Source organism: Podarcis gaigeae (genome assembly GCF_964106915.1).
Source record: "Podarcis gaigeae genome assembly, chromosome: 3".
NCBI classification, from domain to species: Eukaryota; Metazoa; Chordata; class Lepidosauria; order Squamata; family Lacertidae; genus Podarcis; species Podarcis gaigeae.
In genome coordinates, this window is record NC_139680.1 from 89,484,507 (window position 1) to 89,628,685 (window position 144,179).

General features: G+C 42.3%; 1 protein-coding gene across 1 annotated transcript; it reads left to right on the forward strand.

The window, feature by feature from the left end:
• The first annotated feature begins 22,702 nt into the window (after positions 1 to 22,702).
• Positions 22,703 to 116,557, forward strand: LCLAT1 (lysocardiolipin acyltransferase 1). Its single transcript, XM_083732713.1, has 6 exons — positions 22,703 to 23,104; positions 56,753 to 56,921; positions 61,842 to 62,040; positions 70,957 to 71,103; positions 75,955 to 76,071; positions 113,557 to 116,557. The coding sequence occupies exons 2-6, from the start codon at positions 56,757 to 56,759 to the stop codon at positions 114,051 to 114,053; spliced, it is 1,125 nt and encodes a 374-aa protein (XP_083588839.1). The 5' UTR covers positions 22,703 to 23,104; positions 56,753 to 56,756; the 3' UTR covers positions 114,054 to 116,557.
• The last annotated feature ends 27,622 nt before the right edge of the window (positions 116,558 to 144,179 follow it).

Consider the following 144,179-nt stretch of genomic DNA (forward strand, 5'->3'; position numbering starts at 1 on the left):
GCTGAGAAGAAGAGGAAAGAAAAAGGAAGATGGATCCATCTTGGGCAGGCTGGCTGCAGGCAGGCTGGGAGTCCTTGGACTCCAGGGCTGCACTGCTGTGGGGTAAAAGCCCCTCTTGAAATGACCATGCGTTAAGATCTGGACTCCCTCCATGCAGACTGAAGGTGTAAATAGGTGAGGAAACCAAATTTCTTAAAGCTACGACAGTCTGCACTATGTCTCAATTCTCCAAAGTACCACAGACCCTGGAACGCCATGGGCTTTAGCCACTGCACCCAACTTTTGTAACAGTAACTGCCAAAAGTGAAGAATAGAGATGCAAAGACTTTGGGGGATATTAGGCTTGTGCTATCACATCCATTGACCTACATTTCTGGACTGAGCTAAAACCATTCTGAAAATCAAGCGGTTTCTGGCAGAACTTTGGGTTGAGGCCACTCTCTGCATCTTCTTCGCCAGTTCCTGTTCGACCTAGCTGCTTGCGCACTGTGTTGTGAATCACATCAGGTGACACAGACGCTGTGACACACATACACACACTGCAGCTCACAGAAAAGTGCTAATATGAGTAATTATTGCAGTATGTCACTGTGCTATTTAAAGGCTGCTCACCGTGTGCCAGAAAGTGCTCTGTGCAGGGTTTTCATTGCAAGTGTCTGCCAAAGCACTTCCCAAGGGGATAGTGATAAATATAGATAGCAGAGAGCCAGTCTAAAGCCATTGGAGTGAAGAACGGCTAAGCACATGCCTCGGGGTCTGCAGAGCTCATAACCCAAGAGATAGTTAATGTGCCTGGCTCGACTCCCTGAAATGTTTTGGAAGAGTCTGGCAAACTCAAGTGATGGATTTTTCAGGTAGCCTTTTGATATCCTATAATACCTCAATCTGGAGAGTCAGCTCTCATAGGCATTGCTACCTTTGCCTCTAGTCCCTGATTAATCATTTCTTTCGGAGCAATGAAAATAATATTTTCGTAGTTTTTTTCTTATGCCATGGCTCATTGCATTCCATTGTCACAGGCAAACATATGACAAAGAACGCTGACCAATTAAATGCACCCTTGCTAGCACTGCGGGGAAGGGCAGCAGTGCAGTAGCAGGATACCATATAACACCGGTCCTGAAAGTTCTTCATTGGCTCCCAGTACGTTTCCGAGCACAATTCAAAGTCTTGGTGCCAACCTTTAAAGCCCTAAACGGCCTCGGTCCTGTATACCTGAAGGAGCGTCTCCACCCCCATCATCCAGCCCGGACACTGAGGCCCAGCGCCGAGGGCCTTATAGTGGTTCCCTCATTGCGAGAAGTGAGGTTACAGGGAACCAGGGAGAGGGCCTTCTCGGTAGTGGCACCAGCCCTGTGGAACGCCCCCCCCCCCCAGCAGATGTCAAGGCAATAAACAACTATTTTACTTTTAAAAGACAACTGAAGGCGGCCCTGTTTGGGGAAGTTTTTAATGTCTGATGCTGTATTGTTTTAAATATTCAGTTGGAAGCTGCCCACAGTGACTGAGGCAACCCACCCAGATGGGTGGCGTATAAATAAATAATAATTATTATTATTACTTGTACTGCATGCAAAAAGTCCCAGGTTCAATACCAGGTATATTCAAGTAGCACTGAGGAAAATCCCTTGCCTGTAACCCTGGAGAGCTACCACACAGCAGTAGAGAAAACTGACAGCACAGAGCTAGATGGAGCAATGATGTGACTTGATATGAGGCAGACTCCCATTCCAATCCATCTAAGCAGGAATGGGGACGCGGGTGGCGCTGTGGGTAAAACCTCAGTGCCTAGGACTTGCTGATTGTAAGGTCGGTGGTTCGAATCCCCGCGGCGGGGTGAGCTCCCGTTGTTTGGTCCCAGCTCCTGCCCACCTAGCAGTTCGAAAGTACCCCTAAGTGCAAGTAGATAAATAGGTACCGCTTTATAGCGGGAAGGGAAACGGCGTTTCCGTGTGCGGCGCTGGTGCTGGCTCGCCAGATGCAGCTTCGTCACGCTGGCCACGTGACCCGGAAGTGTGGGCGCCGGCTCCTGGCCTCTTGAGCGAGATGAGCGCGCAACCCTAGAGTCGGTCACGACTGGCCCGTACGGGGAGGGGTACCTTTACCTTTTTAAGCAGGAATGATCCTGATTTGCATATAACACCTCAGCCCTGGTGGATTGCTGGTTTTGACTGACTAAGCATATCAAGTACAATGCTTCAGCACCAGTGTTTTGTCTCGGGGAAGGTTATTGCTCCCACATGAATACCAGGCAGTTAGATGGTTGCACTATACTGATTAAAACAATCACTTAAGGATATTAGGTAGAAAGAAAGAATGATAAAGTAATGACCTAGAGAGATCACCTGTGCCTCTTCTGGTTTGTCTAAGTGACTTATTGGGGTCATCCAATGAAACAGATTGGCAGGAGATTCAGGACAGACAGAAGGCAAAAGAGAGTTAGTTAGTGGCAACTGATTTAGATGGCTTTAAATGAGAATTAGGCAAATTCGTGGAGGGTATGTCTAGCAAAGCCAAAATGTCATGATTGCTTTATGTACCTCCAGGATCAGAGGTAGCATTCTATAAAGTTCCTGGAGAAGAGAGGACTGTGACCTTCATGCCTAGTTTGTGAGCCAGGGGGTTGCCAGCAGTTTGGAAACAGGGAGTTCAATTGGAATTTTGAAATAGTGCTGTAGCTCCATATAGGTGTAACATAACACAAAATGGCAACTGCGTCTAAAACAGCAGAAAGAGAGAAATGTGTGACAATGGCCTCACCCCTCATCAGTGGGGGAAAGAACCTAGATCAACCACCACCCTTCCTCTGTTCAGAATGGGACAGTGGATGTTCAGTCCTGGCATCCAATGGAACGTTGGCATCCTTAAGTGTATGTCTTTAACATAAGAGAGACTGAATCAGTACAAATAGGCACTGAGCGGGAAGAACAAATGGTCTCTCATGAACTGTGGATTTTTGATGGGATATATACTGAGACCTTTTGCAGGCATCATAGGGGGAGCAGGGCTCTTCTTATGTTCTCGTATGTCACACAAGAGCACCCATCCTTGATGAGTTTTTCCATCAACAATAAATATTAAAGGCACATGACTGGAGTTCTGTTCAAAGCAAAGCATTAGAAAACACACAAGGTTCAGTCTTTAAAATGCAATGAGTATACATTAATAGCATTCCGGGGAGCATTTAGAACTAAGCAAACACACAAGCACACACCCATTATTAAAAAAACTGTCTGCTGTAGCAGTCCCTCCCCCCCCTTATGAAGAATCTTTCTCACCTGTTGGAAACAGGAAGAACAACTGATTTTAGGGCCTTCTTCCTTTCTCATGACCTCTAGAGCAGTGTTTTTCAACCTTTTTTGGGCAAAGGCACACTTGTTTCATGAAAAAAAATCACAAGGCACACCACCATTAGAAAATGTTTAATATTTTTTTCTTTAATGGCAAACAAAAACGTTGCAGACCGTTCTCTGCTCAGCGGGGATCGATCCGCTGATCCCCGCTGAGCCGACGGATGACAGCACTGTGTGCGGAGAGGGAGATGTCAGAGCCCCGCTGCTCTCTATGGGGAATCGGATGAGAACAGACCGCCTGTCCGCTCTCATCCGATCCCATCTGATCTGATCCCCACCCAGGGCGGATGGAAAATAGGGTGGACACAGTCCGGCGGCACACCAGGCAACATCTTGCGGCACACTAGTGTGCTGCGGAACAGTGGTTGAAAAACACTGCTCTAGAGGGACCATTTCCACCATTCATTCCAGAGGGAGCCCTGCTGTAGGTAATGGAAATGGGCAATGAGAAGAGATAGCCATAAAAGTCTTGGATTGGGGTTACAGGTTGGAATTGCAGGTGTAGAAGACATGGCAAGTTCCACTGCAGACAGCAGGGTGATGCTCCTCAGACCCATGCTAAATATAGCTCCGGTGAGTTCCATTTTAGGAAATGCATTAATTTAAATCAAGGCCACTGTCAAGGGACGGCATCCTGTTATGGGGCCCATTAACAACAACAAACCCTTGAATGACTGTGGTGAGGAGCTAGGCGCACTGAGGGATGGGGTTTCATGAAGTGTATCTTGCCCAGGGCCCCTCTAAAACCTGGAAATGACACTGAGCAAAATTTTAATTTTTCACTCCTGTCTCACAGATGAAAGACAGTTTGCTGGTTTCATGTTACTTTTAGCATATATTTAATTTGTGTGAGGCTATCGTTTATATAAATAGGGAATGTTGCTGGGCTCCCATCAGTATAGTGAATGGTTAGGGTTGATGGAAGTTTCAGTTCAACAACATCTGGAAGCCGCAGGTTCCCAACCCCATATTAGGGAACCAAGGTGTTTCCTTTTGTCCTTGAAATAGAACAGCATGTGTTTAACATATAATCATCAGGATGCCCACCGCGTTGTGGAATGCACATGGCAAACACAAGTGCTTGTATGATTAGCAGAACTTGAGTTTTGTTTTTTGCTTGGTCCCAACCCTCAGAAAATGTGCCTCTGCCCCCTCAATGCTCTGCACAAAACTGAGCTTCCAGGCCCTGGTTTTTCTAGTTGTTGCTGACTCTAGATGCATGTCTTTATTCCTTCTAGGGTCACAAAGCATGTCAGTCTTTCCTCCTTAAGGACACAAGAAGAGCTCTGCTGGATCAGGTGAAAGTCTCATCCGGTCCAGCACTCTGTTCTTACAATGGCCAAGTATATGCCTTTTGGAAACCTATAAACAAGACCTGCTCTTTCCTTACTCCTGAGGTACAGGAGCATACAGATTGGTACCATAGTCAATGATGCCACATGCAGTTCCTGGGACTAAGGGAGAGCTTTCTCTTTTGGGGGAAAGGTCCTAATTCACTCAAACATTGTCCATTTACCTTATCTTCCTTCTCCGCTTTCACACGGCACTTTCCCCACCCAATGCTGGCAAAGCAATTCAAGAGGAAAAGGCAAGCAGGCAGATATGTGGAAACATTATTATGTAAAATGACACAAGGGCACAGGGGGATTAACACAGTTCAGTAATGTATTATAGTGTTTGGAATGTGGGAAGCAAATTACAGAAAATTTATTACCCAGATTTTCCTGCTTACTCAAACTTTTCCTACAGAAGGCAGTTTTGGGCAAAAGACCAAGAAGCAGAGAGGCCTGAAGCTGAATCTTGTTCCAGGTTTCTCTGAAACAATCAAAAACATGACATCCCCTTCAAACCCCTCAACTTTGTGTTTTCATTCCCCCCTCAACAATTATGGTATAATTATGGGTCCTTATAAACCAGAGGTGGGGAACCTGTGGCCCTCTAAATGTTGTTGGACTCCAGCACCCATCAGCCTTAGTCCAAGGTCAAGGATGATGGGAACTGTAGTCCAAACTGCATCTGGTGGTGACATTTCCCTTGCCACTGCCTTGTAAAAAAACAACAATCTAGACACGAGTGATCGATTCTTTGGTCTCATTTCTGTAGTGCTATTTTTCTAGGAAAAAAGGTGTCAGAACTCACCATGAACACTTCCCTCATTCTCTTAGAGTAGCAATGAAGGTGCCAGAACTGCATTCATGTGAGTTCCCCCTGGAAAGAAAAAAAAAGTCCTGCACTTCTGAGAAATTAGAACCCACAGTTCTCCTTTCATCTTCTTTTAGAATTATAATCAGTAATTCCAGGGGCAAATACTCCAGTTCTATATTTAGAGATCATCAGCACTTCATGAATATCAAATTTTGTGCTGTTGTTCTCTGCATACAAATATGAACATAATTGTTAATTGTTATGCGAAATGTTAGGGAAACAGGTTGGAATCCCCCAAACAGGCAAAGAAAAAGATGCAGCACAACCACTAACAGAGAAAAGATATTAATATATCATCATCATCTGTTTATTTCTAAAGCATTCATATCAATGGCTACTAACTCGTAACTCTCAAAGGTTGGGGTGGCATACAATAATAGATCTCTTAGGTGTCATAGGCCAGGGTAACGAGGCAGTGGCTGGTGCCCATTGAGGCAGGTAGGGTAGAAGGCAGGGAGCTCAACTGTAGGTTGAGCCAGAGCCAATGACAAGCAGAGCCAGCTAATTCTAGTTTTGTTCCCATCCTTCTCTCTGCTGCGTTCTACAGGGGCAACTCTGACATTAAGCAGAAAGAAGCTGGAAGGCAACACCACCCACAACCTGGGGACTGGATGAGAACCAGCCTCTACTGGGCATCCTCAACATACAATGAAAACCAATGAAGGTGCCAGTCACAAGTTTTTTCCTCCACCCCACCTTCTTAGCTCCAAACATACCCATTTCTTAATGGCGCTTCGTCTCTTGATTTATTTGTCTTCGCCCGCCGCTCCAATCCCAGTGATCCATTAATCAGCAGTCTTATCTCCTGACCTTTGCTTGACGTATGTGCTTTAACATCTCCCAATTATATATTTCCAATTATATTTTCGTGTTAAAGCAAGCCAGCACGCGCAAATTGGAGACGGCGTCTAGGAAGAGCCAACCGCACCGAGGGCTTAGCCAAGTGACCGGCGCACCCCCTTCTCTCGAATCTGGGGGTGCATTGTGGCCACCGCTGGCAAGGCAGTCCCCCCCTATCCTTGAGGGGGGGGAAGACTGCATACTTCCCATAGCAGCCTCTTAATTACCTCGTGTGGGTCGGAGAGATGTTATTGTCGGCCATCTTCCAATGCGCCACCTGGTGGTCCCCCACCCCCCTGAATTTCTGAGGGTGGCAGAATTACAACCCCTCTGCTCATCTTAACAACTGATGGGGTCTGTAGGGATGAAGGGCTGGACGGCTGTAGAGATGGAGGGCTGAGGAATTTCATGGCTATAATCCCAAAGCACTATCAGGTTTTGACCATGAAACCAGGATGCAACACCAGTGAGAGGGTAACGTGTTATTGGAAGCATACTAGCAACTAGCTATCATTGTAGGGGAAATATTTGTTTAACACAGACTTCAGTGACTCTGAAACCTTGGGACAAAAATAGATGATCCCAACAGTTTACCAGGAAAAGAAAGAAAGAGTGAACTGCTTTGAGTGGGCCTTGGAGTTATTTGGCCTTTCACCTGTCTCACAAGCTGACATATCTTTCTTTTTAGGATGACATTGGGGGGAGGCAGTGTTGTAAGTGAACAGCCTACTCTTGGAAGAGACACGCTTATTTGACAAAACCTGAATTTATCCATGTAATCCTTCCTCACATCTCCACAGCCAGATTGGAGCAGCCGGTGGAAAAAATTCCTGTCTATTTTCAGAAACAGATAAAAGCATTCAGATTATGAAGTGCAGATCTCAGCTCAAAATGGCTGGAAAAATCCATTCAGCACCCCTGTCACTGACCCCCATGGCCCCTCCAAGTAATGAATTTCAGTAATCCTAGCTCCCTCCCCTGCTTTCTGGCAAGCTTGCCTCACACTCATCACCACTCCCGGAACCGCTTTATGCACCCAACATCTGCAAAATGTCATAGTCCTGTCATAAGTGTTTATGCTGCGAGGGGATGAAGCAGGGAGGTGTTTTGTAAAACAGCTGGGCTTGCAGATATTGTTTACTAATTGTTTTGAATCCCACCATTCCTCCAAAGGGCTTGGAGTGACATGCCTGAGGTTTCCAGGTGGTCTCTCATCCCAGGACTGCCCAGGCCTAGATCTGTTTTACTTCAGACTACTATGCAGTCTTGGTTTTCCTACTTTCTCTGTTGTCTTTTTAGAAGAAGAAGATAAAGAAGACATAACTTAGTTTGAGATCCTATTTCTAGGATCAATCCAGAAACAAAGCAAGGGTGTGTTTGCCTGGGCTTTGCTGAATATGCTGGTTCAGCACCTGAGGTTTACATGGAAAATGGATGCCATCTGCCCTGTGGGAAGGAAGGCTGACAAACGAAACAACAGGGCCTGCTCTAGTTGGACTGCTCCTTACACAGCACTACCACCCAAAGGGCCAACATTACATTTAATATCATTTCTTTGTTTGGGTATTTTGAAACTGTAAACAGCTTTGGGTGTCTCAGAAGGAAGGCAGCCCATATAACTGCAATACACAAGATTCAATCAGTAATAAAATGACACTTTCAGCCCTTATGGCAAATTGTAGGGCCAACCCTACCTTGAGGTACCTGCCTCAGGTGGCAAATGCCAAGAGGCAGGGAGGGGACAGAGGTGTATGCCTTGCCCTGCATCCCCTGATGCCCTCAAGTTCAGTGGGAAGTGGGGCTGCCCATTGCCAGAGTCAAAGGAAGATTCAACTGCCAATCTGATAGGCTTTTGTACATGGAATGTGTGTGTTGGTGGGGAGGGCACTATCTTGTCATTCACCTCAGGAAGCAAAACATATTGTTCCACCCTTAGCAAATAGGGTAGAATGACAAAATCAACATAGATGGCACAATCTGTCCAGAAAAATGATGCTCAAAATGTAGTGCAAGGTAGTGCTTCCTTTTCTGAGGTAATGCTTTCTGAAGGAGGAGGTGGTTCATTCCCTCCTTGAGATGATGTTCCTGGTGTCGGAATCGGGGGATGAAAAAGCCAGCTGGCTTGGACCTAGCTAGAGCATCTCCCCTCTCAGCTTTGCTGCTGCAGATATCCATCGACCTCTGCTCCTCTGACGTTTGTCAGTGACTCAAGCTGCAGTGCATACTTGAGCACACATTACTCAGCAGTGTAAACTACACAACAGATGAGCCTTGAGGCTTGGACACGTACTAAACTACGCATTTATTATACATAAATCAGGACAAAGAAAACATGGCATCTCTCCTTGCTGTCTTCTCGGAGAGAGACTGAAAATAAAAGCAATACAGAGCGGAAGTTCCGCTCATGCCAGCAGTCTGTGCTGGAATGTAAACAGACATGTGACATGTAACAATCCACATATCTGCAGCAAAAGGTGAAATGGAATTCCCAACATCTGGACCCAGAAGTGCTTGGCAACTGTTGACTGAATGCTAACATTCCCTTCTTGGGCAAAGTGCTTGAGGAGCTGATGTTTGGATGAAACATGCCTGTTTCAGTCTGTCTTCAAGTCTGGTTTAGGGACCAAGGGACTCAAATTGTCCTGGTCAGCTTGGCTGATGGCCTTAGTTGCAGGAGAGAATGGGGAATGCAGCCCTGATGATTCTCCATTACCTCTCAGCAGTTTTTCATACCACTGAGCGGCCAAACTATCTTTGTAGACCGCTTTCGGGAATTAGAAGTTGGGGGTATTGCTTTGTGATGGCTTTGCTCCTAACTCCAAGGGCAATTCCAAAAAGTAGCATTGGATGATTTTTGCTCAGCACTGTGAGAGTTGTCTAGTGAGATCCTGCAGATTCTGAGTTCTAAGGCAAATGAGCTACAGATATTATTATGTTATTTTGTAATACAATGCAGGGCAGTGCAATATGATATAATATTTATTTATCCTATATTTTTATTTATTAGTTACATTTCTAAACTGTCCTTCAACAATTATAATCTTAGGGCAGTTTACAGTCCAAAATGTCAGTGCATTAAAACAATAATATTCCAATGACAATTTAAAACCAACATTAAAATACAACCATAATTCAGAATGCAGCAATTCATCAATGCACAGTTGGTGTCATCCAGATTATCTTCCTCCAAAGGCCTAAGAGAGGTGCAACTGGCACTGAAAACAAACAGTGAAGATGCCAGCTGTACCTCTGAGAGCAGGGAGCTTCATAGACATTTCAGAGAGTAGGATAGAATATTCATTCATAAGTCTATTGCTGATCTAAATGCGAACCTTTGACGACTGTTCATAATGGAATAATAATCACACATCTGGCAAACAAAAGAGTGAATATGCCTGCATCAAATTTAAATGTGAGTGGACTGCATTTAATACCCCTAAAAATGTCATTGTGGAAGCCTTCAAAGACTAACCATGTAAATATTTTTTCCGCTGCATCGCCAGCACTCCTTTTTATATAAAGATTGCATCATAGTTTTATATAATGGTTGCATATGGCAGACCAAAATAAGTTTGAATTTAGCCTGCACAGTACTAATCTCACTGCCCTCCAGCTAATTAATAATAATAGCAAAATTGGTGGGATATCAAAAATAGCCCATAGTGACTGTATTCCATTATTCTGGAGAACACACATACCAATTTTGACCTAAGTCTAAATTAAAAGCAGAGATATCAGTCTTGGAGTAGCCAATCTTCTACATAATATAGCTGAAAGATGCACAAATTCAGCCCAGTAGAGATTCTGGATCATGTCATTTTTAGATAACTGGATACATATTCAACTTTCATTGTTTGTGAGAAGAAAGAGTGATGGCTTTGGTCCAAATATTGCCATGCGCTACAGGCTGCCATGTGCAACAATTGGCCCAAGAGAATACATAGTGGATAATTACAACTGAGAGAGGAATGATTTCTAAGCTTTGGAAGCTTCCGATTGGCTGCAGGAGCTTTCTGCGGCCAATCAGAAGCCGCGCTTTGGTTTCCAAACTTTCTGGAATTCGAAACAGATTCCGTTCAACTTCCAATATAGAACTGTACCTTTAATAAGGTACATGCTTTATAGCAGTGAAATAAAGGCTATATGTTTGAATATCATAAATATTTAAAAGCTTCCTGTGAAGTGATTTAAGACTTACTGTCTCAAGAAATAAGTGTTGTTGTCAGTTAATTCTCTCTCTCTCTAACACACATACATATACAAGCGTTTATACAAAACTATTGTCCAAATTACCTTACTGATCCAATAAGAGTGCAATATGTGAAAGAAAATGCTGGGATTTGCACTGGGGTGACAGAGACAGTTTCTAATCTCTGCTTTGCCATGGAATTCACTTAAGGATAGGCACATTAATGTATTTCATTTGATTTTCACTCCATAGGATTCATGTGCAATATGTAGCATTAATGCAGTAACACTGTCAACTGCATTGTTTTTGAGGTGAGTGAGGTTCTGCCTACTGTTCTTGGATCTCTCATGGCTAAGTCACACATTTAGCTGGATGTTGCAGTTACAGTGGTAACTCAGTTTTCGAATGTACAGTGGTACCTCGGGTTAAGAACTTAATTCGTTCTGGAGGTCCGTTCTTAACCTGAAACTGATCTTAACCTGAGGTACCACTTTAGCTAATGGGGCCTCCCACTGCCACCATGCCGCCACCGCACAATTTCTGTTCTCATCCTGAGGTACTATTTCTGGGTTAGCGGAGTCTGTAACCTGAAGCATCTGTAACTTGTAGCATCTGTAACCCGAGGTACCACTGTAATCCTTTTCGGAATACCGTTCAAGTTCTGAAACGTTTGAAAACTGAAAACTCAACAGCCGACAGCTAGGCCTCAGGATCTTGCACTCAACAGAAGCTGCGTGCCATGTTTGACTTCTGAGGCGTGTTTGAAAACCACAGTATTTACTTCCGGGTTTACAGCGTTTGAAAACTGAAATGTTCGTCAACGGTGACATTCGAAAACCGAGGTACCACTGTATATGAAAACACATGCATGAGCTAGCCTTTGGAAGGGGCCATAGCTCAATGGTAGACCGTAGGCTTTGTAGGCAGAAAGACCATGGATCAACCCCTGGTTTATATCAGTTAAAATGATAATGTGATGGGGAAAACTCTGGAGAGCTACAGTCAGGCAGCAAATGTGTCAGCTTGTCTGACCTGGTTTATAGCAGCTACCTATGTTTCAGTGACCTTGGTGATGTTGCTAACACTTTATGCTAACTTTCTCATGGAGTTGTTGCGAGGTTATAAACCTTGGATGCTTCTGACTGAGTGAAAAAAAAGTGGAGGAACGATCCAAGTAATAAAATTATGCCTTTCGCCACAGAAACCTCTGGAATGTTTTCTCCTCATTACAAATTATAATCTATTGTTCCAACTAGCAATATAGTTCAGGGTTGCTCTACATATCATGATTTTCTGCATCAGATCAAGTTCTTCTTGGATGCAAGCCAGCTCCCACTGAGCTCACTGGCAAAAATCCCACTGTTTCTGGATCATATTCCTTGTGTCAAAATTCCATACATTTCTCAAGTGTAGCAACTTTTAATAACAATAGAAATAATAAAGATAATAAGATCTCATCGCTGTTCAAAATGTTCTAAACATGTAAGGCAAGCCCAGAAAAAAATAAGTTGAACTCTGTCGTAACTGTCAAGGGAAAAGAACACATGCTGCATGTATTATCAGGTTTACTCGATATATGGGAACAATACCAGTTATAGAACTACATTTGCATGCAGATGCAAATATCTGCATATGTTATCTGCCTGGATATGAACTTTAAATATTATAGACCTCAGAGGAAATAAGCCATAGAAATGTACTCAGATATCATCCCTGAAAATCATCCAATTACTAGGAACAACATGCCTTGTATATATAAAGATATTTTTGATTTGAAAAGAGTTCCAATGAATATGCAAACACTTTGCAGAAATGCATTCATCCTTAGTATGGGAACAATAGGCAAAACACCATTGCTATACATCTCAACTTATTTTAGTGGGGCAATGGAAGAGTTTTGCACAGAAAAAGAACAGCAGATGTTCTTAGCCACTTCTGTCCCATCACTGGCTCCATCACCGCCAGTGCGGTGTAGTGGTTAAGAGCGGTAGTCTTGTAATCTGGTGAACCGGGTTCGCATCTCCGCTCCTCCACATGCAGCTGCTGGGTGACCTTGGGCCAGTCACACTTCTTTGAAGTCTCTCAGCCCCACTCACCTCACAGAGTGTTTGTTGTGGGGGAGGAAGGGAAAGGAGAATGTTAGCCGCTTTGAGACTCCTGAAGGGGAGTGAAAGGCGGGATATCAAATCCAAACTCTTCTTCTTCTTCTTCTTCTTCTTCTTCTTCTTCTTCTTCTTCTTCTTCTTCTTGTATGTCGTTATAAACCATAGCTAAAGGTTTACTGTGAGCATGCCAATCTTAGCTGCTTTGCTTTTCCTGCTATTGCATGGGGGGAACACAAACCATGATCACTAACTCGGTGTTTTGTTTTTCTCACAACAACCATGATCTGTGGGCCAAGGTTTATTCCAGGCTTACTGATTGTGACCTCTTTTGAAATAAACCACAGTCTCCAAGTTGGATGTAACACTCACCCTGGGGTTATGGTTTGTTTTCCCTACTATCAAGAGGAGAGAAATAAAATTGCCTAGATTGGAGTGCTCCTAGTAAACCATCAACCATGATGCACTGGGTCGTTGTAATATTCCCTGTTTAATGATGAGCAGCTGAACAAGAAGTATTTTTCTTAAATAACTCTGCACAACAGGTCCTTAAGCTACTTTCTCACTGGCTTCGCCCTAACCTTCTTACCTAGATATTGGAGGCATCCTTAAAGGTATAGTCACATTTATTCTCACAGCCACTGCTATGATCTGTTTAAGTCCAAGAAAGTGAATCTGCTTGCAGGTCAACAGGATACAGGAATACAAACTAATGGGTAATTAAAATTAAGCGTTGCAGGAGCTGAGCTGCTTAGAACAAACCTTTGCAAGAATATAGAACTCCTTAAGATTTCAGCTCTAAATATGAGAGAATTTAATTCATTGGCAAATGGCAGTGGAGCATTGCCGTTGCAGAACATCATTGTGCACTGGTTTACAAATTAAAGAATTAGTGGTATGTGAGATCTGGTCAGAGATATCAAATAAGAAAATGGGAAAATCCAAATGAAAATATTTGGGTACCTGAAGATGGACTAGACAACAGAAGTGGCATGAACACAAGAAATGCTGGATTTAGGAACAGAAATGACAAGTTTGTGATATTTCAAAAGCTGGAGGGCACTGGATAAAGCAACAAGAGATTGCACACTTATTGCCCAAGATTGCGAATCTTAAGAACAACTTGCACATGTATAAAAGAACATTCATTTCTCATAATCCATGGAGGATATAGCACTGCAACAATAGGTTATGGTGATGTTGCAGACAATGAAAGAGCTGTTCCACAAGCTGTTACTTTAAGTTATACACCAGGGAGTATTAATACAGTGAATCTCATTCAAGGAGCTGAAAACCTGTGACAAAGGCAGGTAAGCCTTTCATTGTGATTACGCTTAGCAGATGGGAAACATTGCATGAACTGTCTGGGGTCATGCAGTGCTGCTGGGTTTTGCTGTTGTACAATCATTTTGGTCTTGTGTCAAGGCTGAAAGACAACAGAAGATGAAATGCACAATAAAAAGCGAGTAAATGATATAAAAGCGAGTAAAACAGTAGGCAGGTATCCAATGCAGTTGAAAGGTAATTGCCTCCAGAGCCTGGAGATATTGGGGATATATTCACAGGCAAGATATGTGTTCTGCCACCAGTGAGCCTTTCCCTTTACTGTATTTATGCACAAAATGGAATTGGAGGTCCACCATCATTTTGCCTCCCTGACCTCCTTTGGAAGGAAGGGCAGGATATAAATGTAAAGGTAAAGGTAAAGGTACCCCTGCCCGTACGGGCCAGTCTTGACAGACTCTGGGGTTGTGCGCCCATCTCACTCAAGAGGCCAGGGGCCAGCGCTGTCCGGAGACACTTCCGGGTCACGTGGCCAGCGTGACATCACTGCTCTGGCGAGCCAGAGCCGCACACGGAAACGCCGTTTACCTTCCCGCTGGTAAGCGGTCCCTATTTATCTACTTGCACCCGGAGGTGCTTTCGAACTGCTAGGTTGGCAGGCGCTGGGACCGAGCAGCGGGAGCGCACCCCGCCGCAGGGATTCGAACCGCCGACCTTTCGATCGGCAAGTCCTAGGCGCTGAGGCTTTAACCCACAGCGCCTAATTAATTAATTAATTAAACAAATAATTTTAATTGTACAGTGGTACCTCAGGTTAAGTACTTAATTCATTCCAGAGGTCCGTACTTAACCTGAAACTGTTCTTAACCTGAAGCACCACTTTAGCTAATGAGGCCTCCTGCTGCTGCTGTGCCGTCGGAGCACGATTTCTGTTCTCATCCTGAAGCAAAGTTCTTAACCCGAGGTAATATTTCTGGGTTAGCGGAGTCTGTAACCTGAAGCATCTGTAACCTGAAGCGTATGTAACCTGAGGTACCACTGTATTTACTTCTTTAACCATCCTCCACAATATTAACCCAGGGTAGTCTACAAGGCAAATGAAAGCAACAACACAGACTCAACCCATGAAGATCAAGAAACAAGTGAAACAATTAAATATCAATTAAAACAACAGTGATTCTAGATATCTACTGTTTCATAGACAGCACTGTTCCAATACTTTATACATACAAACCCAAGAATAACCCAATGCCTATGATGCACCTAGTTCCATATCTGGGGCACTACAAATGAGAAAGCCTGCTAATTTTGGACTTTCTGTTCATACCATAGTCAACGGAAGGGCTTAGTGTAACCTGTCAATCTGTCAATGGCTTTTTACCATATTGGCTAGTTGAAAATAGAGAGTGCCAAATATGTCAGTTTTGGTTTTTCTCAGTTTCTCATTTCTCATAAGTTGAGTTCTCTACATTTCTGCATCAGGTTTTTTTTTTTTAATACAAACATACACATATATTCAGCAACATTTTAGTGCAAATTTCTCCTAATATACCATTTTTTGTATGTAACTTCACCTAATATGCACATTTTTGCAAAGCTATTACCCTAAATGGAATGCACTTTTGGATGCTATTTGCACTAATATTTATATGCATTTTTAATGCACACTTTACCCTCGTATGTGGATTCCTGGAGACCAGCAATTGGGAGGTGTGCTCTGATAAAAGAAAGTGATTTAACCAAGTGAAAGCAAATTGGGCACGCTGATATTATAATAAGGCAATTCAAAAATTCCTTGGTGGATAATTTTTCATCATTCACACCCTGTGTTATTGACTACTTCCTCTGTCGGTTCTGACAGAGCTCATTGTTTATGGCTTGCAGTGCAACACAAGGTTTTGGTTGAGGCTGCAGGATGTTCGAAAAACCCTCATGCTGTTTCAGCAGCCAACCTGAAGTTGCAGGAAACCTCCAGTGCTTGATTTGGCTAGGAAGGAAGGGGCTTGGCTCAGGCCTCGAGATTAGCTAGAACAGATTCTAGGTCTTAAAGCAGTTCAGGATGTCAAATTGAGATCGACCAGATAAAGCTGGATTTGCATTCTGCAAATTTGGAAACAAATTCTTTTTGGCATCTTCCAGCGACAATGTGGGCCAAGAGGGGAAGTGCATTTTCCACTTGTCTTCTCTCTCGCTTCCTTCTGGACACACAATGACTATCCTAGAGGCCATTCACAGAAGTGCCTATTGATGCTTGAATGTGAACATTTATCCTGCATTGTGACTTTTTAAAAGTGGCAGCATTGTACTAGATATAATACACAGCAAAGGGTCGGTCTTGTCAGTCTTGTCAGATCTCTCAGTGAGAGCCAGATGCAAAAGACATACAGATAGAGCTAAAGAAGAGGGTGCCTCTGAGCACATTTGTTTTTAGTACCAGAACTGAACTCAGCTTATGCAGTCCTTTCACACAAAAACCCCCTTCCCGGTTTACTGTCTTCATTTCAACAGCCTATTTTAGTTGTTCCCCCCCTCGTCAATCTTTACTAATTTCAAGGATCAGTCTAATTCTGCCAGGAGATTTCCGTTTACACCATAATATTTTAGTTATTCTTTATACAGTATATTCTCTATGAAAAGAGTGAAGTCCTTACACACCCATCTAATGAATTATCAGATTCCTTCTCCATGGGCCCCACCTGCTAAACTGCTTACAGGTATCAGTATAATAATACAATGATAGGTGATGGAAAACAGACAGACTTCAAGAGAGCTTCTGCAGAATAAGATATTTATGGACTTCAGTGTTCACATGTGCTATTTTTTTGTTTTTCCACTGCTTCTCAGTAACTTTTTGATATTACATGAATGATGGCTAACTTTGATCTTCCTCTTCAGCAAAATCTGTCCCAGTGTTGTTTTAAGAAAAATAGCATTCACTTCCATTATTTGGCATTGTTTCAAAAATAATAATAATAAAATTCCAGTATTCAGCTACGGCTAATGTTACCTTGGGGCATTTTTGGCATGCTTCTGATGTAAATGCATTGTACATGTGGCCAGGAAGAACAACATCTTGTTGCATCATGTAAAAAGAAAACACTGTTTCTTCCCTGATCACTCATTTCCAATCTATATAAGCAGATGGTTGAACAAAGAAAAAAGACCTGTCATGGAACAAAATAATTAAACCCACAAAACAATGGCATGCATGAGGCCCAACTTAAATGCACAAGGTCAAATCATTCTACGTTCCCCCTCTTTTAAAATTAAACTCTATTCATTATATTTCACTCTTAGAAACCTGACAATATTTTCCCCAAGATGGCCCCAAGTTTTATTTGCGATATATAGTTGTGTTTTCGTCTAGTATTTAGAAAATATCCTTAAATGTCCTTTGTATTTTTATTCTTGTTCTGTAAACTGCATACAGATTTTAACTAAGCTGCACGGAAACTGTATAACTTAGCTAAAAAAGAAGAAGAAAGAAATAAGAGGCTAGGCTGGCATGTAAAAGCAGCACCTCTTCCTACTTGGGGGAGCGTCACCTTATTTATTTATTTCACAAAATTTATACACCACTTACTAGAGCAAAAGGCTTCTTCTCAGTTTCCAGTAGACAGTTTAAAATAATCAAAAACATGTTACATAACGTTTTGAAAATATCAAATAAAATCAGTAATATCGTGTGCTAAAATTACAGGCCTGGGTAGTCTTGCTGGAACAAAAAAGTTCTTAGCAGGCGCCGAAAACAATACAGCGAAGGTTTTCTCCATAATCCAGTTAGAACTGGCTAGGGTGTGTTAGTCTATATGCCTAGTGAGCACGAGCTGTGTGGTTTTGTTGGTGTCTGTTGTTCTTGCATGAAGAAAATTGAATAAAGAACATTAACCGTTACTCCTGCTGTTTCTTGGCTTTGAGGAGGCTAGTTGGAAGGTCATCTCACAACAGAGAGCACTCTCCTCCATGCCCAGCAGCGAAGGATACACGGGCTTGAGGATTGCTCCTGGGGTCTGGCAGAAAACACCTGTGGCAAAGCTCTGTGCTTTTCTCCATCCCTGACATGGCTGGGAGCCCCAAACAAAAAACCTTGTGTGGTCCTTCCTCATGACCAAGAGGGCCCAAGGGCTTGCTTGGGTGGCTGGAGACAGTCAAGAGGAGCCTGGGAGTACATGAGGCCTATCACTTTACTTACACTATCGCAACCTCATACCTTCCAAGCACCCTGGGGAGAAAGGGCCATCCCATTATTATTTTTTGCACAAGATCTTGGCAGCCTTGGTAATCTGCACTGGGGAAAGTAAACATAGGAAGTTGACTTATAGCTAGTCAGACCATTGATCCATTATGATCAGCATTGTCAACAATGACAGGCAGCAGCATGTAGGCAAGAATCTCCAAGCCCTTCCCAGAGACACCAGGGATTGAACCTGGGACCTTTTCCATGCAAAACATATGTATCTGCTGCAACCCCCGTCAACACTTCCTGCCTTACCCACTTGAGTGGAAGAGGCAGTGTGGCACCACTGGAACATTGATGGCGTTGCCACATGTTGACAGATGCCTTTCATTCAGGCTGGTATAAAGGTAAATGATCTTGTGAGCTGCTAGAGAGCTACACTGTGGAAATAGTTGCTCGTGTTGCTACATCAGCACTGGTTTCTGCAGCTGTTGAACTTCTGGCTTTGTTGCTGGTTGAGCAACAGATCATGACTCGTGCCTCACCTACACTATACATTTAAAGCAGTGTGATTCCACTTTAAATAGCCATAGCTTCCCCCTAAAGAATCATGGGAATTGTAATTAAGGGTGTTGTCAGGAGTCAAGGGTGTTAAGGGTGTTGTCAGGAGACCCCTATCCCCCCCCCCAAAGCTACAATTCCCAGAGTTCCCTGGGAAGAGGGACTGATTGTTAAACCACTCTGGAAACTGTGGCTCATAGCAATCGTCATTTTAGTTGACCCATCGGTTGAATACAAAGCTACCTTATACATCAATATGTATGTTTATGTGGAATTGGAATTGCCACAGCTACTATTCTTTAAATAAAACAAACCGATATCTTGTTTTGAATGCATATTTCTTTAAACACTTTCAATTGTGCCTTGCAATGACAAACTGGTGTTACCTACCATCTCCTCCCACATTCTTCTTTGACCTTTTTGGGATGAAGTCTTCATCCTTAGTATTAGTATAACAAAGCCTTAAGAATTGCACATAAATTCCCAGTCTATCACATCCTTCCTTTTGCCGAATACTGAACATTCTTTTCTTGCCCTAGCTGTTGTCTTTGGCTATAAAAACCGGTCTTTCCATTTAAAAAAAAAAAATCATGGAGGCTTTAATAGTGTATATATAGTTTCTGAATAAACATTTGCTTTCTATCAAAACAGCTGTTCTCAGTCACCCTACTAATTATTTCAAACTGATTAGTTTATAATCAGTTTTCCAGTATATGTATAAGGGTGCTTAACACTCTACCCAGTACAGATTCAATTAAAAACCAGATTTCTGAAGTATTGTGTAAATAACCTTCAGTGTTAAAATTGTAGTGTACTCTGGGCTGAACCTACCATTAGGCAGGCTTAGACAACCTGCCCTGGACGCCAGATTTTGAAGAACCATCCAAGCACAGCAAATAGTCAATAATTGGGTATAATATAATATATTTTGCTACCATGAGAGAACCTTTTTATTTTCTTCCTTGGGCTCCAAAGTGCCTCAAGCCATTTGTATGGTGCAAAGTCAGAGGTGTCTGCATTTCAACTAGTAGATAAGATAGTTTCTGTTTTCACAGTTTTGAACCAGGACTCCTAAATTCCAGCACATTACTTCCTTGGGCCACCAACACTCTCATTTCTGTAGTAAGCCTGATAGGTAGTGTTCTGGACTCCAAGAGAACCTCTCAGTCCGCTAACTCTTAGGATCAATTCTGGTGCACTATAAAGCCCTGGTCTCAGAGGGTGCTCCATCACAAAGCTTAGAGTGCTGAGGAGTAGACAGTCAAGTTGGTTTGAAAAATGAAGAATAAACAACTCAGATAAATACTTTAAAACTTCCAAAACCAGGTTTCTCAGAATATCGGTTTGACGCAGGAAATTCTACCCAAGCAATCAATGTAACAGATAGTCACTATATCAAAAATTATCACATTAATTAGCTGGAGAGGAATTTTCTACACCACTCTTCATATTCCCATTTCAACATTTGATTCTTAAGTGGGAATTTGGAGTCAAGCCTCCCAACCCTGCCAAAAGCAGAAATAACATGGCATATATGATGCTCCTTTGGTTAAACAGACTCCACCGGCTATTGCAGAGGCCCCCTTAGAAGGGAAAATTGAAACCAGAAACACAAATCCAGCCATCATGTGGGAGGTGATTAACAGTTTAAATAACCCAGCTGTACATGACCTGTTCAATATGCCAGAAACTGTATGAATGTGAATTGGACTCACTGCGTTATGACTTCAAAAGTAGATACTGACCACACTTATGGGCCCCCCTGAATTAATCTAGTGATGTCATGAAGGAGGAGGCATATATCCAGAGGACAGCATATAATTGTCCCTATGCTACACTCTATTGAGGATCCAGCAACAAAAGGCACCATTTGTTATGCGGCAGATCCAATGAACAAGCCAGGTGGTAATGAAAAGAACAGACGTTAGGAGCAATTTGAGTCTAGTGAGCTGCTCATGGTTTCAGATTGGAAACGGCAGGTATGCGTGGGAAGGGCAGGACAATAAAATGAACAAATATTTAAAAACAGATGTTAAGGGAATAGGGACTCCACTCAGGAACACTTATGCTTTGGTTGCTGTAAGAACTATGGATGAATCCCAGTAAAGGCAACGAAGTACCGGATTACTGTTCTTTTATAGTACAAAGGCTGTGTACTGCAGCCCCTTCCCGTGTTATTAATCTGGCTCCTCTCTGATTACAAATGCAAAAACATTCCAGTCAACATGAATCACAGCATGCAGAAATGGAAAAGACCTAGCAAGCCATCCACTTTATCACTTAAGCAAAGTAGCATTGCTCTTTGCATGGGTGCACACATGCTCTACAGAATAAATGTTATTGTGTTGCTGTTTTTAATCTTGAACGCTTTAGCATGGTAACCCAAAGTCTATACCCAAAATAGCCATGTAGCTGCCAGTTCAATTCTATAGTTTCTTGCACAAGCAAAAAGGAGGACAGCTTCTAGCTCAAGAGACATATCACCAGTGTCTGTTGCAGCAGAGCACAGAGAACACCGTCCTGGTTTTATGTATCAGGGCAAGTGACCAGTGGAACTATGCTGGCATGGCCAAAAGCATGGTGATGGTGATCACAATTAATTTATTAATCACCTTCCATCTGGGTAAATTGCTTTGAGACAGTGGTTTGGAAGGTGATTAATAAATTGAAAGCAGTTAAAGTGCAAAAACAACAAATAAATTTAAAACAAGACTTAAACTAATGTTGCCACATTTCAATAATTTAAAATTTGGCATAGTTGCTCAGCTATGGGTAATCATCCAAAGTTGTTGACCTTTTCTAGGGAGATAGGCAAGTGCTCTAAGCAATGTGGGGCATGTTTACTCTCCGCTGGGGTTCTCTAACCAAAGAGTACTTGCCCCAAACTTGGGTCCTGGCTTCCAGGATTTTCAACATGTTGCAAGCTGGACAGTATTCGCAGATGTCTATCCAAAGGCAAGTTACAAAATCTGGGCCTTTTTCATTTGGAAAAATGTAAGAGGAGACTTGATAAAGTTGTTGAAAGTGTTTTTATTTATATATTTTTTAAAAAACAACCCCAGTTAAAACAACAACTATTTTTGTGCTGGAGTTTCTCCAGACATTCATACTTCATCCCCTCTCACCATTCTCCAGGGATCATCTCTGATCTCTCTCATCCCAGTGTTTCCAGGAAACAAATGCCCCTACATTATTACACTGGCTACCCTGGAGTTCTTGAAAATGACCAGCTGGAATGAAAACATTTCAAAGACCAGAGGAGCTTAAAGTTACTGATATTTCCATAGAACTGATGGAGAAGGCCCTGGAGTCCCCTCTCTTTCCAGTGACTGCTGTAGATGACAAATGGTGGAGGATCCTGATGAAGCCCTTCATACAATTTGAACACTGTCTAAATGTTATGGAGCAAGCTAATTTTTTTTACAATGATCTAGGCTTCTGTTTCCCCCATTTTTGGGGTGTGTGTGTGTAGTTTTAGAACCCCTTAAAATCTAATGGATTATCGTACCTTTCAGATACATGAGATGCTATCCCTAGTTTGCAAACATCCCCACGTGCACACACACGCAAACGCACCAGTGGAGGTTAAAGATCACGAATTGCCATAAGTACATGAAGCCTGCCTGACCTTTCAATGGAAATCGCAAATGTGTTGCGAGATAAGCGCAGTGACCATTTACAACAGGAATTAACACTCCAAGCTTTGCTAGCTTAACACTTAAGTGTTTAAAATAGGCATAGCTGTCAACGTTTTCCCTTTTTTAAGGGAAATTCCCTTATTACGAATAGGATTCCTCGCAAGAAAAGGGAAAAGCCGACAGCTATGAAAATAGGTAGTATTTTTTTGTGTGTGGTGGTAATTTTAATCATACTGCATTGAGGTGGGTGGGTGTGTTTCAGGGCATATAAAGCCACAACATTAAAAGGTAATTTCACGGCACGGGAGAAATCCTTGTTCTTAATAACAACAACAGAGTGCCATAGTTGGGTGGCTCGAGCTTCAGGGAAGGAAAAAGAAAGAAGGTTGGTCCCTTGTCCTTTTACACAGAAGGCAGGCGTTGCTCAAAAAGGACGCTATCTCTTTAAGAGAATTCTATTCCCCGCGCGAGAGAGCGCGGAGATCACCTTGGCAACCGAAGCTCAGGCGACAGCGGACCGGAAGTGACCCGAGGGGGGGGAAGAGTTCGAAGGTCGAAGGTGGCGGCGGGAGGAAGATGGCGGCGGCGAGGGACTTGCCTTTGCATCTTAGCGGCTGGGACGCGCTGATGGGGGTCTTCGGCAGCCTGAGCCGGGGCTGAGGCGCCCGTTGCTGGTGACGCTTCGGAGCGTCGTGAAGGAGCCGCGAGGGCCTCCTCCTCCTCCTCCAGCTGACGCTTCTGGGTCCGCGCATCAGGTGAGGGAAGTGAGGCTGGAGGCGGAGAGGGCTGGGCAACGGCTCACCCTGCGGACGGGGGCGGGTCGTCTCCTGGTGAAGTGGGGTTGGTGGAAGCGCCAATGCGTGCTCTAAATTTATCCCCCTCCCCTTCCCCGGTACAAAACGGCCTTCGTCACTTTCCTACTTCGGTTCCATCTCTTTAAACAGGCTTTTCTTCCTTTTGCTCTCTTGGCAGCTGGGTGTTGCGCACGTGTGACGTGTTTTCATTTCCTCAGACCTTTTAGAAAGTGACGTTGACTTGCATGCTGACGTGTGGGCATGGTAGTGGATTGTGGCAAGGGAAATCCAATTCAACCCCCTGCCCGGCTATGACTTCCTGGGGTAGCTTGGCCGCAATTGTCTTCTTGCAGCCCAGTGAAACCGAAACGCCAGCTTGAGATCTTTGGAGGAAGGGCTGGCGACGAATATAGGTGGGATTAAATATTAAAATATGTGCTAGTTTCGAGTCCTTGTCTTTCAATTCCAGGTTACAATGGGGTGCTTTAATTATTAAGAAAATTGGGAGGGGTGCCTCATTTTGTATGCACTGAGACTCATGTTGTACATAATATAGCATTCTTTAATTAAACTGCCACGTGCCTCAGTTTCCTTACTAATATTGTTTAGCTCAGTTACGACACTGCTTTTGCTGGATGAAGTAGACTGTTGATACTGAGGAAACTAGTATTTCAGATGTTTTTGGACCAACTCCCATTAGCCTCAGCTAGGCTGCTCCAATGGTCAGGGATGATGTGAACTTTAGCACAACAACATGGAGACCCACAGGTTCTCCAACCCTGCTGTATATTTCTGCTGATGTGCTAAAGTAGCACTTGCTACCCCATGTACACCTGTGTAGTTACTGTCTTGTAAACTCAAGCTTTTACTGATCAGTGTATACATTTGGGTGCTTTTTCTTCTAGGTCCTTAAGTTCCAGCTTATAAAGAAGATGTGTATTCAGAAATAAGTCCTACTGAGTTCTTACTCGAGCGAGTATGTTAGAATTGTTGCTAGCAGTGTATAATTAGGTAAAAGGAACTTTCCTGCTTAATGTCTTGAATACTAATGTGTATCTCTCACTCCCTTCAAAGAGTTTAAGATGGGATGCATGGTTCTCCTCCTCCTCATTTTACACTTACTGACATACTGTGTGGTATGTTCAAACCCCAGGTCCTAAGTCCAACACTCTAACTATTAGGCTACACTTACTCTATTTAGGCTTACTTCTTCAGCGATGCCCATAGCTACCAATCTTACTTAAGCACAGATAAGATGACAGTGTCAAAGGAAAGCATGAAACACTAAGAACTTCCCTATCCAGGGCTGCCTTCAGATGTCTTCTAAAAGTCAGTTGTAAACTTGTATGATTTCAAAGAGAGAATTTTGTCAATGTGTAAAGTCTGTTCTGTTGAACATACGATTTAATGTTTTTGTAAGGACATAGTCAAAATAGAACTTAATATTTGCTTTTTCACTTTTAAATATTTAAAACTTGTTAAATTTGTTTGAAATTTGTCTAATTCAAAATCTGATTGTGATTCATTTGAAAGAGTGCATAAAGCAATTATGTATTTGTTATTGTTAATGTGTTCCATATCATTATCTAGAGCTTGCTAGATTCATATCCAGTGGCATGGAATGTTACCTTGATCTTGTTTTCTGGAACAGTAAATCTGGTGCCTTCTTTGCTAATCTGGTGCCTTCCAGATGTGTTGTACTACAGCCCATCAATCCCAGATTCTATGCCTGATGTGAATTGTACTTGAAAACATCTATAGGGCACCAGGTTGGCAAAGGTGGTGCTTGAGAGTTTGTGTGCCAGCAAGTGGGTGGTCCCTATTCTGATGCATCACAGTACTGAGATCATGAGATAAAGCTGGCAGGTTACTTCACAGGCTGGAGCTGAGCTGTCAGACGAATCCCAGTTTGCTACTTTTGCTATTCCATTTCAACATTAGATTATAAACAAACCACTTCTACATATTGCCTTAGGGTTATTAGTATGGCTTCACATGCTGCCCAAGAGCCAATTTCTGTCTATTGGTTAACAAGACGTTCTTATTAACTCAGCTATGCTATTCTTCTTTGTTCACTAGCAGTCCACGTGTCAAGGTCTCTCCCAAAGGCAGGTTTTTTTTTATTACATTGGGAGAGGTTACACACAGATTTACTTTTCCACTGCTTCCATCCATCTTAGTTTATTATGGCTACCCCAGAATTTGGGCTTGGGAGTATTGGATTAACAATGGTCACCCTCCCAATGGTGCCCTCATTGATATGTAGAAGTTGGTACATGTCGTGGCAAGCTCCATTTGTCTTTGGACTTCTAGCACTTGTGGATTTGTGGGTGCCCTTGTGGTCTTCTACATCCTTGTGGACTAGGTCTGCACCAACTGATGAGGCTGGAAGCTGAGAGACCTGAGGTGAGAGTGAGTGAGGCTCACTATAGGTTTAATATATTTTTAAATACCTAGATGTTGGTACCACATCTTTAGGTACCAATTTTGTACAGGAGTGATGAGGGAAAATTAAACTACCGTATTTTTCGCTCTATAAGACGCACCAGACCACAAGACGCACCTAGTTTTTGGAGAAGGAAAACAAGAAAAAAAAAATATTCTGAATCTCAGAAGCCAGAACAGCAAGTGGGATCGCTACACAGTGAAAGCAGCAATCCCTCTTGCTGTTCTGGCTTCTGGGATAGCTGCGCAGCCTGCATTCGCCCCATAAGACGTGCACACATTTCCCCTTACTTTTTAGGAGGGTAAAAGTGAGTCTTATAGAGCAAAAAATACGGTACCTCATTTGTCCATCTAGCTTGGTATGGACTTCCATTTACTACCTAATCCTTTTAAACTAGAGGCATTGAGGTTTGGAACAGAGAGCTGTATACAAAGCATGAGCTGATACAAAGCATCAGTTTTAGAAGCTTGAGAGACCAGGCTTCTAGGTTTGTTTCATTCAGTTCTGACACTAGTCTTTAAGGATCTAAGCACACATTCTTTGTTAGGGGAATGGTGTTTCAGATAAGATTTCTTGTCTGAGTTATGCATTTCCCCAAAACATGCGTGTCTCAATCTTGTCTATTTCTTGTCAAGCTTTTCAGTTGGGTTTGATTATAGCTGTCAGTTGCTGTTTAAAACAACTGTTTCACATTGCTTTATTGTAACTCTGTTTTGTAGCACTGTTTTCAAAGTGTTGCTGCTAACATACAGTGAACCCTTGGGTTATGTTACCCTTGGGTAACGTAGTTTCTGTGCATGTGCAGAAGCAGCGCCTCTTCTTATAAAATTTTTGGGGTCTGCATGGACCCCCGGAACAAATTAAATTCATATCCAGAGGGGCCACTGTATTAATGTAAGGTGGTAATGTAGATGTAGTTATGGGATGAGTGCATTTATAGTTTTGTGTCTTTTCAGGTTACTCTCTAATTCCTCTGTTATGGATGTTATACTTCATGTTGTAATCATGTGATTCATATCTAGAAAAATAGTACTTACTTGTTTGTAGGGTTTAGTGTGTATGATTTGAGAAGTCCAAAAGATACAAGTTGTAACATAGTATGGAGTTGCATATGCTGCTTGAATAACTGGGCTTAAGTGCATATCTTTAGATTGATATAAACCTATTACTCTTTGATTTAAATCAATGACAGTGAGTGATGGCAACACATGGACACATGTGCTTCCATCTTCTTCACAAATATGAGAAGTTGAATCTGTGTTCACTTTAGAACACAGGTGGCTAAGCTGTGACCCTCCAGATGTTGGGCTCAACTCCTATCAGCCCCAACCCACATGGCTGGTGTTTAGGGATGAGGCAAGCTGGGGCCTAAGAACCAACCACAGTTCCCATTGCAAACAACCTTTTTTTTAAAAAAAAACAACTGGCTTAAGATCCTGGTTTGTCCTCTGCATTTGTACATGACATGGAATTGTGGTTTGTTCTTAATTAAAAAGGAAAGCTTTCACTTCTCCTCTTGCACATGGCAGATGAGGCTGGGAAAGTGTGAAATCATGAAAGCATGCAATGCCTTGCTTGTGATCACCTAAAAACTGTGGCTTAAGTGAGTGAAGCAGGTCTTTGTCATAAAAATGGAAACTTTGCAAAGTTTTTAAATTTATTTATGGTTATAAGGCACAAAATAATTTGCACATTGAACATATTTTCTTTACAAAGTTGTTTGTTTATAATATCTTTATATTAATAGAATAATATTTTAAGCAGTTTTTAATAATAATAAAAAATAATAAATTTTATTTATACCCCGCCCTCCTCAGCCAAGGCAGGGCTCAGGGCGGCTAACAAGCAATAATAAAAACAAGTTGACATAAAAATGGGTTAGTCCCAATGGAAGTAGACTCACTGAAATTAATTGACAAGACTAACTTAGGTCCATTAATTTCAGTGCTCTACTCTGCGTGAAGTTTAGTTGGATACAACCTAATTGAAATACAAAACACAACTGTATACCACATACAAAACCAATAGTGTTGAAAAGAAAATTAAAGTTCCCAAATCCAGTAGAGCTTGGATAAAAATGTTTTTAAGAGGCGTCTGGCTCAAGAATTCCCCGAGGGAGGGCATTTTTGAGGGTGGGTGTGATCACTGAGAAGGCTTGCTTCTGCGTTGTCACCTAGTGGCAATTGACTGATCATGGAATTGATTGGCTGGTCTCCACCTAGGATGTCCTGTTTCCAAGTTGTTAAAGCAGAGGCAGATTTAGGTTCAGTTGCACTGGGTGCAGAGCCTTGGGGGTGCTGCAGGGGACGCTGCAACTATGATATAGAATGGAAGGTGAGAGGCAGCCCTGCCCCCCCAATTTTGGCGTCACACAGGGCGCCACTGAAATTTGAGACCCCAAAGTCTGCCACTGGTTAAGACTTTAAATGTCAACAACCAAACCTTGATTTTGCCTTGGTAGTGAACAGGCAGCCAGTATAGATTTTTCAGCACCAGTGTTATATGTGTGTAAAGCTTGTTAGATTATTCATTCTACTTAGATGCTTATATCTTGGGATGATTTCTGTAGGATATTTATATCAGTCAAGAATTGCAGTCTAAAATAATTCACGGAAAGGATCCATTCTATGTACAAGCAATGTAGAGTTGAAAAAGATAATTGCATATCAGTGCCAGTTTCATCTTGAAGTATTTAGAAATCAATTTTGGTTTCTCATAATTACAGTGTTTGAAGAAACAGGCATCTAAATGGAGAGCAGCATTTTGGAAGACATGTACTTTTTTTTTCTAAAGTAGACCGTTTCTGTGGTGACATTTTCCATTCATTTTATAAATAGATGTAAATTTGTAGGAAAACTTTTTTTAAACATGTTCAGATGAGTTTCAGGAACATGCACTGCCAACAGAATCTTGCACATCTCCATGTGTGGAAGAAAGCAGTAAAGAAACTCAATCCCAATGATACAGAAACACTGTGGGTAGATGGTTCTCATGTTTGGATAGGTTTTATTCAGAGCTTTTTTTCCAGCCGGAAGTTACCGGAATTCAGTTCCAGCACTTCTCAGGTGGGTGCCATTCTAAGAGAACAAGGGAGGTGTTCGTGGTGAGTTCTAAAATAGCATTGGAATCATTCATTCATTCATTCATTCATTACATTTACAGTAGAACCTCTACGTATTCCACTCACGGACGTTCCAAATTGTGACCACGGCAAACCCAGAAGTAACCGGTGGGTTTGCTTCCATTCACGCATGCGCAGGAGTGGCGATCGCTGTTTGCGCATGAGTAGGAGCGGCAATTGCTCTTCACGATCGCTCTGCACAACGGCGCCTCTCCCTGCAACCCGTTTCACCATAAGGACGGGCCTCCGGAATGGATTGTGGTCGTGAGTAGAGGTTCCATAGTATATACAACCTTTATCTTCCAAGGATCTCAAGGTGGTACCCATCTTTCTCCGCCCCATTTCATCCTCATAGCAACCTGTGAGGTGAGTTAGGCTAAGAGATGGTGACACTTCCTGGAAAATAGAAAATGTTCTGCAATAATAAATTGAAGGTAGGAATTTGGGAGAGATGTGCAAGAAAATCGTCCAAAACAGTAGGCATAATCCAGAGAGCTTTGTTGGACCCAAGGGAGCTTAATGTTTTTTCTTCTCAAATGCCAACCCCCCAGATAGATTTCTATAGCAATTTGTGCTGTGCAATTGGCTGTTAACAGGGAAAAATCCAAGAGACCCCTTGCATAGAGATAATTGTTTGGATTTTGGTGTATGTGGATATTTTCAATGTGTTCATGCATATATTGGGCTAGATCCAGAGTTGCTCTTAATGGTGTTCAGAGCAGGAAAGGGGCAACCCAGAAGTTTTCACTAGTTTCTCATTTGTCCTGCAGGGCTGTTCTGTGGGACTGAAGGACTCTCAAGCAGCATGGGGTATGGTGCTGGGGGCTGCGGGGGGAAAGAGGAATTGACTAAAATTGCCAACCCACTCCCCTCAGTGGGAAGCCTTCACTGGATCCTACTTTGCTCTGTGAATGTAAAGAACCCTTTGTTTGTGAAGGGCAAGAATAGTTCCAGTCCATTCACTGTAACAAAATGCTCAGCTGAGAAATATAAATACACTGAACAAATAAAGTAAGATGCCTTTTAGGGCTATGGCTTCCCTCCCACACATTATGTCTGGACTTTGAATCCTATTTGCCATTGGAACACATTTCCTTCTGGTCTCCTGAATTTTGCACTGTGCACCTATCTGAGGAGTTCCTGACATTGTTGAATATAATATTATGGAAAACAAATGACTGTGAAATATGATAATGTGCATGGAAATTTTTTTTTTGCATGGTGCCTTAAATGCCAATAATTTGTTTCATTTTTAGGGTGTGGGTTTTGTTTGTAATTTGGTACATTCTTGAATTTTTCATTTTGAATGTTTGAAAATTAGTTTAATAATGAAAAGCAGCATACCCAAAAGCTACACTGATAATAGAATCACAGAATTGTAGAGTTGGAAGGGCCTCCAATAATCATCTAGTGAACCCTTTGCAATGCAGGAATCTCAACTAAAGCATCCATGACAGATAGCCATGCAACCTCTGCTTAAAAACATCTATTAAAGGAGAGTCCACTACCTTCTGAGAGAGTCCCTTCCACTGTCAAACAGATCTTACCATCATCTAGTTCTACCTGATATTTAGTCAGAATCTCCCTTCTTGTAACTTGAATCTATTGGTCCAGGTTCTACCCTCTGGAGCAGGAGAAAACAGACTTGCTCCATCTTCCATGACAGCCCTTTAGATGTTTGAATATGGGTATCCTATCTCCTCTAGTCTCCTCTTCTCCAGGCTAAACATACCCAACTCGCTCAACCGTTCCTCATAACTCTTGGTTTCCAGATGCCTGACCATCTTGGTTGCCCTCCTCTGCATACGTTCCAGCTTGTCAATATCCTTCTTAAAATGGGGTGCCCAGAACTGGACACAGTACTTCACTTGATGCATGAGATTAATCTAATACAGGCATAGGGAAACTCCGACCCTCCAGGTGTTTGGGACTACAATTCCCATCATCCCTAGCTTACAGGACCAGTGGTCAGGGATGATGGAAATTGTAGTCCCAAACATCTGGAGGGCCGGAGTTTGCCTGTGCCTGATCTAATAGGTATATATTATTGTGAGGCATCTCCTTTGCAGCACATAAGCCATCTACATTCTTGGGAAAAGCCATAATTGAAAAAGTGGTTTAAAGTCCTGTTTGAAAGCATGTACTACACAAACAAAGTGTAATACATTTAGAAGCCACTACAGGAGCCCAGCTGCAAGCAACACACTTAAAATCATAAAAATAAATGAAAGACTGGAACCAAAATAGAATGTACTGTGGAATAACAGATGCTGTGGGCATTCTGGAGGCTCCAACTTGCTTATTTGAAATAATAGCTGCCCACTGTTTGGTGTTCTACAAAGCAAATTGTGTACTTGTGGATGTTCTTCCACATGAAGGCTTTGCATTCATTTTTGTTGAGTTGGATCTTATTGTTAGTGTACTTTTCAAATTTATTGAAGGACAATCCGAACATGATGTAACAAATTCATTCTTAGGGTCTCCCATGGCTTTTGCATTGCTGATTAGCAGCTCTGTACGCTCTTCCCAATTCTCCCCAAAGCTAATGGCATATTTGGAGGGGCATTTGCATGGGAGAAAGGTTAAATGCTCTCTGATAGAGCTGCATATCCTTAATCTTCAAAGCAGCTCCATGGGGCTATTGATTTGCACAGTGGTTCTCAAAGGGTGTGTCGCGCCACACTGGTGTGACAGCAAGGGATGGCAAGTGTGGTGGTAGGATTCAAGGGCAATCAAAGAAACATTTAAGCATTTCAGTGTAATATAGTATCAAAATAAAATTATCTGCAGACTATTGGCAGATAGCTTTTCAAAATGAGAGCAAGAGCAAGGCTTTTTCGTGTTGATATTTGAGTTGTTTGTCTCTAGTTAGACTTAATATAAATGAGATGACCCAGCAAAAGCAAGTTCACACATCTTATTGAGTTTGTATATATATTTAAGGTACGTATGTAAGAGGCTCGTTTATAATTCTATTTTGGGAATGATTCATGTTCTTATGTAGCTGCATTGCTTAATACTTTCTGGATGTCCCATGATCATGTTATAAAGTAGTTGTGTTCTATGTTATAAATCAAGTAGCGCTAGGAATTGTTTCTTTTTGTTTTCAATGTGTTTCTTATTAATTAAAAATTTGGTATGGCACAAGCAAATTTTTATTCTGAAAGTGTGACCCAGACGAGAAAAGATTGAGAACCACTGGATTAGCAAAAGAAGATTGGTATGGCTCTCAGATCACATTAAATGCTTTTAAAGTATTGCTCATGCCATGGAATCATTCGTCAGTACAGATTGTTGACTGTAGAAAACAAAAAGAAATTATGATTTGCATCTATTGTTGTATTGACCCAACACCCAAAGCTAGCATGTGAATAGCTTAAACACAGATCTCCTTTAGCTCATGCATGAATCTAGACCTAGCCCTTGGTGGTCACAGGATTGTTCAGTCTTATGCTTGGGACTGGCACCACTGCTTGATTCCTGTAACACTGGTTCTGGCACTTGTTTGGGAATATGTTCCAGTCCATTTTGCATATGTTACTATGTGGCCAGGGCTTTGTTCAGCTAGTAATGAGCTCTGGAATTTCAGATGAATATCTTGATATTATGGAAACAACCACATCTTGGCAAAACAGTATGCCTTTGACTGATTCAAATAAAAAGTACAAAATACTCCATTAAGTTCTAGTTTGAAATATGAAGTGCTTCAGCTAAAACACTTAAAATGCAAAATATATGTAACATATGTAATATGACCATAGGAAGCTGCCTCCTGCCAAGTCAGACTATTTAGTCCTCTAACTCAGCACTGTCTGCACTGACTGGCAGCAACTCTCCAGGGTTTGCAGACAGGAATCTTTCCCAGCCTTCCTTGGAGAAGTCAGGGATTGGAAATGGAACCTTCTGTGTGCAAAGCATTTCACCCAGCTATGACCCTTCCCGAATGCATTTCTGAAATAAAATACCGTCTTAATCCTGGAATGGTTTGTATAATTGAATCTTCAGATTGTATTGAAATTTATAGTTTAACAAGCACTTAAAAGCAGGGTTTCAGAAAATTGTGGTTGGCCTTGGTAGCCTACCCCCTTTTCTTTTTTTCTTCTTGAATAGCCAGTGCTGTTTCAGGGTTTTATCTTGGTCATTGAACAACTGAAATTCTTGGGTGATCTCCAATAGAGTCCATCTGCGAGCAGAATGGACTTCTTGCTTGTGCAGTATGACTGCTTCTTCCTTCCTTTCCCCTACATGCCCCAAAATTTCTTCCAGACGGCTCTCCAACACTCTGGAACACATTTTGGAAGCGTTCAGGGGGCTGCAGGTGGAGGAAGGAGAGGAGAGAAGACTATTGCCTGAGTGGATTTCATCCCCATCCCTAAATTTTTTAGCTGTCATTAATTTTGTAACTTGGCAGTTTTGCCTTTTTTTTGCAATAAATCTAATAAAAGCTCAGAAGTATACAACATATTACATTTTCTGGTATAAAACCTGAAAATGTGGAAAAGTTATGGAGTTAGGCCTTAACTTGGCTCTTTGTAAACCCTTGCTCACAAAAATTAGATTGTTAAAGTGGAGGGAGAACATCTAAGCTTGCAGAGCTTCTATTCTTCAATGTTCCCCAGTTCCTTTCTTTAAAAGATTACCTCTCCTACTACATGCTCTGCTCATTTGCCTGCTGCAGCACAGGAATTTACTAAAATATCAGAGAAATATCTACCTTTTGCAGGACAGGTGGACAGGAAAGCAGTTGCTCTCTCATGCTGCAATAAACATGTTACAGGAAGACTGCCATTTACAATATTGTGTATCATTTTTGAAAAAAAAGTGAATGAGAGGAAGATCTGTGCGCTAGTGGTTGAGAGCACTGGCAGGTTGCAGAGGCATTTTTTAAAATGTGGTGGTGTTGTAGCAAGTATTTATTTCTATTTTCCTCTTTTCTTGTTGAGAATGAAGAAGCTTGGTATTCTCTCTTCTCTGTAACTCAACCGGACTTCATCATGCCATATAGTTGCTCATTTAAAATGGCACTAGACTTCACTACTCTCCCCTTTGAAATGTCAAGAGATACATTGGGTTTGTTTGGATATCATCTGTTTGCCTTCTTGAGTATAGAAAATGAGAAGCTGTCTTGAGGTCTCCCTCTTACTGCTATTACTCTTTTATGCTGATAAATATTTGTGTATCTGTTGCCTAAAAGTAAAAGAAATGAAGCAGATGCAGTGTTAATACACTTGAAAGATTTCAAATTCAGGTGACTCCCCACTTATGTGTGGGTTACTTTCTGGGCCCATGTGCACATACAGTAAGTGAAATGCATGAGCGGGGAACTAGGATGATTTCTTCTTCTTTTACAACAAAAAAGTTCAGAGCTATTTGGAATGCTACATAACAAAAAGCAACCCATACTGTACCTTTGCCTACAGATTGCCAGAAAGGGCAGAGAACAATGTGTTTGAGCCTGCAGCAGTACAGTTTCCTGCCCGACAGCTGTTGAGCAGGGCAGTGCAGCAGCATTGAGAGCTCCCTCACGCCATTTTGGAGCCCATGTCCCTCCCTCCCTCCTTTCCTCCTTCCTTTTTTAAAAAACCCTTTAAAACATCTTTGGGCTCTGGGGAGGATCTCCTCGCATGCTGTGAGGACTTTCCAGCTCTCTCCTATCATTTCCAGCTTACGTTGTTGTTTAGTTGTGTCCAACTCTTTGTTACCCCATGGACCAGAGCACGCCGGGCACTCCTGTCTTCCACTGCCTCCAGCTTTGAATTGATGTAAATTGTTAGATTGATTGACACGGCAGCTAAAAAAGCCAATGCAATTCTGGGCTGCATCAATAGGAGTATAGCATCTAGATCAAGGGAAGTAATAGTGCCACTGTATTCTGCTCTGGTCAGACCTCACCTGGAGTACTGTGTCCAGTTCTGGGCACCACAGTTCAAGAAGGACACTGACAAACTGGAACGTGTCCAGAGGAGGGCAACCAAAATGGTCAAAGGCTTGGAAACGATGCCTTATGAGGAACGGCTAAGGGAGCTGGGCATGTTTAGCCTGGAGAAGAGGAGGTTAAGGGGTGATATGATAGCCATGTTCAAATATATAAAAGGATGTCACATAGAGGAGGGAGAAAGGTTGTTTTCTGCTGCTCCAGAGAAGCGGACACGGAGCAATGGATTCAAACTACAAGAAAGAAGATTCCACCTAAACATTAGGAAGAACTTCCTGACAGTAAGAGCTGTTCGACAGTGGAATTTGCTGCCAAGGAGTGTGGTGGAGTCTCCTTCTTTGGAGGTCTTTAAGCAGAGGCTTGACAACCATATGTCAGGAGTGCTCTGATGGTGTTTCCTGCTTGGCAGGGGGTTGGACATAATGGCCCTTGTGGTCTCTTCCAACTCTATGATTCTATGATTGCCCACCACTGCACATTTATGTGGTCACACATGTGTTGATTGCGTGTAAGTCGAATGATGTCCGTACATGAATTTTCGATACTATGCAGCTCTAGAAACAATATTTCAGTGGCTTATCAAGATATCAACCTTTTTCCAGTTGGTGGTCCAAATGTAGTATGTCCGCCTGTCCACCTACAATGGGGAGACTTGTGAGCGGTAGAGGAAATCATTTTGTTTCTATCAGGGATTGCAATTTACAGCTTTTTAAAAAGGGTTTAAAAGGTGCTGCCATTCTTTAGCAGTACATTCAGCTACAAATGAATTATTGTGTATAAATACAAATTTATAAAGCTTCTTTTCAAAGCCTTGCAATAGACCAGGCCTCTGAGGAGGCAGAGTTCCATCAAGGGCGTTCTTCAATAGGAGCAGTGAGGTAACCACATTCCAAGCAGCATTCACAATTGTAATTGTTCACTCACTGAGGATCCTATTTTTCCTGGGGATGTAATTGTTCCTATGCTGAATTTTTCATGGCATTGGGCCTACTGTTTCAACTCGCTATCTCTAGAAAAGCACTTCAGTTTTGCACTATGTTATCTTGGAAAGAACTCTTTGTGAGTTGCAATAAGTTTCTAAAAAAATATTTCTAATGATTGCAAGTGACAAGAGGATGGCTTTCTCACAAAAACTTGATTTTCAGAGAACAGAGGGTTGAGCTGTTGAGAACATAAGGTTTAAATTTAGTTGCCTTCGAATAAAAGTTTCAAAGAAAACTTGACAAGTATCCACTGTTTCCAGTGTTTATATCTGGCAACATTTTCATGCCAGAATGGACATTTCAATTTATAATTTTGTTATCCCACATCAGTGGTTATATCTTGGGTTTCAGGTCCCAGAACTTAACCTTAAAAATACCTGATTAAGTAGGAACTCAAGCTACTAGAAGCAATCTCTCTCAACTTACAACTGCATTAATGGTAGGCATGGAGCTCTGTCATATGAAAATTGTTCATTCCTTCATTTAACACTGCAGGGTGGCTCAACACAGAACCTATGCTGAATACAAATTCTTGTTTTGTTCCAAGGGTTGACTCTTATTAAATGTATATAAACTTGGGCCAAAGCAGAAATGAGATTGAATGAAGACATCAACGTGTTAATGAAATGGATGTGTGCTCATTCAGTAGTCTTTTTGTCATGTTAGCAGTTTGTTGTCATGGTTCATAAAATAGCAAGTACTTATCAGTACTGTAGAATGTTAAATAACTGTCAAATATACTAATAGAAAACTTGACTCACCAAATGTCACTGCCTAAGGGGGGAGGTATTAGCATGCTCAGAAGTACCAACCACCCCAACCCTTTTCGGGGGGGGGGGGGAGGGTGCACTTTTAGTGGCAAGAGACGAAGCCCTAAGTGCCCCATTCAGCATGCTCATTGACAGTGCTGACTATTTGGGAGGAATGGGGTGGCGGGAAGGAAAGCTAGGGTGGGGGAGAGAAATAACCTATACACAGAAGCACTCCCTACTGCAACATTTTGTTGCAGACCCCACTTGTTTTGCCTGTTCAAACACATCAAAGGAGCCTGAGTTCATCTCTAAATCAGAGGAAAGAATTCTGCTTTGAGTGCATAAGGGGAAAAGTAGCCTAACTGATGTAAAATATGCCTGGCTCTTGAACAGTCCTTTCTATTCATTTTTTCCTAATCAGCGAGGTGGGGTGGAAAAATTCTCCCTGCTGTTATTTTCATGGAAAATTTTCCATGTCTTAAAATACATTAAAAAAAAAGCAATTAGCAACATAATGAATGGATGCAGCACCAGGTGGAGAATTTTCAAAGTAGTAATTACCTTTTTTTCATGTTAGTAGAGCAAATTGTCCCCTGTAATAGCTAAAATGAGAGCTGGTTCATTCACAGCCTGGCGTGCAGATTGTGTACACAGGTGCAGGACAAACTCTTAGACCGCAGTCTTTTGCCCACTTACCTGGGAGTAAACTGTATTGACTTCATTTGGACTTTTGAGTAAACCTGTGCAAGATTTCATCCTCCCCGCTTGTAGAGTGTGTTGTGTGATTGAGTGCATACCTGCACACATACTTAACCAATGTGATCTGCCTTCTTAGTTGACCTTATATGGGACTCTGCTTCATGAAGTTATTACAAGACCTCTAGATGCCCCAAACTAGGTATTTTAAGAGCACATGGGAAGCAAAGGCAGGAAAAAACAGGCTATGTAGTTTGGCTGAACTGTGCTGTTCTATTTACATCAGTTCCAGCTGCAGAATTCGTCAGAATATAGTGACATCAGGAAATTCTGTCTTTAAAGTAATGACTGGCATTTAATTCTTTAGAATTAACAATTATGTACTTAAACTTATGTACTTAAAATGTCGTGTTTTATATTGAAATAAAAATACATAACATCAGGTGTTTGTTCCATACAGTTTTACACTAGAACTGCTACAGGAAATAAATAGTTTTCTGTTTCCCCAAAATAGAACTTTAGCCAACATGATATCTTCAAAAAAGTCAGTGGGATATTATAAAATAACATTTTAGAGCTAGTGTATCCCTCAAGACTAGAATTCCTGCACACTTTTAGTGCCTTAACATCTTACACTGAAAGGAAATTAATTCTTGAAAGAATGCTGTGCACAATCCATTTGAGACAGTTTTGTTAAAGAAATACAAGCTGTCAAGAAAGCTGCAGCCAATGTTGAATTATTACAATAACATTTTAAAGGAAGTTTTCATTATGAGAATTCAAAGTAATGTTTCCCGAACTGAGTTGCAGATCTGATTGGAATGCTTCACCAGTTGGTAGGCTAAAAGTCTTGTGTTAGATTAAAGGACTCTAGATGATCAAAATGTATGAAGGTAGCATGCAGACATCATTCATTCAAAGCTTTAGGTGGCATTAAAATCAATGGTGGGGAAGCTTTAGCTCCTGTAATTCTGTGTATCATATACGATTTAAAAGCACAGCAGGCAACCTATGAGTAAATTCCATGAAGATCATTGTTGCAAGTGAAAACTCAATAGACTGGATGTAAATTAAATTAGTTGCATTTAGATCCCATTGAAATCAGCAAACTTGGTTACCTCACTACACTGCTGAAATAATTGCACTGGCTGCCGGTTAGCTACTAAGCTAAGCTCAACTTTTGTTTTGAGGTACAAAGCCCATCGATGCCATTGATGCTTGACTAGCTGGTAACTGAAAGGACTAAGAGGACTGGCTAAGCTCCAACTTGGTTTCCTGGGCAGCATAAGACTGTACTGGCAAGGTTCTGGTTTCAGCCCTGCAAAGTATTCTAACGTCCCACTTCCAGCTCACTGTTTGGTGTACGTCAGGAGATGTGAAAAGAACTATTTCCTTTATTAGGCATATAACTAGACTATCACTCTGGTAGGAGGCAAAGCATGGCCTTTATTTCTTTTACAGGCATTTTCTCCCTTCTCTGCATGCATAAAGGTAAAGGTAAAGGTACCCCTGCCCGTACGGGCCAGTCTTGACAGACTCTGGGGTTGTGCGCCCATCTCACTCAAGAGGCCAGGGGCCAGCGCTGTCCGGAGACACTTCCGGGTCACGTGGCTAGCGTGACATCGCTGCTCTGGCGAGCCAGAGCCACACGCGGAAACGCCGTTTACCTTCCCGCTGGTAAGCGGTCCCTATTTATCTACTTGCACCCGGAGGTGCTTTCGAACTGCTAGGTTGGCAGGCACTGGGACCGAGCAGCGGGAGCGCACCCCGCCCAGGGATTCGAACCGCCAACCTTTCGATCGGCAAGTCCTAGGCGCTGAGGCTTTAACCCACAGCGCCACCTGCGTCCCCTCTGCATGCATGCTCTCTGTTAAAAATAAGTTGTTTCAGAGTTTCAGCATCTATGCTTTTATCTCCGGAGGCAGTTTTCCAACTCCTCTGAGTCCAGGCAGCCTAGGAAATGGGCCTTAAGTAATCCGCTCCCCCCTCTGTTTGTTGTTCAGATTGAAAAATGTCAGCAACATGAATCAAAATAACAAAAGGATGAGAAGGTATGCTCAGTCATTGCCAGGGTTTACCGAGCAAAATTCCCTTACTGCCCTCCTCCACCATCAACCATTCTGTAAAAAACGAACAACTTTTCTCTGTCTTCAAAATGTGTTTACTAAGGATCCTTTCATACATTTACCTTTTAATGAGGAAATAAGTGTAACCAAGCCTCCCTCTGCATCCTTTGGCCTCTGGAAACAAAGTTTATTTTCCTTTCCTGCTAATACCAGAGGTGCCCCTGAGCACTTCTTTCCCCAACCTTGCCTGATGCTCCTAGAATGAGAGGGTTTCTTAGACTTTCTCCCTCGCACACTCATCCCATATTGGAACTGTTCCCTTCCAAGTTCCTGTGGTGGCAACAACTTCTTAATGAGCAAACTACTACACACAACAGCTTTTGAGATTAGGTCGAGGGGTATGATTTACCTGTAAACAGTTATCTGTGACTGACATCTGTCTGGCATTTCAAGGAATTGTCAAGGAAATAAGATACTACAAACTCAGGCAAATGTTTTCCATCACCAGTGTTTTCCACTTACCATTAGGAGGTTTTCTTTTCTGATGTCTAATCTCACTTTACCTTTTCATAGTTTTAAAACAATTTCTTCTTGGTCCATTTTCTGCGCTGTTGAATAACTGTTTTGCCCATTTCTTTTAGGAAATATTTTGAGATGCTAAAGACACTCTCTTTCTCTTAGAAGTAATTGGAGTTCACCAGGGGATGGAGTAGCCAAAAATATTCCATTCCCTGTAATCTGAAGTGGTAGAATCCAGAATTTGATCATTTTGTGCTGTTTAATGTGCCATTTGGCTCTCATATGAACATTTAACTATATTAAGTTCTCTACTAAGGGGAACAGCTTTTACAGAATTTTGTGATCTTCCTGTACAAGTGGCTGCAGATATATGATGACTTCTTTCCATTATGCCAAGTTCTTGTAAATGTAAATAGGAGGTAATAGTCCTCAAAAATCCCTAGTTAAGTTTGATGAGCTAGCTTTCCCAGCTCTTGCAGGTGCCTTTGGACTGAGATCATTGTTTTTCCTATGCATTGGACATTCCAAATTCTCTAAAATTAAATAAATGCACTTTTTACTGAAAGTGGAACAAGTGATGTCACAAATGTAATGCTCATGAAATAGAAGATGTTAGTGACCTGCTGGTTCAACATTTTATTGAGGAAAATGTCAAAAATCTAATTGGGGATTGAGCTAAAAAGATGGTTCAGTTAAAAAATATGGTTATTTTAAACACCAGTTAAGGACAAAACCTTATCCAAACTCCATTTAAGAAGACTGTATACTTATATACACTTTATTGCTTATTTTTTCTTCAGTCCAAAGTTGCTGGTTTTTAATGGTGGTTTTTAATTGATTCTTAACCCACCCTTTAGGAATGTTTTAAAAATACAAGATGCTTTTCACAATGAATTGGTACTTCAGATTGTCCCTGTTGTTGTCCTCTCCAAGATCATTACAGACGGAGCTGACAGGGAGATATGAAGTGATTTGATTTTTAATGCCGCAGAAATAGACATTTCTATTGTTTCCATTTAAGGTGTGAAGGGATCAAAACCATACCCATATAGTTTAAAAATAACATCCTGCTAACCAGGGTTGCCAGGATGCAACCTATCGAGCAAGCATTTACATTCGATATGCATTTATAAAGCAGGAGTTGAGGTCCCTACTGGAACTGATGGGAACCACTATAGGAAACAGACATTTATTTATTTTTTTAAAAAAGACAGAATCAGTAACTATGGCTGAGGGTTGTTTTTGTTTTTAACACCCCCCTCCCCAAATCTTATTTTTTAAAAGTAAACTTCTCACATTTTTTGCATTCGAAAACTAAATTGCTAGAAAGCATAAAAGGGTTTTTTGTGTCTGTTTAAAAAGGAGCATATTTGTTTCATAGCAAATATGATTGCTGCATGTAAACTAGTGTTACACTAGTGTTTCCCAAGTTAAGCATGTAAGGCACCTGAGGCCTATGTGCAAATACTGGAACCCTGATAATGCCAGCATCTGTATGCTTTCTGTGATTCATAAATTTTGCTGCGGAAAAGGCCAGTTAACACTGGTGTCTTATGTGCCAAACACATTTGGTGCTTAAAGTTTGGAGCTCCTATGTATGCATGGAAGTATGAAATGTTTAAAAAGGCCCTCTCAAAATAGAGGACGCAATCCATTTCTTCTTTGTAAAATAAAATTATCAGTGGAAATTTCACGAATAAGCCTTGCATTCCATTACAGATGTTTGTGGTTGTGACTATCCCAACAGAATTAAAAACAAAAACAAAACAAAACTGAATCCCTTGGGAGGTAGTATAGTTGCTCTTTTTTGACTCATTCCATTTTTCAGAGCAAAAATGACCAAAGAGCTATTGCATTTATTGCTGTTGAAATGAGCACCATGAGATGGTAGAAATGCAAAGAATGAGTTGACCAGGTTTGTGTCTAGAAAGCTGTGAAGCAGTTACATGGAATTGTTCACACACACATACACACACACACACACACAGAGAGAGAGAGAGAGAGAGAGAGAGAGAGAGAGAGAGAGAGTAATTAACAAACAGGAACAGTTTTGATGGGGGGGAAACTACAAGCTGTGGCTGATTAGTTATTCCTCTCTGGACAATTCTTGCTACTGCTGCTCAAGTCCAGATTGTGTGAGATTTCATGAATAGGAATACAGCTGAGAATAAGAATGAGGCTTCTTTCCATCACTGTATTTATGGAGCAGCTGCTTCACTGTTTGACACCCCTTTTACAGCCATTTCTAAATAACTTACCTGGTGTTCTCAATATGGCTTTTTGGTTTAACGCTGAGTTCATTGAGAGTTAGGTCAAATGAGAAGAGGGAGGGAATATCGAGCCATTCATTGTCTTTCTGTGATTTCCTTCCTTCTTTTAATGTGGGCATTTTGACACTGGAAAAATAATGTTCTCTACAAAAAACTTATGACCTTCTTGATCTGTCCTTGGTATTTGAGAATATAACTAATATTTTCTTACATTTTGGAAAAAAAAACCCTCTGAGGTAGTTAACAATGTTTTTACCAGAAACACAAATGAAATAGCATAATCCTAAAACAACAGCAACCCACTAAAACATCTGTCAAATCTGTCAAACATAATATATAAAACAAGGCAAGAACCAGCTTAACAGCATAAAAATCAACATTAAGCTACTGCCTGGGGGTGTTGGAAGTATGTATCAAGGCTGCTTTAAGGTCATATTTGTTTTTTTCAGAAATCAAGATGCTCCTTCCTTCTTATATGTGCCTTAATAAAACACTTCCTGATTTCCTCAAACTGTTGTTTGCCATGACGTCCAAACTGGCAAAACTGTGTGTGACTATCCCTCCAAACCAAGATTACAATTCAGACTCACATTCTAAATCTAGCAGAATGTGCATCACACTTCTGTATGAATGATATAAATCCAGTGACCCACTCCCTTTTCGTCACCGCAATTTAATATTTGAAGAGCTTGAATGGGAGGGAGAGAGAATTCTGCCCAAGTCCTGCTGGGATTGTGATGGGAAGGGATGAAGGCAAAAGAAAAGAAAAGAAAAGAAAAGAAAAATGTTCTATGCCAGAATAGATAAGTTGGGACCAACAGATCAGCAAACTGGTAATGAAATGACTGTAAGTGGAAGAAGACAAGTAAAACAAAGAATTAGTGTAACACGATTGTCAGAAAATATAAACTATATTCCATGTCACTAGCATAAATTTCACCCCAAATGTTCAATTCAGGATGTGTCTCACATCTTTTATTGTCTTGCATAGTAAGGCAATTAATTATATGAAACCAGTTTTTGTCTTAAGTTTCAGAACTGATTTGTCATGTTCACAAAGTTCATAAACCTCAGAAAAGATCATGGGATTAAGTGAACATAAATTTATGCCAAAATAAATCTTGCTACTCTTTAAGATATCACAAGACCCCTTTGTTTGTTCGTCCTTTTTAAAGAATAGTACCTAGAGATGTTTGAGAAGAGATGCTGGTTTAGTTCTTGATATCCAGGGAAGTCCAGAAGGGTAAAAAGAGTTCAGCATCTGCTAAGGGGAGTGGATTGAAACCTATGTAATAATTATAAAGAAACCTATGTAATAATTATTTCAGTTTTTTTGATACTTGGTGGAGAAAAGTGTGTATTTATATTCCTTTGATGATGGTGAGGTCTGAGTTTGGGGGTGGGCAGAGACGGGGATTGCAGCTGATTTGAAAGTAGGCTTCTAAATTGGATCGATGGTTCTGAAGATTTTTCAGAAGCTGAAAATGCACTTGAACGTAGAGGTCAGATTTTGGCTACTGTACAGCTGCTTGGACATTTCTTAATTTTAGAAACAGTTAAGATTTTTATTTTTAACCAGAAGATAGGAATAGATTTCATATTGTTTCATGTATTTCATGGGATGCAGTTCTTCATGCGTGCATTCTCGTTTACTGTAGAGGCCAAGATCTTGTTTTAAAGCATTTTTGGAAACCATAAAAGGTTTTGATTTAGTTCAACTGAACTTTAGAATATGGGAAGAAATCATTTTTACCACAAACTCACAATAATACTTCTCCATGAATAGTAGTAATAAAAATAAATATCTGAATATTCTCAAGCTAAAAGAATGGAAAATAGTTAATCACAAAGACTAGCACTAGCGAAGAATAGGAATAAGAAATCAATGTCACAGGAAACATTGAGATTATGTTTATCTTTTGTATATAGAAACCTGCCCGGAGAAGCAGGTTTCAAAAAGTTTGAAGTGAAACTTTAAGCATGTGATAAAAGTTAAGTTGACATTAAGGAATTAAAGGATTAGTTTAAGCAGCAGGAACAATGGTGTACTGGTAAATTTTGATGGGTAGGACTTAGAAAGGAAGCTGCTTTATACTGAGTCAGACCATTAGTCCATTCCATCTAGCCCAGTATTATATACACTGATTGGCAGTGGCTTCCATTCCTCAACAGCATAGCCTGGGGATAGATGCCAAGGACTGCATCTGGGTTCCTCTGCATTTAAGAGACATGCATGGTCTGCAACTGCTGTTCTACACATCCCCAAAGGGCCTTTCTAAATATGACAGTCCCATAGCCCATATTCCTAGTGGGAACTGATATACCCTCCACAAGACTTTGAATCAGCTGGCACTCATAGAATACTAAGCTGCAAAAGGTGGGTTTTGTTAGTATGTTGGAATTTGTCTGGGGAGATAACTCAGATCACTGATCAGTCAGGTGGCATGACTGCTATCCTGTGCATCGGTATCTGAAAAGCATGTTGAGCTTGAGTCAGCTGCAGTGCAGCCTTTAGCTTTTAATTGGAAATGAAAGAAAGCTTGCCTTTTAAACTGCTAGAATAAAGTAGGAACCCCATCAAAGGAAAGAAGTATCCAGCCCCTGCTTGATTATTTTCCCCAGGCTCTGACTTGTTCTGTGCTTACCTGGCACAAATAACAGCAAAACTAAAAGCCTCATTATCACATTGTTCACTTCCCAGAACCAGGAGGGCCTGTTAATTACCCAGGCCTTCTACGAGTTATTTTTTCCATGTTTGTTTGACTGTAAACACAGGATGAGGGGACGCAGGTGGCGCTGTGGGTTAAAGCCTCAGCGCCTAGGACTTGCTGATTGAAAGGTCGGCGGTTCGAATCCCTGTGGCGGAGTGCGCTCCCGCTGCTCGGTCCCAGCGCCTGCCAACCTAGCAGTTCGAAAGCACCTCCGGGTGCAAGTAGATAAATAGGGACCTCTTACCAGCGGGAAGGTAAACGGCGTTTCCGTGTGCGGTTCTGGCTCGCCAGATGCAGCTTTGTCACGCTGGCCACGTGACTCGGAAGTGTCTCCGGACAGCGCTGGCCCCTGGCCTCTTAAGTGAGATGGGCGCACAACCCCAGAGTCTGTCAAGACTGGCCCGTACGGGCAGGGGTACCTTTACCTTTACCTTAAACACAGGATGCATGAAAGAGCCAATCAGAGAAAGGAACATTGTGATGCATGGAATCATGACATCCATACTGCACAGAACTTGTTCCCACAGTGGAGATCTGGAGAATGGAAATGAGAATTTCTGTCATCTAATCAGAAATTCTTATAAAATCATTGCAAAATGGTAATTGACACTCTAGAAACTTAAGAAATTGTAAGAATCCTCTGTCTAATTGCTTGTGATGTGAAACCATAACAGTTAATTTGATGCATGTATTGTGAAATTTCTTTTGCATTATTTTTTAAAAGAAAAATACAAGAAATAGCAGGTTATACTGATGAATGCAGTAGCATTTATTTTAGGACACTGGAAGGTTTTTGCACAAGCAGGAGACTGGATTGCTATTCTACTTCTTTAAAATCTACCAAAAAAATTCTTTCTCAATTTTGGAAGACAATGGAGATACTATTTCTTGAATTATAGTAATTAAAATGATTTGTTCTGAAGAGATGGGAAAGTACAAACCTGAAATTTGGAGTTGCTGAAGGACTAGGGCTGCAGTCCTAACCCCACTAATATGGGAGTAAGTCTTATTTAATGCAGGAGGACTAAGTGGACATGGTTAGGATTGCACTGTCTGGCCGCATTCTTAACTCATCTAGGAGCACACCTCATTGAAGTCAAGTAGGCTTGTTTAACATTGTACTGTACTGCTGATGGCCTGGTTTGGAAGCTCAATTCCCAGCTTCCCAATACATAGTTTAGCAGCCAGGTTAGGAAAGTGGTGTTAAATCACAGCATCCCATTTCAAATGTAATGACTAACTTCAGTTTAATTAAACCAAGATGCAAGTACCGAGGAAGGAGGCAAAGGAGTACATGGTATTGCAAGTTAGGAACTGACACTGACTAGATCTAACAATTTGTTAAAGTTATTTTTGGAAGGTTATAGTCAATAAATAGTGTTGAATGATTTGGGAATATTTGTACATTAGAGTTTCTATATAGATTAGTATGCTTTTGATGCTCTTAGGAGTTTTGGCTTTGAAATATTTTTGTTTTATGTGATTTTGTTATGTGTGTTTTGTATGTTTATTACAATAATAAACACTGGAATAAAAATGCAACTGTTTTGGAAAGTTACTTTCTATTCTTAGCCAAGAATGTTTAAAATTAACTGAAAAATAAAACAAAATATTTTAGGATTTACTGTCCCCTGTTACCTGGAAACAGAAAATGTTTTTCTCTTGCTATGGCAACAAGAAAATGTGAATGTACGATAAACCAATAACTTGGAGTTCTGCCACAAAATAGATGAGAAATCTGTTTAGTGCTGCAGTAGAGTTGTATCTCAAAATTTCCAGCCTCCACTTTGACCTAATTCTTCCCCACACTTCTCAATCTTTTTGTAGAAGTGGAAAATTACTTGGAATAAAGCTTTTATATGGTATTTTAGAAGGTTTGCAAACTTGTTCCTGAATAGGAAAAGATGGTTGTTGAGTGTAGGAAAAAATGTTTCCCTAAGCTGATTAACAAAATGGACCATATTGGGATGGAGTTGCTTTTGCTTTCTTTGGACAAAGTAGTAGCAATGTATTGAATTCAGATTTTGAATGACTACTTCTATTGTGTCATTCAGGAGTGGACATACTGTATATTTTTAAATTCCTAAGAAGCCTTAGATTTTGAGAAGCAAGCAGTGGATCATGGAGAACTTTGGGCAACCAAGTATCTGGGTTGAAGCTTTTTATTTAATTCACAGACAGAGACAAAATGACAAAAAGGATGGTGTCAGGGAACTGCCATCGGAGGGACAGGTGGTGGACAGGCTCCAGGAGAATAGGAGAGAATCTGCAGCAGAGGAAGGAACCAGCAGGGGGAGTGCAGGAGTCACAGCGGAGGGGAGGCTCTGGGATACTTCTAGTGAGAATAGCGAAGAGGTAACAAAACCCCCATTAGGAACTCCCACCCTTCGCCGGAAACTGTCACGCAGAGAGTCACGAAGGCGCATGTCCGTCAAACAGCTTTTATGTTGGCGTAAATTCCGTAGACGCCCACTGTCAGATTCTACCAGCGACTGACGGAGTCATGCTTTGGGGGCTCCGTTAGTGCCTCGGTTTGGATGACCAGCCAAACCCCAGAGGGATCAAGCTTTTACGCACAAGCAGCTCACTATCCCATCATAGCAATCTGACAGACTTTGAAAGCAGCTTGTGCAAGCAGAGGGCATCATGAGCGAACCAGCCGGAACCGGAGGAGCTGGAGCAGGTCCAAGCCTGGAAGAAAGGTACAGGGCGTTGGAGGTCCAGCTGGCGCTGCAAACGGCGAGGCTCGAGGAGAGGAGGGCTCAAGATGCGGATAAAGGGAAAACCACCCCACTTGCCAGACGGGTGCCTGGATTGGTGCAGAAATTTGGGGGGGATCCCAGGAACTATCAAGCCTTTAGGACAGAGATGCAATATGCTCTCAATCTACTGTTTGATGACTTCCCCGATGAGAACTCTAGAGTGGCGTACGTGATTGGCCATCTAGAGGGAGGGGCGAAGGACTGGGTTCGGCCCCTGATGGCAGCCAATAATGAAATCTTAAAGGACACTATGAAGTTTTTTCGCGCCATGGACTTGATGTTTTCCAGCGAGATCGAGCAGGGGGTGGTGCGCAGACAGTTAATGGCGTGTAAACAGGGGAGCCGATCTGTACGTGAGTACTGGACTGAGTTCACCATGCTGATTCATAGACTAGGGTGGGACCTTGCTAGTGAACCTATTCAAATGCTGTTTGAAGAAGGTCTCTCTCCGGCAGTGAAAGATGAACTTTCCCGGGCGCCTAGGGCGGAGTCTATGGATCAGCTGACTAAATCAGCGCTGTCCATAGGAGCACGCCAGGAGGCTAGAGCTATGGAAAAGCGGGAAGGAAAGGGGGAACGTTGGAAGGACTTCCGCATTCCAGAGATTCCGGAGCAGCCTTTCCCGCCAGCAGAGCCGATGGAACTTGGAACAGCGCGCGCGCAGTTTCAAACACCAGTGAAGGGCGGAAGAAGGAGGGAAAGAGCGGCAAGAGATGCTATCTCTGCCAACAGCCAGGTCACTTTGCCAGAGTCTGTCCGCAAAGGAAGGAATGGCAAGGGATGGCGGGAACTGTTGGGGGGAAGGAGGAAGAAGAAATCACGGAGCAAGTAAAAGCCAACGCCTGGTTGCCAACATCAGGGCACAGCAGCCAGGCCAGGGAGTAGTGAATGTGCCCACGCCGGAACCTCCAAGACCAGCGCTTGTGATAGAGGTGTTGCTGGAACTGGCAAACGGACACCCACTGAAGATAAAAGCGCTATTGGATTCAGGTAGCTCATGTAATTTCATGAGTAAGGAGTTTGCAGCTGAACACCAGATACAGACTATCCCATTAAGTAAGCCTTTGCAGGTTACCACGATTGATGGGAGGGAGCTGTTGGGAGGAGAAGTGAACCAACAAACTGTACCAATGATAATGAGGGTGGCAAGACACACAGAACTGATAGCGTTTAACGTAGCCACCTTGGGAGGAGCTCCTATTATCTTGGGAATGAGCTGGCTGGCACTACACGATCCGCTAGTAGGCTGGCATCAGAGAGTGGTTTCCTTTGGATCAGCACATTGCCTAGAACACTGCAAGGAGGGAGAGGCTCAGGCAGGGGCCAGGGCCACTCTAGCAGGGATGGAAGTGATGGACAAGGGGAGGGTGCCACCACAATACGCTGACTTGATTGACGTATTCAGCGAAAAAGAAGCAGATAAACTGCCCCCGCACAGACCCTTTGACTGTCAAATTAACTTACTCCCAGGAGCACAATTGCCAGTGGGCAAGCTGTATGCAATGTCAGACAGTGAGATGCAGGAGTTAAGGGAGTTCATTGACAAGAACCTCAAGCGAGGTTTCATCAGAGAGTCACGAGCAGTGGGGGGCAGCCCAGTGTTCTTTGTGGACAAAAAAAACACGGGCAGGCCCAGGCTTGTATGTGATTTCAGGGCCCTAAATGCAGTGTCAGAACCAGTGACTTTCCCTATGCCTAGAATTGATGACATTCTAACACGGGTGAGAAAAGGGAAAATTTTTACCAAGCTGGACCTTAGGGGGGCATATAACTTGATACGTGTGAGAAAGGGGGATGAGTGGAAGACCACTATGTTCACCCCCTTGGGGGCTTTTGAGTACCGGGTTATGCCTTTCGGATTACAAGCGGGCTCCGCCTGCTTTCAATCATTCATGAATCACGTCCTGGGGCCACTGCTCTACAAGAACTGCGTAGCGTTCTTAGATGACGTCCTGGTGTACTCAGAGAATGAGGAGCAGCATGTGCGAGATGTAAGAGAGGTACTGAGCAAGCTGCGAGAAAACCGGCTGTGGGTGAAACTGGAGAAGTGTCAGTTTCATACCAGGGAGGTGGAATTCCTGGGGTACCGGTTGTCTGACAAGGGATTGGCCATGGATCCCAGCAAGGTTCAAGCGGTACTGGAATGGAAAACACCAAAGACCAAGAAGGACGTGCAAAGGTTCCTGGGCTTCGGAAACTTCTATAGGAAGTTCATCAAAAACTTTGCCCATTTAACAGCGCCCATCACGGATTGTCTTAGTAGCAAAAAGAAATTTGTTTGGACGGAAGAAGCGCAGCGGGCGTTCGAACGTTTAAAGCAGGCGTTTGCGTCGGAAGAGCAACTTTTGCACGTGGATCTACAACAACCAATGAGAGTAGAGACTGACGCGTCAGACCGAGCGGTGGGGGCCGTTCTTCTCCAGCCGGGAAAAGATACGTCTGAATGGAGACCGTGTGCATTCTTCTCGCGGAAGTTGAACAAATCCGAGAGGAACTACACAGTATACGACCGAGAACTGCTCGCCATTCATGAAGCATTCCGGAAATGGCGGCACTTGCTGATTGGGGCGCAGCACAAGGTTCAAGTCCGAACTGACCACAAAAATCTGGAATACTGGAGAACAGCCCGAGTGCTGAACCAGAGACAAGTGCGATGGGCCCAGGAGTTCTCCAAATTCCACTTTGAGATTCGTTACGTGCCCGGCTCCGAGAACGTGAGGGCGGACGCTCTTTCCAGGAAACCTGAGTACTTAGAGGGGGAGGGAGCGCCTGAGGCAAGGCATGTAATCCCTGAAGACCGCTGGGTGTGTGGGGCGGCATTGGTGGGGCAGAGGGAACTGATAGAGGGTACTGAGAACGATGAATACGCCCAAGAGAAACTCAGAGAGCTCAGGAGGACAGAGGAGAACACAGGGGGGTTTGAAGAAAAGAACGGGGCATTGTATTACAAAGGGGCACTGTACATACCCGATGGGGAACTGAGGGGCAGAGTACTCAAGCAGTTGCATGACAGCCCCACAGCGGGACATTTTGGACAGCACAAAACCATGTGGTTGGTTACCAGGGAGTTTTGGTGGCCCAAGGTGAGGGAGGACGTACGGGAATATGTCAGGGGTTGCGACAGGTGCCAGCGAGCGAAAGGAGAGAGGGTGGCGCCAGCGGGGCTATTACAACCCTTACCCACGCCAGAAAGGCCATGGGAGGCAGTATCCATAGATTTTATGACGGACCTGCCAAAATCCAAAGGCAAAACAGCTGTCATGGTGGTGGTAGATCTATTAACCAAGATGTGTCATTTTATAGCTTGTTCGCGGTCACAGCGGAGGAAACCGCCAAGTTGTTTGTAGAACATATTTTTAGGTTGCATGGCGCCCCCTTGAGGGTTTTGAGCGACAGAGGGAAACAATTTACTTCCAGGTTCTGGAGGAAACTTATGAGCTTACTGCACGTAGAACTCAATTTCTCAACTGCCCGGCACCCAGAAACAAATGGGCAAGCGGAAAGGGCAAACGGGATTTTACAACAATACCTGAGGTGTTATGTAAAAGACAGAGAAAATGATTGGGTGGATAAGTTACCTCTAGCAGAATTTGCCTACAACAACGCGGAGAACGTGTCCACAGGGATGAGTCCCTTTCTGGCAAATTATGGGTGTCACCCCCGGGCATTCCCAGGAGAGGGAGGGGAGAGGTGGAGCGTGCCGGCGGCGGAATATTTTTTTGAAGAGATGGAAGCGATCCACCGTCAGCTTCAACTTAACTTAGAGAAAGCCAAGGAAGAATATAAGAAGCAAGCAGACAGAAATAGGAGGGAAGGTGAAACTATAAGGGTGGGAGACCGGGTGTGGTTATCCACCCAAGGACTACCGTTCAAGGGCGGGAGTAAGAAATTGAGACCCAAAAGATTGGGACCCTTTGAGGTCATACAGCAGGTCAACCCAGTAGCATTCAAACTCAGGCTGCCCAGTCACATGAAATTACACCCAGTATTTCACAGGTCATTACTGTCGCCGTACCGAGAGGGACGTGAGTGGGGGGAGCGTGAGAGAGAGGCCACCCAAACGCCCGTGATAGAAGAGAGAGAGCGCGACATGAACGTGGCAGGAATCATTGATTCCAGGTGGAAGGGGAATCAGGTGGAATATCTGGTAGAATGGGAGGGGGAAGTAGAGTCGGAAAACACTTGGGTACCAGCAGAGGTAGTCAATGACAAGGTCTTAATAGAAACATTTCATCAGCATTTCCCAAGAAAACCGCAACCCGTAGCACGATTTAGAAGGGAACACTTTGGGACCACCGATGAGGAAGGAGAGTTTGAAGGGTTCCCAGAGTCAGGGGTGGGTGAGGAAGCCGACTCCGACGAAGAAGAGGAAGACGGGGAGAGAGACGGTACGCCGTGGCTAGAAGTGTTTGAATCCTCGGATGACGAGGAGAGTTCCTTCAGGGGCTTTCCGCCCTCACCGCCAGTGGGAGAGGAGGCGGGAGGGGGTGAAGGGGGCCCTGGGGGGGAGGTGGATGTCAGGGAACTGCCATCGGAGGGACAGGTGGTGGACAGGCTCCAGGAGAATAGGAGAGAATCTGCAGCAGAGGAAGGAACCAGCAGGGGGAGTGCAGGAGTCACAGCGGAGGGGAGGCTCTGGGATACTTCTAGTGAGAATAGCGAAGAGGTAACAAAACCCCCATTAGGAACTCCCACCCTTCGCCGGAAACTGTCACGCAGAGAGTCACGAAGGCGCATGTCCGTCAAACAGCTTTTATGTTGGCGTAAATTCCGTAGACGCCCACTGTCAGATTCTACCAGCGACTGACGGAGTCATGCTTTGGGGGCTCCGTTAGTGCCTCGGTTTGGATGACCAGCCAAACCCCAGAGGGATCAAGCTTTTACGCACAAGCAGCTCACTATCCCATCATAGATGGTAATTTAGTATTTTTCGGTGACAGGAAGGTTTTAAGAATTTATGCTGAAAGCTCACTGAGAGTTTGCACTGTTCCCCAAGTTTACTGAATACATTTTAACTTGACATGAACCTAAGAAGACTGAGATAATGAAGAGCAGCTACTTTCAACCCAACTGTTGGTGCTTAAAGTTCCTTGTTGTTGTTGGCATCTGTCTCAAGAGACAATGCAGTGCGCCTCCAGGGGTGATTATTCTTACTTGCAGAAGGTGAAATGAGACAGAGTGACTTACTCAGGCTCTTACCCTGGCTGTATTGAGAGGCCATGCTTTTACTTCTGAACCTTTGTCAGCTCGCAAACCATCATTTAGGAGGGGCTTGCTTGAAAATTACAGTTTGTGTCTGCTGCTTGCTCTTATACTGTATATTTACTCACCCCACCACACAGCTCACCCAAAATGGAGATAAACAGAGAAAGAAAGGAGAATGAAATCAACTACATTCAGTCCACACAACTCCCCTTCCTTACCAAGTGCTTTCCTCTTTTCACTTCACATGTTTTGGAGCATTATGATGGACAAGTACCAATATAGTATGGGATGACAACCAAATTGAGAACCACCAGGTGCTGGTGTGCCACAGAGGTGGGAGTTGCTGCACTTCAAAAATGTTAAGCAGAGTGCTGAGCAGATGGATAATGAAAGTGGGCAAGCAGTTCTAAACCATGGATTGCCTATTATGTATTTGGAAGCATAAGCCATGGTGTCAGTTCTTAACTATGGTTAGCAGAAACCATGTACGGCATGATGCTTGAATGAAACCCATGGGATGGTTGACACATAACATTTTCCCATGATTTAATGCTACATGGATGAGCCTTAACAAGCCTAATGGCCCGATTGCTCACCAGAACAAGATGGTTTGACCAATCCTGGCCCAACTTCATTGGCTGCCAGTTAGTTTCCAGGCCCATTTCAAAGAGCTGCTGTTCACTTATAAAGCCTTACACAGCTCAGGACCTCAATACCCTAAGTACAACCTCTCCCCATGCAGACTGACCCAGACCCTGCACTTGTTATCTCTATGTCCCCACTCCTGAGAGTTTTGGAGGGTGGCAACACAAAAACGGGCCCTTTCTGTGGTGGCTTCCTGACTGTGGAATGCTATTCCCCAGAGAGGCTCACCTGGAAACCATTATTTACATTCTTTAGGTGCCAGGGGACATTTATTATGATTATTTTATCCCATTGTTATGCTTTTTATTATGTTTTCACTATTGACGTTCTGTAAAATGTGTTCTTAATGCTGTACACCACCCTGGGATCTTTTGATAAAAGGTAGTACGCAGGTGGCGCTGTGGGTTAAAGCCTCAGCGCCTAGGACTTGCCGATCGAAAGGTCGGCGGTTCGAATCCCTGCGGCGGGGTGCGCTCCCACTGCTCGGTCCCAGCGCCTGCCAACCTAGCAGTTCGAAAGCACCTCCGGGTGCAAGTAGATAAATAGGGACCACTTACCAGCGGGAAGGTAAACGGCGTTTCCGTGTGCTGCGCTGGCTCGCCAGATGCAGCTTTGTCACGCTGGCCACGTGACCCGGAAGTGTCTCCGGACAGCGCTGGCCCCTGGCCTCTTGAGTGAGATGGGCGCACAACCCCAGAGTCTGTCAAGACTGGCCCGTACGGGCAGGGGTACCTTTACCTTTACTTTAGTACAGTGGTACCTTGGGTTAAGTACTTAATTTGTTCCGGAGGTCCGTTCTTAACCTGAAACTGTTCTTAACCTGAAGCACCACTTTAGCTAATGGGGCCTCTTGCTGCTGCCGCGCCGTCGGAGCACGATTTCTGTTCTCATCCTGAAGCAAAGTTCTTAACCCGAGGTATTATTTCTGGAGTCTGTAACCTGAAGCGTATGTAACCTGAAGTGTTTGTAACCCGAGGTACCACTGTATATAGATTGAAATGATGATGATGGAAGTGCAGGGCTCCTTGCATCCAGGAGGAGGCCACTTGCCAAGTTTAGTTTCAGCTTCAGAAAATCTTGACTTTGTATTACTTGTGAACCAGTAATTCTGGCTTAAAGCAAACAGTGGTTAGTTTCTAAAACAAGCAGACCTTAAACCATGGGTTAGCTGGCATGTTTTAACTGCTGGTTGTGTTTGCACATAATGCTAAGCCATCATGCTTTGACATTTAAAGTAAACTTGGCAGAGGAGGACAAGGAAAGTAACATGTGAACCTGATGCTTTGCTGAGACTTGTCTCCATAATGCTGAACCATGATTTAGTGTTACATGCAAAGGAGCCCAGCAGCTGCATACACCTCCTGCACTATGTGCATGGACAATAAGCTTGTGCATTTCTACCTCCAGTGCAGCTGAGAAGAGGATATCAGAAACTTCTGCTTCCATCTCCCATTTTCAACTATCCATGTGTTCTTGTTATGGCTGAATCTGGACAAACTGTAGTTAGTGTTAGCTATGATTTATTGCAATAAGCAGAGTTCAGACCATGAATAAGTACCCTGATCTGTTTTAGTAAACCATAGTTAGCATTGTGCACAAAAAGCTAAACCATGGTTCAGCATTATGTGTGAACCAAGACGTGTCAGTGGCAGAGGTGGAACTTCATGCTAGTCCTCCCAAATGCAAATTAGGTGGATTGGATAATATTTCCTGTGTTGTTTACTAAAAATACTCTCTGGCATTCTGAATGAAAAGCTTGACAGACAGCCCTCTCCTTTATAAGCAGTATGTGTGTTTGTGTTTTGTAAACAGCAAGAGACTTTTTTTCTTGTTCTGTTATTTACCAAAACTAAAAGCCACAATTTTCGAAATTCTGTGCTTGTTTGACACAATGTATTTGTTAGATAATTCAGTCACCACTCCATTGTACTCACATCTTGATTTGCTGGAGAGAGCCAGGTTCCGCATGTTCATGCTTTACTGGAACTTGAAAATAAATGGGCTCCAATGGCTTTGCGTAATGGGTTGCTTTTCCACTGCTATTCCTCCCCACTTCCACCAAACTGAAAGCACTAGTTTCCTGTCTGTCTTGTGTGATTTCTTGCATGTAATTTTAAAGCTGCCTTTTAGAGAGCTCTTCAGAGTAGTGAACAAGAAAAGCCTGTGCTAAGCTCCTCATCTTCTAAACAACCAATTTAATCCTAAATAATGGAAAACTGGCTATTTGCAGATTCTAATTTAGAAAATTAGTGTTTCCATATTTGTTTAATGATAACAAGGTGGCTGCTATGATGGAAAGTTTCCTAGACAATAATAAGACACTCTTTGGTCCACATTTGGCCAGCAACATTTCTTATTGTATCTAGCACATTTAATAACAGATCTACATTATAGTTCTAACCGACAGTAGAGCTACTCTGATAGTCTTTTCATAATTTATATTATCTTAATTATATTTATAATTTTATTCTGATTATGTCTTAATAGAGATTGGTGATGTCTTGTATTCATCCCAGAGTATGTTGCAATGGTGATTTGGGAATTGATGTAGCATTTTTTTCTTACAGAGGGGTCAGTTCTGCAGTAACATATTCTGCAGCAGAAGGTGAGAAAATTTTAGACACAGACAGGGAGATATGCTCCCTTGGACACCCTCATTTGAATTCCCGTTAGGCTGAAGGCCAAACTAAATGTTATGCTAGTGCCGTACATGATTTATTCAAAAGCTGTCTTGGGGGCCAGAGCTGGACTGGTACCTGGAGGGAGCAGGCTTTAACCCCTTGCCTCTGGTATGGCCTCATTTAGAATCGCATATTCTCACCCCCACCTCAGCGTTTCATGTTCCTTTGCTTTTTGAAGTAATGGTTTTATTTAATTATTTTAATTCAACAATTTATCCACAGCTTAGCAGCGTAGTTTCTAAGCAGTGTACAGTGAGGTTACAAAGGAGATGCAACAGGTAAAACAAGTTAAAATTTTTACCAAAAAAGCTTCCTTTTGTTCACCAAGTGCCTGTAGTTCAGGGAGGCAGGCGGCCTGTTTTGATTTCAACTGGGAAAGAGAATTAGGCTGACAATACTGAATGCACGGCTCCTGGCAGATGCAAGCTGTGCACCTGAGCCATGGGGGGACCATTACAGTTTGTGTGTGTTTCAAAACTTTTCAGGGCTCTCTTGGTGCAAAATCCACAAGATCTGTCTGTGCAAAATGGAATGAAAATCACATGCTGAGTACAAATTATAGGGTGGTGGGTTCAGTAATGGTGCAAGTTATCTAGGCAGCTATATTGTGGGTTACGCTGGAGGTACTGAGTGGCTTTAAGAAACTGACCATCTCTGGCCTGAGGCTGACTTGCCAACAAACTGGTTTCCTTCCCCTCTCTCCAAAATGTATGACAGAAATTGAGTACCGTCAATTGAAAAGCTTGGAGAGGAGCCAATTCAGGAAGACATCAACATTGAAGCTGTTTCCATAAACACCTTTCTTTCTCTTTTTCAGAGCCATGGTGTCATGGAAAGGAATTTATTTTGTACTTACACTATTCTTGGGAAGTTTTTTTGGAAGCATTTTCATGCTTGGCCCCTTGCTGCCATTGATGTTTTTCTCCCCATCTTGGTATCGCTGGGTCACTGATCGCGTTGTGGCTACTTGGCTTACACTTCCAGTGGTAAGTTGCTTATATCTTACATCTTATGAAAAGTCCCAACTGCTCAAACCACCCAGACTTAAAATGCCAAACAATGACTTTTTATATTCAATATTTGGACTTAGTTTCAGGTATAGAATTGCAGCCATGCAACACAACCTTGCTCTGTTCAGTAGACCCTATTATCCTAAGTGTACCTAGGATTGCAGGCATAATCTTCTATGTGCTGTCAGGATAAGCTTCAGGGCTAATGGCAGAGGGTGATGGACAACTGTGTCCAAACTTGAGACAGAGATGGGAGGTGTCTGGACTGGAAAGACTTTGGCAGATGGCCAAAATGACAAACTATAGAAGGGCCAAGGAAGAACAGCTATCAGATAAGTTAACAGTACTCCTTGTTCTGTTCTGGAATGGAAAATTCAATTATAATATTCAGCAGTCTGCTTTATTGTAAGGTATCTTTGTTTCTTCATTCTCTGAATGATCCACCTTTAATTATTCATCAACAAGTGGTCATGTTTTTTCCTTCTTTTCCATGTAAAATATAGTAATTTATTTGAGAGAGATTAAAAAAATAGGATTTCCTGGTTGGAATGAACTGCTATGCTTAACAGCTGTAACTCTCAAGTCACTTCTTTCCAGCACATAGTGTCCTCAGCCTGACAAGGTCACCACCTATTAACCCTAATATATCAGTGTAATGACAGTGAAGAGTCTTTTAAAAATATTTTGTAAGCTTTAGGTGGTTAGCAGACCAGTAATACATTTTGTAAAAGAAAATTTTTACCAGACCTCTTAAAGGTTACCTATATGTTTGTTTCACTGTACATTGGACCGTCCAGTTACATAACCGCTCTGGTTATGTAACTTTCAGGTTATGAACGTGGCAAACCCAGAAGTGTATCCTTCCGGGTTTTGCCACGTGTGCAGAAACGGCACCTCTGGTTACGTTTTTTTTGGGTGCACACGGACCCCCGGAATGAATTAAATTCGTATCCGGAGGGTCCACTGTACTGATGAGTTTCTTGTTTTTCTGCTGTTTTAACTGTGTGGCTTAACAACAACTTTGTTGTTGTTGATTGACATGACTTTTGTTTGTAAGCTTACTTGAGGGGTAAGGTGACAAGGCAGAGTAGCCATCAAAGCAATATCCTATGCACTAACATCCCATATAGACCCTAAAAACTATAGAAAAGAAGCACTGAGCGAATGAATGTGAATGAAGCTTGACTATGGTTGCAGCAGACTGCTGACTGTTGAAGGAAGGGAAAATCAGAGGGAATGGAACAGAGTGTCCTGTAAGATCCTGGTTGGCCAGCTGGAACCCTGAACAGGAACACTTCACACTGCAACATTTTGTTGCAGGTCCCACTTGGATTTTAGCATAATGCTGAAATCAGAATGGAAGAAAATGTATAGGTCTGAAGTTCTGTAGTTCAACCATCTCATCCCCAGCACTATGTTTATGAACTGTAGTCTCACAGAAACACGTGAACACTGCTGTTCAGTGTTTAAAAAACAACAGCAGTGGGGAGTTATAATTGTGCCCTGAGACAGCAGCCCAAAGAAGATTAATTTGAAGCCAGCTCCATTGAACTCAGTGGGAACTTGGTGAGTCTTTGGAAATAAATCAATGTAGGAACAAACTGTTTTCTTCTGATCATGTATTTGATTCATTTCCTGAATTATCGTAATGCCAGCATTTTTAGAGACTCTACCAGGTGTGCCTCCCTCCTCTACAATTCTATGGTTCCTGCCTTCTTAAAATGGATTTCAAATATCTAATAATACTGCACAGAGGCTATCCATTTAGAGGTTTACAAATATTTAGAATCCGTAAATAATCTGTACCATATAGTCACTTACATATTACTTTGTTTTCTCTGAGCAGAGCTCTGAAATAAAAATTCTGGCTAAATAAGAAGTAAAATTCATTTTACTTCTTTCGTTCATTCTTTCGTTCAAGGCTGATAGCATATTAAAACCTGTTTTTAATAAGGAACAACTTATTGGCTGATAGTAGAAGTAGTGGAACTTACAAATATGTCCCATGGTATATGTTTCTTTGTCTGCTTTGTCATGCCTAAGCCCTGAAGTGACTAATTCTCTAGTTCTCATTTTTTTCATAAGATGATGATGATCTCATTTATATACCACCTTTCCCCCAAGGAGCTCAAGGTGACGTAAATGTATAGAATTTTCGGTACAAAATCATTGATTTGTACAGTTGGAAGGGACCCTGTGGGTCATCTAGTCCAACCCACTGCAATACAGGAATCTCAACTAGATCACACATGGCAGATGACTATCCAATCTTTGCTTAAAAACCCCTAAGGAAGGAGAGTCCACCACCTCTCATGGAAGTCTGTTCCAGTCTCAAACAGCCCTGACCTTCCCCATTTTATCCTCATAACAACCCTGTGAGGTTAATGAGGCTGAGAGGCAGTGAATGGCCCAAGGCCACCCAGTGAGCTTCATGACTGAATGGCTCAGTCCCTAGTGCAGCATTCAAATCACAGCACCACACAGGTATTACATATAGACTGATGACACCCAAAAAATGCCTCCTGTACCCTACGTATCTGATCCACTTCCTGTACCCCTTGTGATCCAACCATTGGAGGACAAAAGTGGCTTCACGTAGGATGGAAAACTTTCCTTCTGTGAAATTCCTTAAGGTGCCTTATTTTAAAATTTAAGCCATAGAGTCCAGCAATCTTACCTATATAATGGCACAGCATTTATTTGTTTGTTTGTTTATTTAACTCACTACATTTATGTACTGCAAGAAGCTCAGGGGTGTGTGTGGCTCTTCACCCTCTTCATTTTATTAGGATAACAACCCTTGGGGTAGGTTGGATTGAGAAAGAGTGGTAGACTGGGGATTTGAATCTGTGTCTCCTCAGTCCTAGTCCATCTGTTGCACCATGATGACCCCACGATGCATTTAGAAAGCTTTCAGATGGGGCATGAGGGCCACAGTACCCACTGTTTTCCTCTTTGGAGATATACTACTTCTGAGCGTGGGGACTCCAGTTATCTATTATTACTGATAGGGAAGACTTCCATGGGCAAAACTGAGGTTGAGAAAGTAGGAATGGTTTTGATGGATGAAGTTGGACTGGGGAACACTTGCAGCGCACACACTTGTTGGAGGCACCAGCTACCACCGTGTGTTAATAGTTGTAAGCAACATGTTAATGAGCAAAACGATCTCTCTCCCACCTCGATAGATGGTCAGTCCGAATTGTGGTGCAGAGTTTGCTATGCTTTTATAATGGTTCATTTTTAACCTTGATCAATAATAACATGCCAGTACTGCAGTTAGCTGAGTCATCCATTAATGCTTTATGCTCTTTATATAGTTCATTTCACACAGGGAACTAAAAGCCCTTCACAGAGGTAAGTGACATCTCTGTTGATTAGATGAGACATTGTCTGTCTTATTTCCTTGTTCCTTCATCTTTTCTAATTCTAATGCTGTTTTATATTCCAAACGTCAAGGTTTATTTTGGGTTAGAAGGCTTCACTTTTCCCTTTGGGTAGTTCAGGGAAGAAAATTGGTGTTTTGATTCTATTGTAGGTCTGGGTGCCTTCGTCACCTTTTCTGGCATTGCAATTGGTTGTTTTTAACCATAATCTTTGTATCCCAACCTTTCTCTGAAAGGCTCAAGATTGCATGTCCATTACTTTATTCTTGAAGCAACTCTGTGATCAGTTAGGCAGGAAGAAAGTTATTTCCTCTATAATTTGAAGCTGGATAACCGTAACTGTTCAAATAGTGTAAATACTATTCACGCGTAGTTATTTTAAAATGTCTTTTCTAATAACAATTCAAGTTGATGTGCAACTTTTTTTATATAAAAAAGACATCTCATACAAATTATAACAATACAGATAAATTATGTCAGGGGTAGCGAACTTCTGACTTACAAGCCAATATTGGCCTGTTCTCAATTTGACCCACAAAGCCATTTTCCTAAAGTCACTTCCACCCTTCTGCTAATGTCACTCATGACATCATCTGATGGATGTGAAGCTACGGTTAAATCCTGCGTTGGCTGCATTCCTGTTCCGAGCAAGAAACAGGAGAGCAGCACAGCTGAAGCAGCAGGATTTGACCTCCATGCTTGTCAGCTGATAAATCCTGCTTGGTTTGGCTGGATTCCATGCAGCACCTTCCTGATTCAGAAAGGGGGCTGTATGGAAACTCCTGCTGAAATGGAGGGAAGCACTGACCTTGCAAGGTGCTTTGAAGTCCTGACTTTGGGACTACAAAGCACCCTGCAGCTGACATAATAGGGAAGTCAGGTGATTGACAGGTGGGTTGTCCTGTGAGGCGTATCATTCAGCCCATGGAGCCAAAATGGTTTCCCATCCCTGAGTTAAACGATTCTGCTGTGCAGCAAACCACAACCTGACCAGTCTATGGACAGAAAGAGCAGTTTCAGAGAAAGGCATAAAGAGATTGGTGTGGTATGAAGCTTCCCGGAAGAAGTAATCCAAAGGGTAGATGCTATCAGGCAGGAAATCCCACAGCACAGGCAAATCTTGCTTCATGCATGGAAGGGTGAAGGTGTTCATTGTTTGGGGAGATAAATATGACTGCCTTGAATTAATGTGTCTATTTTCTGCTGCTTTCACCATAACTATAATGGTTCTTCTGAATTATGTGGTTATTTGACATTTTTTCCCTGCAGTGGGTGCTCTGTAATAGTCCCATTGGTACTGTACAGTTGAACTGTATGCTGCTCCTCAAATGCTTTCCCCAAACCATTGTGCTAAATACTTTTTAAAAACTAGGTACATCTTAGAAATATGCACTGGCTACTATAAACCTTTGGTGCAAGATAATGTCTTGATTTATATCATTGTAAATTATTTGTGCTCAGATATTTGCATGTTTTCAAAGTTAATATAAAATCAAATTATTTCTCTTAGGCCTTACTGGAGATTGTATTTGGAGCAAAAGTGGTTATAACAGGTGATGGATTCATCCCCGGAGAAAGAAGTGTCATTATCATGAACCACCGAACTCGAATGGACTGGATGTTCCTATGGAACTGCCTGCTGAGATATAGCTACCTCAGACTTGAAAAAATATGTCTCAAATCTAGCCTCAAAGGCATTCCAGGATTTGGTAGGTCACCAACATGATAAAAACTTTCTTTTTCGTTTAGCTTTATATGTTGTTGTAATATTTGCTACCTTATATGGTAGTTCAGAATATTTGATTTCAGCTCTGCTGTTTTTATAATGATGGGTTTCATTGTTCTGTTTATTATTTTTCCGCATTATTGTTAGCTGTCTTAAGGGATCTGTGGAGCCAAGCAGAAAGAGAAAAATTCCAAAATGATATCTAAAACCTTCTGTCTATTAAGCATGTAAACTGCTTTCCAATTCACATAGTCTAAAATAATTTGTTTTCAAAATGTGTCTTAAAATATTACTCTCTTCAAATTAGATGCATATTTGTTTGTGCTGTCTTGTTTTATTGCACAGTAGTCAAACTCTTAGAAGACAAATCCCATTTCTTTTTCTGATAGACATACAAGTTTGGTGGATCAGGGAATGCTGTGGACATAGTGTATCTTGATTTCAGTAAGGCTATTGACAGTCTCCCATTCTAGTCTTGCAGAGAAGCTGGTAAAATGTGGTCTGGATGAGGTAACTGTTAGGTGGATTTGTTGGTCGGCTTGATGACCTTCAACATACAAGTAGACAGGGCCCAGACTAACAAAATAAATTTCAGTAGGGACAAATATAAGGTTCTATACTTTGGCAGGAAGAACAGCTGCACAAATATACGATGAGGGACACATGGATTACCAGTAGTACATGTGAGAGGGTCTCTTGGTGGACCACAAGCTTAACATGAATCAACAGTGTGATGCAGCAGCAAAAAAGGCTAATGTTTTTCTAGGCTGCATCAACAGAAGTTTAGTGTCCTTATCAAGGGAAGTAATAGTACTGCTGTATTCTGTCTTGGTGAGACCCACCTGGAGTAGTGTCTAGTTCTGGGCGCCAAAATTTAAGAAGGATATTGACAAGCTGGAACATTTGCAGAGGAGGGCAACCAAGATGATCAAGGGTCTGGAAACCAAGCTGTATGAGGAACAGTTGAAGGAGCTAGGTATGTTTAGCCTGGAAAAGAGGAGGCATAAGAAGCGCTCAGTTGGATCAGACCAAAGGCTGCTTATTTTTTAGCATCCTGTTTCCCATGATGCCTTTTAAGAAACTTGTAAGCAAGACCAATGGGTAGTAGCCCTCTCCCACAACCATTATTCTGGGGCATGCTCCTTCTCTGCCTGCCTGGAGGCAGCATATAGCTATCATGAGTGGTAGTCATTGATAACACTATCGTTTTTTATTCTTGGTTTAAAAACTTATTAAGAACATTTATTCTTACCTACTCAGTACTGAAGATTCTGCTGTTCACAGCTGTGTTATTTTGATGGAATGTAAGTGACAGAAAGGAAACAACAAAGAGCCCATTCAGTTGTAACGAACCATCACCTTTAAAGCCAACAATGCATTTTGGGCCTGGAGCGCTCCTCTCCCTTTTAAACAAACCACAATAGAATCTCTGAAACTGATGTGTGCCATAATAAACTAAGGTTTATTAGGCCAAGTTCATCACGTCACAACTGGCCTGTGAAGTAGTTCTTCCCTTCCCTTTCCTTGTGCATTTAGAAGGGGCAGAAAATAAACAGAAACTCTTCAAATGTAGCCGTGGCACTGTCAGCCTCAATCAACATGAGAAGTCTCAAGGCATTGTTTGTATTCTCTTTATCTTATACAGTGGTACCTCGGGTTACATATGCTTCAGGTTACATACGCTTCAGGTTACAGACTCCGCTAACCCAGAAATAGTACCTCGGGTTAAGAACTTTGCTTCAGGATGAGAGCAGAAATCATGCTCCGGCAGCACAGCGGCAGCAGGAGGCCCCATTAGCTAAAGTGGTGCTTCAGGTTAAGAACAGTTTCAGGTTAAGAACGGACCTCCGGAATGAATTAAGTACTTAACCCGAGGTACCACTGTATACAATATATCCTAGTGTGTTGATAATAGATAGTGTGGTACACATACCAATTTTGTAAGGGGCTACGCATGTAGCCTGTGTTGAAACTTTCTAAGCACACAAGAGCAGCCCTCCTGGATCAGCTCCAAAGACCTATCTAGTCCAGCCTTCTGTTCCTCATAGTGGCCAGCCAGGTGCCTATTATGGGAAGCCCACAAGCAGGATGTTCATTTAGCAAAAGCTGTTCACTTCACTAGTTCACAAAAATATACTTTGTTTTATGTGTACACTTGTAAAAATTAAGTTAACTGGCCACCCTCCTCTAGTTAAAGTTCTGATTGTATTTATTGCTTTCACTCACTATTCTACTATTACTTTGATTTCTCAGCTGATATCATCAGAAACTATTAAGGTACTGGTTGCATTGTGCATACCAATCTTCAGTTTTGTTCTGTTAAACGTATAGGCTCTAACAAGCTTTCACTTCTCAAACAAATTTTTCACCAGTTTAATCATACCCATTTATTGCTAGGCCATCTTTACTCTTTCACCAATTAACTTGTGGAATGTATGGTATGGTACAGTTCACTTACCACTGGTATAACTGTAAGAATGAACAAAGAGTACCTTGGAGAGCATTTGCCTTTTTTCTTTTAATTACTTACCATTCTTAAAACTTAAATTACCCATTAGAGCTTCTGCCAGTAATAAGCAAATATCAGCAAGGACGGCTTGATGATGATAACTTCAATTTGTTTTGCCAAAATCCTGGAGTCGTATTCAATGCTGCTGCAGTGGATTTCCATGCATGCATGTGGAGCTTCCTTTTTAACTCCTATCCTTTGCAGCCCCCCTTCTCACATTCTTATCATCAGCTCTGAAGGTTTGGGGATATCTTCAGAGAAGATTTTGGGGGTGCACAGGGAAAGAGAGGAAACAGAGGTCCCATTGCACCTCTGGAACTCTGCACATGGAACATTGAATACAACCCTTGCTATTTACTGGCTGTTCATTCGTTCAGTCAGTCAGTCAGTCAGTCAGTCAATCAGTTATTAAATCCTATCTTTGGGGATATAAATCCTTCCAAAAAAATACATTAACAAAATCACAATAACATTAAATGTAACATTTTATCAGTATCCTTCTCAGTTAGCAATTGATGCTAGATGACTCTGCATGAGGAATGGGAAGATCCAGATCAATCAAGTTCTAAATTGGTGTTTGCCTGCCCCCCTCTCTCTCTCTTCCTCTCCTGGTGTTCTTTCCACAGCAAAGTGGGAAGTTATATTAGGGTTTGTGGGTCACAGCTCCTTTCTGTGCAAGTGAGGTTACCAGAGCATGTCTCACTGTGGCCAGTGCAGGAATGGCCACAGCTGATGGGTCCTTTTCACCACCAAATCCACCTGAGCCTCAAGTGATGATAGCACTGGATTTAGGAGTATCTCCAGACTCCGAACCTGCTGCTTATGGATGAATGCAACCCTGGGAATCACTTACCAGCAGCACCACCATCTTGTCAAGATTCAACCTCAGTTTATTGGCCCTCATGCATCCCACTGCTGCCTCCAGACACTGGACTACCACCAAAGCAGTTTCACCTAGTTCAGATGGTATGGAGAAATAGCGCTGGGTGTCATTGATGACACTGAGCCCCAAATCCTGTGATAACTCCACTCAAATTCATATAGATGCTAGATAGCACCAGGGACCAGATGGAACTTCGTCAAACCCCACAGCACAACTGCCAAAGGGCTGAACAGAAGTCACTCAATGCTACACGCTGGAAGCAGCCCTGCAGGTTGCAGCAGAATCATTATAATATTATGCCTCCCATCTCCCAACCACAGAGAGGAACCATGGCTGATGGTATCAAAACCTGCTGAGAGATTCAGGAGAATCCAGGAGTTGTTTGAGGTGGAAGGCTATGGTGGGATAACTTTTCCAGAAGTCTTTCAGTGTTAGCTATTCCCTGATGGCTGCTTCCCTTGCAATTTTTTTAAGATAATAAAATTCTCATATAGCGACTTTTGCAGGTTAATTTTCAATTGCATTTTTGCTGTTCCATGCAATACCACACATGTGGAAATAACCATGACATGGCATTAGTTGCATCAGAAAATTGTATGGTTAGACCTTGGTCTGTTTTTCCAAGTTATGCATAATGCAGTAATAAAATTGTGGAAAGGGTCAAGTCCACAGCTTCTCCACAGGGAGGCCATCTCTTTCTTTGTGAAAGATAGTATTTGAGTAAGGTCAAAGGTTTCTGTTAAGCATAGGCCTTCCATTATCTAAGTGCTGTATAAATAGCTTGTGGTTTGCTTTGTGGACTGGAGGCAATGGACTCTTTAAGTGAGAGTTTGAGCAACAGTGACATGTGATATCTTCCAGCAATTTCATCAAGGGCTGTCAGACTTAATTACTTTAGAGTTATTTATATTATGAGGTAGCTTTGGGAGTGTATGTTGGAAAGTGTTCTCTGTAGTGTTATCACTCTTGTAGAATTGTTTACATCAGAAAGATGCATACCAGATTATTATTATTATTATTATTATTATTATTATTATTATTATTATTATTGAAGTTGGAACATTAACCCTGCTCTAAATTCGTGCTGGGAAAGGGGAATAAAATAATGAGTTTGGATTTGATATCCCGCCTTTCACTCCCTTTAAGGAGTCTCAAAGTGGCTAACATTCTCCTTTCCCTTCCTGTCCCACAACAAACACTCTGTGAGGTGAGTGGGGCTGAGAGACTTCAAAGAAGTGTGACTGGCCCAAGGTCACCCAGCAGCTGCATGTGGAGGAGCGGAGACGCGAACCCAGTTCCCCAGATTACGAGACTACCGCTCTTAATCACTACACCCCACTGGCTCCACAATTGTAATAGCTTGCAATCCTGCTTTTTATGCTTTAAATAAGTCTGGTCTCATAAAGGTCTGTGTTGTAAGGGAACATTTTGTGAAAAGTGATGCCTTAGAATAATAATTTGAAGGGATCAAAACACAAAGGCCAAAGGTTCGGTTAAAAAAGTGTTCATCTAGTCTCCCATAGGTTAACAATTCAGGCCAGTGTGATAAAATCACTAAAAACAACTAATTTGCATATTTTTGCCTGCTAAGCAAATGTGCCAGATGACTCAAGTAAGCAAATCATTTACTAAACATCCTATAAAAGTTTTGTTTATACAAAATAGGGGTGGGGGGGAGGAAATAATATGTTCCGATTCACTTGAAATGTCCATACCTTCCAGCTCAAGCTTCAGAAACTTAATGTAGAGGGCAAGGAGCCAATGTACTACGTGATTAACTAGAGAGGGGGGTCTTGTTGTCTGGGCAGCCAGGACCTCCATGCACACAGCCCAGGGTTGTACCCTGGGGAGTTCACTTTGGTGCCAGTAATGACTTCACCCTTATAGACACATTCCATTATCTCCTGAGACTGATGGATGCCAACAGCCTTATAGACTAAGAATAAGTAGGCAGACTTGAGGTTGCATGTCAAGCAATGAGACGAGCATCTGGATTAGAGGTGATACTGCACAGCAGAGTTCAAAGAAATAATAGATGCATATTCAACTGAGGTTTTGTTTTGCTGCAGCAGTCCTTACTGATGATTAAACTGAACCTTACCTGCATGCAAGTCTTCCTCCATTCATTCATGTGGTTTTGTTGGATCCTGGCTGTAGAGAAAGGATCAAACAAGGAAGCACTCGCTTTTCCAGAGATGGCTGGTGATGAAAGATGCTAGTGTCCATGGACATAAAGTAGAATTGCAGAGGAATGCTTTTGCAATTTTTAAAAAATAATATCAAAGCTGTAGCTTGTGTGACATTTTCTTTAATTCATAGCTAAATTTTCATGTTTTTCATCTCATATATACCCCACAATATTGAAGACATTCACATTTACTTTCACATATAAAGGAGAAAAGAAGTAAATGTGTCTTGCACTTTGTGCAAGCTTTAGAAACGGCCAAATTTCTGCTTCCTCTCAAAAATCATCTATGGGAAACAAGCCTGAATATTTTATTTTTCCTATCCTAGAGGGAAAAAAATATTTCTTTCTTTAGCTCCACAAAGAGTGTTGTCTTTTGAAGCAAGTGACTTAGGCTGAAAGCAACATAGAACTCATTGGCTTACTTCTGAGTCAATATATGTAGGATTCTTCTGTTAGAATTTGAGGGTTTCCTCAGTCATGATAGTGAATTTATTAATGGGATGATTACTGCAACACCAGGAAAAGAACTTTACATGGACTAAATCCTAGAGAACACAGAATCCAGTTCTTCCTTCCCTGAAGACATAGGTCTTTTGACTCCTGTGGTGCTCAAGGCGATGAACAGTATTCCAAAATCCACTGTGTGTGTGTGTGTGTGTACACACACACACACACACAGAGAGAGAGAGAGAGAGAGAGAGAGAGAGAGAGCAGATACCACCCCCAGTATAACTGAAAAACACATTTTCATTTTTTCCCACAATTACCTACTGGTGGGAGCTACATAATGAACTATAGTCTGATGGCCTGGAGTAAAGGAGTTTCTTCCAAATTGCTACAAGGAGAGATGGCTGTACAGCATGCCCTACAATAAATGATAGTATGTGCAACGTGGTCTCTTTGACACATTATGTGGTATCTTGTAGTTGTTTCCAGCTTGAGAACCCTTTCGTGTGGGAGTAGCCAACATGGTGCTCTCCACATGCAGTAGACTACACTTCCTATCTGACCCAGCCAATAAGAGCAGTGGTCTGGGATGATGGGAGTTGTAGTCCACAATATCTGGACGACCTCTCATTTGTTTTCAAATGAAGGACTTTTTTTGTAGTGGCTTCTCCTGCAACTAGTTGATTGGTGAAACTGTAACACTCAACATTTCCCCTTCAATACAACTATTAATAGTGCAGCAACTCTGCCCCATATTGAATCTGGTAATTGTTCACCAGGTCATTGAGTTCACATGTGAAATGCATTAATTTATGCAGCACAGGTCAGATTCTGCAAAAAGAAAGGAAAGATCAAGTGGTGTACATTTCAAGGACTTATCACTTTACAATGATAGGGAGTTGAATTTGCAAATTGAAATGAGAAGGCAAGATGCTTGAGTTTCAGTAATGATGTTGAGCTAAAAAGCTGTAAAAATGTACTTCTACTAAAAAAAAAACCTTTAGTATAAGAAATTTTTTCCTGTGTATTCTTAATAGGTCCCAAGTATGTTATGTTCTAGCTCATGTTTTTAATGTTAGTCATGACTCAGTCCCTTAGTGTTATTTTGCACCCCTGATTTAATATCATTAAGAATAACACAACACCTACTTTTCCCCACCATAAAGCAGCAATGCAGCAGCAAACAAAGGCTATAGCAGCTCAGTCAGCTGCTTGTGGCTGGAAAGCCAAACAGGATGTTTGTGACTGTTGCCATGGGAACAAAGGGGCAGTCCATTCTGTACTGAGCACCGGATGTTAGCTCAGTGTGTGTGTCATATGACCCGTACTGGAAGTACATGGGTGGAGTTTATTCTTACTGCTGTGGAGTGCAGACATGTTTCTCTGTACTGATGTAAGAGACAGAAATAAAGAATGTAAATAGATTTCTGTCTGCTTCTTTCCCCTCCCTGGGGAGACCAAAGGGGAGAGAGAAGAAACGGTGTGTTCTTCACACATCTGGGAAGAATCGCCGAGACCTCGCCTGCTTATCTGCCGGGAGTAGCAGCGGGGAGGTCGCCAAGGAATATCTGCCGGTGCCTACGCTGTGGCACATTCCTCTGACCCAGGCAGATTTCCAACACCTTTCACTAACGCATTTGACATCTTTTAGTGCTAGCTCATACACTGTTTTCTATAATAACTGTATTACATGCAAAGTGGTCTTCCCTAAGAAATTGGTTATGTTTTCACACAAAATTATCTGTTTGTTTGATTATTTATTTTAATATCCTTTTTATTATTTTTATTTTAACAAAGTAATAATAATAAATAAAAACAAATAAAAATGTGTGCCCAAGACCATTCCATTGTAACTATCCAACCTCCCAAATTTGAACACCTCTTGCAATGATTTGACCTCTTTCCATTTTAACAATACAAATTCTACAAATACCTTCCATATTTCATCAAAATCATTTCTCCTGCATATTCCCTGTCTTACCTTAAGAGCACACAGTAATTTATCATTAATAGCTATATCTCACACCTCTTTATACCATTCTTCCATTTTATATTCACCTCACCCTTCCACTTCCAAGATATAACACCTCGTGCAGCTGTCAGTAAATTTGTGAGCAAGTCCTTCATAGCCTGTGAACCTTCCACCCCATCATAAATTGATAACAGTGCTACCTCTGGACTTTTGGTCAGCTTTAACCCAGTGATTTCTGTTATCTCCTTAAACACCCTTTGCCTGTTTTAATTTGTTAAGATTTTCTTGTTCTAAATCTTCTAAATTTCTTGTTATATTTATTCCCAAGTACTTGATTTACATTTCTTAATTTTATATCTATTTTTTCCCTTCAAAAGTTTTTGTTTTACATCTTCATCGTAGTTAAATATCATTATCTCTGATTTGGACCAATTAAACACAATGTTTTTTCTCCATTTTTTTGTCACATGTGCCTCTATTGCCTGCATATTTTTTAGGGGATTTTAGATTGTTAGCAAGGTGTCATCTGCAAATAAGCTTATTTTCTCTTTTCCATTATTGCTTATTCCTTTTATATTTCCACCTTCTATAATTACATTGACCAGAGTTTCAATGACCAATACAAATAAAATTGGGGAAAGGGGGCATCCTTGTCTTGTACCTCGGGCTAGTGTTATTTGTTCTGTTATACCATCGTTCACTAGGGCATATGCCTTGTTCCTCAAGTGTAATTGATTTATTAAACCCTTAAATAATTCTCCAAATCCTAAGCTTTCTATAATCCTTTTCAACACAGTGTTACAAAATTTATGTTTGATAATTTGAGAACTTAAGTTATGGACAGGCACAAGCAAGAAATTTCTAGCACAGTATTTAAAAGATTCTTCACAATTGTTCTAGGCTGGGCCATGCAGGTTGCTGCCTTCATTTTTATTCATAGAAGATGGGAAGAAGACAAAAATCATTTTGAAAATATGCTGGATTACTTCTGTGACATTAACGAACCACTGCAGCTTCTCATCTTTCCCGAAGGAACAGATCTGACAGGTACTTTAATTCAATTCTCTCCCCACCAATCTTCTCAGGGTAGAAAAAAATGTGTCACAATTATGCCATTTAAAAGTTTACAATTTAAAATTGCAAGTTTGACCTGTCATGCGTTCAGTGGTGTGTTATCTTGAAAAGTTATGCTTTATGAGACTTTTACAAGTGATGCTAGTACCCAGAGGGCAGGAACGTGAGAGCAAATACTGCACACATTCTGAAGTGGGTTCAGAACGGCCACAACCTTTTTTGGTGTGGTTTAGGGCACAGATCAACTGTGGATCATCCTTACTGCTACTTGATAGTATAGCCACCCAGCCCACATTGATGGGAGTAGCAGAAATTTGAGAAATTTCTAAGGTGTGAACTAGTACGGTTGGCCATTCAACGACCTGGATGTTGGGTGGGTATGGCAGCCCCCAACCTCGACTGGGTAATGAAGTGACATCCAAAGGTTCCTTAAGTGGATTAACTGTTTTTAATAATCTTATATGTTAGTTGCCTTGAAACAACAATCTCCCAGTGGGGAGCAAGTAATCCCACTCGTGCTTATCCCTGCTGTACATCCAGCCCAGTGCTTCCAGTGTGTCTATAATGATACAGTGGCCTGGTTTGCATGTCGCAGTAAGGCCAAGCTATGGTTTAACATGGGACATGGGTGGTGCTGTGGGTTAAACCACAGAGCCTAGGGCTTGCCGATCAGAAGGTCGGTGGTTCAAATCCCTGCAACCGGGTGAGCTCCCGTTGCTCAGTCCCTGCTCCTGCCAACCTAGCAGTTCGAAAGCACGTCAAAGTGTAAGTAGATAAATAGGTAAGGTAAACGGGAAGGTAAACAGCGTTTACGTGCACTGCTCTGGTTCGCCAGAAGCGGCTTAGTCATGCTGGCCACATGACCCGGAAGCTGTACGCCGGCTCCCTCGGCCAATAAAGCGAGATGAGCACCACAACCCCAGAGGCGGTCATGACTGGACCTAATGGTCAGGGGTCCCTTTACCCTTTACCTTTTATGGTTTAGCACAAATGCAGAAGTGTGTAGGTTCACTGACCATTTGGATGCTGTATCATTCTGTCTCTGGACTTTCTTCTTGTGTAAATCAAATAAAAGTGATTTTTGTCACTTTGTCCATGTGGAGTGGCCTTCAGAGAGGAATAAATGCCATTGCTTTGGGTATAGTCACCGCTTCCTGGTGATGGTCTGAGGCTCAAAAGTGCACTTTTGGAATGCATTTTATAAATGTATTTGAAGTGCTGAATGCTTCTGAGTCACATTCATACATTCTGAACATTACTACATTAAATTCAAAATTGTGGAATGCTGTCCCCAGGGAGGCTTGGTTGGTGCCTTCTACACATATATTTAGGCACCAGGCAAAAACTTTCCTGTACTCTCAGCCCTTTAGCTAATTAAACTAGGGTTGCCATATTTCAAAAAGTGAAAATCTGGACAAATGTTATTGAGCTTTCTCTTTTTATATTTTTCTGGCAAAAAAAATGAGCTGACATGGGTTGCCGATTTTCAGAAATTCTGCTTGGACTTTTAAGCTCTCTGTCTCCCTCTCTCTCTCTCTCTCTCTCTCTCTCTCTCTCTCTCTCTCTCTCCCTCTGTGTGTGTGTGTGTGTGAGAGAGAGAGGGGGGGTATTGTTTTATATGTTATTATCTTTTGCATTTTTGTGTTTTTATATTGTAAACTGCCCTATGATCCTTGGATCAAAGGCGGTTTAGAAATGTAATAAATAATAAATAATATTTTCTTAAGCGGTGAACAGACTTACAGCTTTGTTTTTCACTAGAACTCCTAGATCTACCAGCCAGAGCTAGCTGTAATAATAATAATAATAATAATAATAATAATAATAATAGGGTATAGTATGAAATTAAAGAATGTGATGTTTACGAGCACATTCTGAACTTAGAAATTTCCTTTCAGCAGCAGAACAGTTAGCTTTCTTCAATTTTAGCAGCCTTATTTAGGAAAAGTTACTTTTTTTTACTATTGTTAAATAACGGGGAATCAGAAATTCTTGTCAATCTACCACAGAGATGTCCCAATATACTCCCGTTCATCCAGAGATATCCCAGTACACACATGTTCATGCCTTTGAGGATTTAGTATTGTAGTATTGTCAGTGAACATGGCAAAGAAATATAAGTAAAATTAACAACATGCTGCCCCAAAGAACTTACAGTAAGTTTGACAGTAGGGAAGGGAGCACAAGCTGGAGGGATGGGAGAGGATAATAAAAGAATGGCAGCAGGAAAGAATGGGCAGAGATGCTTGAGAGAGCAAAGCGTGTTCCAAGGAACTGGGGGCAAAATTACAAGAGCAAAAGTCTTGGGGATATACCTGGTGCATTTTAAAAATCGGGTCACAGAGTTTGCGTTGGTGTGAATGAAAATGAGTAGCATCAAGATTGGCATGGTCTGCACAACTAGAAAGAAATTATTTGTCAGCAGAGTTCTGGATTGACAAGGGAAAGGGAGGAATTTAACAGTAGTTCCAGATGAGAAATTGGATAGAGGAGACACACTTTTGCCAGAAGAAATGGCATTACTTGGTGATAAATTAAATAAAAGCAACAAGAGGAAAGATAATAGAAGAGAGTAAGACCTGAAAAGAAAGATGAGAAGTGCAATCATCTACATACTGAGTTTGGGATGGCAATATAGGAATAATTTTTTCGCTGCAAGTATTTCTCTCTATGCCTCCTATTCTAGCACTGAAATAGTTGTTTATATGCCAAGTGGGGGGTCCTGATGTCCCAGAATTAATCAAGCTGTGAAATAGTTCCAGAAGTTGGTCAGGTTGCTAGGTACTTAAAGACATTTTTTCTGTTATGTGTCTGAGAGTCACAAAGTTCGATTATTCTTAGATTGTGTTGCCAGGCAAAGTAGCGCTGTGTGACAGCAGGTAACAAGTGGCTTTTTTTCTTCTGTGCGCTCCATCATAAATAGAATGAATAATAAACCAAATGCAAATGTTTGCTCTTGCATATAGCAGCTAGGTTTACATGGGAAGTAAACTGAAATGTGTTCCTGTAAGGAAGACAGCACAAACAGAATACTTTCTAATGACAAAGAATATCATATTCTGTTCAGGTTGTTTTGATTATGAAGTTTCACCCTATCCCCTTGCCCCCGGAATGTCATGATTTTCCATCACCACTATGTATTTCTGTGAAGTTTAAACTCAGTACGCTTGAAACATTAAAGATACAAAAGCATTTCAGTACTCTCCTCCCAGATTTTAATGATTTTGTACATTTTGTTTTTCTTTTATACCATTATCTCAGCAGAACCAAGTATTTTTAGGGGCTAATAAAAATATTCATTATTTATTTTATTACTATTTCATAAAATGTATACAATGCTTGATTGTTAAAAAAAATCTCAACGCCGTTTGCAAAGAGAATAAAACAATAAAATTATCAGTAAAAAACATAAAACAACTCTGTAAATTATTCAAAACATAAAATCAACAATAGACTAAAAAGGTTCAAATATATATCTGCATATTACATGTCTGAGTAAGCTTGGGTAAGAAAAGTGTTTTTAGCAGGGACTGAAAAACGTACAGAGATGGCACTTGCCGGAAGTAAATAGGCAGGGAGTTCCTGATTGTAGGCACTGCCAACACCAAAATATTTATTTCTTACAAATGCAGAGCAGTTTTTATGTGGTAACTGTAACAGCACCAGTTCTGCGAATCGAAGTGGTCAAATGGGCATATATGAGGTATGGTGATCTTGTAGGCAAAATGGCGCCGGGTTGTTAATGGCTGTAACTTGTAGTAACTTATTGAATGTGGCCCGGTAGCAAATTGGCAACCTGTGCGGATCTCTGGGCTCAGGTGTCATTTACTGACAAGGCCTCACTCCTGCCAGCAGCCATGCTGCATCATTCTGCACTAACTGCAGCTTCTGAATCGAGCGCAAAGGAAGCCCTGCATCATATGACCTCTGTACACTCTGGAAAAAGTAAGGTAGTGTGATGTGTCCAAAAGGGTATCAAATTTGGTTAGGGATGTAGGAGATTTCTCTCCACCCCCCAAAAATGGTTAGACCTAGGAAGAACCTGGTGGAGCTTCATGTGGCAAGAAAGTGAAGACTTCCTGTGTGTACCACAGATCAAAGATACAGTGTGTGGTACCTGCTCTTTCTCCTAATGCTGTTGCCTTTGGTTGCTAAATGCTAAATGCCCCTAATATTGCCCATCTGCTAGCAGCTTCAACTGGCATACTGTCAAATCTTAGTGCCTGAGAAGGATTTTTTTTCCTGATCTTGTTGATTCTAATGCCTTAGCCCCACCTGATTGGTGACCAGTTGCAGCCTGATTGACTATTGATGAAGCCTTCTGGAGGAACCAGTGTCTCTTGGGAAATGGAAGCTGCTGACTAAGGTCACACATTTTTGTGTGTTTTTTGTCTGACTCTTTATCCACACCTTCCTGTTTTTCTACCTGTTTGCCCCTCCTTCCATGGGAGAGCTGGAATGATGTCAAATTGATAGAATGTTTGCCTCTAGTTCCTAGGGCATCATTCTGCAAAAGCCTTCGGATTTGCCCTGAGTTCTGTTGTTTGAGGCTGAGTCCTACAGCTCACGGATGAGCTTGGGGCTAGCTTTGACCCAAAGCTTTGCATCAGCCAACTTTCCCTGACTCTCTGCATAATAAGAACTGAACGGGGGGGGGGGGGAGATGTTTATGTAAGAAAGCAAAACAAGAATTATTTCCTGGTGTTATTAATCTCTTATAATCTCCTTGATCCCTTGCTCCACTGATGTGCTCTATGATGCTAAAATGTTCTAAAGCTTAGTCACAACACTGATTTTAATCAATGTTTTTCATGCTCTTTATAGACAACACCAAAGCCCGCAGTAATGAATTTGCTGAAAAGAATGGACTTCAGAAATACGAATATGTCTTGCATCCAAGAACTACAGGCTTCACTTTTATAGTGGAACGACTAAGAGATGGTAATGGATCTTTGGATATGCTTTTCTTTTCTTGTCATCTCAAAATAAATAATATCTGGTGAGGAATGTAGCTGAGAACCAATTGCTTTGAGAAGGTTTCTCCAAAAAAAGAGATTTTTAAAAATGGATTCTACATTCTAAAGAAGAAGAAATTACATATTCTGAGTAGTGGCAACATTTCTAGTGTCTTTAAAAATGAAATAATTTGATGAATGAAGGCATAGATAGTATAGCAAATTAAATTGCTTCCATTCTATACAGTGAATTTTGTATGCTGGTATTGGGAAGCACTTAGATGAGGTTGGTCTCGGGGCAAACTATATATTGTATGAAAATGTTTGTAATCAGGTTCCAACCTCAAGAATTACTATTAATGTAAAACAACCATAGCACTGTGATTTTGAAGGGTGAAGGGGGAGCTTGATGCTCTCCCTCGGGGCAGTTTTTCTACTCAAAATAGCACTGAAGCAGCTGCTTTTCCATGTGGGGTTTCAGAGTTATATTTGCAAATACATGAGTTTGTCAGCAGTCATCTAACAACTTGTTTTGTATCAACTGTTAAAGCTCAGTGGATCAATGTATTGTCTGTTTTAACAGTATGCCAGACTCAGGGTTAGCATGACATTGTGTTTTCATTGTTAGGGGGAAATGTGGGATATTAATAAATATAATAATCATAATAATCATAACTACTACTACAATTAGGGTGTTTTGTTGCACTGAACATTGCAAGAATTTCAGTTAGTGATAGGTGCCCACTCTTGTGGTTTTTCAGAAAAAGGAGAGAAATTTCGACAGTCAGGCACTGAAAAGCTGATCTTTGTATGTTCTTTGATGCAAAGGGAGGAGTGTATCGGTGTTGTTGTGTCCCTTGTCTTACTCTTTCCTTATATCTGGTGTGAAATTCAGTCCTAGCATCTTTATGATGAAATGATGCATTTGTCATTCATGGCTCTACTTTTTTTGAAGTGATTCCAGCCTACATAACACATGGAAAGGTTAATTTTTCTGGCAATAAATCTGTGAGCAAAACCTGACAGGGATAATAAATAGGATGCTATTATAATACTGGAGGGAGCAAGTGAGCACAAAATAGGATTTGATCTAAAATGCAGACACGGCCTGAGAATGGGGCCTAGTCAGACAACTACTTGGCAGACCATGTATTCAGGTCATTTTGTTCAGCCAGTGGGTCTTTTTGCTTTTTTTATTTTAAGTCCCGGAAGATTATTTTTGTTGAGAAGTTAAATGTATGCATAATAAAGGAATATTCTGACTGCTTGGCTATGACCACAGATTTCTCTCTACTGCACTATAACAAATCAACTTCAGCAGCTTTTGTAGTGTTGTTGTCAGAAGACATCTGTGCTTATGGTGGGCCTCTTGAATTGCCTTTTCACTAGAGGTACTAATTGCGTACAGACAACAACAGCAAAAACTAGTGCATTTTGAAATTAAAACCCATTAGCAGCTTTGTTATTTGCAACAAAAATGAAAAAATAACATTGGTGCTACAATAACAAATTCCTCCACTTCCTTGTGTGTGGTTTGTTTTGTTTTGTTTTGTTTTGTTTTGTTTTGTTTTGTTTTGTTTTTCTTTGTTTTTTTGCAGCAAATTCATTTGCTGCCCTTGAAGGTATCTGCTATCACTCATACCTGTCTGAAAGCTGACAGGATTAAGAGCACGGGGAAAGTTAATTTCCAGGTTGTTATGGTGAAGTCTTTAATATCATGCCTACATCTTCGCAGACTGTTTTTCCCTTGTGCATGGATGACAACCTTAAATGCCTCATACTTTTCTGTGAATAAATTTTTGGCTCATGGCAGTTTTCCATTCCTCAGGCTGAAATGCATTCCCTTCAGGCATAAGTACATTATTTAGCTCCAAAAATAGGTCAGTGGCGAAGGGGGGAAATGTCATGAGAAGTTTAATTGCTTTTTTAACTTTGCAAAAATTAATTTCATTTGTCAAGAACCTTGATTAATCTGTATTGCAGGCTGTCGTATGAATGAATTACCTGTTATATTATAAATGCCACTGTTATATGAACCGTAAAAATACTAAGGAAGAATCTGAAGTAATAACCTTCAGAAGAGTGTTGCTCTCTCCTTTTTTGTATTAAGCATTGGCAACGGTAAAATGACTGAACCTTAAAGGTAAAGGTAAAGGTACCCCTGCCCGTACGGGCCAGTCTTGACAGACTCTGGGGTTGTGCGCCCATCTCACTCAAGAGGCCAGGGGCCAGCGCTGTCCAGAGACACTTCCGGGTCACGTGGCCAGCGTGACATCGCTGCTCTGGCGAGCCAGAGCCGCACACGGAAACGCCGTTTACCTTCCCGCTGGTAAGCGGTCCCTATTTATCTACTTGCACCCGGAGGTGCTTTCGAACTGCTAGGTTGGCAGGCGCTGGGACCGAGCAGCGGGAGCGCACCCCGCCGCAGGGATTCGAACCGCCGACCTTTCGATCGGCAAGTCCTAGGCGCTGAGGCTTTAACCCACAGCGCCACCTGCGTCCTTACTAGGTCTTTATTTGCTGTGGTTTACATCAGTCTCAAAACCACACTCCTATATATTTTCCCTGAGCATAGCTGTCTCTATTTATAAATGCATGACCTCTATAATCAATCACAGCTAAATTTTTGCTGCTGAAGTTTTGATTTCTTGCAGGTATTAGTGGAATTCACAACAAGTACATTCTCGAGGGGGACTGTTCTTGAAGCCACAGCTGCTCCTCCACATCTGCTTACAGACATCTTTCCTGTTTGGGTTCCAACACTCTTCTTTTCTTTTCTTTTCTTTTCTTTTCTTTTCTTTTCTTTTCTTTTCTTTTCTTTTCTTTTCTTTTCTTTTTACTAGCAATCTCATAGTTCAGAGCTTGTGGACCCTTTACAGTTCTGCAGCTTTTGTCTTGGGTTAAATTAGTTTTCACCTGAGGCAGTTGCCATCTGTGTGCAGAATGCTAGAGCTACGTCTAGTAGATTCTCACTTTCCCCGTGTGAATTGTTTTTATCCACTGCTTACAGCAAGAAGTAGAGGAATTGCTTTCCAGAGCTAATATATATATATGTACTCAACTCTTAGCCATTCTCAAATATACTCAGATTTGGTTCGCCAGGATGATATGAGAGAAATGGCACCTTTCCATAATTTGGTGATATCTCCTGTGATGGTCTGGGCAACTACAGTGGTTTATTTAGGTGACTGAATTACCTAAGAATGCTGAAGCACACCTGAGATGGTTGTTTGTTCTCAGAGAGCAAACTTTTGTAATTCTGTATGTAAACTGAGCCTGTTTTCCTATCTTGAGTGGTAAACTTAAATAGCTTATTAATAGAACTCTGGAAGTGGCTGCTGGATCAGACCATAAGGATCCTGTTTTCACAGTGGCCAAGCAGATGCCTAAAACAAGAGCACAATAGTGCTTTCCTACCTCTGATTTCCAGCAGCCACTATTCAGAGGCGCTATCTATTTATAGATAATAACATTCCTATTGGTTTCCTGCTTCTTAATCTAATAACAGGTTTCTCAAAGCAGCTAACAAAACCAGTTAAGCACATCAAACATTTTAAATACAAAACTCTTTTTTAAAAAAGCATCTGAAATAACAAAAAACCCTAAGTACAATAGGCCTCTTATTCTGTCCAAAAGGTGGTGGATAGAACTGGCTATGTACATCTCCTTGAGCAGGGAGTTTGAGGTGCAGATTTTTACTAAAAAAGAGGCCTAGGATTTACTTAGCTGCAACCATGACACTTGAAAGGAGGGGATGATAATCTGGGCCTCCTCTTGATGATCTCAATACACACTTGAGAGCTTTAAAAGTTTAGCAACATCACTTTCAACCGAGCACAGAAACAATTCAGTCTGTAACACAACTACCCAAGAATAAGTTCTTTGCAAGTCCTTTGGCTTGCCTGCTTCGAAAATCTATGTGCAGCCTCACTCAGTTGGCATTCCAAGTGTAGAAAGAGGAAAGATGTTTCCTGGCCAGTAGGGCACTGTCTGAAAAAGAAAGTGCAGCATTGGGTCCAGTTAGCACCTCTGAATTGCAAACCTGTTCCTTTAAAATGAGTATATCCAGTCCTTCGTCACCTGGCCTACTCTACAGCTCTGTTATCTCAGGGTTGAGTTTGTTTATTAGTTCAGTCATCACTTGTTCAGGGGTTCCACTGCTTCACTCTAGTTTGGGGATAGTTAAGTAAGTAAGTAAATTTTTATTTATACCACGCCCTCCCTGGCCAAGATTGGGCTCAGGGCGGCTAACATCAAATATCAAATACATTAAAACACAATCAAACAATTAATTAAAATACAGCTTAAAAAATAGAATCAGGATAAAATTAAATGACTGCCCACGAATTACAACCATAGGGGTCGGGAACCTCAAGTATTCATCAGGGCCAGCTATCCATGTTGGTCCCACATGAGCTGATAAAAGGGCCATAGAGGTAACTTACAGGGTCCCATAGAGGGGGTCAAAACTGGGCCTGGACCGAAGGCCAGGCGGAACAGCTCTGTCTTACAGGCCCTACGGAAGGATGTCAACTCCCGCAGGGCCCTGGTCTCCTGCAACAGAGTGTTCCACCAGGCTGGGGCAAATGCCGAAAAGGCCTTGACCCTGGTTGAGGCCAGTTTAACCTCCTTGAGGCCCAGGACCTCCAACATATTATTATTAGAGGACCGTAAGGTCCTCCACGGGGCATACCAGGAGAGGCGGTCCCGTAAGTACGAGGGTCCTAGGCCGTATAGGGCTTTAAAGGTTAAAACCAGCACCTGGACAGAGGCATTGGTTTGGGGATAGTTTGGGGATAGTTAAATGACAGAACCAGGCAGAGGGCCTTCTCGGTGGTGGCACCTGCCGTATAGAACACTCTCCCAACAGATGTCAAGGCAGTAAGCAACTATCTTACTTTTAAAAGACATCTGAAGGCCGCCCTGTTTAGGGAAGTTTTTTAAATGTTTAGTGCTATATTGTGTTTTTAATATTCGGTTGGAAGCTGTCGAGAGTGGCTGGGAAAACCCAGCCAGATGGGTGGGGTATAAATAATACATTGTTGTTGTTGTTGTTGTTGTTGTTGTTGTTGTTGTTGTTGTGTTGTTGATGAAAGTAGTTAAAAATGGGCTTAAATTAACTTTTGATTCCTCAAGCCCAAGACTTTTTTTGGTAAAATTTATTCTAAAGGTTGTTTTTAGGTTGTCCTTTAGTAAAACTGTTGGGGTGTCATATTAAGAAAGTGGAAGATAAATCCAAAATTATGCATGGGCTGCAACAGCTAACTAAAGTGCTTAGAGCTAAGGAGACATTGGCAGAGATCTGAAGTAACTTTGCCAATACACCTTGCGTGGTACAGCTTTGCCTCATATGAACGACTGGACCTGCCTTATTGCAGGGAGAAAAAGGACATGAAGTATGCTTTGTGACATGGCTAGAAGTCCTTTTATCCCATCCTGCTCTCTTCTTCTACTGTTCCACAGCACAAGGAACAGATTTGTGTAAAGAGGAACCATAAAGCAATGAAGGTCCTAGATTTCGATTTGTTTAGGGGGGGATTGTTGAAATACTGTTACTTTTACAGCTGATCCAAATAGGCTCAGTGTATGCCGAACCAGAGCTCTTAATAGCATTCTGCTTTCCATATAATCATGGAACGAATTGGCTCTGCAGACTGTGCTATTACCAGTGCGCTGGAATTGGTGGTTTGGCACACCACTGCAGTGAAGTAATGCCTTATATTCCATTATGTTATTTAAAGAAACTGAATTACTTGGTATTTACTTAGTATTATATGCCCTGATAAAGGCATTTTAGCCATCACAGGTCAATCTGAATGTCACATATGTAGTGTGTGACAGTTAAATAAACCATTCCGCATTTTCTGTAGAATGAATGTAATTTAAAGAATTTTGCCCAGGTACTCAGAAATGAGTACGGACTTGTTCTCATAACTCAGTGGTCCTAGTAACTTGCAGAAGAATTTTATTTTCTGTAGTTGCAGGACAGGGTTTATATATAGCAGGAAAGAATGTACTTGTTTTGCCAACGGTTTGAGAACATCTGTTAAAAACTTCCATATGAAAAAAACAGAGAAAAGGGGTTGCATTTTTGTGTGTATGTGCTTTGCTACAGTATGGAATTTTTGCACTATTCAGAAAATCATAGCAATGGGGAAAAGAGGATGCAGCTACAGACAAAGTCCAGGTAGCATTCATAGTTACACATACAAACATATGAAGTTGCTTTTTACAGTGCTGTCAACACAGACTCACAGCAGCTTCCAGAGTTTCAGACAAGGCTGTCTGCCAGTCCTACCTAGAAATGCCTGTAGTTCGATGTGAGGCCTTCTGCTTGTGAATGCTCTGCCACTGAGCAGCCCTTAAACCGGGGGTCGGCAACCTGCGGCTCCAGAGCCGCATGCGGCTCTTTAACGCCTTTGCTGCGGCTCCGGGGTGGAGGCGAGGGGAGGAGGCGCATTTTCTGGGCGGAAATACGCAAAAAGCCGCTTATGATTGGATCACTCCCTTATCTACTGAGGGTGCCTTGATCGCGCCGAAAACCTCTCCGTTTGGATTGCTTGCTGCCTATCCAAGTCGATTCGCTGCTGGGAGCCCAGCACGCTACGCAAGCTCATCGCCGCATTTTACCTTTCCTGGGGAGGACTCGGCGCGCCTGGCGGATCAGGTTGTGGGCGGATCAAGTCGCGTGGAATTTGTGCTTTGTGACCGTTTGAAGTGGGGTTTTTTTTCTTGGGAGGCTGGGCGGCGGGAAGAGAGGGAGGCTTGTGGTAGCGTCGGGGGCTTGTCTCTAGCAAAGTAAGTCCTCGCTATTTGGTCACATGCGCAGCATTCTCCTTGTGGGGGTGAGGTGGCTTCGGCGCTCCAACGCTTGTTTTGCCGGCTGCTTTTAAAAGCGTCGGAAGCAGCTGTGCTGTTGCTGGGATTGCCCCAGCAGCCATCTTATCTGCCCATGTGGTCTTCTGAGGCGGCCCCCATCTTACTATAGGCAATTCCACGTGGGAGTTAGTTGCCTGAAGCCCCTTTTTAGTTGCTTGAAGCCCCTTTTTAAACTTAAGCAGGGGAAAGTTTGGTGAATAGCTAACGCTTTCCTTGGGGAACGTTATGCAACAGCTTATTGCTGGTCTTTGTCGTCCCGCCTTTGTAAGCAGGCTGCATTGAAAGGGGGCATATACACTGGTCACTGTTTTGAAGGGGAGTGAAGAACACACACTAAAAAAAAAGGTAACTTGTTAATGTAATGTTTATTTCTATGAGGAGGAGTAATTCTGAGGGGTCAAACAAAGAAATAATAAAAAGTGTCAAAAACGGTATTTTTATAATGACGAGGATGACATTGGGCCCTCATTATTAATTATTATTTACATCAGGCACTGATTATGATTTATGGTACACTGGGGCCCTGATTAATTTTCTATGGCATTTTGGGCATTGATTATTGGGCATAGCAAGTTGCGGTAGCGTGGAATTTGTGAGGGCGTGGGTAGTGGAGGACCTGTGCTCTACTCACTGATGTCCAGAGAAGAATCCCGGAGCTCTCTCTCCGCTTCCCCCATCTGCCCCCCTTTATCCCTGGTGTTGCGCTGATTTCCTTCCCCCTCTACCGAGCTGCTTCTCCCCCTGGTGCTGGGTCTTTCGCCAGCATAATCTGGGAGCCTCCCCTTCGCCTCTCGCTCTGATGTCAGTTCCCTGACATTGGGCATAGCAAATTTTGCTATGGAGCCCTCTGATTTCTAATTACGTCCCTGTTTTGGACCTCCGGTAGGCCAGCCATGGATAAAGGCAAGAAAAGAAAAATTTCTGAAGAAAACAGAATATTTAATGATACATGGACAGAATCATTTGCATTCTCTACTGACAAGACTGGTTTACCAGTATGCTTAATATGTGGTGAGAAATTTGCAAACAACAAAAAGTCAAATATTGCAAGACATTTCCAGAATAAACACGCAGCCTTTGCTGAAAAATATCCAGATGGAGATGAGAGACGAAAAGCCGTTGCAGAACTTATGAGGAAGGTTGATAGGAGCAAAAATAATTTCAAGAATTGGGTGAAGTCTGCAAATTCCACAACGTATGCTAGTTTTGTAGCCGCTCAGGAAATAGTCAAGCACGGGAAGCCGTTCACAGATGGAGAGTATATAAAAGAAGCATTCATTAAGGTTTCGGAACATCTATACATGGACTTCAAAAACAAGAATGAAATTGTGCAGAAAATCAAAGACATGCCTCTGTCTGTGAAGACTGTTAAAGGCAGAACCCAAAAAATGGCAGAAAACATTAGCAAACAGCAAATTCAAGACATTAATTCAGCTGTGGCGTACTCCATTGCCTGTGATGAGCCCAAAGATAAAGGTGATATTGAACAAATAGCGCTGTTCTGCCGATATGTGAACTCTTTTGGGCCACAGGAAGAACTGATTGAGCTGATACCACTAAAAGACCAAACAAGGGGTGAGCATTTCTGTAAGGCTGTCCTGGATTTTTTAAGTGCTAAAAAAAAAACACCAACCACCTGGTCTCAGTGGCTACTGATGGGGCACCGAGCATGAGAGGAGCACAGAAGGGCTTTGTGGCTCTACTGCAGAAGGCGCTGGGTAGAACACTGCTGTCATTTCATTGCATCCTGCACCAAGAGGCATTGTGTGCTCAAACATTTCCCCCTGAATGCACAAAAGTGATGGATGTGGTCATTCAGATTGTTAATAAGATAATGGCAAAGGGTTTAAACCACCGCCAGTTTCGTTTGCTATTGGATGAGGTGGAAAGCACATATTCAGACCTCCTGCTCCACAACAAGGTCCGGTGGTTGTCCAGAGGCGAGGTGCTAAAACGCTTTGTCACATGTTTGGAAGAAGTAAAAACCTTCCTGGCCAGCAAAGAGCTTACCTTTGCTGAGCTGGAACAGCCAGAGTGGCTGGAAAAATTACATTTTATGGTAGACATGACAGCCCATCTAAACACGCTAAATACAACCCTTCAGGGGAAAGGAGGCACAGCCCTGCACATGCTGGAGGAGGTTTTGGCATTTGAGCGCAAGTTGACAGTGTTTGTCAAAGATTTCCAGAGAGGTACACTGTCTTACTTTCCCTCTTTGAGAGAGTTCAAGCAAAGTCATGATACGATAAATTTGGAATATTTCAAGTCTGCAATCACCGCAATGCAAAGTTCATTTGGGAAACGATTCTGTGGTTTCAGAGAGGAAAAAAACACATTATCCTTCCCTGTCACTCCCCTGGCGATCGATCCATCCCTATTGAATATGACTGCATTTCCAGGTGTAAGTCAACCTGATCTTGAGCTGGAACTGGCCGATATAGCCGACAAAGATATATATATGGGTGTCCAAGTTCAAATGCGTGACCGCTACTCTTGAGGATGTTGCCCGTCAGAAGGCCATTCTGGCTCAGAATCATAAATGGAGTGATATTGAAAACCTTCCCAAACAGGACAAACTTGTATTCGAAACATGGAATGCCATCCCCAACACTTATATAAACATGAAAAAGTATGCATTTGGAGTCCTGTCGATCTTCGGTTCCACATATGTATGTGAGCAGGTCTTCTCCAACATGAACTATATTAAAAACAAACATCGAACACGCCTCACAGATGACAGCTTGCAAGCCCGTGTGAAAATGAAGGTGACGTCTTACAGCCCTGATGTGCAGACACTGAGCACTGAGGTTCAGGAGCAAAAGTCCCATTAACCTGGTTACCTGGTTGTAAATTAAATATTTTAATTAGCTATTAATTTGTCCTTTTTTCTTGAGATTGACAGCTGACTGCACGATCCTGTATATATAGCATTAAGGCAAGAAACAATATATACAGTGTTATATTTGTTTTAAATGTTGCAATGTTTTTGCGGCTCCCAGTTGTTGTTTTTCTTCGGAAACGGGTCCAAGTGGCTCTTTTTGTCTTAAAGGTTGCAGACCCCTACCTTAAACAAACCATCCACTAGTCTTCAAATATTATGAAGAAGTTAGGGGTCATCTCCCTTGTCATTAGTGGCAGGATGAGAGGGTTTTTGGGGTTAATGTACAGAGGGGGAGTTTTATACAACTTTCTGTCTGGGTGCAATAGGCTTTGCAATCTTCTCTTAAGATAGTAGTGAGATAACGGAAAGATGGTTGGCTGATGTGTTACATTCTCTTGGAGGTGGCTGCAGCTGTATAAGTTTGCTATGCCCAGATTACTGTGGAAATTCATTGTGTGAAATTTTGAATTTCTTCCCTGCCTGCCTGTGAGCTCTGTAGTCAGTCTTGAAAGATTTCCTTGCATAGGTTGTTAGCAGAGTGATTTACACATACTGCAGATCCAAAGGAACTATTCACAGATGATACCTTGTGCCTGCAATCTGAACCTGTGAATTAGGAGCTGTGAACTCTGCTTTCTGAAGATGACTAAAGTTGAATTGTCTCTTCTTAAGTGTAGAGTAGCTTGATGAAAAATGGTACATGTCCCAGATTTAAAGCCATTGTTGTTTTATTCAGAGGAATAGCGGTGTGGCCTTTACTTCAATAAAACAACACTGGCCCCTAGAGGACAATCATGTTAATTTGATATGGTTTTGCTGATATAGATGCTCAGTATGTGGTCCTCTATAGAGAGTTTGCCCCTTGTTAATTGGCATAATTCTGAAATGTCAAATTTAAATATTTTCTTCCCTACATGAGCATTCTTTATGTTTTCTGCACATATCCTGAATAGGTTTTTTTGTGTTATTATTTATACTGAAACTGATTATAATGAGCTCTGCAACCCCAGAGTTGTCCGCGACTGGACCTAATGGTCAGGGGTTACCTTTACCTTTACCTTTTTACCTCAGCTTTCAGTAGTTGCCTTGTGTCTGCACCGTATGAGGGCTCATTTTCTTCAGCTCTGTTTTTTACTCCCAGAGTATACATATTTTGGCCTGTTGTTTTGAGGTGACTCACATTTTTTGGTCTTGATAGTCAATTGCTGGTTTTTACTGAAAAGCTCTTGAAAGCATGGGCATATTTATTTTGGCTGTTGGATGTTGCCATGGGTACTGAAGTTGAAATGTCAAAACACACAGGGCAGAGATGCTTGGGAACAAGTTATAGTGGAGTCAGGACTCCTCTTTAAACAATATATTTACTGAAAAACACAAACAGAAATTCATTACTTTGCCCCTTACAAAACTGTCATATTATTAGAAGCATCATTCTTTTTCCAGACTTATTTTTACCACTCTTGCTAAGATACGTGCAGGCAGGCACATAGGCCCAGACCTAGCCAGTTGCCTTGCTGAATGAACTGAGCTTGTGCAGGAGAATGAGTATTATTGATTTGGGCATTGACAATCACTTTTTCCTACTAGCATGAAAAGCTGATGAACTGTTAGAGCCCCTAGACCAGGGGTCTGCAACCTTTAAGACAAAAAGAGCCACTTGGACCCATTTCCGAAGAAGAAAAAAAACTGGGAGCCACAAAACCATTGCGACATTTAAAACAAATATATCTCCAGAGCCGCGATCTGTCAGCGGGTGGGAAGGTGACGTCGGGACAGTGCGTGACTAACGCACGCACCGCCGCCATGCGACATCACAGCCAGTACAGCGCCCGTCACAGTGGGGAGTGTCAGGGCGCACAATTCGCCTCCTCGCTAGTATCCGCCCCAGAGCCGCAGCAAAGGTGTAAAAGAGCCACATGCGGCTCCGGAGCCGCGGGTTGCAGACCCCTGCCCTAGACCTTGACACTGCAGGCAGGACCAACATATACTGTAATGTGTGCCCTCCCTTGCAGTAGTGTACATAGTTTGCCAGTGTAATAGGCTAAGGTGATGGTCAGGCTGATGGGACCATCCCCCAGTTGAGCAGGTAAGCATAAAATAACAGCCCTGCTGGATCAGGCCCATGGCCCATCTAGTCCAGCATCCTGTTCTCACAATGGCCAACCAGATGCGTGTGGGAGGCCAGCAAACAGGATTTGAACACAAGTGCACATGGAAAATCTTGCTCCATCCGTGAGCATCAAGCATGTAGCATGCAAGTACTTTATTCAAATTGTAGCTGAATGCTTTCCCATAATTAATGTATCCTTCCTAGAATTAGTAAAAATGTGAAAGTTATCCTCAGGGCAATTGGAGCTGTACATTTCAGTTTTAGATTGTCACAATACAGTGGTACCTCCGTTTACGAACTTTATTCTTTCCGGAGGTCCGTTCTTAACCTGAAACTGTTCTTAACCTGAGGCACGCTTTCGCTAAGTGTGATGTAGTGGTTAAGAGCAGTAAACTCGTAATCTGGTGAATCGGGTTTGTGTCCCCGCTCCTCCACATGCAGCTGCTGGGTGACCTTGGGCTAATCACACTTCTCTGAAGTCTCTCAGCCCCACTCACCTCACAGAGAGTTTGTTGTGGGGGAGGAAGGGAAAGGAGATTGTTAGCCTCTTTGAGACTCCTTAGGGTAGTGATAAAGCAGGATATCAAATCCAAACTCTTCTAATGGAGTTTCCCACTGCCGCTGCGCCACTGGCGCATGACTTCCGCTCGCACCCCGGGGCAAAGTTCGCTACCCGGAACCCCTACTTACAGGTTAGTGGAGCTTGTTACCCAAAGCATTCATAAGGAGGGATGGTACGAAACCCAAAGTTTCACTGTAGTACAAAATAGGCATGGATCAGAAACATTTCAGCTCTGTACAACCATATAAACGATCACCACAGGTTTGTGGTATTTCCCACTGACATTGCATTTAGCAATCCCATCTTTAAGTTATTTTTAAGTTTCAGTAGCATAATCAAGAAGCCTATAAAGGCCCTCTTAAAGTAATTTTAATTTTATCATGCTATATGCATTCTGCTGGCCCCATGTAAAAAATCCAGTCCACTGTGAAATTGAATAATAATGCTATAGCAATATTTTTAAATAAGCCATGAATAGTAGGCCTGGTTGGTTGGAGGACGCTAGAGACAATAGCACAGAGAGCTAAGCCTTCAACTGAGCTTTAAGAAGACTTAATAGTGTAGTGATCACCATGGGAGGCAGAGAATGCCAGTCCCGCCACAAGTGGGAATATTACCTTACAGAATATATTATATTAAAAGAAGTTTGGTGAGTTGGATCCCTTCTAATCAATAAACAAAGGGCCCTGCCCCAAAGAGCTTGGCTGCCAGAGACAATAATTCCATCCTCTCCATCTTAGTGTCTAATTCTGTCCGTTAATTATCATCATGGGTATACTGCATTCAAAGAGTCAAGTTCTGTAGCTCATTAGCCTGCCAAGAACCACCAGCTTCTGCAAAACCACATTGCTTTCGTCTGCTTTCAGCATAGCTGACAAAGCAGAATGTATTTGCTGGAACCAACCAAGTTTATCCACATAATTGTAAGAAGCCGAGCTGGTGTTAACAGGCCCACCTCATTTGTTCAAACTTTCCAAGAAAGCAGATCATTATGGAAAATAAGAAAAGCCAAATCATCTCGGATCTTTGTCAGTATTTTAAGTCTCCTGAAATTTTATAATCCTTCTAGCTAATGCTTAAAAAAACCCAGCCCCCAAAGAAGCAGCTTGCATTTAGCTAAAACCAACTAGTTGAGTATAACTTTCTGGTTCCAAACATATTTTTGAATAAGAGTGCTAAAAATAATCCATTGTAAACTGCAACCACTTGAGAGGGCTCGTTTATCCTTACAGCACAGAATAAAAAAGTGGGGCATTAACAGCCATGGACTTCTTAGCCTGTAAATATGATGAAATGCTAAAAGCAACCAATTATTTTCTAACCACCATGTATATTCTTAGTTGTGAGCAACACTCATTGTAATGCTAATGAAAACCTTTTTTCTTTAACTAAAGTACTTGGAAGATATCCTGCCTCTGTTGCATTATTAATACTGCCAAACCACTGGAAAACTAAGTGCAAATGCCAATCCACTTAGTGCTATCATTCGGCTCAACAAAACTTTCCATTTTAAACTATATAGCATGTGTAGAAAAGCAAAAGCAGAATGAAATATACACGTACTTTTTCAGTGGCTAGTTGTCAGTCTTGGAGGAAAAGAGTGCAGTCAACATGCTCACACTGAACAATGTTTCATCTTACATGTTTTTTTAAATAAGACAATACCGGCAAAAATGATAGCAGTTTCTATTAAAAATTCTACCGGTTTTACACATGATTTTCTACACAAACAAATCATAATCCCTCTAATACCAAATTTAGGTAATCTGATACCACTCACTTTAAAAATAAGATAGTGATGTTTACATATTTAATAGATTTCAAGTTGAACAAAAGTATGTTTGTTTGTTTTCATTTTGTTTCGTTCTACAAACAAAAATAGCTATACAGTGACTTACACTGGCTTCCCAGGACATTGGGGATTTCCTACCATGAAATATTAAGGGTGTCAGTTTTGGGAGGGGGAATTGAGAGAAGATGGAATTGACCTATTTGAGTCACTCACAGCTTATTGTTAGGGGTCTAGGTGTGTGCCATGATGTTAAAAACAAAACAAAACCCTCCTCTCCCTGCATTATGCAGGGATGTTTCTGGAGGAAGAAAGGGACTTCTCTTTCCCAGTCTTTATAGAACTAAAATGCTCAGGATCTGTGCCTGTAAGCAACTGCAGGCTTGTTTCATTTCCTGTTGGGGTCTTAGGGGCACCATGGTGTCCGACAAGGTACCTTATCCTTCCCAATTTTTAATTATGAAGGGTTGGTTGTGCTTTCTTTGTTTAGTCAGGGTGCTTTGTCAGACTGGGGTCTGACCATTCATTATCAGTCCTCCTGTGAATTTGGGGTTTTGTGGTGCCCACAACAGTTTCTTACATTTTCATAAACCATGAGGGTCTTGTAGCGTCACTCACTGGAAAAAATTACACAAAAGGCATAAGACTTAGCTGTTTGCGCATTGATGTCCTTCGCAGCCCTTGATGGCAGGGACATTGTGTAACTGTTTCTGTAACAATGAAATGTACCTTTCTATTTACTCCTTTAAGTGTGTTGCTTAGGAAAAGTATATCAAAACAGGAGAAGGTAGAAGAAGAATTGCATCTCGCCTATTAAATGGAAACTTGCTGTTATATACGATCATCTTCAGTTTCACTGCTTGAGCTCAGTAAGAGTTCCAGGAACTAATTATTCAGCAATGGCTGGTGACATGGAAATATATTAAATATACATAGATGGTTACCCATGAATACTTTATTTATACTAAAGTGGCATCATAGTTTATTTTTATGAGCACTGTACAGGGTTTATACTGGAAAAATAATACACAAAAGGGAATTGCAAAGCCGTCCAATATTTTTACATGATTCAAAGCAACCAGTATGTCCAAATATGAGGCTTAGGATACTTTACTTTTGCTTTATACATTATTTTTCAGACTTGATTTTTGTTATATTATGCATATGTATTAAGGTAAGACACAAGTGAATTGTAATTTGCTTAGATCCAAATTCAGCCTACATAGTGGGTTTCAGGGCAGAAGGAGTAATTGGTAAAAAGTGCCTCCCTGTCCCCTTCCAGGATCTCAGCTAGATCAGCCCTTTGTAATCTGATTTTTAGAAGACATCTGAAGGCAGCCCTATTTAGGCAAGTTTTAAATTTTGATGTTTTATTGTGTTTTTAATATTCTGTTGGAAGCCGTTCATTGTGCTGGAGCTGAGCATGTCTAAATCTGATCAGTGCCAGAATGGGAGACCACCTTTGTATGCCATCATGAGCTCTGGGATGTAATAAGGTGGGATATAAATGTACTAAATATATTTTAAACATAAATTTTGATTACAGACAGGGTCAGGGAGCTAGTGCATTCAAATGAATTCAGTGTGTCCCTTTTGGAGCTGTCTTCTGCATTCTGAGCACGAGAAGTATATGGCCCTGAGACCTGTTCCTAATCTCACAATACTTAAAGATTATAGGTGTGAAGTTTGGCTGTATGGGCCTTGGGGGAAACCCCTGACTGGGGAAAAAACTGGAGAGCTTTGTTGCAGGAACCAAATTTCTCTCAGAAGCTCCTTTTAGCTGGTTTTAACTGCAGCTACCCACATTGTTGGCATTCAGAAACTGCTCTGGCATGCCGAGCGAGCTTGCCAGGAATCCAAACATTTATAGTGTGGTAGGAGAAAATAATACTTTTTTTACACTGGAATTAAATAATAGGCTTCAAACTTTGCTATTTCTAAATTGCTAGTACCATGTCAGTATAATTTATTATAAATATACAACATGAGGCTGTTGAATATAGCTTTCTTTCCTTTCCTTTATCAAATCAGCTTCTTTTATAGCCTCCCACTTAAGAAAAACATCGTGCTGACCTTAGCCTTACTGTGATGTAAATGTTATGATTCTTAAAATTCTTTAGGTTCAGACTGTTCAGGCTTATTCCTTAATCTCTGCTTGAGGTTGCTCTCAGGACTAGCATATGTTGTGTAAGCTACTTTTTCTGCATTTGTTCAATTAATACCTATGGCCTTTAGGTCACCTATGTTTTTCATTCATGGTGTGTTATATCATATAGTAATGTTAAGTGTGCCCTAAGAAATATGTGCTATGAAAGTGAGGAAATAGCAGCTACCAGTAATGTGTGGGGAGCAGGGTGCTGCTGAGAATGAAGACAGCATGTGCTGCCATTGGGCAGGACGAGAAAAGAGCCAATCAAAGAAGCTGTTGGTAGAACTGAAGGTAAGCTGATGTTACGGATATAACCTTCAGCTATGTGGCAGATTTTCAGTCTCAATAAATGTTCAGCTGTTTATTTAGGAAGCAGTGTTGTAGCCACTCATGCTCTTAAGAACCATTAAAATGTCTTGAAGTAATTGCCGTAGCTCTTAGGAGAATTACATCCCCCGTTGGCAGTACAGATGTGGGAGAGAACTTCTAGCCCAGAAGTTATGGAGCCAGAAGGGGCCTCCAAAGCCCCACCCCACCAAGAGGCCCTTCTTTCACTTCTCATCAGTTTCCTACCAACCAGCTGTGTTTCGCCACAAACTCACCCTCAGCTGATCAGAGAAAAACAGTGGAGACAAGGCAGGTACAGCTGCAGAGTCCCATTGGACAGCTGTCTCTGTCTTCTTCAGCTACTGCAGCAGCTCTGCCCACCTCCACCACACATCCTTTATGAACAGTTAGGAAGAGGAGACTCCAACAAGCTGGCATCTCGGGATGAGAGACCAAAAGCTTTGGGAGTGGGAGGGTTGTAAACGTCACAGCACCTGCAAGTCCTGGAAATGCAGGGAGGGTAGATTCGTAGAGGCTGAAGAGAGACTAAAGCTTTTAAACAATAGCATGATTTAAGGAACCTTTAAAATGCAGATTACCACCCCAGTTGGCATGTGGATGTGCTGCACGCTTCTGTGGATGTTGGTTTTTAAACCATTTTCAACTTTCCTGCTGCTTCGCCTTTGTTCAGAATTAATTCTGGCCTTATGGAGTGTCTTTTCCTCTCTTTCTGTGTGGCTGAGAACATTCATTCTCATTCATAGTGTGCAATATCATGTAGCATTGTTAAGCAGAGATCTCAGGTGTGACCCTTTCTCCCTGCCACCTGTTCCCTTTGAATGCCTACAAAGCTTCCTTATAGCTTGGTATAATGGACTTGTGCATGAGATGGACACCAGCACTGGAGACAGAATGAGCTATTAACCAAGATTGCCTATCAAAGAGATATTTCCACACGGGAATACTGATAGGCTAGGATCTGGACCAATGAATTCAAGAAAGGAGATTCTGATTAAACATCAGGAAGAATAGCATGAGCTGTTTGACAGTGGAACACACTCCCTCAGGAGGTGGTAGACTCTCCTTCCTTGGAGGTTTTTAAGCAGAGTTTGGATAGTCATCTGTCATGGATGCTTTAGCTGAGATTCCTGCATTGCAGGGGATCAGACTAGATGACCCTCTGTGTCCCTTCCAACTCTACAGATCTATGATTCTCTCCCTCTCCCCTTTCAGAACCTTTCTTGAAGCAGCTACCACTACATAGGCCTACCACATAATAACAGTACAAGGTCTCCAACAGTTAAGGTCTTTGACAGTTAATGTTCTGGCATCAACAGAGATCACAGAAATGTTTGGCAAAGCACAAAAGATAAACAGGAAGACACAGACAGACAGACAGACAGACAGACAGACAGACAGAGCTTTTCTCCACAGGTTGTTTTGGCAAAAATTGAAGCAGGGTAGTTTTTATTCTGAATCACTTAACCCAGAACATTTTTGGCTCTGGCCCCTTTTGGTTCCAGTGCTACCTACCACTGGCATGCAGGCTCAGAAAGGTTACTCTCAGAGGTAATGCTAAAACTATGGAAACGGTACCCTGTCCCTGCTGCACAGTTTTGGAGCCCCAGTGAACTGCTAATCAGCACATCAGAAAAGGGAGGAAGGAACAGAGAATCTTCTATTCACACCACTTCTTACCAGAGATTAAAAATTTTTGGAGAGCTGCAGAGACAGGGGGAGGGAAACAATGAATTATTCTCTAGCTTGGTTTTTGATCCAAACCACAGAATAATTCAGGATTTCTAAAAGCTCACTTTTCATTAAGTCCAAAGTTTGTCTGAGCCAGGTTTGGAAGAACTTTCCTTCTAATACTACTATACTTTACATAGTGAGCTTCATGCAGCCCCAAACAGACTGATTACTTATTTAAACTAGTGTACACATCTAAACCAGGGACGCAGGTGGCACTGTGGTCTAAACCACAGAGCCTAGGGCTTGCCGATCAGAAGGTCGGTGGTTCAAATCCCCGCAACGGTGTGTGCTCCTGTTGTTCGGTCCCAGCCCCTGCCCACCTAGCAGTTGGAAAGCACGTCAAAGTGCAAGTAGATAAATAGGTACCACTCCGGCGGGAAAGTAAACAGCATTTCCGTGCGCTGCTCTGGTTTGCCAGAAGTGGCTTAGTCATGATGGCTACATGAGCCAGAAGCTGTCTGCGGACAAATGCTGGCTCACTCGGCCTAGAGAGTGAGATGGACACGCAACCCCAGAGTCGTCTGTGACTGGACCTAACAGTCAGGGGTACCTTTACCTTTACACATGTAACAAACTCACCAGTGAAACATTGCCAGGAGTGAATAACCTTGGAGCGGAATAGGAAGCAAGATTGAAAGTTCAAGAAATGTTAGTTCTTGTAGTTGAGGAAGTACTCTCAGGGTTGAGCCGCTACAGGGAAAGACTGCAGGTGTATATTACCTTTTCATGTTAAATATAGAAAGCTGAGGGCAGTGATCAAACTTAAAACATTTAAAGTTTTAATGAACGATTTCAAAATAAAGAGTAACAAATTTATGGGCAGGAAAGAATTTTTGAATATAACAATACTTAAGTATTGTGGTAAGTATTGTATAATGAAAGACATGAACTACGGAAGTTGGAATTCCTGGTTAATGAAGCCTTTAGAAACAGTGACACTAAATACTTCTCAGGAATAGTTGTTTTAGTAACACTGCCCCGTATGGTTGGCAAGGGGTAATGATCTCTAAAGTGCTCTCCTACTGATTCATTTGTGCGCCAGCACAAAAGAGTAAAATAAATCAAATGTTCTGTTCTCTGCGACTATTACCCAGCCATTTAAAAACATTTAGACCAGAAGTAATAAGCAAACAACACATTTCAAAGGATACTTGTTAATTAAGTGCTGTGTGCCGGGTGTGAACATGAACACAGAGGCACTTCTGATAATATATTGATTTGTACTGCAAGGTACTTCACAAACACCACACAATCTTTTTCAAGAAAAAGGGAGATGTTTGATCTTCATGTTCTGTCTGAACTGAGTTTTTTCTATCTATGAATATGTATGAATACTGAATACATACTGAGTTTTCAGTATGTATTAATTTATCACTTTTCATACACAGAAGAGTGCTTCAAAGCAACATAAAGCATGAAATACATCAAAACTCAATATAAAGGAATAAAACACAATGCATAAATGTGCCTCCACTGGAATATTTATAAAAGGACAAATTTTTGCCATCCAACTAAAAGTCAAGTAGTATAAAGACCACAAACCCCCTACTACCCTTCCAGTTAATAGTCAAGGGTGTTTTTTAACCTGGTACCTAGATGGACAATCATGATAATAACTACTGGAAACTGTTTAAACTGAAGGATCAGACTGATTTTAAAAATGGCTTGGAAACAAGTGGTAGAACTGTGACCTGACCAGTCAGCCATTTATACTGAAAGAAATAAAGGATAATGGAGAGAAATAAGGGATCATGGGTTAAAAGCGATAGTAGGACAAAAGTATTGTGCCTCTCACAAATATGAAAGCCTGTGGGGAAGAGATGAAATTTAAGCTATTTTGTTTTCTCCACCTTGCTTTGCTTAGTTCTTATTTCATAGAATCATAGAATCATCGAGTTGGAAGAGACCACAAGGGCCATCGAGTCCAACCCCCTGCCAAGCAGGAAACACCATCAGAGCACTCCTGGCATATGGTTGTCAAGCCTCTGCTTAAAGACCTCCAAAGAAGGAGACTCCACCACACTCCTTGGCAGCAAATTCCACTGTCGAACAGCTCTTACTGTCAGGAAGTTCTTCCTAATGTTTAGGTGGAATCTTCTTTCTTGTGGTTTGGATCCATTGCTCCGTGTCCGCTTCTCTGGAGCAGCAGAAAACAACCTTTCTCCCTCCTCTATGTGACATCCTTTTATATATTTGAACATGGCTATCATATCACCCCTTAACCTCCTCTTCTCCAGGCTAAACATGCCCAGCTCCCTTAGCAGTTCCTCATAAGGCATCGTTTCCAGGCCTTTGACCATTTTGGTTGCCCTCCTCTGGACACGTTCCAGTTTGTCAGTGTCCTTCTTGAACTGTGGTGCCCAGAACTGGACACAGTACTCCAGGTGAGGTCTGACCAGAGCAGAATACAGTGGCACTATTACTTCCCTTGATTTACATCTTTCTAAGAAAACTACAGAGCTTGTACATTATGTATGTCTTCTCTGATTTTTTATACCCTAAAAGGCTTTTATTTTTTTACTGTTCAACCATTGCTTGCTTCATTTGGACTGATTCCTACAGGATTACACTTTGAGCCTTCTCACTGCATTGACAAATTGGAAAATACTGCCCTAGAACATAGGTTACCAAATAAGGGTTTTGTTGACAGAGCCAAGGGGGTAAAATTAGCACATGTTCATTTTATTAAATTTATGGCTTCAAAATATTCAACTTAGTATTTTGCAGGAAAGCCAACTGACCCCCATCTTGCTTGGGCTGATGGGTTTTAGAATGCATGCCAAATACTTTCAGAATTACATATTTCAGGAACTGTTTTTGCCTCTTAGAAACTTGAAAACGGCTTTCTCATTTTCTACTTTTTCTCCAGTATCTTGGTCTGTGATTCACTAAAAAAGTTTCCTTTATTCACTTCAGCCACTTTTAAAGTGGCATTTCTTATACATATGATTAAATTTCTTCAGTGTGGCCTTACATTCTTTATTAGTAAAATACCTGGTTTTATTTTTAAACCGATCTTTAGTTAATAAAACTGGATGGTCTTAGAACCATAGAAAATATTGATAGTATTCCTTCTATAATGGCAGAAATATCTTTAGGGGTGAAAGAATGTAAAGTGTTTGTTTTCAGAATACAATCCTCCTGATTTAGTAACAGTTTTTGTTCTTTAAAGGGTGGGGAAAATAGCTTCCAAGAGAGAGATGATGTCATTCTTCTCTGTAGGAATTTTAACCATATTAAATATTAAACTTAGCTTCAGTATTTCATCCTCTGAATATCAACAGCGTTTGTAATTTTGGTGAATCATTCTTAACACTGACATTCTGCAGGGTAATGTTATCATCCAAATTTGTTTACAAAGTCTAAATTTATGATCCCGAGAGGTTTACTTTCTGTATTCTAATTTATGCGTTTAAATTGCTTTGTAGTTTAAAAATGCTGTGATTAAATAAAGCTGCTGTTTTCAGATGGGCTAACAGTATTTTCCCACAGCTTATACTAGTGTTGCTGAAAACTCATGCCTTATATATTAAGTGGATCTAGTCCAATGCTGTCTGCCTTTGGGTGGCAGAGGATTCTTACAGAGGTCTGTTTGTATTTGCTGTTTGAGATCCTTTTAAAGTGGAGGTGCAGGGAATTGGAGTCACACAAAAAAGGATATGACTCCAACTTCTGAAGATGAACTGAAATACTGAGTTGGGTGAGAACAAAAAATAATAGTAAGTACTCCCAAATAGCATGAGAAAATAAAATACAACTTCACCTCCACCAAAGCATGTTAAAATGCAAGAAGGGTATAAATAAAAATGCTATCCAGGTCAAGGCCTGATCAATATGACAAACAATAAATAAATAAAGTCTATGTCTGAGGTCTCCCTCAGTGATCAAAAGATTTTTAACAATGCATTTCCTTCCATCAGAGAACCCCTTCTAAGTGATTTCCCAGCCCCATTGCCTTAAAAGCACAAACTTTTCAGTTGATGAAAAACATTTGGGAAAAGCCACCTTGTCCCTACTGGCTTAGCCATAGACCAACACCCCCCCTAAATTGTTGTTTTTCGTTCGCTAACGGCTTCTTTCATAACCAGTACAGTGTAGTGGTATCAAACCCACATGATCCTAATTTTGGTCTAAGGTAGCCTTTGCCAACTTGTAGCTCCAAACATCTGGAGGGCACCAACACCCAGCATTTCTTACCACTGGCCCTGCTGGATGGGTCTGATGGGAACTGTAGTTCAAAATGTCTAATTTGCTAGGGCACCAAGTTGGCAAAAGCTCATATAACATGATAGCCACTTTCCAGATGGCTGCTGCCCCTGAAATCATCAAATGTGTGATTAAGAATGCAAAGACTTCTGGTATTTCACATTGCATACAATTCTCTCTTAACCTGGGTCTACTGCTTCATATGAATGTATGAAGTTATCTCGAATACTACAAGGCCATCAGGCCATCTAGCCCAGCTTTCCCTAACTTTGTGACCCAATATGCTACTACATTGCAACCCCATCACCCCAGCCAGCATGGCCAGTCATTGGGGTGGTTCACAACATATAAATACAAGATAGTAAAGGTAAAGGGGACCCCTGACCATTAGTTCCAGTCGTGGCCAACTCTGGGGTTGCAATGCTCATCTCGCTTTATTGGCCGAGGGAGCTGGCGTACAGTTTCCGGGTCATGTGGCCAGCATGACTAAGCCACTTCTGGTGAACCAGAGCAGCGCACGGAAACGCCGTTTACCTTCCCGCCAGAGCGGTACCTATTTATCTACTTGCACTTTGACGTGCTTAAAAAGCACAAAATACATAATAACAAACGAACAAACAAACCAGTATCCCTCCCTCTTCCCACCCAACCCCCCTCAACCACATTAAAAACACATAATCTGAGAGGGCCAAATTTGGGTAATGATAATCTAGCCTATCAGAGTCTACTTGGACTAGCAGTACTTCTCAAAAATCTTAGGAAGAGGTCTTTCTCTCAGCCTTGTTGAGATCTTTTAGCCAGAGATCCTGGAGACTGAAAGAACAGGGAGTAGTCACTGAGTTATGCATACTGACCAAGGTATTCTTTCCTTTATAGGTAAGAAAGAAGTTGGCCGCTATATATAAGAACAAATACATTGAGATAAATTTGTGTTTAGAGATGCTGAGATGGTCTGGTACACCTACTGCTGTATAACATTTCTGTGTATTTTTTAAAGTATAAAAATGTGGGCTGGCATGAGGGGAAGAAAGCCCCATTGTTTCATTGTTGCTTTCTGTGCACTGAAGTATTTTAAATCAAGCTTTTTATTGTGCTTACGTTTGAACAGGCTACTAACCAGCCTAGGCATGTTTGCACACAGCAGTGTCTTCTCATTTAAATTCAATCACAGTCACAAAACAAGCCTGGCTTAGACTAGCTGAGGATATAAACTTCATTTTCATCTCATTAGGCCACCTGGAAGCAGCAATCAGTGAGTAGTCCTGACGTCAATGGTCTCTCTGCTTCATTAAAATGTTAATTTCATGGCTTTAATTCCTTTTGTAAAACGTGCTGCCTGTGGGACACTGATGATTCTCCCCTCAACCCCCAACTAGACTGATCTCCATGCCATATTTCTTTTTATTGCCGAAGGGATTTTTCCTCCTGTTTTATTTTTTTTAGTTCTCTAAGAGGACACTGAGGACATTGGGCACATGTAAATATTTCTTGAAACAAGGAGTCCGTTTGAAAGCTTAAGAAGCTCATGAATTAATCATGTCAAAGCTATCTAGGTTATATTGTTCTTTCACTATTGAAATGATCACAGCTTTGATAAGCATTTTACCCAACATTGGATCACTGAAATAAATTTACTATAAAAAAGATCCTATGTGAACCATTTCTATACCAAGAATATTATTGGAAACCTTCTCTATGTGTGCATTGTTTGTTACTACCCCTAAAAGGTAAAGGTCCAGTCCCAGGCGACTCTGGGGTTGCGGCGCTCATCTCGCTTTATTGGCCGAGGGAGCCGGTGTACAGCTTCCGGGTCATGTGGCCAGCATAACTAAGCCACTTCTGGCAAACCAGAACAGCGCACGGAAACGCTGTTTACCTTCCTGCCAGAGTGGTACTTATTTATCTACTAGCACTGCTTGCTTTCGAACTGCTAGGTTGGCAGGAACAGGGACCGAGCAACGGGAGCTCACCCCATCGCAGGGATTCGAACTGCTGACCTCCTGATCGGCAAGCCCTAGGCTCTGTGGTTTAACCCACAGACCTCTAAACTCAAATATTATCAAAATTCTGTTTTAATGTCATCAGGTGGAAGTGTAAAGCAGCCACAAGTGCTTCATGGTTCAGGAGCATTTGCCAAACACCCCTTAAAATGTATAACCACCTAGTGGTGATTATAGAAAGGTATATTATTAAGAAAGTTTAGAATATAGAAACATATAATCTTAGAGTTAGAAGAGACCCAAAGGGTCATCTAGTCTAACTCCCTGCAATGTAGGGATCTCAGCTAAAGCATTCATGACAGACAGCCGTCCAACCTATGTTTAAAAACCTCCAGAGGACTCTACCACCTCTCGTCAGAGTCTGTTCCACTGCTGAACAGCTCATACTGTCAGAAAGTTTTTTCTGAATATAAGACAATGTTGGTGAACCTGCCAGCACTTCTCACAACTTAATGCAGAAAGTATTTTTTTATTTCATAAGTATAAATTGTCAGCACAAAAAAAGAGTTGTAATTGTGGGGGCTTTATGGAGATTTTATAAAAGTATTATCTTCACATCAAATTTTACCTTTCACTCTGGAGTGAATATTCACCTTTTCATTTAAGGCTTCATTTGCTTCTATAGTAGTTTCTTCAGAAAATAAACCTTTTCCCAGTTCTTGGTCAAACCAACCATGGAAAATAATAGCTGGAAAATTATGTGAAGGCACCTTAGAACCTGCTCTAAAGGAAACCACCGAAATATTATGAGGAAAGCCATATGAATAAAAGTGGGTCTCTTTCGTGAAACTGACTTCCTGTATAAAAGAAGGGATTTTTTTAAACCCAGGATTTGTGTTTGTGTGTGTGTTTTGTTTTAAGATTGGACTGGAATCTAACCAACTCTATTTTACCTTGTGAGGTTGTTGTTGTTGATGACGATGAGACTCATCATCATCATCATCATCATCACATGTTCATTATGCTAATATGCATAAGTATGTAACTTTTTCATATTCCCTCCTCTCTTGTTCCATGTTCACAGTCCTACTGTGTTTGGAATTCTACACATTCTAATAATACATTAATTGAATGAATGTGCATTCATGATAAAGATCAAAAACAACTACCATGGAATAAACTTTGGAGGCAAATTAATTGAAAATGGCAGCTAAAACAATACAGCTTTAAATGCCTGCTTAAAAGTGGGCAAGGAGGTGGTCTGTTGAACTTTTCTGGAAAGAGTCTGGGTTCCATGTTGAAAAAGGCCCCACCTAATCTCTGCCATCTGAAACTGTCAGAGGAGGGTTAACGAGAAGTGCCTCAGAAAATGTTATCAAGCAAGTTCACATATGAGGCAGCGGTTTCTGATGTACCAAACTGTCCCCATCTTGTTATAAATAAATTTAGTTTAAAATGGGAAAATATGCTAGAAAATATATCCCTTTATCCAACTGAGGGGGGGGGGGTTGGAAAACAAGGCTTAACAAAAATGCTGGCTTGGATCCTAATATAAATGAACAAGGAATTCTAGGCAAGGAGAATTCCCTTCCTCTTCTCAGCATCCCCCACTCCTGATCCCACAGTCTTCATAAACCAGGGGCCAACCTTTCAGAGAGGTGGTTCTGATGCCTACCTCGAGTGATATCCAATTGTGGCATTCCTTCTGTGCAACAGACTTCTGCTTTTGTTAGCGAGACTTCCCATTCCTCCTCTTCCCACCTGCAGCTCCCAACACATCCTCAAACCTGCTCTAGTGGGTTGGGGAACCTGCAGAGCAGATTGGAGGGGGGAGAGGAAGTCACACTGTGCCCACTGACTATCTCAGATTTGGGACGGGGTGATGGAATTAGAGTCGTTCCCCTTAATAAATATTGAAATGTGTATTGGGAGGCAGCAACATCCTCTTTAGTAAAAATACAACTGGACTCGCTTTCAGTGCATCCTAATTCTGTCTGTCTCTCTCCTTTATATGATTGCATTTTTAAATGGCCTAGCACAGCCAATGAAAAACAATTGTACTAAATAAATCATATGTGCTACAAAGCAATATATCACAATTAGAAATCCATTATAGTTTAATTAGGCATTCCATTATTAAGTTGATGTATTTGGCTTCCTCCAGGTCTCTGGCTAATCCTGAAACAAATTCTTCTTTGTGGATAAATATTAGTTAGTCATAATTAAAGAGTGTTTATTGCAGCCGAGACTTTTAATTAAATCCCTTTCTGATTAAGATGGCTCCCTGAGTACTGGGTTTATTGAACTTAATAAGATTTGTCCACTTGTGTATTGTGGCATGGCAGAAACTGTTTCAGTGCCAGCAGATTAGCAGCTATAAGATCGTTTCACCTCCTGTCCACTCATGGATTTAAACACCTGTCATTTTGAAAACTATATATAAGCTGCAGTCTGATCTACCACTTTATATTATAAGGCTAGCAGGCTGTTCACACAGTGATATCTATAAACTATAATGACTGCATAGGAAACTTAATGTTGCCGCATCTTTAACGCTAAGTGGTTTTTAAAAGAGCCCCTCTTCTGCCGATCAGGGAACTGGATGCACATTGAAACACAAATAGTTTATCCTTCTGAAACTGGTTTCCTTCAGAGGCACATAGATGAGCTTGTTTGTGTATGATGTTCACCAAGCTCTGCTGGGAATGTTCACTTACTAACACAACTTATTTGAATAGTTTTAATGAAACAGCAAGAAATTTAGGCAGAGCATTAACTGCTTGAAGGAGCATGGGCCAGATTCCGTCTGATTTGATTTAAATAACTAAGGAAAGAGCTTAAGAGATTGATTAAACTCCAAAATTAGTCATCTTAGATTGGATGACAAGTTAATGCCTTACTATTAGTTGTATTTTCAAATGGTTTTGACAGAAAACGTGTAAGATGTAAGCATTATGAAGCAGAGGAGAACAATCAGTTACACCACAGTTTACATGCTAGGTGAAAAAAGAAAAGTTTTAAAATCTGCTCATGGCTTCTTTCCAATAATTGCTCATTAAGCAGTTTGGCAGTTTGTATCATTCCAGTAAAGCCAGTATATGTTATGTCTTGGGAGGGATAAGATTCACAAAATAAAAACAAAAACACCCATAAGAAGCCATTTCATGAGTTATGCAGTCATTTTCAGAGCTTACTTGAACCCGAATCCCCCAAATGACGACTATGTGCTTGAAGGTCATTAGAAAAATTCCAGTGTTCCTAGTTTAAACTTATTGTTAAACTTACCCTTTTTTATCTCCACTGGGACAGCACTATTCTAAAGACCCACTGATCTAATGGAGCTAGTTGCATGGTTCTTTGGATCCTAGCTAATGTTAATAGCCTTGCTGTTCACAGTAAAGCTCTCTGAATTAAAAACTGTTTTGTTATTTTGTTTGCTGCAGCTAATCTGTCATATTAGTGAATATTGTAAATGAATTGGTTCTTAACTTTATAGCTGTTTTCCTAAGCTACCAAGGGCCAGAAGGGTCCTTAATGATGTCTGAGATACAGTTGTGAAGATCCCTGAGCAGCTAAAGAGAACTCTCTAGTGGCTGAGTTGGGGCACTGATGAAAAGTGCAGAAATGAATTTTTGCATGGAGTATCTGGCAGCAACAAAATCTTACCTGCATATCTGGTTGGGGGGTGGTATCTCCCATTTTACAATGAGACTTCCAAGTGTGAGTTCTCTTTGAATAAGATTTTGAGACGGCCTCTAATTACAAATAGCAGATACTTAAGCCTTCTTAAGAATAGCAAAGGACACTGGTTTGCCAGGCAATGTTAACTCTTGCTATTACCTACAGATTATCTCACTTAAACAAAAAACAAAAACACTTGGACTGTCCATAATTCAGGACATGTTAAATGAGATAATCCACTTTATTGTAAAAAAAACTAGGAGTATGCACTACCATCAAAATTTGGTTCAGTTCTGGATTTGCTACCTCAGGAAGTAGCCCACTTCATCCCAAAATGTGTTGTGGCCTACCCCATTCAACTCTGGCTCCAGAATCAACTTCATGAATTCCCTTCATGAAAAATGAAGCTCTGCCCCTTCCGCTATTGTGGGGAATCAAAAACAGCCATTGCTCTGAGATAGGTGAAAACCCCACAGGACCTAAGCCAATCTGCCTGCAGGTAAAAATTCCTCCTTGATGCTGAGAACAAATCACCGACCGATGTCCATAGGAACATTGCAGATAGAGACCTCCTTCATTGAAGAAAGTCACAAAAGTTATAACTATATACAGTGGTACCTTGGTTCTCAAACTTAATCTGTTCTGGGAGTCCGTTCAAAAACCAAGGCGTGGCTTCCGATTGGCTGCAGGGGATTCCTCTACTCAAGCGGAAGCCGCATAGGCTTCCAAAAAATGTTCGCAAACAGGAACACTCTTTTCTGGGATTGCGGCATTTGAGAGCCGATTTGTTTGGCAACTAAGCCGTTCAGGAACCAAGGTTCCACTGTACAAAGAAGGGCAGGTGGGGAAGTTAGAAGTCCCTGGGCCACACAGGAAAGGCCGGCTGCCTCTACTCCACAAGCTGTTGGGGAAGCAAGTTGGGGAACCAGGATGTTCAGCCACGTGAAAACTATTGTCAAATACGTGGCATGCTGGATTTGATTGCAGCAATAGGCCTTCACCGCTGGAATTTAATGGTTCACGCAAGCAGACTATCAAAACCTTTATTGCATTAGCATACAGCCATAGCAAGATAAGACAAAAATGCTTGAGACAAGCAACCAAACAAAATTCAAAGCAATATTACTGGCGTCATGACATTTAAATTACCCTTAGCAGACTAATTTCATGAACAGGGCAATGTTGAGGCACATTCATGGGTTTTTCAAACAACAGGAGGGATTTTGTGTGAGGTAGTGACTCTGTTGTTATGCTGATCATATGAGCAAAGGGTTTTGTTCTTTTTAGAGGAGGTGCGGGACATGGGCCTATTGTCAGAACTCATTTTCTAAATCTTAGAACAGGGCTGTTTCAGTGCCACATTCCCTTCTGGTCAGAGGCGTCAAGTTGGGTGGGGGGTGCATGTGTGTGTGATGTAACTGTTTCAGACACTGTGTGGCTAGGGGCAACCTCCAGCCAGGCTGCTCCAAGCCACCCTGCCTCCTGGGGTGCCCTCCTGCCAGGCTGTGCGACAACGTTCTGCTAGACTGTGCCAGTCCTCACTTCATCTTCCAGTGCTACGCGGCCTGAGCCAACCTCCAGCCAGGCCGTGTCGCATCTCCCAAGGCAGGATTACGGGAGAAACGTAAGAGGAAGGGAGAGGATGGGCTCAGCCTGTTCCACCCCCTCAAGATTGGTGGGTTTTGGTCCCGTCCCAACAGACTTTGGGGGAGCTGGCACCTATGCTTCTGGTCAACCTTTCAGGGGTTGTATGCCAGGGGTAGACAGGGGCAGAGGCAAAAGTAGGCAGAGCACCACATGTAAATTTTACCCTTCTACAGCAGGCTAGTTTCTGCACACACTTGTAGACATTTCTCTATCCTCCACTCAGACAAGCAGGCAAGAGGCAGCAGAGTTTAAGGACACATTCCAGCTTTGCAAAAACACTTGAGATGTGAAGGAGAGCGAACGAGAAGAGGAGTTAATTGGGGTGAGTGTGGAAGGTTGGATAAAGAGACCTCAGTCCTGAGCTTCCCTGCCTCAGACGCAGGCAAGGTATCACGATTTAATATCCATTATTATCCTTGTAATAATGTGTGCATTCAGGGACAGAAACACACATGCAAGTTCTCCACGTGGCATGGATTTACGCATTTGCTTCAATGCCAGTAAGTGTTTCACACAGTCCATTGTACACTGAAGTGAAGTGGGGCATTGTCGCTTATGTAGGCCATGCATGTGGACTGAAGCTGCCAAAGAGCTCTAACTTTGACCATGCACCATTTATTTTACGTCCCATAACTGTGTTAACAGCGATGGCTGTGAGAGCTTGTCTACATAGATTCAAAATTATGTGGTCCTGAGAAGGGAACAAGTTTGCATAATTGGGAGAAATGTGCAGTTGTGAAGCCTGTAAACTGAGTTAGATAAACAGAGTCCGTGAGTCAGTTCTGCCTGGTCATCCTGAAGAGGCTGAAAATAACTTGTTTTTCCACCCTTTTGACCTTCTCCTATCCCACTTTTTGTATGTTGTCTGTGCTTTATTTATAGCTCATTCGCTTTGTAATTCATAGAATAGCACTTCAGAAGCTGCAGGAGAAAGAGAAGCATTGCTATGAAGGCTAAAATGCAGCTGCCAGGTTGGCACTAGGATGAATGCAGTCCCTGAGTTAGAATATTACACATCACAACAGCTGATTTTGTCCTGTTGCCCATATCCTTTATGTGCCCAGCCATTGCTCTTCAGTGAATCCTTTCTCAGCACACAAAAGGCAGCCTTCAAAGGACAGTTGTATTGCGGGGGGGGGGGGGGCAGTTGACATTGTTTGAACTTTGGAGCAAATGAAGGGCTTTTCTGCACAAAGAATACCTCAAATGCATGTTATCCTGGACACAAGAAGCTTGAAAGCCCTTATCTCGTATCTCATAAGAGAGGAAGAAGAATAACTACGCAGTGGTCCACTTGCTTTTTTAACAATCTAGGTAGCGTCGGCACTGGAAAGGAGAAGTGCACAGCCTCTCAAGAACTTTAAACACAAATAAAGGCCTAAAGTTCAGGGGTGGGGAACTGATTGACCCCTAGATGTTGCTGCCCTCCATGTCAACCAGCATGGCACATGCAGCAACACCGGGAGGGCCACAGGTTCCCCACCCCTAGCCTAAAGGGTGGGACAGAAAAAATGAGTTTAAAAAAGGTTGCACTCCTAAGTGGGAATAATTACTTACTTGGCACAGTAATACAAGCAGTAGGAATTTACTGCTGACTAAACTTGCATAGGATTGGGGTCCATAAAAAGAAACAACAGCCATTATCAGTCTGGCCAGGGTTACAAATTTTCAGGACATAGGTGGCAGATCTCTTGTCATGTAAAGAAAGCTTGGGAGATAATAAGGGTCCTGTTGAACTCTTTGCTGATATCTGGTGAAGTTGCTTCTTGTTGCAAAGGCAGGAGTGCACAATGACATTCTTAGACGCGCATTTAGGATTCTTTCCTTGCCTCGCAGTTGGCCTTTGGCAGAGGTTTCATCAGCTTTTGGCAGTTAGATTTTGTTCTGGCAAGATGCCAGGAGTACAGTGCAACCTCATTCGTCTGTACGGACTGCAAGACACCCAAACCCTTTTGATAAACATGCAATTGAGAAGGCAAAAGTGCTATTTATTTTCCATGCAGATTCATTTACATAGCTTGCCAGAAGGGACACATCACAGCTTTCGATAGCTAGACTTTCCTGACAACCAGAGTGTTTACCCTGTATAATGTTCAGTAGCATCACTATGGTATCGTTAAAGCCGGATTGAATGATTGGGTTTTAATTCTGCAAATTGTGTCTTTGCTCTATGGGCAGGCTTATCGTAGCCTAAAGAGGGGATGGCAGTGAGCTAGATGCTTAAGGCTTGGTTTCACCCAGTTTTCTTTAAACCTACATTCTCAAAGAGCTGGAAGGGACCACGAAGATCATCTAGTCCAACTCCCTGCAATGCAGGAATCTTTTCCCCAACCCATGTCCCCTGAGCTATCAGGTTGCTGTGTTATGTTATTGATGTTATTACTGAAATGCTTTTTGAAGTATATGCCCCCTTTACTGATTTTGTTTCCCCAAAAAACTATAGGTTGTGGCTTCTGCTTTCATTGTCCACCAACCCCATCTACCCCCTTCACCCCCCACCCCATTGCCAACCCCCTTCTCTTTACAACTCACCCCCAAACCCCTCCTCCCCATCTCCTCACATCTCACCTGTTCCCCTTTCCATCTCACTCACAAGTCACCCTCCCCTCCCCCATCAGATTGCCCAACCCCTTCCTCATAGGTCACCTCCCCCCCAAAAAAAGTCCTGCATCACCACTCCCACATATTGCCACCCTCTGGACCCCCCACCAGCTGTGCTTTGCACTCTCCTCAAGTGTTTTGGCCTGGTTTGAATGGATCCTTCAAGTGTCATGTCTCTTGCTTTCATGGATGGAGAGATGAAGGGCAAGGGCAGGGGTAGAAACCTCCAACTTTTTGCACCTAGAATGTACCCAACTATACATAGGTAAAAGTCATGTCCATTGCTCTGCCCAAACTGGCATGTGGCTTCTGGGAAAGTTTCCAACTGTAGCCCTTGGGCTGACAAACTCTCCTGGTTTAGGCAAAGAGAACAGCCAGCTTGGTGACCCATTTGGAAGCCATATGCTGCCCTGGATTCCACCTCAATAAGCCGGTTACAATGTAATTTTGACCATTCCAAGTCTTAACTTCTGCTTCCCAAGATCTTTGCAGGCAAACCTACATTCCATACTACATCGTTTGGATTTTTTCACCCACTGGCTTTTTTTTTTTAGCCACCTCACAAGATTAATGCGTTATTTTCATAAACCAAGTAAAGAAAAGCTTTCAGATACTTCTTAAGAGCTTGATATGTGCCAAGGATGAATAATTTCCCATGATAGTAAGATAGAAATTTAACCAATGAAGTTAAATTTGTGTAAATTCAAGCAAGATGCTTTTAATAAAAGGAGAATTTCAAAAATCCAATGCGATAAAAGTGACTTTTGTTTGCTTTTGAAAATGCATTTAACTGAAGAGAGTGATTTATTAGGGAAGCTTTTACTTTGGTCACAAGCTTAGTTAGAGTTTTGGGAGTTGCCTTTTGCTGGCCTCAGACATAATGCCTAAAACAATTAGCTTTGCATTGTAATTATTGAGAGAAAAATGTCATGTCTGTAGATCCTGAAATATGAGCGACTTTAAGTGGAATGCAAATAGGTCAAAAGAAATATTAATAGAAAGGAGCCAGACAATAATGCTTTCTGGATTGTCTTTTGCTTAGTAACTTCTAAGTAGCTGGAGCCAGTGCCCATTTTAGTGCTTTATCTTTATTAGGAATTGTTATGCATGAGTTCCTATTAGTTTGCCAGCAGTGGAATACTGATGCTTCTGTTTTCTGAGTTGCTCTGTTCTTAGAAGTGTGCTAACTCCAGATAGAAAGAGCATTCTTCTGCTTAGTACATTCATTCGGAGGGTAGATTCATTCTATTAAATTATTAAGACTCCATTAGTCAAGATTATGTTAGAACAGGCAAGATTTGTCACTTCGTTTTTGTAAAATTTTGACTAACTTTTTACAAATAAATAAATTGTTTAGACAGATGATTTGAATGATTTGTTAAGTCCCAAGCTGGATAAACAGTGGTCCAAGGAAAGAAAGCATCAGTGAAATTCAGGTTACCAACCAATGTAGGGATATATATGAAATCCCTGTTATTAATAGATTGTGGGAGATATTGTGCTAAAGAAGAGATTGTGCTTTTTATGCTATATGACATTACACTAAAGAAGAGATTATACATTTTTTTCTTTACCTTATTACACATACTTAAGTAATGACATTATTTGGATTGCCCCTACTATAGTGTGGGAAGTTCATCAAGTAATAATAGCAGCAGGTACAATGCAGTTCATAATCTGGTTATACTAGGAAGGAAGGAAGGAAGGAAGGAAGGAAGGAAGGAAGGAAGGAAGGAAGGAAGGAAGGAATTTTCAATGTACTATAGTGGTAGAGAAAGTACAAAGCAAATATTCTGGAAATCAAATATATTGGTGAAATCTTATGCATGTTTACTCAGAAGGATTCAGTCAGACTTTGTATGAGGTAAATGTATAAAGCAATGTGGCCTTAAAGAGTTGCACTGAGGACAAGCTAGTATGAGCTCTATTCTGCAGGAGTTTTAGATTGTGCATTCTGTATCCTTAACAAGTAGATCTTGTTTAACAAGACTGAATGTTCTGGATCTGCAGGAGAATGCGGGCAGGGCTTTTTTAATATATATTTTTTATTAGTTTTCCAATATGAAACTCAAAACAAATCATCCAATTTATCACCAACATCTTTTTTTTTACTTCCACCAACATGTCTGACAATTCTCCGTCTTAATCACTTCTTACACATTTCTTAATTTAATATTGCACTACAATAATATCCTAATTTACCTTATTTTTTAAACAATATTTCTACCATACATTCTCACAGAGCTTCCTGAAAGCTTACAAACATTATCTGGACATCACATGTAGTTTTCATATAATCTGTGAATTTAATCCAGTCTTCAGTGAATCTCTGGTCTCGTCGGTTCTGGATCCTTCCTGTTAATTTATCAAGTTCTGCGTATTCCATTAATTTCATTCTCCATTCTTCAATCGTAGGTAGTTCTTCTTGTTTCCATTTTTGGGCCATTAATATTCTTGCTGCCATTACTGCGTATAAAAATAACTTCCATTCTTTACGGACAGGGCTTTTTTTCAGCTGGAACTTGCTGGAACTCAGTTCCAGCACCTCTCAGGTGGGCGCCATTGCCATTATAAGAGAACAAGCGAGGCGTTTGTGGTGAATTCCGGCACCTCTTCTTTTCTAGAAAAACAGCACTTAATATGGATCACAAAGAGCCTTTCTTGTGAGACAGATCTTAAGACGTTTCAGACATACTTGAAAACTGTTTTCGTTCTCACCCGAGGCATTGTTACAGCTACTGCTGCTAAGGCTCATTTACATTTTCTTAGTTTTCAAATGAAGGCTTACCGTGCTTTGAAAATTCATGCAGGCTGTTGCAGGAGAGGGCACAGCCCCACTTGTTGGGACAAGAAAGTATGCAGGTGTATGCTATTCATGTTGGATGGAGGGCCAATCATTCATTCCAGGTGCTCTCATAAGTGACATCCAAAGCATATGAAGCTTGACAATTCAGTTGTAATTTCCGTTCCTTGCATTGACCTCAGTCAAACTCAACAGTGGTTTTCCTGCAGTTTTCAAAGTGTAGTAAAAGTCACGCAGAACCACAAGGCAGTCTCGCTGGTGATTTTAGCAGCATAGATCTCCATGTCTAAAGGCTAGCGTATTTCTTCAGATGTACCATCAGGAGGCTCTTTGAAAGCTGTCTGCCTTACTTGAGGAGTATAGATTTCAGCTTGTAGCAGAGTGGTAGCACCAGAAAAATATGTGAAGTGCACAGAAGGAGCACTGTATGTTTTGGAGAAAGTGGGAAGGGACCTTCCTCACATTTTAGATTTCTGAAAGAGATTCACTTTAACACTTCCATCCTTGACATTTTCTCTATAAGTATTTTCAGTGGATTTTTTATGAAATGTCAAGTAACTTTGCTCAAAGTTGAAGCTTTACTTTAATTTATAGTCTATCATTTGTGTGTGAAAACTTGCTTTCCTTCAACTAACCACAGGGACCTAGCAAGGAGGGTGAGGGGTATTTGCAATCCATGAAACACAACTTCTGTAAGCCAACTGGGAATCATGCACACAGAGGCTGAAACAGCCCCGGAAAAGATGTTAAGACCGTCAGTCATCAGTTACTTTTATTATTCTTTATATAACACATAACACCAGCTGCATGCCGGGTACTGTATAATGTTCAGAAATGGCATGATCCGTGGTCCAAAAGGGTTAGAATCTATGTTAGTTCAGCAAGGCAGAGGAAAAATGAATCAATATCAGGGATTTCCAGGGACAGAAGGAGCCTATGACATGGGGGACCAGTGTGGCACCAACTAGATGTTTTTGACTCGAGCTCCAGTCATCCCTGACCATTGGCCATGATGGCTGGGGCTGATGGGAATGATAATCCAAAACATCTGGAAGACACCACATTGGCTACTTCCAGGCCATAACATCTGACAGAATGATAAAGTAAGGTGGAAATAAAATCCTATGCCAGCACATAAATGTTTAGAACCGGGTCATAGCGAAAGTACGCAGTCGCAATACTACAAAGCATATACTCTCATTAGAATGGCAACAGTGTTGTGATGACATGGGAGAGGTATGTCGATGGAAATATTTGACAAAAATGCCAAAGAGCAGAATTTTGAAAGCAAAGAGAGAGATATTTTATACCCAACTATGCAACATGTTGCCCATTTCCAGTATGTGTACAACTATAACAACAACAAAAGCCCTCCTGAATTAGCGGGCCTGTATTTCCAAACAACCATTGTTTTAAATCTCTAATGCACTCAGCTCTACCCCAGCCAGCAGACTGAAGTTTTAAAAGGAAATGCAAAATAAATTAATGTGCTGGCACAGCTTATCTTAAACATCATATCCAGTGAGTGTGGCACCCACATTGAATTAGGCAAGCTGACTTTAGATTGCATAAAAATAATGTCGTATTATTGCTATTTATTATTTATTTAACTTATTCATCTTTTTGAATGAAAAGTAACTCAAAGCCACTTTTAAAAAAATCTGGGACACTGTTAGGCAAGAAAGTAGTGCACTGTGTTAGAGCTGGCATTGGTGCAAATACGTGGAGCGCAAATAATAGTATAGACCACTTTCCATCTTAAAAGGAAGCAGCAATAGAAGATACATAGATGACTTAGCTTGCAGTCGTAACAATGTCTACTCCAAAGTAAGTTGTATTGAATTCAATACTCCTTGATAAGTGGGATGAAAATTGCAGACTTCACTTCAGTTGAATTTTTGGAATTAAATAGATAAGATTTTCAAAAGTTCTTTTGATTGAAGAGGAGAACGCAAATGGCAAAACATAATCTTAAAGGTTTGTGGCCTATTTTCCTGGACCTAGAAGATAGAAAATGACATTTTATAATGGATCTCCTAGATTTTTAGGTGATTCTGGTTTCAGTTGTTCACAGTATCTAATCAGTGCTCAGTTCCGTGAATACTGACTAGCTGTATTCATAGTCTTTATCTATTTCCCCCTAGGCAACAACCTTGATGCTATCCATGACATAACAGTGGCATATCCTCAAAACATTCCTCAAACCGAGAAGCATCTTCTGTATGGAAACTTCCCAAAGGAGATTCATTTTCACGTCCAGAGATATCCAGTACAGTCTCTGCCAACCTCTCGGGAAGAATTGCAACTCTGGTGTCAGAAGCGCTGGGAAGAAAAGGAAGAAAGGCTTCGTTTGTTTTATGAAGGCAAAAAATACTTTGATGCAACAGGAAGAAGCAAAATTCCACCCTGTAAATCTGAGTTCAGGGTCATGGTTGTTAAGTGCATTTCACTCTTTTACTGGACATCTTTCACACTGGCTATGTTTGTGCTGCTATACTTGTACAGCTTTGTGCGGTGGTATTTTGTGATTCTTGTTGTCATTTTTGTTATGCAACAAAAAGCATTTGGTGGGCTTGAATTGCTGGAACTTGCATGTCATCGGTTTTTTAGTAAAAAATTACACAACTCAGAAAGAGACTAAATTTGGTGTATGTTGTGGGGAGGGGGGTTAAGTTTGTGGACATTTTTCAAATGTGCCACAGGGTTTGCAAAAGTGGGAGGAGATTTTGCATGAGAATCATTGGTCTGTCTTAATGCTGTGGTTAGTTAATACACTGTGCACTTATATTGTAAAAGGAGAAAGAACAGTCATGTGAATTTTTAATTTTTGAATGTATCTTCAGAGTTTCTCTCTTTGGCAGCTAGCATATACAATGTCTCTGCAAAATAATTTGCCAACCAATCACATTTTATAGCTCTTGAGCCTTTCGGGAGCTATAAATAGCTGGGCAAATTGTCGTGCTAAAAGCAGTGGCCTGTGATCCCTACATGGCCTTGCCATAAATAAATTGTGAAATTTGAAAGTCCCCACTCATTACATGGTTCATATTGGCCTTTCTTTAGCTCTTTCCCCCTTTCCCTTTCTGTGAGAGAATCATTATTAGTATCAGCAAATTTTCTGACCTGCAGAATGAGAAAACAAAATTAATTTTGTTTGTTAATTTGGGTCTATTCTTTTATACTCCATTTTTATATGCCTGTTCTGTCTGTTGATTAAACTTGTACACCTCAGTTTTTAAACAAGCTTCGAAACAAGTTTTGAACATGTATTTTGAAACAGGTTTCAATGAAAATCAATTGAATTGATCTTGAGGTAAATATTATGGCAAAGGATTTTCATGAAGTTTCAACAAATATTTTGTCAGCAGCCCACCTAAGGCTGGCTGTATTGAAGTCCTGTGAATGGTTTGCAATATGTTCAGATAGTAGGCAATCTCATGTTTGAAATTCGATTGGCCTACAACATGAACACGTACCAAACCATCCACAAGATAGGAAACAGGGAATCAGCACTTAACACGATTGTTCAACACCAACAAAGGATCTTAATGCCCACACGATTAGAAGTACCAGTTACATTAAAAAAAAAAAATCTCCCTTTTGGATTGTGGCAAAACATGAGAAAAGTTAAGAGTTTTTGTTGTTCGCTTGTTTGCTTTAATAATGTGTTTTTAGATCACAAATGGCACATGTAGATATGCTCACCTCACGAAGATTCACATGATAGGTGTCAATAGCTGGATCACCCCTCATTTCCTATCCAGGTGCTGAGAGTATAAAGAGAATGGCACATTGGCTTTGCAATTAAGGAAATCATACAGATGTACAGGACTTGAATGTTTGAAAAACATGATGGGTTTTCACACAGTGTATTAGAAGCATGAGTTTCAGCATTGCTGTGAAGAATTTCACCTTGATTATGTGAGAGAAAATATTTTTATTTTTGTTTCGCTGCTTAGTTCTACTGGTCAACATTTGGAAGCCCCAACCAGTAGGAACATCTTTACCTTCTGAGGTTAAAGCAGCATCCTATAGATGACAAGTGAAGTTGATGCATCATGTCCACAGTCACTCCACCCACCCCAGTGTAACTCCCCTACAGCAAGAAACTGTAAAATGACTCCTAGAATGCCAAACAGAGGACTCTCACAGTGCCACCTCCCCTTTGCTCCAGAAAGTCCTTTTCACAGGACCACTTCCCAGTAAAAGGGGATGCCTGAACAACTAGTGAGCCAGCAAGCTAAAACAAACACACACCGAGAGCCACCTATCCACCAGGGAGACTGATAAATCTTGTGTTTGCTGCCTGCCAGACAAAATCAGGTTGTCAAGCCCCTGGCAGGCCGCAACATGTGGCCGGTTGGACCTTCTGTGGTCTTGGAAGGTCACCATTCTCAGTGTCTCAGACACTCTGGTTTATATGCTTGATTCGTGAACTGCTTCCTGTTTTCTAGAGCATCTGTTACCTTTGCTTTTGACATAAAAATAAATGGGGGAGCCGCTGTCATGCAAACTATCAGAGGGGAGAGGTTTCTAGCAAGAAGAAACCGATCTCTATTCAGTGGAGGGAAGGGGGACCTGTGACCCTCCAGATATTGTTGGACTACAAATCCCAGTATCCCTGACTGCTGTCTGTGATAACTGGGAATTGTGGGAATTGTAGGCCTGGGAATTGTTGGCTGCCCCTTCTCTATTCACTCTCTTGGCCACTCTGGAAATAACCCCACACTTGCTAAGAAGCAAGTTCCCTACTCTGTCTAGTGACTTGAGGCTACATGTATTCCTTGAAATGTCCTAGCTTAGTTATACGTCATCTCTGTTGACTAAGCACTTTCCCCCCAGCACTTTTTCTTAGAATTTCAGTGAACTCTTTCTACGGACTGTATTTGTCATAAGCCAACACTTAAGTATTCATTGTTGATCTCATTAAGTGTCATGTCTGCTTCCATGTCTTCGTTCAAACCTTGTTGCTTCTGCAATGCATTTTTATAGGTTCATTTTATAAATAAATTGTATTAAGAGACAACTGGGGTACAAAAGGTCTCCAGACTAGCCTCAGTTTTCAGGTTTTACCAAACTGTTAGAATGTTTTAGCCACAAACGAACAAACTTATTCTACAGCAACAATAAAAGAATTTCAATGCACATTGGTGTGATTGTATTCCTTGATATAATATCCATGGTGAATTAGTCCCTTTTTCATCAAACAAAGACTTTGCTTCTGTCTGCAGCCTTTTACTGAGAGATTGATTTACTACTGAGGCATCCAATCCCTGAGGCTACAGGGAACCAGACAGAGGGCCTTCTCGGTAGTGGCGCCCGCCCTGTGGAACGCCCTCCCATCAGATGTCAAAGAGATAAAGAATTACCTGACATTCAGAAGACATCTTAAGGCAGCCCTGTTCAGGGAAGTTTTTAATATGTAATGCTGTAGTGTTTTTAACACTGATTGGGAGCCGCCCAGAGTGGCTGGGGAAACTCAGCCAGATGGGCGGGGTATAAATAATAAATTATTATTATTATCTCAAAGGTTCAAAGAGGTTTTGATATTGCATCGTAGCAGAATAATAACAGCAGACCAATTCAAATAGGGTGAGAACATGACATGAGAAAAGCTTGCCGGATCAGGCCTGTAGGCCAGCTAGTCCAACCTTCTCTTCTCCCAGAAGCCAACCAGATACCTATGGGAAGCCAACAAGCAGGACCTGAGCACAACAGCAGTGTCCCCTCCTGTCGTTTCTGGTATTCAGAAGCATAGCACCTCCAGCTGTGCAGGGAGAACATAACCATTGGGCTTCATCAACCCATCAACAGCCTTATCCTCCATCAATTTGTCTAAACATCCTTTAAAGCCAGACAATTTGGTGGCCATTGCTTTCCCTTGCGGGAATGAATTCCATAGTTTTAACTACGTGCTGTGTGGAGAAGTAATTGGTTTTGTCTAGCCTGTATTTCCAACATGGAACCACACAGGATGCCTCTTGAGTTCTGGTCTAATGAGAGAGGGAGGAAAACTTCCCCCTAACTACTTTCTCCATACCATGCTCTTGCCAAAATCATTCTTGGGTTGGCATACAGTCATACCTTGGGGTACACACGCTTCAGGTTGCGTGTTTTTTGGGTTACGGACCCACCGAAACCCAGAAGTACTGGAACGGGTTACTTCTGGATTTCAGGGTTCGCGCATGCGCAGAACTAAATCGCGCTTTGCGCTGAATCGCAACCTGCGCATGCGCAGACACACCGCTGCGGGTTGTGAACGTGCGCCCCACATGGATTACATTCACAACCCAAGCATCCACTGTACTCTAGGACTATTCAGGCATTATCAGGCTTACAAAAAATATGTTTAAAATGAATATTTTGAGAGCATTTCAGCAGTTCCAAAGAAAGGTTTAGAAATGTATTTTTCTGTTGACAGTTTAAATCACAGATTAATACAGAAACAAGATGGGCGAATATATGAAAAAGTGACACAGACTGCAAATGGACTGATTTGCACAATTGCTCTGCAAAATGGGTGATTACCCAACTGCAGTCATCAAAATTACTGTGTGTCTCCTATTTGCTTCTTCAGTGTTCACAACAGACCCAGAGGCCTTTTAAGCTGGAGAAGACTCTAAACAAGTTTTCTCTTAAATGACGCAACATTATCAGCCAACATTTCCCGTGCTATTCAGTTCCAATGTTTGGTCTTTGATGCAGTCTGAGTGTAGTTTTTCTTCTTTGGATGACCATTTTGAGGCAAGATGGTGTGCACCCTGAGCCGGTAAATATAAAACTTTGCTAGGCAGTGACAGGGATGCAGCTAATTCTCTGCATTCCTGAGGCTTAAAAATGCACCCTGTGGTGTTTTTTTCTCTTCATTCAGTATAATGGAGACAAGGTGGTATTACAATTTGAGTTAGGTCTGAAATAATCATAAGCCATAAGTAATTTATGTCTTTTTCCTTGTAGATTTTTCACTACCCATTTCCCCAGCCCCATTGTTTCCAGCAGAAGTGGAAATAACCGCACAAGTGCCAGTGCTGGCATAGTTTCACCTTTGTTCTGGGGGTATGTCTAGGAAATGAGGGGGACTTTAGATCTGGCAGATCCAAAGGCTCCCCTTGGATGAAACGGGGCTGCATTTAGAACACAAGAGCCCAGCCTTGAACAGGCCGCCTCTCGTGATACGCCCCACGGAGGACACGGTCAGGGAGACGAAACAGCCCCAGAAGGAGCTTCAGCTAGGGAAGCTGTGAGGTTCCCCTAACTGTGTCCCTATATTACATTTAAGCTCGGTCAATCAGCTTATAGAATTCATGGTCTGGTTCCAGACTTAAGCTCTCTCAATGATGCACAGGGCAGTAAGATTACTTGGAACCTGGAGTTCTTCCAGGGACAACTGAAATTACTGAGTCATTAATTAGGTAAATGTGACAGGAAGTCACAAAAAGACTAAGATACTGAAACAATTTAAAACAACAACAAGAAGGAGAAGGTGACGCATCGTTTTTCACTTGTGACGTAAGTACTTTGTACGCGTGCCCAACACAAATAGGAGGTTGCTCACCAGGCTGGGTAAGAAGTGAAATCAAAACACATCTATATTTATCAAGGTTGCATAACACGTGGATCTAAGGTCAATTCAGGAACTGCTAGTGTCATAGGTGGAGTCAGCAAAGCTGATGGCCTAAAAATGAGCATATATTTAGCTGACAGGCTGTCACAGGGTTGTCTGTGTGAGAAAAATGGGTCCTTTAATAACCACAATGCTCTGCTTTCTTCAGGCCCCTCCAGATGTCCTGTTCATTGAGCCGTCATCATGATTTGCTTATTCAGAGGTTAGGTCTTTCTTAGCATTTGTTCTGATTTATGGCATAGTCATATGAGCAAAATATCCCCCCTTCCTTTGCCACTGGGGCTTCTAAGCTCTTGGCCACTCTACCCCTCACAAGATCCCATGGGACCTCATATAGCCAACATGCTTAAGTCTAATTAATGTATGAAGGGGTTAAGACCATAGAGTAAGCTGTCCTGCCAGGCTTAACTTGCCTAGGGAGGGTCTATTTGATCAAGACTTTGTTCCCTTTCAGTCTACCTGAGAAGCTCAACATGTGAGGAGGTCTGAGCTGGCTGCAGTGTCTGAGACCACATGGTTCTTACAAGCTACTTTTGAGCTGCTATATCATTAATTTAGGAACATTCAGTACCCTAGCAGTGATGGGGAATGGTGTTGACTCACCTCCTATTGTAAGGAACGATCACTGAAAACATGCATGAAGTGTTTTGACCACTTAGGAAAAAGCACAAGAGAAATGCTAAGGGTGGCTATTATCAGATCCTTGGCTGGGCTTTCATGTCATATAAAAATGTCATGTTAAGAGGCGGTAATTCAATAGTTGCTCAAGCCAGACATAAAGCAAATGCAAGGAGCCATGTTTGTCAGGCAAACATCAAAGATGTATACTATTCAATGCATATGGTCTCTTTGTCGCTTTTTTATTTTCATTGGCCTGTTCTTCTTAATTTTATTGATTACTTGACTTACTGCCCTTGAGACACCTTGTAAAAGTTTACCATAAATGTATTTATGGGGTATGAATACATTAAATAAAATAAATATGTGGCTAATGTATTCCTGCTTACTGTGGCTTTAAAAAAACCAACCCGTATCCTTAAACGGTGATATATATTAGGGTTATTGTGTGGGTGAGGTGTGGGCATTAGAGCAGGGTATCGCCTGAATTACAAAGAGCATCAGGGTGACTTGGGGAAAGGTTTCACGTTTCCAAATTGGAAATTGGATTCAATTTTTGCACCAAAAGAAAACGTAATAGACTTCCCTTGTTGTTGCTTAAAAAAAAATAAACGTTTAAAGTTGTGTTGCCTGTAAACTCCTGTATGCACCTATCCAAAGTTGAGGAAAATATTTTAAGGGTTTCCAATAGTAAATACAAGTTGGACCTCATTTGCAGCCCGTGGGGTGGGGTGGGGTGGAGCCACAATGCCACCCTGCCGTCCCCAGCAAGAATTCATGTTATAGGGATGGGGCTGTGGTGAGGTAGGGCAGTGGTGGGAGTCAGGACATTGGTGGAAGCAATCTAGCACTACCTCTACTGCCATTGAACAACCCTGATGTCCTCAAGAGTTATTAGCCAGTACTCCTCCCCATAGGGTACTGGCTAATAACTCAGATACTGGCAAACCATATGGAAAGCTACTGCATAGTAAAACACAAAAAATGTATATGACCAGAAGACAGATCAGAGTAATCCGTGTACTTCAGAAATTAATTTTTATAATAACATTCATTTTTAAAAATGCTACCTCCAAATAAATAAAAAGAGGGAATGGCGCATTGTGCAACCTAGTAACGTCTACCGAAAGCCACTGACATTTCAAATGTGTTCATACTAGGAGTTAAAAGCCCTGAAGGATTTCTCCTATGAAACTTCCCCACGTTGGGGGGGGGGAGAGAACCTTCAAAATGCATAGCAGATCCGCATGACCCTCTCTTGGTAATTCCTACAGCCATCTCAACTCAAGAGCCACTTCACTAAATTCAACATCATTTCAGTCCCAAGGGATTAGTTGTGAATATATCTCTCTGTGTGTAGTTATTCAAAGACATTTAGACTGGCTTATATCAAGTTCAACATGGCACTAGTAATTTAAACCATCTTGACGACTCACTGCTTGAAGCCTGTTTTGAGAGACAGTGAAGAAGGCCAACAATATATGGCTGTGGCATTTCAATGCCGTTCTCGGCCTTCAGTTATTCCCCCTCCACTCCATGGTGTTTTCTGAAGCGGGTTGGGGTGTTTTAGTTTAGAGAAGAGGTGAGTGAGAGTGACACGATAGAAGTTTATAAAAATTATGCATGTCAAAGCGAAAGTGGATAGAGAAAAGTTTTTGTCCCTGTCTCATATCATTAGAATGAATGAATGAAACTTTATTTGCGTTGGCCATTGGCCATAGCAATAAAACAACAATACGATATACAAAGAATAGAAATAAAAAGTCAATTATATAAAATACATTTTAGGGTTTTGAATCAATAGTCAAATAGTGGGTCTTATTCGCGCAAAGTATTGGAAGACACAAGAACTACCCACCTTGGAAGAATGGCAGATGAAGGTGATAGACTATATGGGACTGGCAGAAATGACCGGCAGAATCCGAGACCAGGGGAGAGAGACAGCGGAAGAAGATTGGAAGAAATTTAAGGACTATCTTAAGAAATATTGCAAAATAAATGAATGTTAGAACGATGTTGGTTTAGAAATTAAGTAGTTTCTAGCTGTAATGATTATATAAATAAGAAAAGAAAAGTTGAAAATCAATAGAAATTATGGGAGGGATTTGCTGAGATTAATTAATTAGAAATTGGAATACAGAAAGGGGAGGTATAAGGAGGTCGGGAAAGTAAGGTATAAGAAAATAAGGGATTGAAATTATACTTGTTGTGGTATGTGTTTTGTTTGTATTTTTGTTATTTATTTATTTTTATATAACTTTTTGGAAACTTCAATAAATATCTTAAAAAATAATAATAATAGTGGGTCTTATTCTTGTGGCTAGTTTCAGAACTCACAGGGTTACGGAGTTCTGAGTGACGTCTCTCCATTCCTGAGGCGTGACTAGAAGGAAGGAGTGGCTTTTCTCACTGCCTGTTTGTCTCTGCTTCCGAAAGAGACAGAAGCAAAATGTGCGCTCTGAGCCCAGGAAAGCTCTGTAATTGTTTAACTGCTTGAATAAAGACTGAGTTATAAACACACTGACGCCTAAGTGTGTTTGATCTGCTTAACACCGGGGAGCAACAGCACGCTGCGGGTAAACTCTGCATCTGTGGCTGACGGAGGTCGGAGGACCGGGAGCAGAAGCGCCAGACGGAAGTGTGCCGGGCTTCCATTCAAGCAGCTGCGCCTAACTGGGGTCCAATCCAATTAGCTACGCCACATTTCCCCCAGTTAAAAACCTTGCAACCTTAATAACACTGGAGCTCAGGCCCAGGGAGTGTGCAAATATCATACCTCTTCACTCTGGCTCTGAGCGGCTAAGAGCCCACCTGCCTGTCCGTGTCATCCCCAGGCCACTCCTCTGTGTCAGGGCCTGGACTGAGGGGGACGAGACTGAATCTTCCAGAAAAGAGGAAGGCAGTATTGAATTACAGCAGTGGTTTGAGGAAGGTCACAGCTCAGAGACAGGCAAACAGAAGATGTGGAAGGTGTTGGGAGAAGAGAAGGGAGAGACAGAGACAGAGCAGCCAGCTGAGACGTTATCACTGGAGAGCGTTTCTGACCCTCCCCCTTCTCCCAGAACCCAATGTGCATTGAAAGTGGAAGAGCAGAGGACTCAGAGACAATTAGCCCCTAGCAGCCACCATAAGGGGAAGTGCTTTTGCTAGGAAGGGAGGGAGGAGCTCAGTTGGAGCAACGCCATTAACCTAAGAGGCAGCGTACAGAGGCCTCTTGCTGTGAATATTGAAGACTCGGTAAGAGCTTCCCGTCTACTTCCTTAGCTGTCTGCCGTGAGAGGGGGGAGGATTGGAATTCACTGAAACCAGACACTCTGCTGCTTTGGACACCCAACATCTCCTTGTCAAGGGACGGGGGACACAATGACACAGCTCTTTGCCAGGGAAACAAGGGAGCCTATGTATGCTTCTGGGTAAGATTTACTGTGTTTCTATTTAATTTGTCACAACGATTTCTAACCTTACATCTCTGCATATATACTAGCCCATGCCGTTTCTATGCCAATCTGTGTCCCCTCTTGTCTTTTTGTGTGTGTGATGTGTATGTGGCCATCCTACAGAATGAAGGCCCACCTTGACAAAGGTGTCAAACCTTTTGCATTACACAGCAAAGTGACCCCGTTCTAGCCTGGTCCGTGCTGCCCAGCATATTTATGCAATGGGACACAACTCAGTGCAATGGAATAAAAATAACAATCAATTGTCATTTATGAATTAATAACAGAAGAAAATCTCTGCTGGAGCTAGTCCAACATCCTGCTTCCCACAGCAGTCAACCCTTTGGAAAGACCGCAGGCAAGGACTGATGCCAACAGCCTGCTTTGCCCCCCACCCACCCACCCAATCTACTGGGATTCTGTGGCATGCGGCCTATAAGCATCAAGTTTCCAGCCCCCCACAGGCTGGTGTCTTCCAGATGTTGTTGGACTTGCACAGCCAAGGGCTAGGGATGATGGGAATTTCAGCCAGCAGCATCGCAAGGACCACATACCCACCCCCACCCCCCGATGTAAGGCCTAATCCATGGACTCAGTAAGAGTCCTTTCATTGATCTCTGACAATGTTGTTGTTGTTGTTGATCATTTATTAAATTTGTATACCGCCCTTTGTCCACAGAAGAGTAGCTCAGTCACCCAGGAGGTAAAAGCGGCGGTGTTAAGGGGGAAAGTGGCCCAGATTATTTTAAAAGTGGTTGTGGTGGCAGAGAAAGTGGAGAGGTTAGGTGAGGGTAGTGGGGGGAGGGGAAAATGGCTGGCAAGTGTGGAGGAAGGGAAAGAGAGCTGGGAAAGGAGGGGAGAATGACCAGCAAGTGTGGGGATAGGAGTGCCTCTAAGTGGTTGTGTGAAACAGCAGTTCTGTAAAAAGAGCAGTTGTTCATACCGAGATCCATTTTAGCCAATGGGAGCGTGTGACAAGTTTATCACTTGAGCAGCATGGAAGACAAGGCCAGGGAGCATATTGCCTCCACTCCTGAAAGATCCATTGATGGCTTGAGGGAACAGTCAGGGCAGCAACCTCTGGTTTCCCTGGAGCTACTGAAGGGCGGACATGCCCTGAGGGGAGGCAGAAGCCAGGAAGCCCAGGCCAGGTCTCTTGTATATAATCAGCCTGAGGGCACTCTGTCACTCTCCATTTATTGGTTTTAGCTTTTTAAAATAATAAAATGCCTTGTGTGGGCCTTGGCAGAGGGGCAGTATATGAATGCAGAACACAAGCAAACAAAACAAGCATCTTCTTTATTTTCTCCAGGATATTTTTCTCCAGACAGTTTGAAAAGGAGAGTGGCCTAAGTACTGGAGAAAATGGCACTGCTAGTTTTGTTCGGCATCCTCAGTGGCATCAGCCGGGCAATAAGGCTAAACAGGGTCTTCTTACCCTGGTTTAATCCTGCACCAAAATGAAGTCTGGGGTGATGTGGCAGAGTAGAAATGGGATGCACCTCACCATGGCAATGAAAGGAAAGCCAAGAGTAAACAACAACACCGTGCCAGACCTCATGTGGGTTTGTTATTTCTCAGAGAACCTCATTTATTTGGAGGAAAGATCTTTCATTTTCTTGGCAGAGTTCTCTGGGTCCCTTTTTTGCCGCCATTTCTCTCCCTGGAGAAGCGAGCCGTCGCACAGAGCCTGCTTCTCCGTCTCACTCTCCACCCCTTTCCCGCTGCCTTCATTCTTTCCCAGCATGAAATTGCAAAGACTGTTTCTTCCCGGCTCTGCCTGATGAAATTGCTTTTTATTTTTGTACACCGAGATACAAAAGATCCCCCTTTATCGCTTGCCTGCAGCTCCCCGTCTCCTGATTAAGCGACTCTGCTCATCAAGTGCGCCTGACAGGCGGCGAGTCATAGGAAGTAGCCTCCCTATGAATAGGCAGCTGAGCCTCGGGTTTTATTCTCCAGCAGGAGGCGGCGAAGGGGGAAAGGTCTCCTCCATTAGTGGGCATCTGTCTTCCTGAGCAAACAACAGCGCCCCTCCTGTTCCATTTCATTATAAAGCAGTTGGGAGGAGGGAGGCTGCTTTCACCCAAGCCCGGCGACAACTGGAAGAGCTTATCCTAGGATAAAGAAAATTTGAAAAATGCAGCCTCTCTGCTGATTTCACCTGATGTTTACACTCCGAGTCATACAGTGTCAAGTTCTGACCCAAGTTAGCCCTCCAAAAAAGAGAGAGTATGTACAGTTGTGTGGGGCCATCACAATGTCAATGATGTCAATATGTCCTTCAGTGATATGTTCATCATTGATGATCCACATGATCTTTCAGTATTTTATTTTTGTGTTTTTATATCGTAAACCACACGCTGATCCTCAGCTGAAGGGGAATATAGAAATAACCACAACTATGATGATGGAATAGCTCACTACTAAATTCGGTCCAGCTTATCACGTACATCCTGCCGGTGACTGACTGATTCATAGAATCATGGGACAGAGTTGGAAGAGACCATAAGGGTCATTTAGTCGAAACCCCTGCAGTGCAGGAACCTTGTGCCAATGTGGGGCCTCAAGGCCACAGCCATGAGATTAACTGAATTGACTGGAAAGCTATTAAATCACTCTTGTGCAGTCCTTTCCCCCCCTAAAAATTGTTTAGGGGTACTCTCATTTCACCTGCTCGCTCTCGCCCTCGCCCCTTCCTCCCCCCAACTGCCTCCCAACCCCTGGACAAGGGAATTGAGGTGGCAGTGGCGCTGAGAGGACGGGAAGGGCGATGGCGGGGTTGGCTTGAGTGAGAAGGGGTGAGTGCTCGCTGGCTGGCTGTAGCCTGGCAAGAGGAGGAGGAGCGCTATCGCCTCCACTGAGGCCACCCTAGACTTCCCTCCCTGGGCACTGGTGGGGAGAATGACAGAGTTCCAGTCTGCACTGCTACTGCGGAGACAGCTGGCATGTTGGTCCATCTGTTGGTTGGTTGGGGCAACACAAAATGTTTAGGGTTACACATACCCCTGCATCCCCCCCAGAAAAAAGCACTGCTCTTATGAATGGAACAGTGATCATAAGCCACTTAGTGCCCCCCCAGAGTTGGAGAAGTGGAACTAGATGTGAGCCAATCTGCAGCAGCACTGGGCAGATGATTGTGTATGCACCTTAGTCTTGAACAGGAAGCAACTCTATGATTCTATGAAATTTATAAAGTCCAACCCCCTGCAATGGGGGAATCTCAACTAAAGCATCCATGACAGATGACCATCCAACCTCTGCTTAAAAACTTCTAAGGAAGGAGAGTCCACCACCTTCTGAGGGAGTCCATTCCAAAGCAGCTTATATAAGAAATATATTTAGGATTGCAGCCTTTTAATTCTTGTGTACCAAACACTTTGGTACCGTAAATAAAACATAATTTCCCTTATGTGTTTCACCTAATGCCCTACTGCATTGTTTCCCAAAGTGATACTTACTACTCCTCACATGAAAATAATACTAGTTTTAATAAAACTATTTTATCTATGAGAAAGCAAAATAAAAGTTACTGGTGTGTGCCCTTTGAAACCCTTTCATGTACCCCCACTGTATGCATTTGAGACATTTGCATGCGCAAATGACAGCTTCGTGAATAGAAATTCAGGGGTTTGTGTATGTGTGTTACAGTCATGAGGAAACCAAAAGGATAATGTGCACTGGGTGAAGGCATCCCTGCCCCATATCTGATGTGCACAACACCATGCAAATGTGGCCTGGGACACAGCAGGGCAGGAGGCTGATCTCACCGCATTTTAAGTCATCAGTGTGAGCATCCTATGAGCGTTCGCCTCTACATCTTTGTGATTTCTTCTCACTCAATCAGCAAAAGCACAAAGACTCCTGCACTGTCTCCTTCAGAGGAAACCTTCCATACAAAGGTCACCACGGAACTCCCATTTTTCAGCAAAGGGTAAATGAACAGATTCTGCGCAGTGAATATTGTACAAACCTTGGGTGATGCTGGGCAAGGCACAGACGACTTCTCCACCTACATCTGTTCCTGTCCCCTTTTGATAATGCTTTGATGAATGAATATTGAAATTGATAGATCAAAGAAGGGAACGTACTAAAATTCAATTGAAAGAGATGAAAATAACATTATGCATCATTTGAGGCAGCCAGAGATGTCACAACAGAAAATGAATGTAGAAAAATAAGGCTATTTCTTCCCTCCTCCTAAGGAGCCTGCATTAGAGTGTGCCAGGCTTATTATTCAGTAGAAATGTATTGATTTTGCTTGACTAATTGGGCTGCTCATATGAAATATAATCTCAGAAATGTAATCTTTGCCATTCCGTTAAATGTCAACCTCGTTGGTTGCCTATGCTTGCTAGGATGGCCACTCTGAAAGGAAGATGAAAGAGCTGTTTTCTAGCAGCCGTGTTGGCCCCTGAACTCTCAGAAAGCCCAAGGATGCAACCGCGTGGCTGTGTAAGGAGGCAGGCAGGCATCCACTTGATCTCTGTGCCTATTGTCATCTTGGGTCTGTTCTGGCTCCCAACATTGTCTACCCTGCAGGTGGCAGTACTTGTGGGATCACCACCACTAGAGAAGCGCAGTGGTGGGATTTGGACTTGGAGCCTGTTAAAATGAAGAAGTGTGTTCTGGAAAGGAAATATCTGCTTCTTCAAGATGCTTCCACTTGAACTGTGGATTTGGAAAACAAGTGCCAAACCCACATACTGCTGACATGTTTTGAACAAAGGGTCACAAATTTAATGGACATATTTGTTTCCATAAATAGTGGCTGCCTCTTCATGAAGGTTATTCCAGGAAGTTGTAAATGGAGAAGAGCAACAAGTTGGGAACCATGTTAGGAATAAAAGAAACTGTTGAGTCAGAGGTCACGTGTCCCTCACATATTGCTGGAAGAACAGTCTAGAAATCAAGGATGGCTTTGCGACAGAATCAGTAACTGTCTTGGCAGACTGAACACTGTGCATCGTGGACAAACAAGGCAGAGATTTGTTCAACAGGTGGTAGAAGAGTTGCGCACACTGCAACTAACTCTGTTTTGTTCTTTTTCTGCTTTGTTTTGAAAAAACAAACATTAATGAAAATGATTAACATAATTTTCCAGTGAATCAGACAGTGTCCACACATTCACAGAGTGACTGTACTGTTGTGGTCAATTGTACTCCTTGGAAGCAATAAATATAACACATTTTGCAACTATCTGCCAGGGGAGAGTTCTCCCCCCCCCCGCCATCTGTATGGATATTTTTCCAAGCCTTTTGAGCTCTAATGGAGCTCCTCCTCCCACACGCCACTGGCTTTGTTGCCCTTTGAAGCACTTGCAGCCCCATCCCAGATGTGCTTCTTTGGCAAAGACACAGTCACAAATCTCCTCTTGTGACCCATTGAGCATACTGGGACTTCAATCCTGGTAAATATGTGCCGGAATGCAACCTTGGGAGGTCAGAGGGCTATGACCATCTTGACAACATTTTCTCTTTCCCCCAAAGTAGAGAAACATTTCTTTTTGCTTCCCTGCTGGGTGGTACCAGTTTGGGTGGTCCATGGTTGTGTGTTTAGTTTCGGGGCTGATGTAACTGGAATTTTCTGCTCCTGCTGCTTAAGATTAAAAACTTTGGTATTTGGGCAGTGTTCAGACCCATCCCACTCTCTATCCTGCTGTCTTCGGGTTATGGTCCAACTAATCCAGCATCCTGTTCTCAAACTAGCCAAACGGATGCCCATGGAAAGTCCAAAAGCAGGACCAGCACTATCCTCACTTGTGATTCCCAGCAACTGGCACTCAGAGGCATCCTGCCTCCAACAGTGGAGGTAGAGTATAGCTATCATGGCTAGGAGCCATCAGAGGCAGATTTAGGGCAGTACAACCAGTTTTGCCACACTGGGCACTGAGCCTAGGGGGCGCTGCAGGGCATCACAACTATTGCGTAGTGAATTGAGCAGAACAGAAGGCAAGGGGTTGCTGAAATTTGAAAGACCAAAGTCCGCCCCTGTATCCATTGATAGGCATATTCTCCATGAAACAAATGCAGTGGTACCTCTGGATGCGAATGGGATCCGTTCCGGAGCCCCGTTTGCATCATGAGCAGAAGGCAACCCATGTCTGTGCGTCTGCGCGTGCACAGGATGTGATTCGCCGTGTCTGCACATGCATGTGATGTCATTCTGAGCATCTGCGTGAGCAGTGAAACCCGGAAGTAATCCGTTCCATTACTTCCAGGTCGCCACGGGACGCAACCTGAAAACATTCAACCTGAAGCGACTTTGTGACTGTGGTTGAAATCTTTCTCCCAGATATACAAAGCAGGTGGTAGAGAAACTAAAGCAGCAACTGTTTTGTAAGCCCAGCCTTTTTTTTGTGTGGTGGTGGTGGTGGTGGCGAACAGACTGCAAAAGAGAAATAAATATAGATAGAATATGTGCTTGCGAAGCTTTTATGTAATGCCAGCAATTTCCCCTTCCTGTTCTGGAAAAAAAAAGAGGAGTCCAGACTTTGTGATGCAGGCTGGGCTTTGCTCTTTCAATCGACTGAGTCAAATGCCATCAAATTACAAAGAGCCGCACAGAGATCTAAAGGACACATAATGACAGTGTTCTATCCTTCTCCGGTGGTGGGAAAGAGAGGCAAAATTGTACCAGGGTTTAGATGGGACTTTGATAGCAGTTATTAATGGAGATTTAAGGGATATTTTTAAACCACAAAGCACAGGTGCAACACTAAACATGCATCCACTGGCAAGGGCTAGCATGTTTTCACTTCCTCCCCCCCCCCATCCCACCGCCACTCTGGCTCCTCTGAGACAATACCTGCTAGGTAGACTGAAATGGCAAATGGGGTTATGAGCAAAAATAAATAAAAGTCAGTGAAGTTTCTTCTTGCAGATAATGTCATGTTAAATAAATATTCCAACAGCGTCACTCTTACAAAATGTAAAACTGAAAAGGAGCCACTTACTACAATGAGAGAGAGACAGACAGAAAGACAGACAGAAAGGCAGACAGAAAGAAAGACGAAAGAAAGAAAGAAAGAAAGAAAGAAAGAAAGAAAGAAAGAAAGAAAGAAAGAAAGAAAGAAAGAAAGACATGAAGGAGGGGTGTCTCTGTTTTGAAGACCCAGAAGACTTGGGGACATCTGCCCTATTGCCTCGTATCAGGAACAGTGGACATAGCCAACTGCTTCCCATTGCTCCACGCAGCAGTGGTCCTTATCATGCTGTGAATCATGGCTCACCACATGGCTAAGTCCGTTTTCTATAGCTTCACAAGTGGGCCAGGGCTGGTGGTGTTCTGAGACAAAGCTCTTGGTACATCAAGGGTAGCTCAGGCAGAAGAATGTCAGCACCCTTTTACACCCAGGTGTCTCTTTCCTGGGCATGGTGAGCTAAGTCATTGGCTCTGTTCATTGACAGCAGTGGTGCTGATGAGCAGCCACTCCTCCTTTGACAAGCATTCACTGTGCACAGAAAATAACCCGATTTGGTTCTCCCTTCCAGAATCCCTGATTTGAGACTCTTGGTGCTTTACCAGATGGCTCTGAAAGAAAGTTCTGTGGTGGCATGGAGCTAATCACCCAATAGGCATGGCAAACCATTCCATGCAATTGTGCTGTAATACATTGTGATCTATTTAATTGTTTGTTGCTCTTCTCACTAATGGTACCCACGGGTTTCTTATACGTTGGCCACTGTGACTCGGCTGGACTAGGTGGACCTTTGACCTGGTCCAGCAGAGCTTTCTTCGTATCCTTATGTGTGATGCCCAAGTAGGTAAATATGATCAGGTTGAAGCACCTTGGGCTGAAGCCCAGAAAGAGAAAAAAAAGGCCTCAACAACCGCCTCACCAGCTTGTAGTCAAAGCATTTGCCAGCAGAAACACAAATGAGCAGCAGACTGAATATCTTCCCATCTTCTGTCATCCAAAAGAGCCATGAGGGGGCTAAGGTTCCCTTTGCTCCTTTGGCCTCATCGAGCTCCTGTGACCCAGAGGAACCTGTTGCCATTTGCCTGCCTTTTTCTATCACTTCCTTCTTGTGTGTTTCTCAGGTCTGTGCACTGAATGGTGATGAACTGTCATCGCCATAGCAACAGCTGTTGATTTCCCAGTCCCCTTAACAACCCAATGCAGGGTGATGCAAAGTGTTTGTTTGTTTGTTTGCCTGCTTGCTTGCTTGCTTGCTTGCTTGCTTGCTTGTCGTTTCTGATGTGTCTGTAGAATCAGGGCTGTTGAGAACTCCTTTCCAATCTCCTGACTGTGCCTTGACATCAGAGGTGACTGTTGTTTGTTGGGACTTGTTCAGAGTAGAGGGTTGCACTACAAGAGGGACACATTATGTTCTCTTCAACTTACTTTTGAGTTGTTCCACTGTTAAGGAGAACTAACAGGGTCACACTCCCCTGTCTCTCACCTGACAAGAGGTCAACAGTCAGCACAACCAAGGATGCTTCAGTGCCAAAACCAAGTCTGAAACCAGACCAGAATGGATTTAGATAATCTGCTCCTTCTAGGCATACCTGCAGCTGCTTTGCCAGCCCTCTCTGAAACACCTTGCCCAGGATGGGAATATTAGAGACTGGACAGTAGTTTACATAAACCTCTGGATCAAGGACCTCTTCGAGAGGGGTTGCATCCCCACCTTTTTCAAGGCAGTGGGCATAAATCACTCCTGTAGTGAGGCATTGAGCACACCCTGGCCCCCTCCAGCCATTCATTCACCTTTGCCCAGATTTACCAGCCATGATGGATAGGGACCAAGAGGACATGGAGTCAGCCTCACTGCTACACAAGTGTCCTGTCCACATTCTTGGGCTGCAACAACTGAAACCAATCCCATGACCTGTAATTCGACTGTGCTCCAGGGACATCCAACACTCCTAAACCCATTTTGGAATCAAGTTCAGCACAGAACCTGAGTAATTCCCCCCCCCCTCCAAAAAAAGGTGATTTGTAAATCTCTCACAGTTGGCTATTGAGTGGTCCATGGTCACTGATGCTACACTGATCTGGATCAGCTGGTTTACCAGCAGGAATGATGGTTATGAAAATGGTTTCCCTAAATAAGTGGAGGAAGTCACATTCATTGTTTCTGCTAAAAGGTGAAGGATGCTTTGAGTATACAGTGATGCTGACTGGAAGACACTTTTACCTGAAGTTCCCTTCCACACACACAGTAGAAGAGCATCAAGTATGGAGTGAAGACTAGATAGAAGTAAGAAGGATGAATATGGTTCTTTCTCATGAGCTTTGAGTTGTTTTCCTCTGTTCATCCTTCTGTGGAAGGTCTCAGCCAAGCCCCATCCACAGGAAATCTGTGGGTGAAGCCCCTCTTGTTGAAAACAAAAAAATCCATTCATTTGTAGCTTCAGATCTAGGCCATGCAAAGTTACAATGCATAACTGATCAATCCTCTTCCTTGTAATGAATTTATCCATTGCATTTCAATAGATTGGCTTCATTTTCTGGCAATTTCCAAAGGGAGTACAAAACAGCTAAGAGTTCAACAAGCAGAAGCTTGTGCATGGTGAAACCTTTGTTTAGCAGGCTTGGCTTGGTTGCTTTCTGCTCCATTCCCCAATATAGTAAAAAGCAAATTGCTCTAAAAATAGCAAACAAGTGTTCATGTTTCCCTTCCAAGTTACATGCCCAACAAACATCGACTCCATCCAGCACCTATTTGGCAGGGGAGGGAAGTTGGCATAGATGCCAGGCAGGGCTTGGTTCAAGTTAGTGATGTGACTCAACCCTTGGCTGAGATGTTGAGGATGACCACGATACTTAAATTTATATGGCACTTTCAAATTTCTGACGAGCTACCGTTCTCTCATTAGAGTTCCTAACAATAGCCATGTGAGGTACAGCAAGTACTGTTATCCCCCATATTGGAGATGTGGGGTCTGAGGCTTGAGAAAGTGGCCACGTCGTGAGTTTATGGCAGAGCTAAGATTCAAATCAGGGACTTCCTGATTCACAATTTCTAAGTCACAGTACTATAGTGTCCCTCCTAAAGAAAGATCCCCAAGTTGGGAAGCGGGTTTTGCAACACACCTGCAAAAGCTGTCAGCTTTATAAAAGTTCTCCACCTGGGTGGAGAATGTTAGTGTAAAAAAGAGTGTCTTGAGTTGTTGGGAAGAGGGAAGGTCTCTGGACTTATTTCTTTGAATAAGAAGTATTAAGCAAGATTCTGACACAGTGTCAAGAAACCAGAGGCCTTTCTTTTAGGCATTGTCGGCCAGAGTGTGCAAAAGAAGGATCGAACTTTTTTTATGTATGCCACAACAGCAGCAAGGATACTCATCGCTAAATGCTGGAAAACTCAAGATTTGCCCACACTGGAAGAATGGCAGATGCAACTGATGGACTATATGGAACTGGCGGAGATGACTGGCAGAATCCGAGACCTGGGAGAAGAACTGGTGGAGGAGGACTGGAAGAAATTTAAGGACTATCTACAAAAATATTGTAAATTGTATGAATGTTAAGAAAGATGTAAGATCGGTAATAAGATGGCTCCAACAAATTAGTTATAATGAAAAGAAATCTATAAGTAATTGAAAGAAAAGATAAATTTTGGATAAATAGTATGTTAAAATTAAAGTTTTAAAAAAGTGAGTTAAATTCTAAAATTTGAGATTCAATACTGGAAAACTACACTATATGAATTGAAACAAGTTAGCAATTTGCTAGCAAATATATGAGTTTAGAAGGCAGGAACAAGAGATGTGAGGAAGTCCAAAGATGAGAATGAAATGTGGATAACGGAAAATACAATGTTACTATCTATGTCTTTTATTGTCTAAATTTTTTTTAATAATTTTTTTTTTTTAAAAAAAAAGATTCTGGCACAGTGTCTATTGGCTGAACTGTTTGCCTCCATAATTGCAGGCTGGCTATTCTACATGTAAGTGTCTGGGGTCCATTTTACACTTCATGGCCTGGGCATCTTCTGGATCCAATCAAGTGGCGCTTCCTAGCTGCCTGAGTGCTATGAAATTCATGGCATTTAGTCTTATTATTATACAGGCACCCAAATCTCAGTGGCTGCTTCCCAAGAGGGTCCCTTTTGTCTCTAATTATACAAGCAGTATTATGTACACATGAATCACTGACTTTGCAATGCTTCTCAAAATAGATAAATGCCTGCAAAAGTCGGGAATGAAACCCAGTTGTTTACAGCAGGCAGGGCAGGTATTTTGGGATGAATGGTTTCATTCTTTCCTGTCTAATTGCTTTCCTCTCCAACTCATTCACAGAATGCCAGGGGTGAGACCATTTTCCCATTGCAAGTGACAATGGATTGGCTGGGGACAGACAGAAACCAAGTCCCGGCTCTGATATTTTTAGGAGGGAGCTGGATTTTGCTGCTGTTTTTATAAGGATGGTGGAGTGGGGAACTATTCTGCCTCTGAATTGCCTCCTTTGTTTCTGCCTGATTGATTTCCTGGAATTCTTACATAACTGGGTTGCCACTTAGAAAAAAAAAGAATAAGCAGCACCTGTGTAATTGAAGTCAGCAGTGCCGGCAAAGGAAGATCTGCAAACAGGAGGCTGCTTTCTTAGAAACCCATCAGTTTCCAGTTTATGTGTAGTTAAAGCCATTAAACTTTACCATCTGGCAGCCTGAATTGCTACCATTATTATTTTTATTTTATTTTTTAGGAAAAAGGTTTATTGTTTACTTTTTTGCAGTTTCGCTGGGCAACAGAACCTGAGAACCATCCAAGTCCCATGAAATACACATCCATTACTTGCTGATGTTATAAAAACAATGCTGGGGAGGAGAATGGAAGGCTGCCCTCTGTGGAGTTAGACCATTGGTCAGTTTGGACCAATGCAGTGACTAGTAGAAGTTCTCCAGGCATTCAGACAGGGGTTATCTCCAGGAAATGCCAGGGATTGAACTGCCTCATACTATATGGATGGGAAGGGCTGTAGCTCAGTTGTACTACCTCTACTTTGAATGCAGAAGTTTCCAGTCTCAGTCCCCAGCATCTCCTGGTAGGGCTAGGAGAGGACCTTGTCTGAAATCTTGGAGACTTGCTGCTTGTCACTGTAGACAATACTAAGCTAGATGAACCAATGCTTTGATGTAGTATAAGTCAACTTCCTATGTTCCTGCTTTCAGATTTGGAGGCACTATGCCTTTCTGGCTACCAATTGCCAGGGAACAACACTGAGAGGCGGCCTATTGGTCTGATGTTCTGCTTATGGGTATCCCCTAGGTATCTGATTGGCCAGTGTGGGAAGCAGGCTGCTGAAACAGATGGGCCTTTGGTCTGATCCGACAGGACTCTTCTTATGTCTCTCAAAGGCAGAGAGGTCCACCTTCTGTAATGGTATGATTAACAGAGCTTAGGCTCAGAAAATACATTCTGGATGACTGCAAGGCAGCACTGCCACAGCCACAGTGTGGAGAGTGCACATGGCTGTATCCTTCTTCCTCGCTTAAGATGTTTGCATGCCATTTCCAGCATTGGTGCTGTTGTTTGTTTACCAGTTTGGTACATACATATATAAATATACAAACGAAAGGGTATGTTTAAAGTTGAATTTTGCGTTGATTGGCTTGATTTCATTGCTTGATGTAACACTGATTGGGCAATTAGAGAGCTGAAAGGATAATCACTCGTTCACTCAAGAATGGGGAAGCAGCTGTTATTCAGTTTCTTAAACTTCAGCAGAAGAGATGGGGAAGAACGGTGCAGTGCTTTCCTTTCCTGGTCTCATTCACAAATGAGAAATTGAGTGGGTGGTTCTAGTTATTCATCCCAACCCAACACACACAGAGGGAGGGAGGGAGGGAGGGAGGGAGAAAGAGAGAGAGAGAGAAATTGAAATCCTGTGGCCATTTCTGAGTAGGAGAAGGGTGCTGGATTTCCTGGATTCCCACTGAATACAGTGGTACCTCAGATTAAGAACTTATTTCGTTCTGGAGGTCCGTTCTTAACCTAAGAACCTTTAGCTAATGGGGCTTCCTGCTGCCGCCGCACTGCCGTTGTGTAATTTCTGTTCTCATCCTGAAGCAAAGTTCTTAACCTGAGGTACTATTTCTGGGTTAGCGGAGTCTGTAACCTGAAGCGTATGTAACCTGAAGCGTCTGTAACCCGAGGTACCACTGTACTGGCAATAACCTCATTGGATCAGTATGCCTGCTATTACAGTTGTGGTGTGGCGCTTTCAGTAGTGGGAAGGGATGGGCCAATCTGACCATTTGTATGTCTCCAAGCTTCTCATTTATCCAACCTGAAGTTCAGTCCTACACACGTTTACATCCATTTATTTTTATTTTTTTAAAAAACAAGTCAGTATGAAAATCCATAGTGTTTTAATGCAAATTTATCCTAATATGCCCATTTCTGTGTGCAATTTTGCTTAAGGTACACATCTTTGCAAAAATAAAAATAAAAAGAGCCCTTCTGGATCAGACCAGAAGGCTGTCTTCAGTTCTCACAGTGGCCAGTCAGATGCCTATGAGAAGTCTGCCAGCAGGACCAGTGTGCAACAAACCAATGTTCCAGCTACCAGGAGGAGTGAGCATAGGAAAGTACCATTGCCCATCAAGCACAGTATTGTCAACACAGACTGGCAGTAACTCTCTAGGGTTTCAGATGAGGGCCATTCCCAGCCCTATCTGGAGCTGCTGGAGGTTGAACATGGGACCTTCTGCACGCAAAGCAGATGCTCTGCTACTAAAATACAACCCTTTCATGTTTCTCACACCCTCCCCAGAGCTACCTGAAAAGTCAAGGTTTTCCTCAACTATCCCACAAGTCCAGCCTGTCATAATGAAGGGAGCTTCTGTAGGTCATACCTACCAAAAGATGTACTACAGTGATACCTCGGGTTACATACACTATAGGTTACATACACTTCAGGTTACAGACTCCGCTAACCCAGAAATAGTACCTCGGGTTAAGAACTTTGCTTCAGGATGAGAACAGAAATCATGCTGCGGCAGCGGGAGGCCCCATTAGCTAAAGTGGTGCTTCAGGTTAAGAACAGTTTCAGGTTAAGAACGGACCTCCGGAACGAATTAAGTACTTAACCCAAGGTACCACTGTATTCTAAGACTGGAGTCACCTGTTGTATTCCACAGCTTCACCAAGGCTGTGTGTGCTATAAACAATCTTTTAATCTCTCCTCAGACCCAGGAGACCAATCAGAATTTTCAGGATGGTGGAGAAATTCTCCGCCTAGTTGTCTGAGTCACCAGTCCTCAACACAGAAGCATCCACCTTCTTTGGTCTGATTCACTTTCTCATCTGTTCACTCATAAATCTGTCCCAGCCTATTTCTGCATTTAAAAGAAAATTTTAAAAATCTGTATCTTAAATGTTCTCCTAAAATACAGGTCTAAATGTATTTTATCTCAAAATGTGCATCTTAAAAATAGATTTGAATGTGTGCGTGTGTATTTGAGGTGTGAACTGTGTTGAAATTTGATGTTCTGATCCATCCATTCTTCTCGGAGGTGTGGATCAGGTCAATTCATGTCAGAACCCACAAAGATCCACAAAGATCAAACATGCAGAAATTTTGTTTAATTCAACCATTGAAGGAGGTGTGCAACGAGATTATGGAGGGGAAGAAGGCACCGGAGTCGTGGAATAATAATAATAATAATAATAATAATAATAATTTATTATTTATACCCCGCCCATCTGGCTGAGTTTCCCCAGCCACTCTGGGCGGCTCCCAATCAGTGTTAAAAACACTACAGCATTACATATTAAAAACTTCCCTGAACAGGGCTGCCTTAAGATGTCTTCTGAATGTCAGGTAATTCTTTATCTCTTTGACATCTGATGGGAGGGCGTTCCACAGGGCGGGCGCCACTACCGAGAAGGCCCTCTGTCTGGTTCCCTGTAGCCTCACTTCTCGCTATGAGGGAACCGCCAGAAGGCCCTCGGCGCTGGATCTCAGGCTGAACGATGGGGGTGGAGACGCTCCTTCAGGTATACAGGACCGAGGCCGTTTAGGGCTTTAAAGGTCAGCACCAACACTTTGAATCGTGCTTGGAAACGTACTGGGAGCCAGTGCAGATCTCTCAGAACCGGTGTTATGTGGTCCCGGCGGCCACTCCCAGTCACCAGTCTAGCTGCCGCATTCTGGATTAATTGCAGTTTCCGGGTCACCTTCAAAGGTAGCCCCACGTAGAGCGCGTTGCAGTAGTCCAAGCGTGAGATAACCAGAGCATGCACCACTCTGGCAAGACAGTCCGCGGGGAGGTAGGGTCTTAACCTGCGTACCAGGTGGAGCTGGTAGACAGCTGCCCTGGACACAGAGTTAACCTGCGCCTCCATGGACAGCTGTGAGTCCAAAATGACTCCCAGGCTGCACACCTGGTCCTTCAGGGGCACAGTTACCCCATTCAGGACCAGGGAATCCTCCACACCTGCCCGCCTCCTGTCCCCCAAAAACAGTACTTCTGTCTTGTCAGGATTCAACCTCAATCTGTTAGCCGCCATCCAACCTCCAACCGCCTCCAGGCACTCACACAGGACCTTCACTGCCTTCACTGGTTCTGATTTAAAGGAGAGGTAGAGCTGGGTGTCATCTGCATACTGATGAACACCCAGTCCAAACCCCCTGATGATCTCTCCCAGCGGCTTCATATAGATATTAAAAAGCATGGGGGAGAGGACAGAACCCTGAGGCACCCCACAAGTGAGAGCCCAGGGGTCTGAACACTCACCCCCCACCACCACTTTCTGGACACGGCCCAGGAGGAAGGAGCGGAACCACTGTATGACAGTGCCCCCAGCTCCCAGCCCCTCTAGACGGTCCAGAAGGATGTTATGGTCGATGGTGTCAAAGGCCGCTGAGAGATCCAGCAGAACTAGGAAACAGCTCTCACCTTTGTCCCTAGCCCGCTGGAGATCATCAACCAGCGCGACCAAGGCAGTTTCAGTCCCATGGTGAGGCCTGAATCCCAATTGGAAGGGATCCAAATGGTCCATTTCCTCCAGGCGTGCTTGGAGTTGTTCAGCAACCACCCGCTCAATCACCTTGCCCAAGAATGGCAGATTTGAGACTGGGCGATAGTTGGCCAAATTGGCCGGGTCTAAAGATGTTTTTTTAGCGGGTCTGGGAAGGCTCCCTCACAGAGGGAAGCATTCACCACCCAGCAAAGCCCATCGCCCAGCCCTTCCCGGCTCGCTTTTATCAGCCAGGATGGGCAAGGATCAAGGAGACAGGTGGTCGGTTTCACTTGTCCAAGCAGCGTGTCCACATCCTCGGAGGTAACAAATTGGAATTGATCCCATATAACAGGACCAGACAGAACTCTAGCACTCTCCCGCCCTGGCCCTGCTCCCACTGTGGAGTCTACCTCCTTCTGAATCTGAGCGATTTTATCTGCAAAAAACTTTGCAAAAGCATTGCAGGAGATCTTGGGGTCCCTACCAGGCCCCGGTGGTACAGGTGGTTCCGATAAACTGCGAACCACCTGAAAAAGTCTGCTGCTGCTGTTTTCTGCAGATGCAATGGAGGCGGCGAAGAAGGCCCTCTTCGCCGTCGCCATTGCCACTTGGTAGGCTCGACGTTGAGCTCTAACCCGTGTCCGGTCTGAGTTTTCCGCCACCGGCGCTCTAGCTGTCTCAACAATTGTTTCATCACCCTCAGCTCCGGAGAAAACGGGCGCTTCGGAGCCAGACAGTCAATAGCCCTGGTTAACTCCGCATTCCAGCATGCCACCAGGGAATCAGCTGAAAGGCCATCAACTTGGGATAAAGCATCCCCTACCACTCTCTGGAAGCCAATTGGATCCATTAAGTGGCGGGGGTGGACCATCCGAATTGGTCCCACCTCCCTGCGGAGGGGAAGGGTTGCGGAGAAGTCCAGTTGCACCAGGAAGTGATCTGACCATGGCACTTCTTTTGTTTCGCTTTTAGTTAATGTCAGATCACCAACATCCGTAGAGGTAAACACCAAGTCTAAGGCATGTCCGTGGCTATGAGTTGGGCCAGACTTATTCAGGGACAGCCCCATGGAGGCCATGCTTTCCACGAAGTCCCGAGCGGCCCCTTGTAAGGTCGTGTCGGCATGGATGTTAAAATCCCCCAGGACAACCAAGCTAGGTGTCTCCAGGAGCATATCCGCCACGACCTGAAGCAGCTCGGGCAGGGAATCCTTGGTGCAGCGGGGAGGTCAGTACACCAGTAGGAATCCTGTACTGCCCCTATTGCCCAACTTCCAGAACATGCACTCAGAAAACTGGGTCTTCCCGATAGGACGCCTGGTGCAGACTAATGACTTCCTAAAAATCACTGCAACCCCCCCTCCCCGCCCACATGACCTGGGTTGCTGTGCGTAAGAGAAACCTGGTGGGCAAGCAGCGGCAAGGACAGGCCCATCTGCTTCATCCAACCAGGTCTCTGTCACACATGCCAGGTCAAATCCTCCATCCACAATCAGGTCGTGGATGGCAGTGGTTTTATTCATCATTGACCTGGCATTGCACAGCAACACTTTCAGGTCATGTGGGTTTCCCGTGCTGATTACTGTATCCTTCCGGTCAGGACCAGACCTGGAGGCAGGGATAGTCCTCAAACAACGACTAAACCTGCCTCCTCGGTAATGACATGGTCTGGTCTTAGCATAACTCCTCCTCCTGCCCGTGATCACTGAGATCGGGTGTCCCAATACATCTCCCCCTGTGGAACCTGCCCCACCCAATCTATTGGCTGAGGCCCACTCCCAGGCAGCCATGACCCTTCCCCTTAAAAGGCAAAATACAAACTATATAATAATTTAACAGAATAATAATAATAATAATAATAATAATAATAATAATAAAACAGAACAGAACAAAACAAAACAAAGCAAGGAACAATAGTGCTGACTCAGTGCTTATCCCACCCCAAGCAAAAATAAAATAATGAAATAATATAATATTATAAAAAAACAACAACCATTTAAAGTGCTGCAAATTAAAAGCGATTAAAACATTTAAAACCATTTTGTCCATTGCTGCCGGTAGCTGCTCAGGCCTCTAAACTGTAGTGGTAGTGCAGGCCCCGCCCCCTAGGCCGGATGGAGTTGGCAGGAGAGGGAGCGGTCCTCCCAACACTCACGCAAGCAGCAGCAGCAGCAGCAGCCGTGTCCTGGAGGCTTCTCTCAAGCCTCTTATGCTGTGGCAGTGAGTGCAGGCCCCGCCCCCTAGGCCGGATGGAGTTGGCAGGAGAGGGAGCAGTCTTCCCAACACTCATGCAAGCAGCAGCAGCAGCCGTGTCCCGGAGGCCTCTCTCAGGCCTCTTATGCTGTGGGTGTGAGTGCAGGCCCCGCCCCCTAGGCCGGATGGAGTTGGCAGGAGAGGGAGCGGTCTTCCCAACACTCACGCAAGCAGCAGCAGCAGCCGTGTCCCAGAGGCCTCTCTCAGGCCTCTTATGCTGTTGCAGTGAGTGCAGGCCCCGCCCCATAGGCCAGATGGAGTTGGCAGGAGAGGGAGCGGTCTTCCCAACACTCACGCAAGCAGCAGCAGCTTTCATCACACTTATACCAAAATCCGAAGCTGAAAAGGCACAATTTAAGAACTACCGTCCCATATCCCTTTTAAATGTGGATTACAAAATTTTTGCAGATATTTTAGCCAACAGATTGAAAAGAGTGTTAAATGAAGTAATACACAAAGATCAGGCTGGCTTTCTCCCAGGTACACATTTGTCTGATAACACAAGGAACATTATTGACATATTGGAGCTATTGCAAACGAACACTAATACAAAAGCAGTGCTAATTTTTATTGATGCGGAGAAGGCCTTTGATAATATTTCTTGGAGTTTTATGAAGAAAAATCTTAAGGGAATGGGTGTGGGATGAGGGTTTGAAAATAGTTTAGAAGCAATCTATTCGGAACAAAAGGCAAAATTGATAGTTAATAATGTGGTGTCAGAAGTGATTAAAATTGAAAAAGGAACACGACAGGGTTGCCCTATCTCTCCATTGCTATTTATCTCGGTCCTGGAGGTGCTCTTGAATATGATTAGGAAGGACCAGTTGATCAAGGGTATTCAGGTCGGAGCTAAACAATATAAACTTAAAGCCTTCGCAGATGACCTGGTTTTGACGTTACAGGAGCCAGAACCTAGTACGAAAAGAGTTTTAGAACTGATTCAGGAATTTGGTCAGGTGGCAGGATTTAAACTAAATAAGCAAAAAACTAAAGTATTGGAGAAAAAATATGACGTTAATGGAAATAGAAAGGTTTCAGAAAGAGACAGATTTAAATGTGGTGAAGAAAGTGAAATACCTAGGGATAAATATGACCGCCAAAAATCTGAATTTATTTAAAGATAATTATGAAAAATGTTGGTCAGAGGTTAAAAAAGATTTAGAAATCTGGTCAAAATTGAAGCTCTCCTTGTTGGGTCGAATTGCTGCTATAAAGATGAATGTATTGCCAAAAATGTTGTTTTTGTTTCAAACCTTGCAGATTGTGGACAGGATGGACTGTTTCAAGAGGTGGCAGAGAGACATTTCTAAGTTTGTCTGGCAGGGCAAAAAGCCCAGAATAAAATTTAAAATATTGACTGATGCTAAAGAAAGAGGGGGGTTTGCCCTGCCGGACATGAAGCTATATTATGAATCAGCAGCATTCTGCTGGATGAAAGACTGGCTACTTCTTGAAAACACTGACATTCTAGATTTGGAAGGGTTTAACAATGCGTTTGGGTGGCATGCATATTTGTGGTATGACAAGGTTAGAGCTCATAAAGCATTCAAGAACCATATTGTCAGGAAAGCAGTTTTTAATGTCTGGACAAGATACAAAGATTTATTAGAAAATAAGACCCCAAGGTGGTTGTCACCTATGGAAGCTAAGGCTCTGAAAAGACTCAATATGGAGGCCAAATGGCCAAAATATTGGGAGATACTAGAACAAAATGGAGACACATGGAGATTGCAGAGTTTTGAGAAATTAAAAGATAAAATGCAAGATTGGCTACACTATTACCAAATTAGAGAGGTTTTTAATATGGATAAAAAAATAGGTTTCCAGGTGGAAAAATCGAAATTAGAAACGGAATTGTTAGAACCTAAAACCAAGGTACTTTCAAGAATGTACAACTTGCTGTTAAAGTGGAATACTCAGGATGAAACGGTCAAATCAGCTATGATTAAGTGGGCACAAGACATCGGTTATAACATTATGTTTGCTGACTGGGAACGGTTATGGACCACTGGTGTGAAATTCACGGCATGTAATGCCTTAAAAGAAAATATTATGAAAATGATTTATAGGTGGTACATGACACCAGTCAAGCTTGCAAAAATATACCATTTGCCTGACAATAAATGTTGGAAATGTAAGGAAACTGAGGGAACGTTCTTTCACCTCTGGTGGACGTGCCCAAAGGTTAAGGCTTTCTGGGAAATGATCTATAATGAACTGAAAAAGGTATTTAAGTATACCTTCCTTAAGAAACCAGAGGCCTTTCTCTTGGGCATTGTCGGCCAGATGGTGTTAAAGAAGGATAGAACTTTCTTTATGTATGCAACAACAGCAGCAAGAATACTCATCGCAAAGTACTGGAAGACACAAGATTTGCCCACCCTGGAAGAATGGCAGATGCAATTGATAGACTACATGGAATTGGCAGAAATGACTGGCAGAATCCGAGATATGGGAGAAGAACAAACGGAAAAAGATTGGAAGAAATTTAAAGATTATCTGCAAAAACATTGCAAATTATTTGAATGTTAAAGTGATGCAGGATATAAAGATAGTGCGGCATTAGTGACATAGTTGAAAGGAATATGTAAAGATGTTTTATGAGCAATAAGTAAAGAAACATAGCAAAATTAATCAATGTTAAAATGATGGGGGATTAGAAGATAAGTGGTTAGTAGCGGAATGGTTAATTTAAAAGAAAATAAGCAATATTAAAATTAACCAAATAGAGGAAGGATTTGCTGAAAATAAATTAGAAATTGGAATACAGAAAGGGGAAGTGTGAGGAAGTCGGGAAAGTAAGCTACAAGAAATTAAGATTTGAATTTATATATTCTTTTCTGTTTCTTATGTTTTATATTGTGTTTTGTCTGTTATTGTGTTGTTTTGTTTTGTTACGATAAAAATTTGTTGAAACTTTA

Coding starts and splice junctions, on each gene's coding strand:
- LCLAT1 (XM_083732713.1), top strand. CDS start 56,757: ATGGTGTCATGGAAAGGAATTTATTTTGTACTTACACTATTCTTGGGA. Junction 62,041..70,956: donor CAAAGGCATTCCAGGATTTG/GTAGGTCACCAA, acceptor CAATTGTTCTAG/GCTGGGCCATGCAGGTTGCT. Junction 76,072..113,556: donor AGTGGAACGACTAAGAGATG/GTAATGGATCTT, acceptor ATTTCCCCCTAG/GCAACAACCTTGATGCTATC.